A 144179-nucleotide genomic window follows, 5' to 3' on the forward strand; every position below is an offset into this window, starting at 1 on the left:
AGCCTTTCGTTGCCTCTGGGCAGCCTGGCACACATGAGCGATTACATGCTGCAGTGTCTCCACAACGACCGCCGAGTTGCCCACATTCTAACTTGTGCTGATTACTGGGTGGCCACGCTGCTGGATCCCCATTACAAGGACAACGTACCGTCCTTAATTCTCTCACTGGAGCGCGATCGCAAGATGCGCGAGTACAAGCGCACGCTGGTAGACGCGATACTGCTGGTATTCCCACCTGACAGCGGGGCCACAGTGGAAGCACAAGGTCAAGGCAGAGAAGGAGGAGGAAGAGGTCGCCAACGCAACCAGGGCACCGCCAGCACCTCAGAAGGCAGGGTTAGCATGGCCGAAATGTGGAAAAGCTTTGTCAGCACGCCACAACAAACAGCAGCACCAGCAGCTCATATGGAACGTCTTAGCAGGAGGCAGCATTTCACCAACATGGTGGAGCAGTATGTGTGCACACGCCTACATGTAGTGAATGACGGGACTGCCCCCTGCAACTTCTGGGTCTCCAAATTGGGCACATGGCCTGAGCTTGCCCTTTACGCCTTGGAGGTGCTGGCGTGCCCTGCAGCCAGTGTATTATCTGAACGGGTATTTAGCACGGCTGGGGGCGTTATCACAGACAAGCGCAGCCGCCTGTCCAGAGACAATGTGGACAAGCTCACGTTCATTAAAATGAACCAGGCATGGATCCCACAGGATTTTTCCGTACCTTGTGCAGAATAGAGATGGATACCGACCTTACCCAGCCATTGTTCTATTTTTGATCGTTCTCACTCTTTTGGGGTGTACCCTCATTTAAAATGACTGAAAAAAAGCAGTGTTGGCTACCTCGTCCTCCTCCCCCGCCGCTTCCACCTACACCGCCCATAGGTGTGCGCAGCCTATTGCATTAGGGTGTGCACCCCAAAGTTTAAATACACATGCATGTGTTTGCCTACATGTATATGGCCCCGGTACATTACTCTCCCTGCTGGCAAAGTGAAATAGAAGTGTGTGGCACTTCTCTTATGGCAGAGCAGGTCCGAGGGAGATCTTTCCCATCTCCTCACTGGCAAACAGAGCGATAATGCTAATGTGCCCTAGGGACACACCCGGCACACCCTGTGCGCACGCCTATGACACCGCCACATCCACCACCACCTCAACCTCCCTCCTACTCCATATGGGCCTCGTCCTTCACAGATGAAGAACATTGTTTTATTTTTCTGTTTTTTTTTGTTGTTTTAAGTTATTTCCCTATCCACATTTGTTTGCAGAGCACTCGCCATGCTCTTAACTACGTTTTGCTGCCATTTGCAGCACTCTAGCCCTTTCTATTGGTGTTTTAGAGCCATTTTAGTGCCTGAAAGTTCGTGTCCCCATTGACTTCAATGGGGTTCGGTGTCCGGGTAAAGTTCGGAAAAAGCCTGGGACACGGACCCAGACTTTTTTTTCAAGTTCGGCCGAACCCGCCGAACACGGACATCCAGGTGTCCGCTCAACTTTAGTCTCCATTCTTATTGTGCAAAGCTGACTATTGGGCTATACAGTATGATGAAATCTTGCATTGAATATAAGATCATAGAGGAATAACATGAATAAAAACAGGATTAAAAAATTCCAAACAGCAATTTTATTTAAAGAATCATACCAACGCTCTTGCGCAATATTACAGGAACAAAAAGATAATTGCAGGAACACACGCAAACAACACAAAACAGTCATACAATATTCACCACAATCAATAGGTTCATTTGAACACTTTCATGAGCTGTCTCACACTGGGCAGAGCTGAGTCACATAACTGATCCCTAAAAGATACAGACACTGTATGACGTTGTGGCTGGCAGACAAAGCCCATTCATGTCTTGGGCATGCAGCCTATGTGATGTACAGCATATGTGATTTTGAGTTTTGCTCACACTAATTGCTGTGAACATCACGGAGAGGGAGCATTATCTCCTTTTTATGCATGCCATAACCTTAAATCCACTTTGACATCTCTGGTTTTGTCTGGCTTTGATTTTGAATATTAAGCTAACTAGTGACTTAAAAGAAAACTGAGGACTCCCCAATGCTTTTCCCCAATTTGAAAGTTCTTCTCTAACTGCATGTGCCTTAGAAGAACAGCAGTGCAGGAAGAGGTTTTGGACCATTTAGGCATGTGGTACAACTTTAATGAAGCACCTGAAAATAATAAAGCATAATTTAAGAGAAAAACATCAAAAAACCACTTGCTAAACTAGGATGACAAACTTTGTACAAGTATCTTTAGAAATAAAAAAAATCTTTAGCTAGCTATGTTATTAGGATTATTTATATTACACTATATTTAGAACCATTCTATTTATAAATGCCTGTGATGTAATTATCCACTTTTTAGAATATTTAAACTCCACTTTTTAGAATATTTAATTCCTCTAGATAAAGCCTAGTACACACGGGCCGAATGCAGGGCGGCATTGGGCAGTAGAAACCAGGCGACATCCGGCTGTGTGTACAGTAGACAGTCTGACAGAAGCTGGCTTCTGTTGACGGGTCATAACCGAAAAAGATCTGCCAACCGGCTCCCGATCAGCGCTGACCAGAGTGTTCTGGCGGGGGGGGGCTGGGGGGGGGGCCAGAACCGTTTTAGCTGCCAAAGGTTTTTTATTTCTGTCCACCCAATCCTGAGATATACACAGTGCTTCCAGACAACACAGCCAGGCTAGTGACCTGACGTTTATATCCTACAGTCCATCTAAGGCCTCAAGTTTTTTCCCTTTCAGAGAAGAAAAAGTATTTTTTTTCTCATTCAATAAAGTGGGTGTAAACCTTTGAAATAAAAAATGAGCAAAGCATATCCTCATATAGTATATATGTGCCTCAGTCTATAAAACTTAATGTGGTTCCTGTCTGTTGTCTCCTTCCTCTGCTATCTGCATGAATCACTTCTTTTCAAGACACCAAACAATCCATGAAGGTGCCTCTCCCAGCACACACAAGTGATTGACAGCCTCAGGCATGAAAGTATCCCAGTGAGGCTGTATAGACGGGGTGTGTCCTTTTCATCCACTCAGGTCTCAGATTACACTCAGAACGCTGGGCTCTTTGCTCTGCAGTATGTGATATCAAATCTCCCCCCTTTCCTCCTGGAAACTGAGAAATACCATCTAAACAGTACACTTTGGAAGACTATAGAGGAAAGAAAAATGCAAATAAACAAATACAGCTTATGTAGGAAGATAAATTTACCCACTGTGTATCACCTGTGGCTAGTCACTTTGATGGGTTAATGTACGGGTTTATTATCACTTTAAGGGACATAGGATTCAATTATTCAGAGATGATTGAGTTAGAGTGCCGCCTACAGGAGGATTTAGATACTGGCAAACAAATTACAGCAGCAAGCCAGGTATATTCTCTCACTCCCAACAGGTTTCAGTTTTATGCTAGTGTCCTAGGAGGATTGACTTTTTTTTCTCAGATGAGACTTTAACTTATATACTCTCAATGTTCTCTTTTTCTTTTATTGTGACTTAATCTACATGTTGCCAAGCTGTGCTTTTTATGCAGCTATTTTCAGCAAAAGCTTTGGAGGTTGTACCCAGATCCTGCTAGACTGAAGATTGTGGGGTCATGGAAAGGGGGTCACAAACTGGGGTATCACATGTGAGCACTCCCTACTCTGTTTGCATGAGGTGGCATCTTCCAGCCATTTCTCCTTGCAAGAGACACGTGATTTTACCTCAGTTAGACCTTGATGCTGCCTACAGTCACTTAGTCATCTCCAGCCATTTGAATCTTCCCTGCCTTCAGCAGTCTTTTTGAGCATCTATAGTTGTTACCTGGTATGCTCAACTATATTGTCCCCGTTAAGCAGTGCAACATGTTGAATCCCAAGCACAAGGGGAGTAATCTCACAGCATTGGACCTCCCAGTTCACATACCACTAATAGTGTTAAGGCAGCCTGCAGTGTCCCTACTTATGGACCTGCCACTATCAACCTTGATCCTTGTCCCCTGCTTATGTTCATACCTCGAAGTACTGCTTTCCTACAAAACTGAAGCATACTGGGAGTGCCCACTGTTGTTTGTTTGCCAGTGTACAAATCCTCCCATGCGTGACAGTATAACTCAACATTCTCTGAATAATTGAATCCACATAGAACTCCAAAAAATGGATATTACGGTAAATACTGTTTCTATGCCAGCTAGCATGTTAAGTGCCTTAGGAAAAAATAAATTTACCTCTATTGAATGGTAAATGCAGCTGGGAAGCTGGATTTCCCATGCATCCTGCTAGACAGTTCTAGAGAGGATGGGGGAAACTGAGCATGGCCTTTTCCCCAATCTTCTGTAGAAAGAGCAATGTTCAGTCATTCCAAAGGGTTCTGGGCAGAACTAGGCATGGCTTTAGGGATGAGCAGTGCCAGCATTTAAGCAGCTACAGCAGCAGCAAGGGGAAACACAATGTTGCAAACCAGCCAGCGACCAACCGTGTTGTCATCTTTGCCTAAATTCTTCATCTGGACTACAGAACAGAACACCTTCCCCTCTCCTTATCTCTATAACATAAGGGTATGTTCTGTAATCTACAGAGGGGAACTACGTAGAACTGATAGTATTGCTTTAGATTTTAGGGCAGTAGAGGCAAAGTGCACAAAAGGTTAGGAGCTCATTGGATTTCTGGCAGATCAACAGGTACTATAAGTACTTGCAATGTATTAAGGAGAAATGTGCATGTATTGCAGAAATGTACCAAGTATGTTTTGTTATGTGTTATTTTCCTAAATCATCAATGAGTTGAAAATCCTTGCTAAATCAATCAGTGGACCTGTGCAGTGATTGTGAAGCTAATGTCAAGTGTTTGCTGTTCAACCACACTGCTTATAAGGAAACAAATACTTAATTTGTTTTGAACGACAAAACTCACACAGAGGAGAGTGGGTTTGACAGACAAAGAATACAGAGCTCTCACAACCCCATACCTCATGTGAAAGCTGCCAGGCACTTCTACAGGCCTCCATCTAATCTTGCAGCCCTGTACCTCCACTGATCTCCTCTGCAACCCTCCTTGTACTGAAAATACTTCATTGTACTAAAAGGAAAGACAGAGCTAAGCTGCCAGCTATTCAGGAAAAAGAGACTACAGTAGCAGCTATTGGCTTGTATTGCCAATTACTACTCTAGCCTCTGTCTGAGAGACAGGGGCAGACTGGCAACTTTCGGCCCATGGGGCAAATACAAACCAGAGGCCTATATTGCAGCAACTCGTCCCCCCTCCCACTCTCCCTCTTCCCATCCTCCTCCTGACCCCCATTCCAGCCTAAAGCCCTGCTCCAGGTACACTCTACTCATTGGCTGAATCCTGTTTCCAAACCTGGCCAGCAGGGGGCGGTTGGGGGGAGCTGGGACAGCTCAGTTGAGAGTCTCCAGTGGGGTATGGAACCGGACTCTGCTCAGACACAGTTTACACGACCATCCTGGGAGGGAGGCCTGCGCTCTGCCCTTGTCTTCAAACCGCACTCAGTAGGTCAGTGGCGGGGACTTTTTTCTTCTCTCCACCAGGAATCCTTTAGGCATGTCTGTGGCAGAAGCGGTGCAGCCTTTATACAGGACATCAGAGCGGCCCAGGGGGCAATTGCCCCCATGCCCCCTGGCCCAGTCCTCCTCTGCTGAGAGAGTAGTACGTTTTATATGCCGTCATACTTATTTATTTATTTTGTTATGTAATCTAAGACAATTTGACAATTTTATTAAATAATGCTTAAAATGATCTATAGTTAATGTACTAAAGGAGTAAAGTGTGTTCACCTAGCAGAGTGAATGTTTATTGTGGAAAGTGCATGTTCACTTTGCAAAGTGAATGACAATAAATTAAGAGGAGGTTTGCTAGCATATGATAGCTTGAGGCGAACACACATTCATTTTACTTACTACTGTAAACTCAGTGACCATTTACTTTGCTAAGTATGTTAACTCAAAGCAGCCCTATGATATCCTGATTAGTCAATACAGTTATCATAGTTAGAATTTCCTGCAAAACACATTCCCGATTGTTCCCACCAGACCCTACAACATGAGATTACTTTATACTTTACTGGTCAAGTGCAGTAATTGTGCCGTTTCCAGTAACTTGAATGCAGATCCAAATTCAGAAAATTGTGAAGATGGTGCTGATTACACTTCCCATGAGAATAAACATATTGTTTTATTCTGCACACATACAAATGTCTACAACATGACGGAAATATTATGTTTTGTTTATATCAAGTACAACCTCAAAATTTGTTGATCCTATGTTAGAGGTACATAATATCTCAACGTCATCTTTTACATAATGTTATAAATGTGCCTACTGTTTACAAACCACATTTTAGCAATTTGTTATCATCATCCTAATGCTATGTAGTACATTAACCACTTTAGCCCCGGAGGATTTTGCTGCTTAATGACCAGGCCCTATTTTGCGATTCGGCACTGCGTTACTTTAACGGACAATTGCGCGGTCATGCGACGCTGTGCCCAAATAAAATTGATGTCCTTTTTTCCCCACAAATAGAGCTTTCTTTTGGTGGTATTTGATCACCTGTGTGATTTTAATTTTTTTGCGCTATAACAAAAAAAGTGCGACAATTTTGAAAAAAAAAAAAACAATATTTTTCACATTCTGCTATATAACATTTCCAAAAAAAATGTAAAAATCTAAATTTTTTAACATTTCAGGCCAATTTGTTTTCTGCTACATATTTTTGGTAAAAAAAAATCGCAATATGCGTATTTTGATTGGTTTGCGCAAAAAAGTTATTGCGTCTACTAACTACAGGAAAGATTTTTGTCATTTGGGGGGGGGGGGGCAGTGACATTATTACAGTAATCAGTGCTAAAAATATGCACTGTTACTGCCATTGGCAGGGAAGGGTTAACCTCCCTGGCGGTATGATTCTTTCGGATTTAAGGTGCTGAAAGCGGTACCATTATTTTGCATGTAATTCTTGAGAATGAGCAGCCTAAACCAACTATTTATATATGATTTCTTTTTACTGTGCGTTCTTCTATATAACATCCCGGGTATGATAAAGTTTGAAACACAAAATCCTATAATATAATAAATAACTATAAAATAATAATATAATAATAACACTTTTTTCCCAAAAAATAACACTTTTTATTCAATAAATTATAGTAAATAACGTAATCAAAAACACTGACATTTTTTTTTTTGTCAAACAAGGATGCAATATTTTTATTTTTTTTTCCCAAAAAGGATGCAATATTACTTGTCATATTGCTTCAATAAACGTCCCGGGTGTGGAAAATTTTGAAACAGGGTACAGCACAAAGTCCAATGTCAAAGTCTGGACAGTAGTACTGCGTTTCCTTTCTGATTTTCCGTCCAGTGTCTTTGCGCTTGGAACAGCACACCACACACATCCTTGTGGGTGCAGTCTTCTTCTCCGTCGGTGGAATGTGGTCCATAAAATGACGACCGGTCAGTCGTTCGGGGTTCACAACACCAGCAGCACGGCGTCCGGATCTACTTACTGTTGGTGTTTGGTGCCTGAGAAATATGAGCTCAGCAATTTTCCACACAAAGTCTGCATGAACCACAGGCCTGTCACTTTTCTTTTTTAGGAGAATAAATGCGTTCCACAAACACTGCTCCAGGAGGTGCCTGAATATTTTTTTATAATATTTTTTTTGTTGTTTCCGCATTGCCGGATAGAAAGTCATGCCCTGGTCAGCTCTGTCCACACCTCCCATGGTGTTGTTATAATCCATGACCAGTTGCGGTTTCAGAACATCTTTTCCCCCTTTTGTATGTACCATGACAGTGGGGGTGTTATGGATGGTACTCATCAGGCAGACATCTTTTTTGTCACGCCATCTCAGTGCCAACATTTTTCCTTTCTGCCAGGCAACTAATTCTCCGGGCTTCAGCTTTTTGTTGGCAAAGCTGGGGGGCATGTCACGCCGGTTAGCTCTGACGATCCCATACGCATCTGTCTTGTGTTGTAGGAGGAACTCAAACAGTTCTGGTGATGTATAGAAATTGTCTGTGGTGACACAGTACCCCTGATTCAGCAGAGGCTCACTCAGCGTCAGAACTGAAGCGGTTGCCATCCTATAGCTGATGAACCTTTGGTTGAACTTGGTTCCTCTCCCGGTGTATAGGACCGAATTCCAAATATATCCAGAGCTGGATTCACACAGCATAAATGACTTTATGCCAAAGCGTGCTTGCTTGGACGCAATATATTGTATCCAGCTGAGTCTCCCTTTATATGCCATAAGACTTGCGTCTATACAAATGTCTCTTTCTGGGACATAGGACTCCTGGAAATTTTTCAAAATGAGTTGGTAAATGTCCCAGATCTTTTTGAGCTTCGGAGCTGGATGAGAAGTCTCATCAAAAACGTCATTATTGGTAAAGTGCAAATACCTCATAATGAGCTAAAATTTGTACTCCGACATAATGGTGCCAAAAAAAGGAGTGGCCAATAATTTGTTGGTGGTCCAATACCACTTCTGTAGGGGTTTCCCCACCACTCCCTGCAGAATAATTAGGCCCAGGAGTTCCCACATCCTGCTCCTTGAAAACCGCAGATGCGCTGCGTCTTGTTGCTCCTGGATTGGTTTCCACAACAATTTTTTCGATAACCTCATCGGTCAAAAAAAGTTGCAGGTATGTTCTGCTAAGTTAGTAGAAAAAAAAATGGCTGATGTCTTTTCTTTTTTCTTGTTGACAGAAAACAGCCATAAATATCACTTGGGCTGAAGATATGCGTTGCATGCTGCACAAATTGTCATAGACAGAAGGAGCTTGTAAACAGACAACCAGCAAATTGTTAACACATTTTCTCTTATAACAAAGGCAGCACTGAGTTATGAATAGCTGCTGTCGGTCATTGTTAAAATACTAAATTGCTTCAACTTTGTATACAATGCCTATTGTTTCCTTTTCTGTTACTTCATCCTCAGAATTCCCATTACCATTTAAAGCTGTAGAAAGAAAACACATCTAAAGCTTTAGTTACAATATTTACCTGTAATGAAGTGCAGTATGTCAAATAATGTGCAGGCTGCTGGATTCTGTAGAAATCTTCACTGCAGGGCTGCCCTGTCCTCTTCCTGCTGCAGAACTTCTAGCATTGTGATGGTAAACAGCTTTGGCTCAGCTGCACTACAGATGACCCAACTGGGGCATGCCATCTCCTGCCCTTCTTCCATTGAATACACTGCCTCTAACACATTTTGTGAATGAAGGAGAGTCTGATCAATCACAGGATTCACTCCCTCATTCACAGATTGTGTTAAGGGCAGTGTATTCAGTGACAGCATTTCTCATTGGAGGAGAGGTTACATAGTTACATAGTTACATAGTTACATAGTAGGTGAGGTTGAATAAAGACAATAGTCCATCCAGTTCAACCTGTGTAGGCATGTGTGGCTGTAATCATCTCCCATACCCCTGAATGTTCTGATCCTTGAGATGTAAGTCTAAGAGTCTTTTGAAAGCCACCATACTACCCGCAGAAACCACCTCTTGTGGTAGAGAATTCCACAATCTTGTTGCCCTAACAGTAAAGAACCCCCCACGTTGCCTGAGGTTAAAACGCTTCTCCTCTAATCGCATTGTATGCCCTCGAGTCCTCATGCAATCCCTTCGAATGAACAGCTTTTTTTCTAAGCTGGGATCCCCATTAAGATATTTATAAATTGCTATCATGTCCCCCCTCAGACGTCTCTTCTCCAGGGAGAATAAATCGAGCGATTGTAGACGCTCTTCATAGTCAAGGTCCTCCAATCCCCTAATTAGTTTAGTTGCCCTTCTCTGGACTCTCTCCAGCTCCAACACATCCCTCCTGAGGACTGGCGACCAGAACTGGACGGAATACTCCAGATGCGGTCGGACCAGAGTTTTATAAAGTGGAAGGATTATAGTCTTATCTCTGGAATGCATCCCTTTCTTTATGCATGCTAATATTCTGTTGGCTTTGGAAGCTGCCGCTTGACATTGCATGCTGTTTCCTAATCTATCATCAACCAATACTCCCAGATCCTTCTCCATTTTTGATTCCCCCAAGGGCTCCCCTCCTAACGTGTATTGTGATTTTATGTTTTTAGTCCCCAAGTGCAAAACCTTACACTTCTCCACGTTAAACCTCATTTGCCATGTCGTTGCCCACTCTGTTATTTTGTCCAGGTCATTCTGCAGGATATCTGCTTCATGTTGTGAAGTTATTGCCCTGCCCAATTTTGTGTCATCTGCAAAAACTGATATCGAACTACTGATCCCGACCTCAATGTTGTTTATGAATAAATTGAACAAGGTTGGTCCCAGGACTGAGCCTTGGGGGACCCCGCTTACCACCTCAGACCAGTCTGAGTATGCGCTGTTTATTACTACCCTTTGGACCCGCCTTTTTAGCCAGTTCCGTATCCAAGAGCAAACCCTGCTATCGATACCTGCAGACCTTATTTTATAAATTAAGCGCTTGTGGGGAACTGTATCAAACGAAGCGACCACGTTTATGTGAATCACAACGATTTTGTTTCCCAGAGGATTTTGAGAAAGTACGTGGTGAGCCAGATGCAGATCTGCGTCGAGCATTTTCTGAGCCTTGCAAGTTCTGGTGTTCAGTTAGGTGGGGGTGTCCCTCTCAGATCATCTTTGGTGCAGCTGAGCCTGGAGACCCAAAACTGTTAACCCACACAGGGCTGGAAGTACAGCAGCAGGAAGAGGACAGGGCAGCCCTGCAGTGCAGGTTATTACTGAATCCAGCAGTCTGCACATCATGGGACATACTGTACTTCAGGTAAGTAATGGTACTAACGCTGTAGAGAAAAAAACAAAAAAATTATCTAAATTTTAGATTTAGTAACCACATATAATTGAGTAATTGGGGGAGATTTACTAAAACGGGTGCACACAGAATCTGGTACAGTTGTGCATAGTAACCAGTCAGCTTCTAACTTCAGCCTGTTCAACTAAGCTTCGACAAAAAAATAATAGAAGCTGATTGGTTACTGTGCACTGCTGCACCAGATTCTGTGTGCACCAGGTTTAGTAAATCTCCCCCATTGTACAGTATATGAACTAATAACAACAAGAAGGGACAGTCGTCTCTAAGTGCAGTATCTCAAAAGTAATTTGATTGTAAAAACAAATCATTATCCACTCACATGGTGCAATAAGAAAACAGGTATATCTGGAGGATGAGGGGGAATCCACAGTGCTGGTGTCTAAGGCAATAGTACTTGCGCTCTGTGCACACCATCAAATGGAGATGGAGAGGGACCAAACCAGGGGCGCCGCCCCCCCAATCTCTGTGGACCAATAAAAAAAGGAAGAAAAAATAAATAAAATTTTCAGCCCACTAGGGGCGCCGGACTAACTGGTGGCTATAGGGGGGGGGGGTGGGTTGGGGTTTTGCACCCCACGTTCTTGCAGCAGAGCCGCCGATTGGTGGCTTTCTGGGGGTTATCGGGGCGCAGAGCAATGCGCCCCGACACTCCCCACTTTCCGGATGTCCTGGCTGTAATTGGTCCAGTCTCCAGCCTGGACCAATCATAGAGGACATCCCGGGTGATATCGCGTGGGGGGCAGTGCGTGCGTTAGTCACGCACCGTCCCAACGTCACCTTCCCGCCCGCCGTCACAGAAGAGGCGTCGCGCATGGAGGAAGAAGGCATCCGGTGTCCTGTAGGAGGACACCGGTCCGACCGAGTCGCAGCGCACATGGAGGAAGAAGTCGACTCCCGAGCAGCACGCCAGGGAGTCAGGACGGTGACGGGCGGTGCGCATGCAGGACGAGGACTCGGAGGAAGAAGGCGTCCGACCGAGTCCTGAGCAGCACGCCAGGCACGGTGACGGCAGTGTCACCAGAGGTAAGTGAAGTCTCAGGGGGGGGGCACGCACGCACGCACGCTGGTCTCTGCATTGAAAGAGGCATGTATACTGGTCACTACATTGAAGGGGGCATGTACGCTGGTCACTACATTGAAGGGGGCATGTATACTGGTCACTACATTGAAGGGGGCATGTATACTGGTCACTACATTGAAGGGGGCATGTATACTGGTCACTACATTGAAGGGGGCATGTATACTGGTAACTACATTGAAGGGGGCATGTATGTTGGTCACTACATTGAAAGGGGCATGTATGCTGGTTACTACATTGAAGGGGGCATGTATGTTGGCACTACATTGAAGGGGGCACGTACGCTGGTCACTACATTGAAGATGGCATGTACGCTGGTCACTACATTGAAGGGGGCATGTATGCTGGTCACTACATTGAAGGGGGCATGTATGCTGGTCACTACATTGAAGGGGGCATGTATACTGGTCACTACATTGAAGGGGGCATGTATGCTGGTCACTACATTGAAAGGGGGCATGCTCGTTGGTCACTACATTGAAATGGGGCATGTATACTGGTCACTACATTGAAAGGGGCATGTATGCTGGTCACTACATTGAAGGGGGCATGTACTCTGGTCAATGCATTGAAAGGGGGCATGTACGCTGTTCACTGTATTGAAAGGGGGCCTGTACTGTGGGGTTTATGCTAGGGGGCCTGTACTGTGGGGTTTGTGCTAGGGGGCCTGTACTGTGGGATTAGTGCTAAGGGGCCTGTACTGTAGGGTTTGTGCTAGGGGGCCTGTACTGTGGGATTAGTGCTGGGGGTCCGTACTGTGGGATTAGTGCTAGGGGGTCTGTACTGTGTGGTTTGTGCTAGGGGGTTTGTGCTTGAGGGGTTTGTGCGGAGTTTGTGCTTGAGGGGTTTGTGCTGGGGGGGTCTGTACTGTAGGGTTTGTGCCACTCTCAGTCAGTATATCCCATAATAGGGCCCCTGCTCCCTATTATGGGATATACTAGTACTGATGGACCCCTTAATATGTGATACAGTGGGTACGGAAAGTATTCAGACCCCCTTAAATTTTTCACTCTTTGTTATATTGCAGCCATTTGCTAAAATCATTTAAGTTCATTCTTCTTCCTCATGAATGTACACATAGCACCCCATACTGACAGAAAAACACAGAATTGTTGACATTGTTGCAGATTTATTAAAAAAGAAAAACTGAAATATCACATGGTCCTAAGTATTCAGACCCTTTGCTCAGTATTTAGTAGAAGCCCCCTTTTGATCTAATACAGCCAGGAGTCTTTTTGGGAAAGATGCAACAAGTCTTTCACACCTGGATTTGGGGATCCTCTGCCATTCCTCCTTGCAGATCCTCTCCAGTTCTGTCAGGTTGGATGGTAAACGTTGGTGGACAGCCATTTTTAGGTCTCTCCAGAGATGCTCAATTGGGTTTAAGTCAGGGCTCTGGCTGGGCCATTCAAGAACAGTCACGGAGTTGTTGTGAAGCCACTCCTTCATTATTTTAGCTGTGTGCTTAAGGTCATTGTCTTGTTGGAAGGTAAACCTTCGGCCCAGTCTGAGGTCCAGAGCACTCTGGAGAAGGTTTTTGTCCAGGATATCCCTGTACTTGGCCGCATTCATCTTTCCCTCGATTGCAACCAGTCGTCCTGTCCCTGCAGCTGAAAAACACCCCCACAGCATGATGCTGCCACCACCATGCTTCACTGTTGGGACTGTATTGGACAGGTGATGAGCAGTGCCTGGTTTTCTCCACACATACCGCTTAGAATTAAGGCCAAAAAGTTCTATTTTGGTCTCATCAGACCAGAGAATCATATTTCTCACCATCTTGGAGTCCTTCAGGTGTTTTTTAGCAAACTCCATGCGGGCTTTCATGTGTCTTACACTGAGGAGAGGCTTCCGTCGGGCCACTCTGCCATAAAGCCCCGACTGGTGGAGGGCTGCAGTGATGGTTGACTTTCTACAACTTTCTCCCATCTCCTGACTGCATCTCTGGAGCTCAGCCACAGTGATCTTTGGGTTCTTCTTTACCTCTCTCACCAAGGCTCTTCTCCCCCGATAGCTCAGTTTGGCCGGACGGCCAGCTCTAGGAAGGGTTCTGGTCGTCCCAAACGTCTTCCATTTGAGGATTATGGAGGCCACTGTGCTCTTAGGAACCTTAAGTGCAGCAGAAATCTTTTTGTAACCTTGGCCAGATCTGTGCCTTGCCACAATTCTATCTCTGAGCTCTTCAGGCAGTTCCTTTGACCTCATGATTCTCATTTGCTCTGACATGCATTGTGATCTGGAAGGTCTTATATAGACAGGTGTGTGGCTTTCCTAATCAAGTCCAATCAGTATAATCAAACACAGCTGGACTCAAATGAAGGTGTAGAACCATCTCAAGGATGATCAGAAGAAATGGAAAGCACCTGAGTTAAATATATGAGTGTCACAGCAAAGGGTCTGAATACTTAGGACCATGTGATATTTCAGTTTTTCTTTTTTAATAAATCTGCAACAATGTCAACAATTCTGTGTTTTTCTGTCAGTATGGGGTGCTATGTGTACATTCATGAGGAAGAAGAATGAACTTAAATGATTTTAGCAAATGGCTGCAATATAACAAAGAGTGAAGAATTTAAGGGGGTCTAAATACTTTCCGTACCCACTGTATATTGGGAGAATTTCTTCACGCAAGCAAAATACAGGGGACAAAATGGGTGGGGTCTATAAGGGGTGGGGCTTCTGAGAAATGGAAGGGGTCAAAGTGGAAGGGCGGGGTCTTGCGCCCCACCATCTTAAAACTTCACCAGCCACCACTGGACCAGACACTCCTAACCAGAAAAGGAAGCAGCGCTGTGAGGAAAGAGTCCCAACCAGGGACTTAGAGGTGCTCACTTAGGGGCGCTTGTCCCTTTTGTTGTTTCCAGTTACCTAGAGCTGGCTTCTACTCTTGGACCGGCTGTCCATGTGGGTGATCTCTTTAACCATTTTCAGCCCCGGAAGGTTTTACCCCCTAAATGACCAGGCCATTTTTGTGATATGGCACTGCATTGCTTTAACTGACAATTTTGCAGATGTGCAACGCTGTACCCAAGCAAAATGAATGTCTTTTTTTTCCCCCACAAATAGAGCTTTCTTTTGGTGGTATTTGATCACCTTTGAGATTTTCAATTTTTTCACCTTATAAACAAAAAAAACCCGACAATTTTGAAAAAAACACAATATTTTTTACCTTCTGCTATAACATCCATGAAAAGAAAGGTAAAAAAATCAAATTTCTTCAGCAGTTTAGGCCAATATGTATTCTGCTACATATTTGTGTTAAACAAAATCCCAAAAAGCGTATATTGATTGGTTTGCGCAAACGCTATAGCGTCTACAAACTATGGGATAGATTTATGGACTTTTGATTTTTTTTTTATTGTTTTTATTAGTAATGGCGGCGAACAGGGATTTTTAGCGGGGCTGTGAAATTGCAGGCAGACAAATCTGACACTAAGTGACACTTTTGTGGGGACCTGTGACACTAATACAGTGATCAGTGCAAAAAAATGCACTGTCACTGTATAAATGACACTGGCAGGGAAGAGGTTAACATCAGAGGCGATCAAAGGGTTAAGTGAGCTCCTAGGGAGTGTTTGGCGGCCGCCGGACCAGCTATTTGGCTCCTGCTGTTTCTAATCACAGCAAAAGCATGGGTGTGGTGGCGCGCGCCCCCTAGAGCCGATGAAAACAATCACGTACAGGTACGTAATTTTGCGCTTAAGGGCCACCCTGCCACAGTAAATGTACACGGGGCAGTGTTTTTTAGGTGGTTAAAGTGATTGTTAAGTCTCATTTTTTAAAAAACAAAACCAAATATGGAATACTTTCTTGCTCTGTGCAGTTGGTTTTGCATAGAGCTGCCTGGATCCTCCTCTTCTCAGGTCCCTCTTCGGCTCTCCTGGCCCCTCCCTCCTGTTGAGTGCCCCCACAGCAAGCAGCTTGCTATGGGGGCACCTGAGCCGAGTCACAGTTCCCTGTGTCCATTCAGACATGGAGCCACAGTTCAGGAGTGAAGTCCCAGGCAGCATAGACACTCCTGCAACATCGCTGGATAAAGAGGGGTCAGGTAAGTATTAGGGGGGCTGCTGCACACAGAAGGTTTTTTTTTTATCTTAATGAATAGAATGCATAAAGATAAAAAGATAAAGAAGATAAAAAATAAAAACTTCTGCCTTTACAATCACTTTAATTTATGAACTTTTATTGGACTTATTCTATAAACTGTTCCAGATAGACCACTTGCTCCACATTACTTGGTGCCACTTTTTCCTTTTTTGGTTATTTGAACTAAATAAGATCATTCTCCAAGTCTACAAACCTGACCAAGAAAGATTATATTTGTAATTTGGTTGCTATGAGTAACAAGAACACATTCATTCTAGGCACTTGTCTTTGGGCATACATCTTGATATTGATGCAGTAACTTGGTCAATAATATGTTGACACATGCTAGAACAGACAGAATCATTGAGCTTGGCCAAACAAAAGGAGCATGCCAGATAGCAGTTCAGAGATCATCATACCTCACTACACATGAGACTCTGCTAAAAACCTTTATCATATAAGACAGAGTTTAAAAGGGTGCAAAACACAGCTGCTTTCTTACCAGTCTCCCTTCTTCACATCTGGAGGAAGCTGGCCTGGAACATAGCACTGGCAATCTGGCTACACAGAATAATAAAACCTTATTACAACAATATGGACTTCATGAATACTTCAAACAAAAACTCAGCAGCAAGCTCAAAATATAAACATGCTTAAAGACTTTTTGTTTGTCATAGAGAGGTAATTTAGCTCAGTCTTTTTTTGGCTTAGCACAGCCGCTGTTACAGCTTGTTGGGTTGTTTTCTGTTTTCCCATGAGATGTACTTTGGCCGTCTCTACCCGTCATAAACATTTTATATATACCACAAGATGCTATCCTCAAATCACATATTGGAACAATTAATTAACACACAGAGAGACAAAGGAGCAGAGAGTGCAATACTGTGGCTGAGGTTATACCCTGCCAAATAGGAAAACTAAAACAACCATGCTCCTGCACATCCAGATATTCATTGCAAATAATAAAATTACTGACATTTAAGAAAAGCCTAAAGTGTATGCAAAGCCATTTTTTTTTTGTTTTGAATAGAAAAGGTTTGAATCCTCTATTTTTTGCTTTCTACGTCCCATTGGGGGGATTTCCCTTCACTTTATATGCTGAAGACAAAACAAGAAGTGAGAGGAAATCTCTACAAGGTGAGGGAAATTGCCCCCCTAGACTATTGTTATATTAACAGGTGTCACCATTGGAAAATGTACCCTTGCCTCTTGTTTGGGTGACAGCTCTAACATTTTGGGTTTTTCATTTTGGCCTTGGTGACAACAGTCAAAAGGACGAATACATCAACTTTACATAATCTCTTATTTTGGAATGCATTATATGTAGATGGGCAAAAAAAATCTATACATTCAAAACATAACTCAGGTCTAAAAATAATAAGATAAAAATGAATAGCCCATTGAATAATAAACTAGCAAAGTCAGATTTCCTTGATCTGGTTTAATATCTAAATAAATATATCATTTTTTTTACTGGTTGAATGTATGCTCCTTTTTCTGGCTTGCACAGTCCGATATCTTTTTGGTCCATTTTTTGTTGTATACATTGTGGATGATAGCCATATATATCACACTAATTTCCAGATTTCTCTGTTAAGGGAAAGGGGGAGGAGGAAAGTGGAATGAGGAGGCAGACATGGAGGGAGGAGGGGGAGAAAGGGGGAGAGGGAGCAGAGACAGACAGAGTGGGAGAAAGGGGAGGAGAGAAGAAAAATAGGGAGGGGAGAGGTGCAGGAAGGGGAGAGAGGGGGATAAAGAGAGTGGGATAGAGAGAGGAATGGAGAGAGGGAGGGGAGATTGAGGGAAGGGAGAAAGGGAAGAAGAGAGGAAGAGTGGGATGAACATCGATAAAGGAGAGGAAGGTTGAGGGGAGGGAGTGGGAGAGAGGGGGTGGAGGGGGAAAGAGAAGGATGGGAGAAAGAGAGGGAGGGGAGAAGGGGGGAGAGGTGTAGGAAGGGGAGAGAGAAGGATAGAGAGAGACGGAAGGGAGAAATGGAGGAAGAGAGGAAGAGTGTGATGAACATTCATAAAGGGGAGGAAGGGTGAGAGAAGGAAGTGAGAGAGGGAGGAGGGTGAAAGAGAAGGAGGGAAGAAAGGGGGGAGAGGTGTAGGAAGGGGAGAGAGAGGGATAGAGAGAGTGGGATAGGGAGAGAAATGAAGGGAGAAAGGAGAGATAGAGGGAAGGGAGGAAGGGAGGAAGAGAGGAAGAGTGGGATGAACATTGATAAAGGAGAGGAAGGGTGAGAGGAGGAAGTGGGAGAGAGGGGGTGGAGGGGGAGAGAGGGAGGGGAGAAGGGGGGAAGTGTAGGAAGGGGAGAGAGGGATAGAGAGAGTGGAAGAGAGAGAGAAATGGAGAGAGAGTGAAGGGAGATAGAGGAAATGTAGGAAGAGAGGAAGAGTGGGATGAACATGGTTAACGGAAAGAAAGGATGAGAGGAGGGAGTGGGAGAGGGTGGAGTTGGAGAGAAAGGGAGGGGGAAAAAAAGCGAGGAGAAGGAGGTAGGGGGGGAGAGAGAGAGAGAAATGGGAAGGGGAGAGCGAGGGCAGGGGAAAGGGGGAGAAAGAGTAGGGGTAGGAAGTGGGGACAGAGAGGGGGGGAAAGGGGGACATGCACAGAGAAGGGGGAAGGGGATAGAGCAGAGGGGAAGGAAGGAGGAGGGAGAAAAGAATAGTTTGCAAAGGGGAGGGGGGCAGAGAGAGAGGTAGGCAGGCCACCTTACCTAGGTAGAAATTCAGAGGCATCTACAGGGACCCCCCATTAGGGTGGTGCAAGGAGGAGTTAAAGTAGAAGAGCAGCAGGGTCACGGATGGCTAATGGCTATGCAAATTATGTTACAAGCCAAGAAGCAAGAGCGGCTGTATCAGCACACTGGGTGGACTTTTAAGGACCTGCAGTGCTCAACAGATTCCAACTCTGCTACCTGTAATGTCACATGTCGGAGCCATCCAAACCTGAATCGGCTGGCTCCTTAACTGCACATGAGCAGTGTTTATGTATTGGAGGAGGTGACTGTTTTGCTGGAATTGCCCCTGTCCATTGACTTTTGTAAACAGCAGTAAAACAACTCTTTTTTTTTACAAAACCTACACAAATTAATAGATGATTCCCAACCTTAGTATGTGTGTGTGTGTGTACGTATTGGGGGGTGAGCTTAGTAGAGAAATCCAACATTGCCCAGAATGCTGCACACCTCATGATTAGACTTTTAACTGATTTACTGAATAAACCTGGTTGTTACTTTGTTAAATCACTTGGGTCTCATTCACACATTCACGCATTGGTGTGATACATGCATAGGGCAGTCTATTCATTTCAAGAGGTTGTTCTATGTGCAATAAATGTGGCAACATAGCTTATGTATCTTTCGGAGCTTCGAGCTTTGTGTGGGAAAAACTGATTGTCTGCGCTTTCATTTAGGGTGCCACTAACAATGATTGGCACTGCAAGAGCGACACATTTTTTATGTAGTTTGTACATATGCACAAAATTACACCGTTTTGCTTTAATTCCAAAATGCTTTAGCTTGAATGCAGCTAATCAACACTTTATTAAACACAGAAATATATTGTGATTGTAAACAATGAATACAAGGAGAAAACTTCTCACTGACAGTTAGGGATGAAAGAAATACAAGGACAGGAAATAAGAGTGAGCTAATAGCATAGGAAAGAAGAGGCAATAAGACAGCATGCTGCTCCTAACCTCTCATAAATAACTTGCATGCAGTGTCCTTCTCAGTGGGATCAATTTGGATAGTTATGCCACATATATAAAACAGTATACATTGTTGTCAGAAAGCTTATTATTTACTGGAAGTAAAATAGCAGAGGTCATTTTACATCCAGTCCGTGGGATGTAACTTTATAGTGATAAGTTGTTATTCCTATCAGACAACTAAGGATGTGTATGCTAGCACAACAATGAACTGAATCTCTCCAGGGATGTCAAGCCATCTTTACATACTAAAAATTCTAGTAAGTATAGTAAATAATGCTAAAATGCATGATAATGTTGCCCAAAGTTAAATATTTTTTTTCTATTTATTTGTACAACCTTTTTTTTCTAATGATATATCAAAGGTCAACCAAAACTTATATGTCAGCTTTGAATGGTTGCTGCTAAGGTGACTCCCATGCTAGCTTTTTATGCTTGGAATTCTGCTGGTGAAATATCCCCATCAGGATTCTCACTTTCTTTTTTTTTTTTTTTTTCCAAAAGGATTCTCACTTTCTATGAATTTCTACAAAGACCAATGATGATGTTACACACTCCTGATGTATTTTCCATAACCTGGAATAAAATTGAGATGGACTTGTAGAACATAGTGGAGACAGAAAATGCCCTGTGAAATCATGGCAGGCCAGCCTCAAGTTTATATAGGAAGTAAGCAGAAAATACTTGAAAAGTAAAGCTGAACTCCATGTATGGTTTTTAGCGTAATTACATTGGTCCTGTTAAGACCACTGTAAGTATACATAATTAATACCCATGGGACTGTTGTGGAATTGGAGAATCACTGTACCACCTCTACAGTGATTGCTGAGGTCTTCTGGGTTCTTTATTGAGTGGCTGTCCTTCTGCATAGTGAACACAGGGGGTCGCTTAAGCCCCGTACACACGTAGTGATTGTCGGCCGAACGATCGGCCGTCTTTTGTCCGGTGCTGTCCTCTCGGCTGAAAACTGCAAAAGACTGCACATGAATTTTGTCGGCCAACAACAGCCGTCTGCAGAAGTGATGTCATTTGATGGTTAACTTTCCGTGTCTTTTTTCTTTTCTGAGCATGCCCAGTCTTGCTAATCGGCTGTTTGTCGGGCCGAATTCTGTACTGACTTAGAAACATAGAAACATAGAATGTGTCGGCAGATAAGAACCATTTGGCCCATCTAGTCTGCCCAATATATCTGAATCCTATGAATAGTCCCTGGCCCTATCTTATATGAAGGATAGCCTTATATTAAGGATAGACTGGCGAACAATCGGCCGTTCTGGTGTTGGCCAACAAAAATTTTAATGCCTGCACACCAGATTCTGTTCGGCCGAAAAGTCGCTGTCGGTTGTCGGAAGCATCATACTAACAAGCCGACAATCGGCCGATCGTTCGGCGGCCGAATATTTACGGCCGACAATCGCTACATGTGTACGGGGCTTAACTCAGCATAGCCACCATTCAAAGAATGTAAGGAGTTCTCTGATTGGACGAGGTGTAGGTCAAGATGTTATCGCACTGCCTCTCCACCTCATCCAATCAGAAAACACATTGTATTCACTAAAACAAAGGAGTTCTGTGAATGGTGGTCGTGCTGAGCGAGCATCCCCTGTGTGGAAGGGCAGCTACTCAGCATAAGACCCAGAAGACAGCAGCAATCCCTGAACGAGCTGTGACTACTACAGTGATTTTCTACTTCTACAGGGGTCCCACAGATACAGAATATGTACATTTATTTGGTTTAAGCTAGACCAATGTAGCTTTACAATAAAATCGAAAACTGGAGTTCAGCTTTTAGTCTTGAGATGAATTGAGGGCACAGCTTAACTTCCTGGGGGTTTCAGTTCTCAATGCAGACATATCTATAGTGCACAAGTTCACTCTATTCCCTATTGCCTGTATTCTTGTGTACGTTTGTGACCAGGGAACTTCTTTATATAACATTTACAAATCAGTAGAGATTCCCAAACACATCCACTGTCCTCTCCTTGCTCATGTACAGAAAGCCTGATGTACACTATATTACAAAAAGTATTGGGATGCCTGCCTTAACACGCACATGAACTTTAATGGCATCCCAGTCTTAGTCCGCAGGATTTACTATTGAGTTGGCCCACCCTTTACAGCTATAACAGCTTCAACTCTTCTGGGAAGGCTGTCCACAAGGTTTAGGATTGTGTCTATGGGAATGTTTGACCATTCTTCCAGAATGGTCTCCAAATAGGGAAAGATTTCTTCACCGTAAGAGCTGTGAAAATGTGGAATAGACTCCCTCCAGAGGTGGTTCTGGCTGGCTCAGTAGATTGCTTTAAAAAAAGGCCTGGTTCTTTCCTGGGTGTACATAATATAAATGGGTACTAATATTTATAGGTAAAGTTGATCCCGGTCATATCTGATTGCCTCTCGGGGGATTAGGAAGGATTTTTCTTCCCCTGTTGTATCAAATTAGATCATGCTTTGCTGGGTTTTTTCCCCTTCCTCTGGATCAACTGCGGGTATAGGATTGTGTATATGGGATTGTATTGTTGGGTTTTCTTTACTGTTTTTTTTTTGTTTTTTTATTGGTTGAACCAGATGGACTTTTCTCAACCTGACTAACTATGTAACTGTGTAAGCGCATTTGTGAGGTCAGGCACTGATGTGGACGAGAAGACCTGGCGCGCAATCACCGCTCTAATTCATCACAAAGGTGTTCTATCTGGTTGAGGTCAGGACTGCAAGTTCCTCCACCCCAAACTCGCTCATCCATGTCTTTATGGACCTTGCTTTGTGCACTGGTCCAAATTATTTGGTGGAGCGGGGATTATGGTGTGCGGTTGATTTACAGGGGTTGGGCTTGGCCCCTTAGTTCCAGTGAAAAGGATTTCTTAAGGCATCAGCATACCAAGACATTTTGGACAATTTCACACTCCCAACTTTGTGGGAACAGTTTGGGGATGGCCCCTGATTGTTCAAACAAGACTGCGCACCAGTGGACAAAGCAAGGTCCATAAATACATGGATGAGCGAGTTTGGGGTGGGAGAACTTGACTGGCCTGCACAGAGTCCTTACCTCAACCTGATAGAACACATTTGGGATGAATTAGAGCAGAGACTGCGAACCAGGCCTTCTTGTCCACATCAGTGCCTAACCTTAAAATGCACTTCTGGAAGAGTGGTCAAACATTCCTGTAGATACACTACTAAACCTTGTGGACAGCCTTCCTAGAAGAGTTGAAGCTTTTAGAGCTACAAAGGGTGGGCCAACTCAATATTGAACCCTATGAACTAAGACTGGGGTGCCATTAAAGTTTATGTGTGTGTAAAGGCAGGTGTCCCAATACTTTTGGTTATATAGTGTACCAAAGTGTCAGAACTAAGACATTTATCATATTCGTCAGGCAGACTCAAACCTTTGATAGCATTTGGGAGCATAAAGAGACCCTGTTGCTAAACCATTCATTCATTAAAAATCTGCCCATGAATTTAAATGTGGAACACTTTTTTTGCATGTTATTTATCTGTAAACTCCTCTCTTTTGTAGACATCCAAAAAACCCAGAGACTGCTGCTGGGTGCCATCTTGGAAGTGATGTCAGCAGCCCCAGAATATGTGCTCCTTCCCGCAGCAGCTACATGAATGGTTATATAAGGAGGTAAAGGGAGAGAGGGGAGAAAAAACCCAACAGTAGAAGAGATAGCTATTACATATAAGGAGAGGAGGGGGCTGTGCAAGGGAATCGACTCTTCCTGGATTACTCCAATTTTCTAGCAACTTCAAAAGTATATTGTAAGTGACAATAAAAAAAATAATTGACAGAAAACAACACAGCAAGTAAACATTTGAAATACATAATTATTCTGTGCTTATACCTGCTATGTTTTAAGCAGGGTTTTTTTTCAGCAGGGACGCAGGGGAACGCATTTACCTCTTTGATCACCCCTGTCACTGGTCCCCCCAAAAGTGTCAAGAATGTCAGTTAGGTGTCTGATCTGTCTGCCGCAATGTCAACATCCCACTAAAAATGGCAGGTCGCAGCCATAACCAGTAAAAAAAAAAAAAAAATTTAAAAAAGTAAAGAAAATAAAAATGACATAAATCTTTTCTTTGTAGACTCAATAACTTTGGCGCAAACCAATCAATATACACTTATTGGGTTTTTGTTTACCAAAAATATGTAGCAAAATACATATTGGCCTAAAATGATGAAAAATTTAGATTTTTAATTTTTTTTTAAATTGGTAACGTTATATAGCAGAACGTAAAAAAAAATATATATATAATTTTTTTTTCAGAATTGTCTGTATATTTTTTTTTAGAGGGCAAAAAATAAAATTCGCACAGGTGATCAAATACCACCAAAAGAAAGCTCTATTGATGGGGAAAAAAGGACATCAATTTTATTTGGGTAAAATGACTGCGTAATTGTCAGTTAAATTAGCGCAGTGCCAAATCGCAAAAAAATGGCCTGGTCATTAAGGGGGAAAACCCTCCGGTCCAGAAGTGGTTAATGAAACATTTACCAGTATATGGCATCCAGAACAATAATCCTTAAAGCTTCAGTATAATAATTAAGAATGCTTGAAGGTTCTTTCCAAACATGATGCTACCTATATGGTTTAATGTAGATCTTTGTTTCTTAATGACATCTACTGTATATGTAGTGAGCATCCCCTACTACAACACCTTTGTATGACCCCCATTAAATTGTTCTTTACCCTGAATGTGAGACCAAGGTCTTACCATTAAATACAATGGACATCATATATTTGGCCCTAGGTGCTCTCACTTTAAAAAAATCCCATTATAATTGATATCCCATCTCACAATTTTACAGTCTTCCTAGCTGTAGTGAATTACATTATCAGCAGTCAGAGATGTATTACCTATATATAGCAGAGGCTATGGCTCTTGGCAGAGAGTAGAGACATATGATGCCAACTAGTGGATCTTTTGGCACTTGAAAAAATATGACAGAGCATGAGGTACATATTTATTTTGTTTTAAGAAATAATATAATATTGTATAGATTACACATATAAAGTGTTTATATTAATTACAGTTATCTTTATGGAAATCCTAAAAATCTGGAATCAATCTGGAATTAAGACATGTTGTCAAAGAAAATATATTTTTATTTTAATATTTTTCTTGTAATACAAAATTTGAAGAAAGGTGCTGTGTACTGAAACCTAATGGAAATATGTTGCAATGGCAATATTTCAGACATCACTGAATTTGAAAAGAAACTCAATCTTGGCACTTAGTTTGTACAATTTCAGCAGCTGAACTGATATTTCTTCTGCCTAACAGAAGCAGGAAGGAACCTGCAATAAAATTCTTTAAAATTGGAAAATGTGCATTATTGACCTGGGAGGTTTGTTCTTTTAATTCACAGCCTTACTTTAGTATTTGTTTGAATCTGAAGTCTTAAATGCCGATTCGTTTGCTGTAGTTCCTCTTTCTCTTGACGTAACTTCTCTTTGTCAGCTCTTTCTTGTCTAAAGTCTTCTTCATATATCTTGATCTGGAAAAAAATGAAACATATCACATGTATACTTCCCAACTTCACAATACATATAAAATATGGGAAATGCTAGAGCCTTTTTGAAACTGATCACACCCCACCCACATTTGACCATAACTGGTTGTCTTACACTCGTTTTTTGTTGACTTCACCGGATTCTGACTCAAAAAAACAGAATAATCTTAGGTGAAGCTACATTATATACAAGGCTCTCTGGACAAGAGTCTAGAACTCAAAAAATGTCCAGGTGGCACAGGTACAATTTATATTCTCATGGGGGTGAGCCAGCTGGGTAAAGTTGTGCAAATGGCTGTCACTTTACAAGGCAGTACTCACTCATAGACAGTCGGGGGTTGATTTACTAAAACTAGGGTGTTTAAAATGTGGTGCAGCTGTGCACGGTAGCCAATCAGCTTCTAGCTTCAGCTTGTTCAACTAAGCTTTGACCTGGAAGCTGATTGGTTTCTATGCAGGGCTGCACAAGATTTTGCACTCTCCAGTTTTAGTAAATCAGCTCATTGGTGTCTGGTGCAATTGGGTTACATTACAGAGAATGCAGATGGGGCAGATTTTCTGTGTCTTTTGCAATTCTTTGAATGTCAGTTGAAGTTATGGGGGTGGGGGAAGTGGAGAGCAAAACTTCTGCCTAGCCTTTTTGGCTTTGACCAGTTATGGTCATCTTTAACCTATCTTTGAATTCCAATACAATCACCACATTTGGTTTGCCATGGGTTTCATTTATTAAAAGCAAATATACTGTTCACCTTGCAAGGGAAGTGGCACTTTGCAAGGGAGTTTTCCCCAGAATGCAGTAATTGAGGTGTGCAATCTAAAAATCTTTTTTTTAATTTTCCTTTAACATGATTGGGTATTCTTTGCAAAGTGAAACTTCATCACCTTCACTAAGCTCTGGGGAAAATGTCCTTGTAAAGTGCAACTAACATAAAATTTGCTTTTAGAAATTCAACCCGTATGTGTCTAAGTTATTTATCTTTGTGCAGCACTAATATTCTCTAGAAAATTATAAACTGAAACAAATTGGTATCTGTCCTTATTCTCACCAATTTATGATTTGCAGGTATGTTTGAAAGATAGGTTGGCTCATAATTATACTTCATATCCTATGAGTACAATAATGGGTATTTTTAAAATGTTTTCACACAAGGCGCACATGGCATTGATTCAGGATTCACACATTTTCCAATCGGATTTAAATAATAATAAAAACAAATTGTGAATCCTAGGTTAAAGTTGTGTGATTTATGTGAAAATTGACCAGTAAGTATTTAAATTCTATTACTGTTCCCTTTACTACACCTCCTGCCCCTTCTATCTTAGTAGTTCATGCACAGCACAGTACACAGTATCCAGTACGTTCATCTGCTATATCACATATTGAAGGCATAATAAAGAATATTCTTACATGTAGAAGATTATTAAAGGAGGGAGAGGTTTCAGGCATTGTGAATTTACTTCACTTTATTCACTTATGTTTTTCATCAGATGAATAACACAAAATGTTTGCATTAACAATGGTTTGTCTTCTTCCTGCATCTAGTAGGGAATTTTGGTAAGACTTAAATTTGCATATAAAATTGTTTCCCAGGAAAAGATTTCTTGTCCAGCTAGGTAAATAAAAACTAGTCATATATGTAAAGATTTTAGCTCGTGGGCTGAATCATAGATGGAATTGGTTTACTGACAGCACTGGTTTATTTTGCATACTTGTAGTGAATATTATTTGTTTTAATAAAATAGCATACAGTGATACCTCGGTTCACGAACTTAATTTGTGAACTGACTCTGGTCGCGAACCGAATTGGTCGTGAATCGAGGCACATTTTCCCATAGGGTTCAATGTAAATCCGGTTAATCCGTTCTGACCTTTTTTTTTTGGTTTTTGAAGCATAAAAATATGAAACAAATTACAATACACATTAGTACAGTATAGTAATGTGTAAAGAGAGAACACTAACCTTGCTTGAGATGACTTCTGGCATGGAGGAAGGCAGGTGGGAGGCGGGTGGGAGGCGGTTACAGAAGTACTGTACAGTACTGTATGTGCTAAAAAGCACACCAAAAAGCAAAAAGTAACTGAAAGTGTCTTCACAGTACTCACAGTACTTCTTTCTGTGTCTCTTCTTCTCTCCACGATCTTCCTACAGGAAGTCACGACCATGTGACAGCCTGGAAATAGCATTAAAATGGCCATGGCTCTTGTTTGTGAACCGAAGCGGAGTTCGTGATCCGGAGCATATTTTTATGAACTTTTCTGTTCGTGAACCAAGTTGTTCGTGAACCGAGGTATCACTGTATCTGGTTTTACACTATCTGGAGCGCTTGGTCTTCCTTCTTTTTTTTACATGCATGCACGCATCGAGTGATGCTACTAATAAAATATGCTGGGTTGGTTTCCCTGAATGGAGTTACTTCACTACCCAGACATCAACCAGAATAAGATTAGTGAGTAATATGTGGTGACATATACCATTATATGCACTTTGTTACCAAATGTATTGGGACACCTGCCTTTACGCACACATGAACTTTAAAAGAATCCCGGTCTTAGTTCTTAGGGTTCAATGTTGATAGGGCCCACCCTTTGCAGCTATAACAGCTTCAGCTCTTCTGGGAAGACTGTCCACAAGGTTTAGGAGTGTGCCTATGGCCTGGCACACAGTGTCCGCTCAAATTCATCCCAAAGCTGTTCTATCAGGTTGAGGTCAGGACCAAGCCAGCCAAGTTCCTCCCCCCCCCCCCCCAAACTCGCTCATCCATGTCTTTATGGACCTTGCTTTGTGCACTGTTCCAAATCATTTGGTGGGGGGGGGGGGGGATTATGGTGTGGGGCTGTTTTTCAGGGGTTGGGCTTGGCCCCTTAGTTCCAGTGAAGGGAACTAGTAAGACGTCAACATACCAAGACATTTAGGACAATTTCATGCTCCCAACTTTGTAGGAAGAATTGTGGGATGGCCCCTTCTTGTTCCAACATGACTGTGCAACAGTGCACAAACAAGGGCCATGAAGACATGGATGAGTGAGTTTGAGGTGGAGGAACTTGACTGGCCTGCACAGAGTCCTGACCTCAACCCAATAGAACACATTTGGGATGAATTAGAGCCGAGATTGAAAACTAGGCCTTCACGTCCACATCAGTGCCTGACCTCACAAATGCGCTTCTGGAAGAATGGTCAAATGTTCCCACACTCTCCTGATAAACATCCCCACACCATAATTCCCCTCCACCAAATGATTTGGACCAGTGCACAAACAGGGTCTATAAAGACATGAATGAGCGAGTTAGGGGTGGAGGAACTTGAAGGGCCTGCAAAGAGTCCTGATCTTAACCCAACAGAACACCTTTGCTATGAATTAGAGTGGAGAAGGCGAGCACGGCCTTCTCGTCTACATCAGTGCCTGACCTCACAAATGCTCTTTTGGAAGAATGGTCAAACATTCCCATACTAAACCGTGTGGACAGTCTTCCCAGAAAGGCTGAAGCTGGTATAGCTGCAAAGGGTGGCCCAACTCACCATTGAACCCTGCATACTAAGACTGGGATGCCATTAAAAATTCATGTGCGTGTAAAGGCAGGCGTCCCTATACTTTTGGTAAAATATTGTAGCTATCTTGTTCAGACCTGCAATCACATGATTTAACTGAGGGATGTCCTCTGGTGTGAACTTTTTTTGCAGCTCTGAGAAGTCTAGTGACCAAATGCCAAGAGCCGCTTATTGCTTATGCCTAAGCTTATGCTGAGTTGTATCCATCTACTTTAGAAATACCTACCTTTCACCATGTCCACCCTGGTGGGGTCCCATGGCACATTTTGTCCATGGTTCACTTTACTTTGCCAACAGAAATCTGCCGTTGTGAAAGGGCTGGCTGTTTGGGTATTTCTTCCAGTCCAAAGGTTCCTAGTCCTTCCCTGGATGGTACCCAAAGTATCCGTCATTCACTATATTTTTTTGGGTTTGGTAGTGTTAGGCAAAACATCCTTGTTCAAGTATACACTGTAGAAGCACCACTCATAAATACAAGGTACAATAAAAGCAGCAGAAAGAACTGCTCAGGCCCTGTTCAAACAACACTGTGCTTTATATTGCCTACGTACCTGAATCACTTCCCAACACATTAGGTAGTAAAGCAGATTTTACAAAGCAGAAGTTGCATAAAGAAAGTGAAGGGGGCAGGTTTCTGATATTAAATCGGTGGGGTTTGCTAGAAGTATGCACATTGCTTGTGCTAATATAAATTTTAATAAATAGTTAATAGATGTGAATATCTAGGATTTGGTGGCACCCTACAAGTTTTACATTGTTAACCTAAGTTAGATAGGCAATAAAAGTTAATGTTGCTGAGGCATTGGTAATATAAACAGCATGGGTAATGTGGAATATATGAACTAGATCGAGTAAAAATACTTCCTGGAAATCTGTTGGTGACTACTAAAAGTGGACTTTATTATTCCTTAAAAATTATGGTGGTGAGGGCCGTTTAGCACAAAGGGGCATTTTATAACATCAGTTAGGTAATTTTTCCTTTCTGAAAGCTAAATATTATTTTTCTAAGAATTCTCATACAAAACCAAATTACAACTATATACACCTTTATTTTATAAAATATACTGTTTGCTGTTAAATATTACTTTTTTCTCCATATTCCTCAGGATGGCCATTTCTGAGTACAGATAATTTCTTTCCATAAACAACATGCTCACATACATTACTAAACATATATATTGCATATCTAAAAAAGCTTTACATTTGGTGAGGTTTTGTAGCTCAAAAAATATTGGCATTCTTTTAGCATTTATAATTTTTTATTTCAAATCAATAGTACAGAGAGAGCAAACAAATTATTTTGCAAGCTGTAAGAAAGCTCTAGATTAGTTTCTTAGGGCACATGAGTTAAAACGGAATTAATTTATTTGTGTTTAAAAATTAATTCACCTGCTGTAAAAGAGCTGCAATATCTGCACTCAAATCCTCATAATCCAAGTCCCTTGCTGGAATATTTATTCTTGTCTGTGCTTTGTCATCCTTGGTTTTCTGAGTGGATTTCACAAGGGTCTGAAAGGAAACAACTCATGAACATATAGTAGTATAAAACAAAGACTAATGTTAAAACAAATACAAAACAACTGTGATATGAATATATGACACAGTAATGTATAATATAGACTCTGTGATTTGGTGGCCATGCCCACGTATTTAAGCCTTTTGGACCGAGGTGCACCACATCATTTCACTCGTGACTACCTATGACTTGGACCATCCCCCAGCCCAATTCCTCTCACACCATTCCTTCTTACCACATAAAATCTATTATAAGTCATTAGCCATGCACCCCCCCCCCCCCAAAAAAAAGGAATGGCTTACTAGTCTTCATAAAATAGCTAAGATGGAGGAAATGACCTACATAGCTTTAGCGTTGGACCCCCTTTCAGCCGACTCCAGAATTCACCCGACTGACTACTCCCCCCCCCACTCAACTTTAACTACAGGACGATTATACTCCATACCCTGGCCACTTCCTACTCAGCTTTACTTCAAGTTAATCTTACATTCCCAGCCTTCAGACCTTCACCCTATACTGCCCCCCCCCCCCCATTCATTACCCACACCCTTGAGGGGTCTGCACTTAATCACTACAACCTATGGAAGGGGAGTAAGAGACATTATCCCTCCCCATCCTTCCCCCTTTTTTTTCTCTTCTTTTGCCTTTCTCTTCCTCCCTCCCCCCAACCTTTCTTATACTACACCAAAACCGTTAACTGTGTATCTATAAAAATGTAATGCCTGATCAAAACCTGATTATAACCCACCCTCTCCCAAACTCCAATGCAACTTTCTATACACATGGGCATGTCTTTTCTTCTAATCTACGCTAAACAACTTATACTCACCCTGAGAACTGCATGCCATTACCTATGCCCCTGCACCCAGTATTAACCACTTAAGGACTGGAAGGTTTTACCCCCTTAATGACCTGGTCATTTTTTGCAATTTGGCACAACGCCACTTTAACTGGTAATTTTGCAGTCATGCAATGCTGTACCCAAACAAAATGTATGTCTTTGATAAAAAAAATCTCAAAAAGCGTAAATGTATTAGTTTGTGCAAAAGTTATAACATCTACAAACTATGGTGTATATACTGGAATTTACGCAGCTTTTACTTTCTGACTGCCTATCTCATTTCTTGATAAAATGGCAGGGCAGTACAAAACCCCCCAAATTACCCCTTTTTGGAAAGTAGACACCCCAAGGAATTTGCTGAAAGAGCATGTTGAGTCATTGAATATTTAATTTTTTTGTCACAAGTGTTTAAAATGACAAAGAAAAACACACAATGTTGTCATTGAAATTATGTATTGCTTACACATGCCATGGGTATATGTGGAATTACACCCAAAAAAACATTCTTCTGCTTCTCCTGAGTACAGGGATACCACATGTGTGAGACTTTGTGGCAGTCAAGTCATGTACAGGACCCCGAAAACCAATCACCGCCTTCAGGCTTTCTAAGGGTGTAAACTGCTCATTTCACTTCCTCACTACCTATGACAGTTTCAGAGGCCCTGAAATATCAAGATTGCACAAACCATTTTGGAGAGAAGACACCCGAAGCGGTTTGCTGAGAGGCATGTTGAGTCCATGGAATATTTTATTTTTTGCCCCAAGTTTTCGGGGAAAAATTACTAATTATTATTTTTTTTTTTTACACGAAGTTGTCACTTAAATGATATATTGCTCAAACATGCCATGAGTATATGTGAAATTACACCTCAAAATACATTCTGCTGCTTCTCCTAGCATAGGGATACTACATGTGTGAGACATGTATAGGGATACTACATGTGTGAGACTTTTTGGGAGTCTAGCCGCGTACAGGACCCCAAAAATCAATCATGGTATTCAGGGTTTCTAAGGGTGTTGATTTCACTGCTCACTACCTATCACAGTTTCGGAGGCAATGAAATGCCAAGATAGCACAAACCCCTCCCCCAAATGACCCCTAGTTGGAAAGTAGACACCCCAAGCTATTTGCTGAGAGGCATGTTGAGTATTTTGCAGATCTCGCTTTTTGTCACAAAGTTTTGAAAATTGAAAAAAAGAGAAAAAATACCTTTTCCTTTTCTTTCTTTATTATTTAAAACAAATGAGAGCTGCAAAATACTCACTATGCCTGTTAGCAAAATACCATGGGGTATCTACTATGCTATCTTGGAACTTCATGGCCTCCGAAACTGTGACTTTCCAAAACAGAGAAATGTGGGGGGTATTAAGACTGTCCTTTGTCCATTTTATGCTCAATATTAGAAGCTTTTGCCACACATCATCCACTCTTCTAACCACTTGAAGATCAAGCCTTTTCTGACACTTTTTGTTTGCATGAAATTTTTTTTTTTTTACTAGAAAATTACTTTGAACCCCAAAACATTATATATTTTTAAAGCAGAGACCCTACAGAATAAAATGGTGGGTGTTGCAATTTTTTTTGTCACACAGTATTTGCGAAGACATTTTTCCAAACGCAATTTTTTTGAAAAAAAAAAACACTTTCTGAAATCTAATGCACAAAAACACAATTTATTGCCCAATTGTTTGGTAAGAAATGATCTTATGCCAAGTACATAGATACCAAATATGACATGCTTTAAAATTGCGCATGGCTGTGCAGCGGCGACAAACTACGTACATTTTTAAAAGCCTTTACAGGTTACTACTAGATTTATAGAGGATGTCTACTGCTAGAATTACTGCCCTGCAGTGATACCTCACATGCATGGTGCAATTGCTGGTTTACATACGACACGAGACCGATGCTTGCGTTCGCCTTTGCACGCAAACACAGAGGGACAAGGGTGCTTTAATATATATTTTTTTTATTATTATTTATTTTGCTTTTTTATTTTATTTTTACACTTTCCCTTTCATATATATTTTTTCTCGCTTTTATTGTTATGACAGGGAATGTAACTATCACATATGATAGCAATAAGTAGTGACAGGCACTATTTTTTTGAAAAATTGGGGTCTTTTGGACTCTAGATCTCTCCTCTGCCCTTAAAGCATCTGACCACACCAAGATCGGTGTAATAAGATTCTTTTCCAATTTAAAAATGGCGCTGTTTATATCCAGCAAAAAAGTGATAAAATGCTCGTAGCTTCTGGTATCTTAGGCCATAGAGATGATTGGAGCCATTTCGGTCTCCAATTAATCTTTGGTCAGCTGACGGAACCACCGGCTGTATTCTCTGTTACCTGGTGAAACAGGAGCACCCAAGAAAACCGTGGAAGGCGTGGGAGAGGTGATGTCCCCTCCCACTGCTTGTAAAAGCAATCGAGCAGCTAATTAGCCGCTAGGATTGCTTTTACATGAAAGTCGACCGCTGACTGAAAAAAATGGTACCAAGATAATGCATAAACCTGCAGGCATCATCCCGGTATGGACACTCAAAGTCCAGCGATGTACCAGTACGTAGCTGGTCCTTGTTGGGCATATATTGTAAAGTTCTTTTTTTTCATGCAGCCTGTGGGCTGAACGAAAAAAGAGAACCTAATGGACTCCTGCAGTCACATTGATCGATGTGGATGAAGAAATCTCTGCCAAGAAAAGTGTTAAAAAATATATGGCGAAGCATAGGGGAGATACGCCCTCTGTGTCCACCCCATCCCCTATGCTTCGCCATATATGCTCTTTTTTTAACTGCAGTGGTGAAAGCGAATGCTGTCAGGATACAAAGATCAGTGCTGCAGCTGATGAGTGTACCTGCAAAGCAAATAATGGTTAACAATAAAACACAGTAACAATAAAACATTACAATATAATATTTACAGTGCAGTTAAACAGTAGAATGGTGGTATCTGCAAAGAAAACTATGGTTAACAATGAGAAACAGGAACAATGCAACATTACAGTACAGCAGTATATTATAAAGTACAGTAAAACAGTAAGAACAGAAAATTACCACAATAGAACAACAACTATTTTTGGCTTTTTTATTTTTAAATGTTTTATTTTTTTTCCTTTTTTTTTTTACTTCTATTGTAACTGTAAAAAAACTTTAAATGTTCCAGGCTAGGGTCTCTCAAAATTCTATAGCCTTCCAACATCTATCCAGACCCTACGTGAAAGTGTGCCCTAGACTGTGCCATGCTGTACCTTTACTAATACTCCCCTAGAGACCAGGTTGACCAGGACAGACCAGGACAGGAGGGATCTGCGTTTTCTTTAGCCAGAACATCTTCTTTGGGTTGCTCTTTGGGTAGGGGTACCAGGGAGGACATACGGAAAATGCCTCTCATGCAGCCAGGTCACTGCATCTGGATTATACATTTGGACCACAGCACCTTCTGGATTAAGAAGGGCTGTGATGATCTCTTCCTGGAATTTTAGGAAGGATCCACTTCTTCCTGACACTTTGTATAGCACATAAACGTTCAGCAGAGCCAATTGGATAAAGTATACAGACACTTTTTTGTACCAGCGTCTGGCATTACGGGCAATTAAGTGCGGCACCATCATTTGGTCGTTGAAGTCCATCCCTCCCATGTTAAGGTTGTAGTTATGGACACAGAGGGGCTTCTCAACAACACCAGTTGCCGGTGTGATTTGGACTGTCGTATCTGTGTAAATGGAAGACAGAACGAAAACAATCCTTTTGTCCTTCCATATCACTTCAAGTAATTTGTTACACTTCAAAACAAAAAAGGGAACAAACCTTTACCACATTCTAATATATATCGATATGTATGCAAAGCGTTTGCAGGACACAGTCTGGCTTGTAGTGGATTTTAATGGCACTAACAAGAGGCAGATGTGTTATATTTAAAAAATCATCTTTTATTTTACAACATTTAAACATAGTAGGTGCCCAACACGACTACTTTTAAAGAACTACAGATTATGTGATAACAATCTCCTTATAGAGTATATATGTGAACACCTATCTACATTCAATCCATTGATTGAAGTAAGTATATCCTTGTTGCTGGTCGGTCGACGCATTTCGCAATTTGCTTCCTCAGGACCAACAGCAGGTGTATCACATTCTGGTAATCTTAAATAAATACTGTCATCAGTTTCACATCAGTCACAAAAAACACAATGTATAGTTTTCAAAAAATATTTCTATGGAGTTAATCAAAGTCCTCACTTACATGCATTGCAGTAAGAGGCATACTTTTGTCATATATGCCTGGGGGCGCATACAGGGGATTAGCATCTTATTAGCATCTATTTCTTATATTGTTAAATTTCCACTCACTTTCTCTTTAACAATATATATAAAGTAATTTGTCATTTTCATTTCAACCTATATTAACATCTATGTATTTATTATTATAGAGATCTTTTAACTGATTTAATAAATGATGAAGGCCCATTATATACAGTGCCTTGTGAAAGTATTCGGCCCCCTTTAACTTTGCGACCTTTTGCCACATTTAAGGCTTCAAACATAAAGATATAAAACTGTAATTTTTTGTGAAGAATCAACAACAAGTGGGACACAATCATGAAGTGGAACTAAATTTATTGGATATTTCAAACTTTGTTAACAAATAAAAAACTGAAAAATTGGGCGTGCAAATTATTCAGCCCCTTTACTTTCAGTGCAGCAAACTCTCTCCAGAAGTTCAGTGAGGATCTCTGAATGATCCAATGTTGACTTAAATGACTAATGATGATAAATAGAATCCACCTGTGTGTAATCAAGTCTCCGTATAAATGCACCTGCACTGTGATAGTCTCAGAGGTCCGTTTAAAGCGCAGAGAGCATCATGAAGAGCAAGGAACACACCAGGCAGGTCAGAGATACTGTTGTGGAGAAGTTTAAAGCCGGATTTGGATACAAAAAGATTTCCCAAGCTTTAAACATCCTAAGGAGCACTGTGCAAGCGATAATGTTGAAATGGAAGGAGTATCAGACCACTGCAAATCTACGAAGACCTGGCCGTCCCTCTAAACTTTCAGCTCATACAAGAAGACTGAACAGAGATGCAGCCAAGAGGCCCATGATCACTCTGGATGAACTGCAGACATCTACAGCTGAGGTGGAAGACTCTGTCCATAGGACAACAATCAGTCGTAGACTGCACAAATCTGGCCTTTATGGAAGAGTGGCAAGAAGAAAGCCATTTCTTAAAGATATCCATAGAAAGTGTAATTTAAAGTTTGCCACAAGCCACCTGGGAGACACACCAAACATGTGGAAGAAGGTGCTCTGGTCAGATAAAAACCAAAATCAAACTTTTTGGCAACAATGCAAAACGTTATGTTTGGCGTAAAAGCAACACATCTCATCACCCTGAACACACCATCCCCACTGTCAAACATGGTGGTGGCAGCATCATGGTTTGGGCCTGCTTTTCTTCAGCAGGGACAGGGAAGATGGTTAAAATTGATGGGTGGAGCCAAAAACAGGACCATTCTGGAAGGAAACCTGATGGAGTCTGCAAAAGACCTGAGACTGGAACGGAGATTTGTCTTCCAATAAGACAATGATCCAAAACATAAAGCAAAATCTACAATGGAATGGTTCACAAATAAACATATCCAGGTGTTAGAATGGCCAAGTCAAAGTCCAGACCTGAATCCAATCGAGAATCTGTGGAAAGAACTGAAAACTGCTGTTCACAAACACTCTCCATCCAACCTCACTGAGCTTGAGCTGTTTTGCAAGGAGGAATGGGCAAAAATGTCAGTCTCTCGATATGCAAAACTGATAGAGACATACCCCAAGCGACTTACAGCTGTAATCGCAACAAAAGTGGTGCTACAAAGTATTAACTTAAGGGGGCTGAATAATTTTGCACGCCCAATTTTTCAGTTTTTTATTTGTTAAAAAAGTTTGAAATATCCAATAAATGTCATTCCACTTCATGATTGTGTCCCACTTGTTGTTGATTCTTCACAAAAATTACAGTTTTATATCTTTATGTTTAAAGCCTGAAATGTGGCAAAAGGTCGAAAAGTTCAAGGGGGCGAATACTTTCGCAAGGCACTGTAATAATAAGGTGTGGTTACAACAGGCATTGGATCAGTTGCATTTTGGTTGGTAAGAATACATACAGTATCTCACAAAAGTGAGTACACCCCTCACATTTTTGTAAATATTTTATTATATATTTTCATGTGACAACACTGAAGAAATGCCACTTTGCTACAATGTAAAGTAGTGAGTGTACAGCTGTATAACAGTGTAAATTTGCTGTCCCCTCAAAATAACTGAACACACACCCCTTATTGTCTAGACAAAAGTGAGTACACCCCTAAGTGAACATGTTCAATATGGGCTCAACTAGCCATTTTCCCTCCCCAGTGTCAAGTGACTTGTTAGTGTTACAAGGTCTCAGGTGTGGATGGGGAGCAGGTGTGTCAAAGTTGCTGTTATCGCTCTCACTCTCTCATACTAGTCACTGCAAGATCAACATGGCACCTCTCTCTGAGAATTGTTGCTCTACATAAAGATGGCCTAGACTATAAGAAGATTGCCAAGACCCTGCAACTGAGCTGCAGTACAGTAGCCAAGACCATACAGCAGTTTAACAGGATAGGTTCCACTCAGAACAGGCCTCACCATGGTCAACCAAAGAAGTTGAGTGCACGTGCTCTGTGTCCTATCCAGAGGTTGCCTTTGGGAAATAGACAGATGAGTGCTGCCAGCATTGCTGCAGAGGTTGAAAGGAGGGGGGGGGTCAGCCTGTCAGTTCTCAGACCATACGCTGCACACTGCATCAAATTAGTTTGCATGGCTGTCGTCCCAAAAGGAAGCCTCTTCTAAAGATGATGCACAAGAAAGCCCACAAACAGTTTGCTGAAGACAAGCAGACTAAGGACATGGATTACTGGAACCACGTCCTGTGGTCTGATGAGACCAAGATAAACTTATTTGGCTCAGATGACGTCAAGCGTGTGTGGTGGCAACCAGGTGAGGAGTACAAAGACAAGTGTGTCTTGCCTACAGTCAAGCATGGCAGTGGGAGTGTCATGGTCTAGGGCTGCATGAGTGCTGCCGACACTGGAGAGCTACAGTTCATTGAGGGAACCATGATTGCCAACATGTACTGTGACATACTGAAGCAGAGCATGATCCCCCTCCCTGGGTGCAGTCCAGTCTAAGCACATGTGCGTCTGCTGAATTGTTCTTTGAACTGTGAGTGCATTTCATGTTATTTCTTCTCATGAATTTATAAATTAACATCTAGATTTTAAGCTGGATGTGGTGCTGCCTTTGCTCTCTTTTGTCTATGGAGATGTATTTGCCATAATTATCCCTGTCTGTACTGTGCTTTCAGATCTTTATTTTCAGTTGTAAACTAGATTTGAACACTATCCTAATAAAGGGTTAAATATTTAAACGCCGGGTTTCATGCATCATATGTTATTGAGATGAAACTGAGCCTGTCCTAAGCCTTTCTATTGGGACAGATCAAACTGAATTTGTTCACAAATGCTTGTAGTCAGCCAGGCTCCTTCTCCTAAAAAGCATCTACAAGGTAAGAAATATTTTTTTACTTTTTCTAAGTATGCTGTGTGTATGGCACATAAGAAACCTATAATTGTTTATTCTGGAATTAAAGTGCATTGCACTTTAAAACCTACTTACAACCATTTTAAGCTGAGTAAACTCATGTTGACTTCTTTTGAAAGATGTTATTTTTCTGGCCAAAACCAAATAGGAAATACAAGTGCCAAAACCTACATGGGAGAGAATTTCAAAAAAAAGGCAAGGCTCAGAGGAAGCCCTGAAGGCAAAAGTTTGAAACTAATAGAATTATATAGAGGGATCAAGTTAGAAAGATGAATTAGTGAATGGTGAATCTTTAACTTTGTATGAATTGATTTATATTGTATCTATTATAGTTCCAAATTGACACCAAATCCAATTCTCACCGGCCAGGTAGGAAAAAAAAAAACATTCTGGATGAGTTCACACTTGATTCCCATGTGGCTCACAGCAGGGGGTTCAGTGCATCCCTGTTCTCCATTTCAGGGATGAATCAGGCCCAAATTTTGCCTGAATTTGGACCTGAAATAGAGCCAAAGATGCACAGGACCCCTGTGCAATTCGCTCCTCAGCCGCCCCGGAGGAGTGTGAACCAGCTCTATTAAAAGCAGGTCACAGTCTCCTGTCATGCGAATTGGATGCGGGGATGCATCCTATTCGCATAAGTGTGAACCCAGCCTTAGAAGAAGTACCTACTTACAGGTAGCTTGTAGAAGGATTTGGCATGTTCCAGCAAGCTGTGATAAAAAAGTAACAGTTTGTATTATGAATATTTACCAATTTAGCCAATCACCAGGATTTGGTGGCCTGATGATCAGTGCTAGGGGTAAACCCATCCATTTAACCATTTAAAAAAACTGTTATATTTCCGGCTCATGCCGGGAACGTAACACCCCCATTCGTTGTGCTCTCAACGACCTGTCAAACCATCCAATGGCTGGCGTCATAATTGATCACATGTGCAGCATCATGGCAGTTGTAGAAGATTAACCACTTTAAGACCAAGCCTATTTTTGACGCCGAATATATAGATACCCAACATGTCATGCTTCAAAATTGCGCACGCTCGCAGAATGGCGACAAACTTTGGTGCTTAAAAATCCCATAGGCGACAATTTAAAAATTTCTACAGGTTATCAGCTAAGAGTTACAGAGAAGGTCTAGGGCTCAAATGATTGCTTTTGCTCTAACGATCGTGGCGATACCTCACATGTGTGGTTTGAACACCGTTTACATATGTGGGTGGGGCTTCCGTATGCATTCGCTTATGCCTGTGAGCTAACAGGGACAGGGCGCTTTAATTTTTTTCCTATTTATTTTATTTATTATTTTTTATTTTACACAGTTTAAAAAAAAAAAATAATCATTTTTATTCCTATTACAAGGAATGTAAACATTCCTTGTAATAGAAATAGCCATGACAGGACCTCTTTATTGTGAGAACTGGGGTCAAAAAGTCCTCAGATCTCACAAGTAGATGTACACTAAAAAAGAAAAAAAAAAAACGGCTAACTTTATGAAACATAAAATAAAATATATAAAATAACATAACCAAAGGAAAATAGAGCAAACGACACTCAAATATCAATAAAAGGTGCGTATCAATCATTAGGATCTTAATCAATATGCACAAGCAGCGCTATGACCATAGTCAAAACTCAGTCTGAATAAATAAATATCTCTAAAATCACATGTGTCACACATAAAATAGAGAAACAGTCCAATAGTGGAAAAGTCAGTCACAAACCGAGTTCTTGCGGGGTCCCAGTGAGGGATATATCTCCGGTATGGAACAAAAGTTGACACTGTGTCCCTCCACCTCACCACGTGTAAAACACCCAAAGTGTACACGCTTACCAGATCCCTCTGCAATATGAGCCTGCAAGGATAGTATAATCACGTCCGGACCATCCAGATATTTGAGCTCTGAGAGCCCTACTCACGGCTGTGATAACCTCATAAAAAGGTAAAAAAAAGATAAAAAGGTGATAACCGCAAAAAGGCACATAGAGAAGTACCACTTTATACAAAATGCACTTCTTTATTCAGTTCTCCCCCCCTCACCCATTACACTCACATCAAAAAGATCAGAAAACAGCATATAATCAAATGGTATCGGCACCACAGACTCTGCCGGCCGCTTACCGGTCTCCCGTCTGCTCGTCAGCGTTCCGGAAGTTCCCGATCATAGCGGAAGCTGCCGTACAGCGTACCGTTGCCTGGGTGACCGCACAAGTCACCGCCTAACGCGTTTCATCAGAGGACTTCAACGGAGCGCGTGATTGCGCGGTCACGTCACTCGTATTTATTTCGTACCTCCGCCAGACCTTAACCCCTTCAGCAGTATTTCAACCGCTGCATCGGCCGGCATCCTTGGTAGTCATTGATTGCGGGACCCAAAGACCGGAGCCCCTCATTTAATAGCAATACATATTAATAGTACTGTGCATTCTTTTTACTCCATATACATTCAAATGGCATTAAAACAACAACACTCAACAACAACAACACTCAAATATCACTGTATGTATTAAAGAACACGTCCATTCATTGTAAATGAATCAATAAGGAAATAGTAAACATACATCTTATATTCAATCACAGATGAAAAAGAGGAGGGATCAAGGTATCAAAACATTAGTATATGGAATTACATTTAGTCAGAGAAGAGTGAAAGAGGGAGTTACAAATGGTCCTTATGTTTGGTTAATGACTTAAGTATTAGAGGTTATAGTGCGGTCCGAACCCACCCATGGATTCCAAACTTTATTGAATTTAAGGGGGCAGCCTCTAGCCTCATACGTTAATTTGTATAATGGGAGAGCTTCATTAATAAGTGTAAGCCAAAATGGTATAGTGGGGGGGGGGGGGGTTGTGGATTTCCGTTGCATAATGATGGATTTTTTAGCATAAAACATAATTAGAAGTATAAGAAGTTGTGTGTTTTGAGAAAGAGATTAATCATCAATATGTCCAAAGAGACACCTTAAAGCATTACAGATATTGGGTATTTGGGTAACATAACTAGTAAAATCGGTGACTTCCGACCAAAACGTTCTTACTGGCTGACATTCCCACATCATATAACATATGTGCCCTCTGCTAGGGAGCATCTAGAATATATGGCGGAGGGCGTATAAAGGAAACATGGAGTATAGTAAGATCTATATAAAAATTTGGTCTGAATAACTTTATCTCTAGCTGAAATAACCGCAGGGAACTGTAACGGGAGAGTTTCCTGCCAGATTTCCTTTGTGAGATCTGGTATATCTGAGCGCCACTTAAGTTCCGTGCAAATAAGTCTGTCAGTTGTGGAATGTGAAAGAGATGCATAGTATGTAAAGATTAGTTTGGAAAGAGAAGGGTCAGTCAACAGTCAATCTAAGGGGGAGGCGTGTATAGAAATGTCACAGTGACTAAATTGCACTGCAGCCGTATGTTGCAGTTGGAGATATCGAAAGTAAGCTGTGGGAGGGAGATTAAAATCTCTACAGAATTATGCAAAGTAACAGAAGGTATTTTCGACAAACAGGTGGGAGATTAGTTTCACTCCCTTTTTGAACCAAAATGCTCCGTCTGTCCTTTGATAGAATTCCTGCAGACACTGGTTATTACATAATGGAGCATTAGGGGAGAACATAGCATTCGCACCTGATCGGAGCAGTCTGGAGAGCTTAAAGATCCGGAGTGTCATGGATAAGATACTTGTACTATCCCTGCTCTTTGTGGATTGACAATGAAGCAAATTCTACAGGGACTCATAGGAAGTAAGGATAGCAGCTTCCAAAGCAGTGGCAGCGTTATTGACTTCTGGGTAAAACCACCAGTGGGCGTGGGCCAATTGTGAAACAATATAATCGGTTTGCATGTTAGGAAGTGCCAGGCCTCCTTCCAGAATAGGCAATTGCAGCATATCTTTAGCAATCCTAACAGCTTTGCCTCACCAAATAAAAGAAGTAAGAATGGGGTCAATCTCTTAGAATCTACGTTCAGGGATTTATACCGGAGAATTACTCAGTGTGTAGAGGAAACATGGCAGGAATATAATTTAAAAAATATTTATCCTGCCCAGTAGAATCAGAGGGAGAGTGGACCAAGTCTTTAACCACTTCCGGGCCGCCCGCCGCAATTATACATTCCTACTTTGACATTCAAGACTGGGGTTATGGCAGCAGATAGTGCCATAACTTCTGTATTTTTTTACAGGGCGGGTGGTCCTCTTTCTCAAAAAAGTGGTTCCAGTGGCAGATCACTTTTATGGGCAGCAGGAAAGGTGCCCCCCCCCCCACCAACACTGCTTCCTGGTAATTTTTCCAGCTTACTGGATACTGGAGCCGTCGGTAGTGAGGAAAACAATCCGGTCCAATCGAGTCCTAGGCAGGAAGTTGAGTGAGGGGAAGCTGGCCCCCATTCGACTCTATGGCCTTGGGGGAACCGGAGTGACCTCATACATCACTTCCTCCCAATGGCTTTAAAGGGCCCATTTTTTCATGATGAAAAAAAAATGAAATATTTTTTTCTTTCTTTGTAGTGTAGATGTGAGATCTGATTTCTTTTTGACCCCAGATCTCACATTAAGGCCTCTTTCACACGGAGCGGACCATATTGTGATCCGCTCCGGCACTTTTTTTTTTTTTTTATGGACACGGATGACACTTGTGTCATCCAGTCCGTATGTTCGCATATCATCCCATCCGTTTGCGGATGATATACGGACATAATGTATGTCTATGGGATTGCGGATGTCAGCGGATGACACCGCTGACATCTGATTTTGCGTCCTTTCCGTTTTTTAAATGGAAGAAAAAATAGGGTTCAGTTCCGTTCCAAAAAACGGAACAGAACTGAAAGGACGCAAATTGGATGTCAGCGGATGGTTATCCGCTGACATCCGCAATCCCATTGACATGCATTATGTCCGTATATCACCCACAAACGGATGGGGTGATATACGGACATACGGAACGCCCGTGTGAGAGAGGCCTAAAGAGGACCTGTTTACATTCCTTGTAATAGGAATAAAAGTGATTAAAATTTTTTTTTTAAAGGAACAGTGTAAAAATAAAAAATAAAAGGTAAAATAAATAAGAAAAAAAAAATGTAAAGAACCCCGTCCCTCCGAGCTTGCGCACAGAAGCGAACGCATAAGCAAGTCGTGCCCACATATGTAAACGGTGTTAAAACCATTTATGTTACGTATCACCGTGATCATTAGAGTGAGAGCAATAATTCTAGCCCTAGACCTCTGTAACTCTGAACTGGTAACCTGTAGAACTTTTTTAAAGCTTCGCCTATAGAGATTTTTAATTACCAATGTTTGTCGCCATTCAACAAGCATTGGCACTTTTGAAGCATGACATGTTGGGTATATATTTACTCGGCATAACATTATATTTCACAGTCTAGAAAAAAATTGGGCTAAGTTTACTGCTGAGTTTTTTTTAAATGCAGTAAAATTTATTTTTTCCCTAAAAATGGTGTTTGAAAGACTGCTGTGCAAATACCGCATGACAAAAAATATTGCAACAACCGCCATTTTATTTTTCAGAGTCTTTGCTAAAAAATATATATAAGTTTTGGGGGTTCTAAGTCATTTTCTAGCAAAAAAAAAAAATATTTTAACTTGTAAACATCAAGTGGCAGAAATAGGCCGGGTCCTTAAGTGGTTAAGGTGCTTTTAAGTTTATTAATGAGCGGGTCCAAATTATTCTAAATATATAAGGAGCTGTTTAACTATAATACCTAAATAACGGGAGGTTATAACAACTTTTAATGGACACATTGGTGGTAGAGAGATTGAGGCATCTTGGTCCAACTGATGCAGGAGGGATTTTTCCCAGTTGACTCGGAATCCTGAGTAGTGACCAAAATCGGATTCAGATTTTTCACCTTCAGAGCCTTCCGGAAACCCCAAAATGCAGAGATTGTTGTGCCTAGTGGCATCTTGGCTTTTTTGCAGGTCAGTAACAGATGTGTGCAAAGGACGTGTGACATCTTCTAAATCACCAATGTGCTGTTCAGTATTAGTGACCCTATGCCTGAGATAATGAACGTCTTGCTTCAGGAATGACAAATCCATCGGGAGTTAATCTATTTGCGTAGTCAGAGAGGCCTGGCAGTGCTGAATAGCCTCCATGATTTGCAATAAAGTCAGCTCATTTGGGGTTACTGTGGGGGCAATATTGCTGGGGGATTGGTTCATTGTCCTCAGCAGGAGAATATAATGGCAGATCAGCTAGCCCAGGTGGGGGATTTCCAGGGACTTACCCAGTGCAGATGCAATCCGTGAATCAGCAGCAGATGATGGCTGTACATCCCCCAAGACCCGAGGTGGATCGGCGCTATCTTGCTGTTCAGTGCAGGAGAATATAGGAAGCTTGAAGCCTGGTGTAGCTGGCATTCCCTATCTTCACCATCTCTCAATCTGCTCTGTATGTTTCGGCAGGCTAGAGAGGCAGAGACGGCTGATTAGGAGCAGCAGGGTCAACAGGATCACTGAAGGATCTGGTCGGGCAGAATGGAGCTCCAGTAAAACGCTGCTCACATGCTGGAAGTTGGCCATGCTCCCCCACTTTAAATATTTAGCACATTTCCTTGTCCTGGACTCAGGCCCGAGGCGAATGTGTTGCTAAGCTGCCTTGAGTTCATTAGGACTTTTACCCTAGGAGAATGAACAATGCTGGAATCTTCCCAATTCAGAGGCTCCTGAATATGCTAACTTGATGAAAACAGAGTAATTGCACTGGATGTAATAACTGACTGACTGAAAGAGAAAATACCACAAGAACCTTCTCAGCTCTCCTGCCCTACAAGTCAGTGATCAAGATACCACTACAACCTAAATCTCCAAGAGGGCTAGTTAAAAAGGTAATCAGTCAGTTTATTTCCACCAAAGGAACTGGGTCCCATTATTCTAAGGCATCCTGGAGAACAGCCGCACTACAAATTTGTGTAATGTAAGCTATCAGTTAACTAAAGGTCAGTTCTCATTGAGGTCAGCACTAATAGTGCAATATCTGACGGGTTAGCACGGTTGTTTCCATGACTATTTTATAGTGAACATTTTATAGTTTTGCAGTTGACTGTCTTAAGCATTTCAGTCAACCAATCCAAAAATACCAAGGATTGTTATCAGATGCACAATGGAAACATTTAGTTTTGTTCGGTTAACTTAAAGAATAAGCAGAAATCTGTTCCCAAATATTTTGTTCAATTCACAAAAGACCTAATTTGTGGCAGAAATCTACAACTTTGGTGGTTTACGTTATTTTTGTAGAAAATGGAAAACTTTAAATATAGAGTAAATACGCCATAGAATCAAAATTCTGGGTTGTCTTCAGGAATATCACTTTTATGACCAAATTACAGGAATTGCACACTAGAAGGGAAGAACTCTGACTGCTCATCTGACACGATTATTCCATCATAAAATGTGTGGTTTTCTAGTTTGGAAATTTAATACCACAATTTTGTGTTTAGCGGATGTTTGAGGATTGTTATAATGTTGAGGATCTAGTTTCAATACTAATTTAAAATTTATACATACTCAGTTTTACATACTCTATGTGGAGAATACAGTTTGTGGGATTTATTGGCAGTGGTATAGTGTATACACTACCTAACCACATAGGGTCTTTTTGAAGAGACCATTTATTAAAACAATGTATGAAAATGAACAGATATTTGTCTTGCCATTTTTTTCACCAAAACTGCAGATTGACTAGAACTCACTACTATGAACATACTTAGATGGGCACACGTCTCACTCGGAATGATGAGCAGTGGAATCTGCCAATGCTCAATCTTACTGATGCAACCCCATAACAATGTTTTCCCCCTAATTGGCCAGCAAGTTAATTTACAGTAACAGGAATAAATAGGAGAAGAGTTTCCTGTTCTGTAGAATAGACCAGAGAGAGCAGCTGCTATACATCTAGAATCAAACTGCTATGATTACAGATTGGTCTGCCGTCCCGGCTTTTGATACTGTGTGTAATGATACAGAGTGAACAGTCTTGTTAAGCCTCTCAGGCTATTTGAGTCTTGCGTGGCTCTAATGTCTTAATGTCTGATCTTGTTAGTGTAATGCTAAGGCCAGGCATTTGACTGGTATAGGAGTTGGGTTTTCCAGACTAGGCAGAAATCACAATTATCCCTTAAAACAACACTGGATTAGAATAACTTCAGTGGCCAATTTCATATTTTCATTGACTGGTACTAGAATTTTTCAAGTGGGTGAGCACTACAACTACATTTCTAACTCCAACCAAATCTGCAGGAATTCCTAACTTGATCAAAAGGAACATGAAGTAAAAGTATAACTATTGTTTTCACTTTTGGATCTGTTAAGTCATGGGTGCTCAACTTGTGGTTGCAGAACTACAATTCCCATCATGCCTCTGCTTTTGGAAGTCATGCATGTAACTGTCAGCCTTGCAATGCCTCATGGAACTTGTAGTTATGCAAAAGCTGGAGGGGACACAAGTTGAGCACCCATGGGTTAAGTAAATAAATAGCCTTGTTGGGTTTTTACTGGAGGATGTCTCCTCACTTTTAGGTAGTATCCACACAGAGGTTGAAATGATGAAGGTTATAGTTTTACCCCACTATATTAAAAAGGTGTTTTGTTGCTGTTGATTGTCTGTCAGACAGATTTCTCCTTATTTTTGAATTGAAGACATTTGTCACTTGGACAGGAAGTAAAAGCAAATGTCCCTAAAAGGGAAAAACAGGAATAAAACCCGATAGGGCTTCAAAATCTTCCCCAATCTTAAAAAGTAACATAGTTACATAGTAGGTAAGGTTGAATAAAGACAATATTCCATCTAGTTAAACCTGTGTAGGTGTACATATCAGTGTCAATAATTATTTCCAATGTCCCTGTATTTGTGTTATTTAAGATGCACGTCCAAGAGTCTTTTTAAAATATCAATACTCCTCACTGACACCACCAATTATGCAAAAAAGAAAGATTCAACATCCTTGTCACCCTGACAGCGAAAAATCCCCTGCGTCGCTTAACCACTTTAGAACCGCTCACAGTAATACTACTGCGGCAGAGTGGTTCGTTATCGTCCAGCGATGTAGTATTAACGTCGTTAGACACTCCCCCTTCTGGGCGGCGCTTGCGCGCCGCCGGAGGCTCGCTCCTGCTGTTTTCATTCACAGCGGGAGTCGGGCCAGGGGAGGAGCAGCGGCGATCGCCGCTGCTCTTACCCGATCGTCGGGGATCGAGTCTGGAGATCCGCCCGCTGTGTGTAAACACAGCGGGCGGATCTCCATAGTGACAGGGAGTGACAGATCGGACTGTTCAGCATAGCTGGACATCCGATCTGTCCATGACTCACACAGTCACCTCCCCCCCTACACGTCAGTAAGCACCAGGCATGCATTAACCCCTCCCTCTCCAATAAAATTAACCCCTTCCCTGCCAGTGTCATTTTTACAGTAACAGTGCATATTTATAGCACTGATTACTGCAGTAATGTCACTGGTACCCCCAAAAGTGTCAAAAATGTCAGTCAAGGATCTGTCCGCCGCAATGTCGCAGTCCCGCAAAAAAAAATCGCAGATCGCCGCCATTACGCGTTAAAAAAAAACACCAAAAATTACAGAAATCTTTCCCTTTGTTAGTAAACGCAATAACTTTTGCGCAAACCAATCAAAATACGCTTATTGCGATTTTTTTTACCAAACATATGTAGCATAAAACAAATTGGCCAAAAATTTTTAAAAAAATTGGTTTTTACATCTTTTTTGGGGGGAATTTCATATAAAAAAATGTTAAAAATATTGTTATTTTTTCAAAATAAACGCTCTTTTTTTGTTTATAGCGCAAAAAGTAAAAATCGCACAGGTGATCAAATACCACCAAAAGAAAGCTCTGTTTGTGGGAAAAAAAGGACGTAAATTTCGTTTGGGTACGGCGTCGCACGACCGCGCAATTGTCAGTTGAAGTCGCACAGCGCCGAATCGCAAAAAGTGGCCTGGACGGAAGACAGCAAAATCCTCCGGTGGTAAAGTGGTTAAGGTTAAACCGCTTCTCCTCCAATCTCATTGTGTGGCCCAGTGTCCCCTTACACTCCTTGCAATTGAATAGCTTTTTTCCTATGCTGGAATCACCATTGAGGTATTTGTAGATCGCTATTGTGTCCCCTCTCAAGCATCCCTTCTCCAGGGAGAATACATTTAGTGCTTGTAGTCGTTTCTCATAGTTGAGGTCCTCTAATCCTCTTATTAATTTTGTTGCCCTTCTTTGGACTCTCTCCAGCTCCAGCACATCCCTTCTGAGGACTGGTGACCAGAACTGGGCGGAATACTCTAGATGTGGCCTAACTAGAGTTTTATAAAGTGGAAGGATTATAGTTTTATCTCTCCAAAACCTTATAAAAAATTATATTTTTAAAGTATAGTAAAAGCTTGTGTTGGGTATAGGACAAATTGAATAGTACATCTAGGCTTAAGAGAAGTTGAATTTGTTATTGGTTGATGTGATTTGTAGATTTTACCATTCATTTGCATTGTAAGAGCTAGCAGTGTACATGCCATTTCTATTCTGACTGTTGCACCAAACTGTTTATCATCTTTTTTCTTTTCACTAAAAAATAATGTAGAATGGATTAGAATATATAAGAAAAGATAAGTAGCCTGAACTTTAAATCATTATTTTCAGTGTATGTGTATTTATTGGGGAAACTGGGGCACCACCAGGGTCAGGAAGAAGTTCTACCTGCATGTTTAAATGCTATCATCCTGATATTTCCCTCACTACTACTATTTCCGGTTTCTGAGACCTCTCAATAAATAAGTCAAAGAAGGATACATATGACAGATGTGAAGCAAGTCAGCGTTGGCAGCTCCCATATCTTTATTCTGAAAGGTTCCATTTTAATATCTGCTAGCATTTTGTTAGCTAGATTTTTTAGAAAGAATAAAGTTGGTGCAATAAAATGAAACTGTTTTGGTTTCTTATCCATTCTTGTAAAAAGTTTCCTTTTATTTTCCTCTTGTAACTGTGTTACTTTGTATGTGAGGTTTATCTTTGGTACCCCTCGCTATCTTTAGCTGCCATGTTACATCGTAGAGAAGCACAAGAGAAAATAGCCTCGTTTTGCAAAGCTGCAGATTATACATAATGAAGGAAGTGTATAGGGATTATTGTTTCAAACAAGTACAGAGTGTTTCCTGAGGAAGTCTTTGTGGTTTACTGATAGATTTTGGTTGCCACCGCCTACCATGTTTGGGGATTTCTTTCTTAATTTTAGAAAAGCCGTGTGCTACTATTAACTGTCTTCCTTTGTACACTATTTATACACATATTATTATGTCTCCTCGGTGAACAAATACAGCACATACAGCACATTATTTCTGTTGTGTGCCTTTTTGGCAGATTTGCAGAAAAAAGCCACGTAAACGTGCTTAACATATTACATTTAATGGATGCCATAGTTAATAAACAAACAGGATTTTATTTAAAGTGAATGTATATTGGAGATAAAAGATTTTGACTAGCGATGAACAGAATGCACCATATGACATTTCAGCATTCAGTTTAATATACTATTATACTATTGTTATGATTTGGTACCTTAAAGGGTAACTCCGCTTTCGTGGGGGAAAAAATAGCAAATAAAATAAATAATAATATAACACATACAATTGCGACACAAATCATATTGTAATTTATTGTTAATAAAAATGACTTTTGTAAAAGGCAATGCAATATGGCTACCTGGAGGTGTTCTATACACAGATGGTATACAGAATGCCCTCTCAGAAATGTAATTTTCTGATTGTGTGATTGGCTTACTGATTTTCCCAGAAGTCTGCACTAAGATACAAATCAGATTCTGTAAAAAATGCAGCCTACCTCAAAAATATAGACAGTAAGTTAATATTCAATAAATGATAGGGGTGGTGAGGTAAGTGGCGCTGCCTATGAAGTGTAGTGGTGTAATATTAATTACTGGAACGCATATCCGGCGGTTGGCTCGCATAGCGTCCCGGAAGTCACCGCTAAGGAGGAAAATGCGGTCCCTAATACATTGCTCGCTCGATTTACCTTTACCAAATGTGAGTACTATTTTTATTTACAATAAAGGATACTTTTTAAAACCGTACTTCACTATATAAGGCTCTTTCTCCTATTTATGACCCGGATATTACTTTACATCTGATGGATGTGATCTGCGTATGAGGCTATATTTATCCTATTCTGAATACACTATACATATGGGAGAGATGACCCAGGATTTACCAGTGAAGTGATCGGTATAGATATTTACATCACGCTGGTGACCCCTGTAGGGGTGACGACTTCTGGTGAGTGCGGGAAATATTGAAGGGGAGCACTGATTTCCTCACCTGGCACTCAACACCTGGATCACCTCGAGAGTCATCCATCAACTGGAAACTCACCTTCTCTCTTTTTTTATTAGTCACTTTAATGGACTCTTTGGACTTTTCTGTTCATTTCTTATCATTTTAGATATTTATATTTATTTATTATTTTTTTGCTATTTTTTTTTGGCTATTTTTTCACATTTGTTTGGTCCATATCCTTTAGGACCATTTGCACTTGTTCACTTTAGCCCTTGTATATCTATCCACCTATTCACTTCACGCATAGATATACCATATCCAATCTTTATTGGAGTCACTTTACCCACCAATTCATCAACTTTTGTTGACTCAATTCATTATTTATTTATTTTTTCCACTTCTATAGTGGCTGATACATACAGTGCCTTGCGAAAGTATTCGCCCCCCTTGAACTTTTTGACCTTTTGCCACATTTCAGGCTTCAAACATAAAGATATAAAACTGTAATTTTTTGTGAAGAATCAACAACAAGTGGGACACAATCATGAAGTGGAACGAAATTTATTGGATATTTCAAACTTTTTTAACAAATAAAAAACTGAAAAATTGGGCGTGCAAAATTATTCAGCCCCTTTACTTTCAGTGCAGCAAACTCTCTCCAGAAGTTCAGTAAGGATCTCTGAATGATCCAATGTTGACCTAAATGACTAATTATGATAAATAGAATCCACCTGTGTGTAATCAAGTCTCCGTATAAATGCACCTGCACTGTGATAGTCTCAGAGGTCAGTTAAAAGCACAGAGAGCATCATGAAAAGCAAGGAACACACCAGGCAGGTCCGAGATACCGTTGTGGAGAAGTTTAAAGCCGGATTTGGATACAAAAAGATTTCCCAAGCCATTATTTCAAGGGTTCCTTTAAGGTTGAGAATGACTGCTCTAAGTTTTGGTTTTTGCCTTTCACACTTACAATATAAGATCACATACCTGACTGCACAAATAAAATAACTACAAGTTGTATCAGTTATAATGCTCTATGTACCATATTCATGTACAGTATTTATGCCAGCTGTTTAAATTGCAGTCATGACATAGCCTTATTACCTTATTAAGGTGGTCTCTTTCATCCTTGTAGTACTCTTTGCTTTTGTGAAGAATATAGTTTTGTTTCCTCAACATCCAGTTTTCCTTCTTAATAGTTTGCATTTGCAGAGTAAGCAAGTCTTGGGACTGTTAAAAAAAAAAAAAAAAAAAATACTGTCATTGGTTGAGCTTGATGCACATTTTGTTTGCTACCTAAATAGCTATAATAGATAAGCCTGTGATTTTTCAGTGTGTTTTCCCATTCACTGTTTTACATTGTTGAGTATCCTTCAAAATACAGACTCTTAAAGGAGAAGTCTGGGATGTATAAAAAACAAACATCCATCCTCACCTCCATGCTGCAACATCTGTCCCATGCTAGCTCAAAGACGGAGAACTGACCGTTGATCTTGGCCTGCTTCCAACAGAGAGCAATGATTGTTGATCACTTCTCTGTTATGCTCCTCCAGTGCTCAATGGATCCCAACAATATTGTCAGGATCCTTCTTTGATGCAATTCTACCTGGTCAGGTAATAGTGGGCAGGAGCCTGATATCAGCTGGCTTTGGGTTTCAGGTTTACAGAAATAATTGTACTCCTGTGACCCTGTGGCTTTGGCCATACTTCTCTTTTATGATACATGGATTTAATTTCAGTCTACTCCTGCTATTTCCCTGTTGACACCACCTGGCTTTGCAAATGTCAATTCGTCAATCAACTTGTCAACAGAGCCAGGCAGAATAATCTCAGCTGAACAGCACCTACATCATTTGAGGTACAGTTGCTGTTCTGGTATTCTTAGAGCTGCAAGTGGCAGCTGTCAGAGAACAATGGCCACCACATTTTCCTCAATACATGCTGTTTTGGAAGGTTGGGGGGATCAAGTGATTTCTCCTTATTAAGATTACTGGACTGAACAAGAGATATTCTAATGTGTATAACCAGCTTTATAGTGATAGAGAGTGATATAGAGGGTTCTCTCAGTAAGTGTGATGACTTGTTAGGGAAATATGTACTTGAAAGGCCACATGAATTACAAGGCATAGCCTAATTTTTATCCATATTTTTAGGTAGAGTGGGAAAGGAATGGTGATACTGTGAGGTTTTTATTGCTATTTATGTCCACATTGGAAAAAAAATTACCCTCATGTTTTGTCCTGTCACTGGGAAAGAATGTCAGGAGAAATCTCATGATTGAGTATATAACCACAAATAAACTATAATCATCAACGACAACAGAAAACCATGACATCTTTATTTCATAATGCACAAGAGCCACGTGCATTAATATATATTAAAAAAAACTTTAAAACTTAAAAAAAAAAAAAACATTTTAAATGTCAAAGGTCCACCCCCATATTACCTTTAATAAATCTCAAAGCTGAATTTCAGGCATATGTTATACTACATTCATCAATGCACATATGCATTTAATAAAACATTGTTAAAGCGGAGTTCCACCCAAAAGTGGAACTTCCGCTTTAGGGAGTCCTGACCCCCCGACATGCCACATTTGGCATGTCATTTTTTGGGGGGGGGAGCGGGTACCTAGTTTTGACAGGTACCCGCTCCCACTTCCGCTCGGAGCGCCGCGGCGCCCTGAGCGGAAGTTCTCCTCTCCCCCTCCCTCCCTGCAATCTTCTGGGACACGTCAGAGGTCCCAGAAGATTGCCGGCCAATCACGGCGCGCAGCGCGACTCGCGCATGCGCAGTGGGTACCCGGCTGTGAAGCCGCAAACTGTAACAGCCGGGTGCCCACAGCAGTGATGCCGGCGCCGAGGGAGAGGATCGAGGCTTCCGGCGGCCGCATCGCTGGACCGTTGGACAGGTGAGTAAATGGCTGGAACTCCGCTTTAAGTGCATTTTTTAAATGCAACTAGTGTAACTGCCCAAATTTACCATGCTAACAGCAGTTTGTAAACTTCTGTATAGTAGATATCAGTCTGGGAGAGGGATAGGTAGCACTGAATGCCAATTAAGTGTACTGTTGTTTATATGAGCTGCCAAGGAACATGATGATGGGATGAGAAAGTAAAGAGGTGACTTACAAATTTGTATACAGCTCATTTGTATGTTTCTAACTGTGTTTACTTGTTTGCTCTAAATGCCACTATATTAAACGTTTTCTATAATCCTATACTTTCTGATGAAATGGTTTACTGTAGTGGGTGGGCTAGGATCAGAGTTTCAAATAAATGTTTTCTAAAAGATTTGAGGCATAATAATATTATTGGGATGCATAATTACAGTAAACGCTATCTCACAAAAGTGAGTACACCCCTCACGTTTTTGGAAATTTTTTATTATATCTTTTCATGTGACAACACTGAAGAAATGACACTTTTCTAGTAGTGAGTGTACAGCTTGTATAACAGTGTAAATTTGCTGTCCCCTCAAAATAACTCAACACACAGCCATTCATGTCTAAACCGCTGGCAACAAAAGTGAGTACACCCCTAAGTCAAAATGTCCATATTGGGCCCAAAGTGTCAATATTTTGTGTGGCCACCATTATTTTCCAGCACTGCCTTAACCCTCTTGGGCATGGAGCTCACCAGAGTTTCACAGGTTGCCAATGGAGTCCTCTTCCATTCCTCCATGACGACATCAAGGAGCTGGTGGATGTTAGAGACCTTGCGCTTCTCCACCTTCTGTTTGAGGATGCCCCACAGATGCTCAATAGGGTTTAGGTCTGGAGACATGCTTGGCCAGTTCATCACCTTTACCCTCAGCTTCTTTAGCAAGGCAGTGGTCATCTTGGAGGTGTGTTTGGGGTGGTTATCACGTTGGAATACTGCCCTGCGGTCCAGTCTTCGAAGGGAGTGGTTCATGCTCTGCTTCAGTGTGTCACAGTACAAGTTAACATTAATGGTTCCCTCAATGAACTGTAGATCCTCAGTGCCGGCAGCACTCATGTAGCCCCAGACCATGACACTCCCACCATCATGCTAGACTGTAGGCAAGACACACTTGTCTTTGTACTCCTCACCTGGTTGCCACCACACACGCTTGACACCATCTGAACCAAATAATTTTATCTTGGTCTCATCAGACCACAGGACATGGTTCCAGTAATCCAAGTCCTTTGTCTGCTTGTCTTCAGCAAACTGTTTGCAGTGTGCAGCGTATGGTCTGAATACCAACAGGCTGACCCCCCACCCCTTCAACCTCTGCAGCAATGCTGGCAGCACTCATACGTCTATTTCCCAAAGACAACCTCTGGATATGACGCTGAGCAGTTTTACATTAGGAATCAATCGTGTGACAGAGGAGAAAGGCGAGTGCTCTCTAATGTAAACACTCATGCTGAGAAAGGGCATTGGTGGCAGAGCTTTGGTAAAACCAATACTTGCAATTTAAAAAAGTAAAAATGTTATTACACTGTTTAATATTTAAATGCATATTTTTCTGTACACCATTTTACATACCAGTAATGCATATGCTGTTTCAATTAAAAAGCTAAACAATACCTGTTGGGTGTGCTGATCTTTCCAGTAAAGCTGACTGTCATCTTTCTTTAGATCCTTGTATCCTTCTCTGGTGCTGCATTTACATGATGACAGATTCAATCTCAATTCTGCAACCTAAATCAATAGCATATTGTAAATACTTGAAGGAATGTTATTGACAATAAAGCCGGCCATACATGCAGTGAAATTTGTCCGGTTTAGCAAAGACTGGCTGAATTTTGATCCATGTATGGGCAGGGACGTTGTACAGAAGGGTTTTTGCTGCTCAATTCAGCAGTGCTGATCAGTGTATTCTGATGGCGGGGAAGTCTCCCCATTGTCAGAATGCAATAGCTCAGTGGGGAGGATTCCCCAAAAAAAAATAGGCTTCCTTAGAGTAGAGAGTTCCCTTCACATCCTGTTCTTTATTGGTTGATAATGATGGCATTAACTCCCTAGTGAATTCTTTGGAATAACTTGAGAAAGCCCTCTAGAGACAGGAATTAGGAGTTTCAGCTTATAGTAATATCCTGAATGTCAACACTGCAGGAAGGGTGTTGAAATCTCCCCAGTGGGAACACAGCCTGAAGGATGTAACATTTACACATCATAACAAAAATGAAAAAAAAAAAGTTTTGGAGCTTTTTAAATCAATCTAAACTATATTAAGATATATGTGTACCCCTTCACGCTACTGTGGACTGACTGGAAAAATAAAATGCTTTTCTTTCTGAGCTGGTTTTTCTGTTTGTTCTAGGTGTTGGGCTTTTAGCACTGAAAATCAACATTGCACTACTGTATCTCCCACAATTATAAACATAGAAAGGTAGAAGGGTGATAGTAGAAAAAGTCCCAGTGGTCTATCAAGTCTGACCCTTTTTGTCTTGACCAATGTTTAAATTCAGTAATGTCTTTTAGATTGTAAGCTCTTATGAGCAGGGCCCTCTTAATTCTCTTGTATTTTATTGTATTGTAATTGTACTGTCTGCCCTCATGTTGTAAAGTGCTGCACAAACTGTCACAATTGTGATCCTGGTGTCGGTGTCAACTAGTCAGCAACAGGAGAGAACAGGGAAACTACTGACCCTCTCCTACAGCATCGATCCCTCATCAGCCAGACTGACAAAGGACATTTCACACTTTCTGTCAGCATGGTAGAAATGTCAGGTGATGATGTTCTCTGTTCTCACTAGCAAACCTGTCACCAGCAACAGGGTCACCAGTGTAAAGTAGAAATTAATGTGGCATTAAACCCACAAGTAAACATTATATTGCAGGTTACCAATTCTTAGTTGTGAAGGCTGCATTTGTTTTTCCTTTTTTAGGCTTTCTTTCTTCTGTTTGTTTTTATCTGGTGATCCAGCCAGCAAGTCTGTTTTTCAAAAGATCAAGCTCACTTGCAGTTACATAGATGTAACAAGCCATTTACAATTGGCAGGGGTGCTTACAATGGTCAGCATATATTTAAGTAAAACCTTCATACTAAAAGAAAAAAAATGTTACAGTAAATGATTATAAAGTGGGAGCTAAAGTTTGGCTTCAAATTGTTAATGTATCTAAATCTGCTAGTTCATCTAACACTCCCCTCCCCCTAGACTGACAGCGCTTCTTTATCCAGAGTGGGAGCGCTCTAATATAGGAGGTGTGTTACTGGCCAGAGCACCAGATGAAAAACGGTGGAAAAAAAAGCCTAGGAAAAGAAAACAAATGAAGCCACCACATCTAATGATTGGTAAGCTGCAATATATTAAATTTTTGGTTTTCAGGTAATTATTTCTTTAAGTGAACCAATCCCCAGTTCATGCACCCTAATGTATTGTAGATATTCTGAACAAACAGTAAAAGAACTTTAAAGTGAACCCTCCCCACCCTAAAAACATTTTGATCTTCTGAATACAACCCTAAAAGTCTGAACTGAATTTTTGCCACACACTGCACTTTCCTCTAGAAGCAGGCCCCAATTTATTATTTTAAAAATAACCCCATTCCTGACTCCAGCACTCACACTTTTTTTTTTGATCCCAACCCTTGCACTTTGTAATTTATTCAATCCTGACTTCTGCACTCTATACGTAGGTATAATGATCAGCTGTGACTAACAACTATTGCAGTGCCATTCATTTAAATGGCTCCCCAGTGCATGAAAGCACACATAGTAGTCAACATGCACTGAATCAACAAACTGGGCACTGTGTTGCATTAGCAAAAACAGTGAATGTCCCTTCATTTTACTGTTGAGGTGCTTTGAATGCACATTCAAATTTGCTAATGTACCACAATAAAATGAGTGTAAATGGGCTTGAGATTCACCCCAACATTTAAGTTACACCCTGAACTCTAACACTTGGAAAAACACTTGAAGCTTCATATATTATTGCCCTTTTGAATGTTTTTTTTGTTTTTTCTGTTGTCTGTGTCCCAAATGTTCTCTCACTTCCTCTTTTTTTTCAGACTTTCGCTCGCTTCCTGACTCAATTACCACACAGAAAGTGAGGGAACCCCCTCCCCTCCCCCCCAAAGGGACAGAGACTACAATAACGCCTGGTCATTTTTAATGTGAGACTCCTGGCAATTAATACTAACATGAATATTGTTGTAACTTTTCCTGACTAATTAAGCATTCCTACACTAAAGCACTCCTCGGGCACATAACCCTCTTTTATCTGAGCACTTAACACCTTACCTTAGTAAGATTAACCTCTGTCCTTCTCATATTCAACACTGGAATGGATTACTGTACTGGATATGTAGTAAATGGGTAAGGGACCCAAAGGATCTATTTATGCTTGATCACAGTGTTGGTATAAAAATTATCTGAAAGAAGACATTTTTAGCTAAATCCCCTACTTCTAGCTATTTGCACCTTTTTTAGAGGCATGTGAACTGTGGAGGTGCCACAGGAAAGGCAGCTTAGAGACCCATTCAGGTTAAAAGCCATTGGCAAGTGTGGCTTAATAAAGGTCCCACTTCATGGGATTGTGGCTGCCTCAATTTGTTTTAAAATAAAAAAATAATATATTGTGTGTATGTGCCTTTAAGCCACTATGTGGAAGGCACATGTTGTTGGGCGGGAGGGAAACACGTTTTTCTCTGGAAGCTTCTAAGTCACGTGATTTAGGGGCTATATAAAGCTGTGTGTGATGGCGCTGGTCACAGTTGAACAAGTACGGCTGAGCGAGCTCCCCCACCCCCCACCCCGTCGCAGCACCTGTTATGTGGTTTTGTCACCCTTGATTCAAGGGGAGACTTTGATGGATTTATTTATTTATTCACTTTAGTTTTTTATGACTAAGCGAGATTATAAATATATTTATTTGAATTTTAAGTTTTGAAATTTGTTCATTTATGAAGTTTAATAAAGATATTTGATTATTTATTTAATTATATGCCAATAAAGGTGCTGCAGCCATTTAACTACCAAGACTTGAGTTTTGTTCTTTTATTCTTTAATACATATGGTTAATTTGTGCAGTCTACATTCCCATGGGGCCTTTTGATAAAGAGGTGCAAACCAAATCCTAACATTTTGATTTCTGAAAGAAATTCTCAGACATTATCCCTGGTTTTTAAAAAAGAAGTGAGCTATAAACTGGTGAGCTAGAAAATGACTTTTAACATTTTTGGAAAACCCACTGAACTAGTACAAAGGTGGTGAATTAAAGCAAAACTTGCATAACTATACAAACTTTAAAAAAAATACCTTTATATTATTGGCATACAATATAACTTCATCATACATTCTAGCAGAAGTGTAATTTAATGTTGTGAAAAATCACATAATAGTAACTTTACACCTACATTAACACTTGTTGCAAAGGTGCTGGTCAAACTAGAAAAATTAGTTTATTTTATTTTATTTCACAGATATATTTTCCTTAAGATAATCAAAAAGTAAAACAATTATTTGAAGACAAAACCAGTAAAATTGAGCTTTGTTCCAAAATATACAATATTTGCGATACTTTTGTGCCATAATTAATGTCAAATTCAAAATATCCATAGCTTAAATATAAAAAGTGCTCAAACTAGAAAAAGTTGTAATTTCAAACCATCAGTAGGCCCCTTAAAATTAATCCAGGCCTAAATCTTACACAATTTAGTGAACTGCCATGATACCACCATGTAGATACTGGTGTGTAGACTGGGGAGGGACTTACTCAAAGTTCAGTCATGTAACTGAAATCCAGAGTGGTCCAGAATATGGGTCATTGTATGGTCCATTTCTTTTCAATTTAGGCTGATGGACTCCTTGAGAGGTGGATAAACCATTGGGGGTACTGATAAATAGATAAACTTTGATGGTATGTGGTGGTTGAGGAGTGTTACAAAGTGTCATGAGTCTGTTTATTACACATTATATACATATATATTACACAAATATTATATATAATTTTCAGTGCAAAAAAATTACCTTTTTTTCATAAGCTTTTTTCATATTTCTAAATTGATTGTCCCATTGCTTGTTTACTTCCAGTAACTAAAATATAAAAAAACATGTTTTCACAAGAAATATTTTAATTGGTTCAAGTCTTTATTATTATGACATAATGGATGCATAGAAAAAAGAGCATAAAAAACAGGGTAGTCTAAGGAATGTATTTAGAAAAATTGGCATAGCAGTTCATCCAGTGCAAATGCATGTACATTTGATGGGTGCGGACGTGGCATAAAAAAAGCAAATGTTATTAGGCTATTTCCTGTGCTGGACAAATGTTTTTCATTAATTTAAAAAAGAGCATACTGCATTTTACCACTAGATGGCACTAGGTATCATATGAATTTTCAATTAAAATCAATGGTAAACACCTAGTTATCTTTCTCCTATATACTACCTGAGTTGATAAAGAGCGCGTTGCTTACAGCCAAATCAGTGGGTCCCAATGGTATTTTTCTAGAGGCCAGTAAAATGGGACTTGTTGCCATTACTGAATAAAGGAAAGAGATTTAAAAGGCTGATATTTTTTTTTCTCTGGAAAATATGGATAGTTAATGGATTCCCCAAGGTCATGGTCAAATCTGTCACTAACAACATAGACAAGAAAAGGACTAGTGTGAGTATATGAAAATATGATGTAAGAATCCTGACTGAAAAAATAAGGAAAAAAGAATAACAGAGAACTGTCTCTTCTGTGAAGTTGTCAATTAAATCGAACTAGTATTAATTGATTTATCTTGCTTTCAATAAATGCTTTGCCTTCTTAATAGGACTATTGACATACCAGCGGTGAGAACCATTACCTCTGCTCTTTGTTTTTCTAGTTTCTGTATCCTTTCCTTGTAGGCTTCTGTTGACATATTGTTTGGATTTCTTGACTGTATAAAGCACTACAATTTAAAGGAAAAGATAATGGGAAAGATAATAGGAAAGATAATGCAAGCTCAATATAGTAAAGGATGTATAAAAGTATTCCTGCCCCCCCCCCCAAAAAAGTGCTTCTTTCCATTTTAAATGTACACTCACCAGCCACTATATTAGGTACACCTGTTCAATTGCCTGGTAACACAAATTGCTAATCAGCCAATCACATAGCAGCAACTCAGTGCATTTTGGCATCTAGGCGTGTTGAAGATGACATGCTGAAGTTCAAACTGAGCATCAGAATAGGGAGGAAAGATTTAAAGTGGTTGTAAACCCACTTTGTTGGCATTTACCTATAGGTAAGCCTATATTAAGGCTTACCTATAGGTGCTATAAATATCTCCTAAACTTGCACCGTTTAGGAGATATTTACAGTGCATGCAGCCGATGACGTCATCGGCACATGCGCTCTGAGGGAGCGGCTCTCGCGCGCATGCATGGGAGTGATGTAATTGCGCCTCCGGCCAATCAGATGGCCGTAGGATGCGAACCAGGAAGCAGGACGGCTGAACATGTTGGCCGTCCTGTCGCTGAGCGTACGGCACTGCGGATACTTAATTTTAAGGTAAGTATTTCATAATTAGCTAGTATGCGATGCATACTAGCTCATTATGCCTTTGTCTTTACAGGTTTTTATTTTTCTCATTTTTGTACCGAGGGTTTACTTCCTCTTTAAGTGACTTTGAAAGTGACATGGTTGTTGGTACCAGAGGTTCTGGTCTGAGTATTTCAAAAACTGCTGATCTACCGGGATTTTCACATACAAAGTACAAACACCTCTAGAGTTTACAGAGAATGGTCTAAAAAAAAGAAAAAATACCCAGTGAGCGGCAGTTCTGTGGAGGAAAATGCCTTGCTGGTGTCAGAGGTCAGAGGAGAATTGGTAGACTGGTTTGAGATGATAGAAAGGCAACAGTAACTCAAATAACCAATTATTACAAGCAAGGTATGCAGAATACCATCTCTGAATGCACAACACATCAACCCTTGAAGTGGATGGGCTACAGCAGCAAAAGGCCAGACCGGGTGCCACTCCTGTCAGCTAAGAACAGGAAAGTGAGGCTACAATTCGCACAGGCTCACCAAATTTGGACAATAGAAGATTTGAAAAACGTTGCCTGGTCTGATGAGTCTCGATTTCAGCTGTGACATTCAGATGGTAGGGTCAGAATTTGGTGTAAACAACATGAAAGCATGGATCCATCCTGCCTTGTATCAACGATTCAAGCTGCTGGTGGTGGTTGTGTAATGATGTGGGGGATATTTTCTTGGCACACTTTGGATCCCTTAGTACCAATTGAGTATTGTTTCAACGCCACGGCCTACCTGAGCATTGTTGCTGACCAAGTCCATCCCTTTATGAATACAGTGTACCCATCTTCTGATGGCTCCTTCCTGCAGGATAATGCACCATGTCACAAAGCTCAAATCATCTCACCACTGGTTTCTTGAACATGACAATGAGTTCACTGTACAATGGCCTCCACAGTCACCAGATCTCAAACCAGTAGAGCACCTTTGGGATGTGGTGAAAATTTGCATCATGGATGTGCAGCCAGCAAATCTGCAGCAACTGCGTGATGCTATAAAGTAAATTTAAACCTGCGCTAAAATCAAATATAGTGCTAAAAATGTGTAAAACAAATAAATAAATATTGCAGCTGCTGCTCACCAAGTAAAAACTCAGAAGAAATAGTGAAATGAAATAACACAGCGCTTGGAAAAAAGCATGATTAACTAAACATATGGTGAATTTAAAAAGTGCAAAATATTTCATATATAAAGTATAATGTATAATCTCCAAATAGTAACTAATTAGATAGTGTCCAATAAATTTCAAAAGTCCACAAGTAAATTCTTTTTGTGCACTACAGTGCAATATAACTAGACAAATAAGCAAAGTGCAATAAAGTGCTCCAGTGCAAAAATATAAAGGTGCTGGAAGATGATCACTCGTGCTCTTGTGCCAGGTGACTTGAACCCCTTCAGGAACCCTACTCACCAGAATGGATGGACCCTTGGTAGGGGTCAAAGGCGCCTGTATATAGGTAGAGTCATCTGATCTGTACTTATAGTTGATGGAATCAATAACATGCCAGATCTTCTCCTTGATAGGATGGGCTATATGGTATCCTTATAATTTGGTGGCCATGGATAGCTCCAATGAAATAACACCAAATGCCAGAATAGTGAAGCCCGATTAAAAGATATTTATTATTAATAGGCAAAAAATATACTCACAAATGTGGTAAAAATAAAAGCAGAGAACAAAGCTGTAGATGGTTCCGGGAATGCCGCTTACCGCGTGCGTTCCACGGCAAACCAGGAAGTGCTCCGGAAGTGACGTAACCAAGTGCCGCAGCGGAAATACGTCTTTCCGGTGCGGCACTTGGTTACATCACTTCCAGGGCCAACAAATTATAAGGCTACCATATAGCCCATCCTATCAAGGAGAAGATCTGGCGTGTTATTGATTCCATCAACTATAAGTACAGATCAGATGACTCTACCTGTATACAGGCGCCTTTGACCCCTACCAAGGGTCCATCCGTTCTGGTGAGTAGGGTTCCTGAAGGGGTTCAAGTCACCTGGCACAAGAGCACGAGTAATCATCTTCCAGCACCTTTATATTTTTGCACTGGAGCACTTTATTGCACTTTGCTTATTTGTCTAGTTATAACTGCGTGATGCTATCATGTCATTATGGGCCAACATCTCTGAGGAATGTTTCCAACACCTTGTTGAATCTAAGAATTAAGGCAGTTCTAAAGGCAAAAGGGGGTCCAACCCAGTACTAGCAAGGTGTACCTAATGAAGTGGCTGGTAAGTGTATATGATTGATATTTATCATCAAACATAAACCAGATCTTTCAAGTATAACTAAAGGCAACCTGTTTTTTTTTTTTTTTGGAAAGTGTGTAATTGTTCTTTTTACCATTTTCATTGAAAGTGAAAGAAAATCCCACATTTTGTATTTTCAAAAAAAAAAAGGGGGGAAAATTTCCAATAGGAACACTGGTTCTGGTGTCCTTGGTGACAATAAGAGGTTCCCTCACTTGGGAGTCATTTCTTCTCATCTTCTTGTTATCGTTATGGGACAGGAAGCAAAGGGATATCTCCCCAATAGGACACGGATGGCAAAAACAAAATTGTCAGGGGTTATAATCCTCCTTAACTCTATCTGAAATGGGAAAAGTTTGCCATTAGTTATACTTTAAGGCTGACTTCACACTTATTCATCTTCATCCTGCCTTTTCCCATCAATCGTCCCCTTTATGAGCTTTGATGCAGCCGAAAATAAAAGCATCAACTTTTTTGAGCCAATGCTTCTTTTGTGTGATCATTTTAGAAAATGCAGTATCTCACAAAAATGAGTACACCCCTCACATGTTTGTAAATATTTTATTATATCTTTTCATGTGACAACACTGAAGAAATGACACTTTGCTACAATGTAAAGTAGTGAGTGTACAGCTTGTATAACAGTGTAAATTTCTGTCCCCTCAAAATAACTCAACAAACAGCCATTAATGTCTAATCCGCTGCTGCGCATAGAAGGTTTTTCTTTTTTTACCTTTATGCATACAGTAAAATGCATGAGGGATAAAATAACTTTGAGGCATTAGAACCATTTTAACCCTTTGCCGACGGCCCCACGTATATTTACTGTGGGGCGGTGGCTCCTGTGTGCAGAATCACATACAGATACATGATTCTGCACTTCTGGGTCTGGGGCGAGCCAATCAGTGGGTCCGGTGGACCCACCAACCTTTAAAGAGAGAGGCAGAACAGCGCTCTGCCTAAGTAAACAAAGCAGATCGCGGCTCTGTGACAAGGGAAGATAGAGATCCAATGTTTCTGCTACGAAGAAATCTAGATAATACTGTGTCTTTTTTTGTAAGAAAGATACAATGTTAACCTTAACCTTACATAATTTGACATGTGTATTTTAGCATTCCACTTTAAATATTTGCTGAAATAGAGACTGAAAATGTTTTATATGTTTTTAAATGTATATATAAAAAAAAAACTTTAAACTCATTAAAAAATATGTCCGTTACAAGTTCAAAACTTGGTAAACTTTTGCAAAAGGTGAAAACAAATGAGCTGCTAAGTAGGGATGATCGAACTTTTGAAAAGTTCGGTTCGGCCAGAACATCCGAACTTCCCGAAAGTTCGGCCCGGATTTCAGAACCCCATTGAAATCAATGGGACCCGAACTTCGGTAATCAAAAAACACAATTTTTAAGCCCTAAAACCCAATAAATGCCCCTAAAAAGTCTCTAGGGTTCTGGGTCATGCCCCATTAACTATTAATCACACAAAAAAAGTTCTTAAAAATTGTAATTTTTGATAAAAAAGCCAATTATTGAAAAAAAAAAAAAGAGAGATTTTTTTGATTTTGACTGATTTAGTATCTGGGGGGTCTAAAAAGTGTACATGTGAAGTTTCAGCTCTGTAGCATGTCCAGAACCATAAAAAAAAAGATCGTTTGTATTAGAACACTTTCAGCACTGGAGTTTTCACACCTTGCAGGTTTAATAGCAGGCATTTTATTGGGTTCTTTGCAGTCAGGAAAAACATCTGAACTTGTGTATAGTGGTACTGTGCACAAGTTCAGATGTTTTGCCTGCCTCCAAAAACCCCCAAAAAATGCCAGCATAAACACACCTGGGTATTTTTTTTTGACGCTAGCGTTTTTTTTGGCATTTTTTGGGGTTCTTTTGAGGCAGGCAAAACATCGTAACTTGTGTATAGTGGTATATATACACACATAATTATATGTATATAGACACCTAGCCATATATAGGTGTGATAGTAGCAGAAATATATTACTGTAAATGATTTCATTAGCGCAAGCATATATTTCTGCTACTATCACACCTATATATGTCTAGGTGTGTATATAAATATATGTATGTGTGTATATACACCACTATACACAAGTTCAGATGTTTTGCCTGCCTCCAAAACCCCCCAAAAAATGCCAGCAAAAACACACCTGGGCATTTTTTTTTGACGCTAGCGTTTTTTTGGCATTTTTTTGGGTTCTTTTGAGGCAGGCAAAACTTGTGTATAGTGGTATATATACACACATAATTATATGTATATAGACACCTAGCCATATATAGATGTGATAGTAGCAGAAATATATTACTGTAAATTATTTAATTAGCGCAAGCATATATTTCTGCTACTATCACACCTATATATGTCTAGCTGTGTATATAAATATATGTATGTGTGTATATACACCACTATACACAAGTTCATATGTTTTGCCTGCCTCCAAAACCCCCCAAAAAATGCCAGCAAAAACACACCTGGGCATTTTTTTTTGACGCTAGCGTTTTTTTGGCATTTTTTTGGGTTCTTTTGAGGCAGGCAAAACATCTGAACTTGTGTATAGTGGTATATATACACACATAATTATATGTATATAGACACCTAGCCATATATAGGTGTGATAGTAGCAGAAATATATTACTGTAAATGATTTCATTAGTGCAAGCATATATTTCTGCTACTATCACACCTATATATGTCTAGGGGTATATATACAGACATATATGTGTATATATACCCCCTATACACATGTTCAGATGTCATGTCTGACATCAAACATGTCCTAAAAAAAGCACTGGCAGTGGCAACCCCTGCAGCATAAAAAATGCTTGCTGGTGAGAAGCCATATTCCTGTCCCGAAGCAACTCAGAGAAATGATCATTTCTCTATAGCGGTCACCCTGCTATGGAAGGGTTTTGTCACCCTTCCATAGCAGTCACTGTCAGTTAACCCTACACTACACTACGGTCCCCTTACACTTAACACTTTCCCTACAGAAACTAAATTTTTGAAGCTAACTTAAGTGTAAAGGAGCACTCTAACTACACTAGATATCCCTTTCCTCACACTAATAAATGCTAAATGACACTTTTAAAGTAAAATTAACAGAACTGCTTCCACTCTCTTCCATGTCCAGTATAACAATGCTAGGAATATGGCGGGGGCTATCTTATATACTGGGGGGCGTATTCACTAATGATTGGTCTAGGGACCCCCTAGTCACTCCAATCACATTCCTAGCATTCTCCTGCCCCCTTAATTGGCTTTTGCTAATGGTTCTGGTCCAATCACGGGCTTTTAAAGCCCATTTCCTGAAGCATTGCATTTTGGTCGGTTCTGGTTGACGAATTCCGAACTTTTTGGGCAAAAAGTTCTAAATTCGGCCGAACCTCGAACACCCAATGTTCGGGCCGAACCGATGGTGGACCCGAACCGTTCGATCATCCCTCCTGCTAAGCTTTGTAGCTAGCAAAAGACCATTCACCACATATTAGTTATTATGTCAACCACCCACAAATTAAAAAGTAAACTGCAGAGTCTGACATAGAAGTATTAAACTTCTATATATAAACTTTTTTGAAAGTAAACAAGCACATAAAACCATATTAATTAGAGCATTTCAAGTACTTTTACACAAATTCGCTTTAATTGTGTCACCTGTGTTGATTAAATGCCTTTTTGCTGCAGCCTTGTAGAATAGTGCTCTGTGCCAATCAATTTTAATTAACACTGAAACAAAAGGCAGCCATATTTATTTAGATGACTATCTACATTGCATACGTTATTAATAAATTAATTTTGTGTTTTGTGTACATGTTTTTTTTAAATTTGAACATATTGCATTATAGAAATCCAATTTAAAGGTTAAAGAGACACTGCCACCTCCCTTACCACTTTGAACTTACTGTGACGGAACCGTCCCACACTCCGCTTGAGTGCTTCCGTCAGTATACCGCTTCCTCCAGTCTGAACATAGATATCAGATATGATAGCCACATAACATAAAAGACTAGCTGACAAATAACTTGTATGAGATCTGGAACTCTTTATTGAACAAGCTCACACAGAATATATACCCCACAGGAGGACATCCCCCTCCTGATCTCATTACCCTAACAATACAAACTGCACACAGAAATATAATTACCATAGCTAAACATTATGTTAATTAAACTGACCACCTGGACAATTAAGGATCTCATTCCAGGTCAGATTTGCCGGTATCGAACTCATATTATAACAAGTGTAAACACATCCCCTAGCAGGCAATAGGTGAGTTAATTAGCAAAATTAACAATACAAACAGTGATCTCCCCCTCTAGCAACTAATGGCTGACAGTGATTTCATTAACCAAAGTGACTTCCATCACACTTACCTCTCCAATGTTTCTCCACCACTCCTGCTTTTGTAAATGACACTACAAAATACCCAATAATTCTGGGTATAGGGTAACATCTGACCTTTTCCCATGACGCTGTGCTTAGGCCTTATAGCCAATTCCTAGGCCTGAGCACTGTCATGTGATGTAGGGGCGATGGTACTGCTCCTTCTAAGATCCAACACTATATATTTTGGTGGTGGCTGTGACACAGGAAGGATCAGCAGGAGAAGACTGGAGAGATGATTTTAAAACCATGGAGCACTTGGTCCAACCCTGTTCTGTGATTACTTGCTGGTGCAGTGGATGTTTACTAGCAGCCAGCAGATAGGTCCCACAGCCCTGCCAATATTGATTGATTGCTCATTTAATAATTTGAGTCTACAATCAGTGCTGGCAGGACAAACTTCCACTGCATTGGCCCCAGCTGCTGCCAGAAACCAATGCTGCATAGCTGTGTGATCTATCTGCCAATGCAGTGGATGTTCACTTGCAGCCAGCAAATCGATCACACACAGTGCCTGCCTACACTGAATATTCCTTTACTGTCATTAGTTCCTTTAGTATTTTCAGTTTGAGGGAAAGTTTGCAACAAGCCAGAAAATAACTTACGATAAACTGACAGTCAGTGGTAGTATACATTCCCCATTACCTAACAAGAGTAAAGAATCAGTCAGCACTGGGGGGGGGGGGGGGGGGCTACAACCAACACAGGCAGAAATAAAAAAAATGCTTTTAGTGCACAATGGAGCTACAAACAAATCAGAACAAATCTAATTGATACATGCACTTGGTCCCCTGGGAGATTCAAGAATGTTTTTTTGTGGTTTTGGTACTTCTTTAATAAAAAAATTTGCAGCAGCTTAAACCCTTTCATACTTTATGCCTAATAATATAAAATGTTTTTTATGATGAAATCATTTTTTTAATACATTGCTCAAAAATGTAACTTGAGTTATGTACGTTTTTTCATTCTGTACTAGTTTAAAATCACAACACCCTTAGAAATACATAGATCTAATTGAAGATATTATTGGAATACAGTTGATACACAATAGAGTAGGCAAGAATGTCATTCAAAATCATAGAAAACAAGGGGAGATTTACTAAAACTGGTGCACATAAAATCTGACGCAGTTGTGCGTAGTAACCAATCAGCTTCTAACTTCAGCTTGTTTAATTAAGTTTTGATAATAAAACCTAAAAGCTGATTGGTTACTAAGCAGAGCTGCACCAGATTTTGTGTGCACCAGTTTTAGTAAATCTCCCTCACAGTGCTCAAAATCATAATCCTGAAGTTTTAATATTTTATTATTATTATGCTTCTATGTAAACTAAAAACTTCTAAACAAATACTTTGCATATTTACACACTGCAGATTGAGTTATTTAATGCAATGATCTATACAAAAGTTTTGCACTTACCTTTGTTTCATCAAATCCTATATTATACCAAGTCACTTATTTCTTAATATTTAAATGAAAAAAATGTGGCAAGGTGCAAGAGAGACTTGTAACAAATAGAAATATATGAAGTCTGCAATGTTTCTTTTAGCCTCCTAACAAGTAATATAGGCAGGACTGGGACTTCCCAAGATGTCACAACACATTTCTGTGGCTAATGCTATCTTCTGCCATAGATTTCTATCTGATATTTCATGTATTTCTTTGAGGCTACAGTAATTTTATAAAACAAAGATTCAGATGGGAAACAAGACACCTGCAAAGTAATATTTTGAGGATAGTGTGTAATTTCACAGAAAGGTGTCACCTGGACGTCTAAACTATTATACATATAGTGTTTATAGAGTTACTCTTATACATACTTACAGGAAAGCAAAATACATATGGTTATCTGCTAGCTATCGTGTAGGGGTTCTTGATTTGGCACATAGAAGCAAAGGTGTATTGCATTGTGCCATAACATTTATCAGTCAATGAATATTTTTAGTCTTTAACACTAAAGATGATCATAACAATTCAGCAGCCACAGCTAAGTTAATATTATTTAAAAAAACCTATGCTAAAAATTGAGTTAAATTGTATATTTCTTTATCTTTTTCTGTGTCAAGGGGCACGGGATCCAGTTAATCCGTGTTAATTGGTTTATACAGTTGCCTATATAAGGAGTTGGACACATGTAAGCAAAAAGGCTGTTGACCAGCCTGGTATAAAATTTGCAAGGGAATTTGCCACAGAGCTTATTGAATATGGTGAATGTTTACTTTGCAAAGAATATCCAATCACATGCAAAGAAAATAAAAAAGCATTTTTGTTTGCACATGATTAGATGATGGAAGTCAGCAGAGCTTTGCCTCATTCACTAAGCTCTGGGGTAAATTCCCATGCGAAGTCAAAGTGAACAGCCTATTTGCCAGCAGTAATTTCAACCCTTACAGCTCAAATAGCACCAACAGCCAATTAGAAAAAGATACATGTAGTATACCACAATGCCAAAATGACCTCATTGCTCCTCTCACACTGAATGTTAACTCTTTTGGTGTAGGTGAGGAGAGGAGGGAGCAAAAAGGTCATTATGACATCAATGCTTTGTACATGTGAACAATTTAAGCTCAATGTCTAATGTTAGTGCATTATTCTGCCTTGAAAAGGGGATCCCAAAAGGTCCTGAAATACCAGCCTGTGATGCCTGGTGCTTTATGTGCATAAAGAACAAGGTTATCACTAAATTGAGGTGTGCTGGTGAAGATCCTTATTTTCTTATGATTGCACGATGGTGCCATCCACCCATTCACTACAGCACCCTGCATGAACCATGGGCAAGCCTGCAAGGTGTGTGACTGAAACAATACATCTTATCTCCCGAATGAGTCTTCTGGTTGTCACCAACTCACCATAAGGATTTTTGTTTCACTTGACCCTCCCTTCTAGATTGTAAGCTCTAACGAGCAGGGCCCTCTAGTTCCTCCTGTTTTGAACTGTATTGTAACTGTATTGTCTTCCTTCACATTGTAAAGCGCTGCGCAAACTGTTGGCGCTATATAAATCCTGTATAATAATAATAATAATAAGGAGACCTCAGTGGCTAAATTGTTCTGCAGAACAGCGATTTAACAAGTGCTTGTTGCCCATGCTTTTTGATGGTGAATGTCTTTTTGGTTCTTTGCTGGACATCAATAAAATAAAATGTACATATTTACGTGTAGCAGTGTTGTGCCCTGCCACAGTGTAAAAATAGTCAATGATTCAGGATTCTCATCCAGGTAGGTTGAGGGGCTCCAGGGAACCTGCATCATTCACATGAAACAGTTTTTTCAGTTTCCTCATCAGTTGGTAAAACCCAGTTTGGGACTTTGGGCCCAGAGATTGCTTAGAGAAATAGGAAGGATGAAATCTCAAATTCTGGGTCCATGTTTAGAAAATCACCAACACAGTAATTGTGAAGGCGTGTGCTGGGCTTTTAGCAATGACCGGACTAGGGTTCTAGGCTCTATCCCAGCAGACAGAGGAGATCGCTGACAGGAGGCAGAAGGGCCCCACCTAGGAGAAACAGGTGGGAACTAGAGCAGCAAGGGGCTGCAAGTTATGTGCACAGAATTATATATGAAGACAGTAGGAGACAGACAAAGGGCCTAAAGGGTAGGGCCAAAGCAGGAGTACTGCATGTGTAAGACAGGTTTTTCTTTGGATGGAAATGCTGAAAACCCCTGAGAGGGAAAACTGGTAATTTCGATTTTCTGGAACTTTTGAACTTTCTTTTAATTGGGCAGGAAAAGCCCTTTAAAAGAAAAAACACAAGTGGCTGTATCCTTAAAAAACTATCATTTAAAGCTAGTTCTTACCTAAGCAGAAGAAGTCTAAGCTTAAATTGGAAAACTTTCTTATACCTCTGAAGCCAAAATACATCCTTATGTTTCTCCCACAATTCTCCAAAGCCAAGCCAAAGTGAGTGGTCCACTACAAGCACAAACTTTGGGCTTCTAAATCCTCTACGCCTGCAGATGATTCCTTTCAGCATTAGGGGGGCATCTGACTTTTTGATTCTCTGATCCTTCCACTGTCTTGGAATATCATCACAATGGATGCAAGCTCGAAAGGCAGGTGAGGAGTCCTGGACACCTTGTAGATGCAATAGACTTGGTACACAGAATATTCTAATCTCCTGATCAACATTCAGGAACTCTGCGAGATTTGAACATCCTAACTGAAACGTCTTCATATTAGGATCTAGTAATACAAATGCCATGGCTGTGGTGTTCACCAATCACCAGGGAGAAACCAAATGTATTGCTGCGGCAAGAGAAATAGAAATGAGTATATTCTTGGCAGAAATCCATGTTCCAGCCTTGACATCTGTTCACAACAATCAGATGTAGGTAGATTATCTCATCCAGCAGCACCTGGGCTTGAGGCAGTGGTCCCTACACTCAGAAGTGTTTCAAAACCTTTGTCAAAAGTGGGGGACAATAGTTATGCTTCTCCTGGCTTCTAGGTTCAACACCAAACTGTGCAGATTTGTTTCAAGTTACCGATCCCCTTGTGGAAGCAGTGAATTCTGGTGGTTCCATGGGATCAGTACAGCTTGATCTATGCCTTTCCACCTCTGAAATGCCTTCTTCTTTTACTTTGCAGGATCACAAAATGGAGTATTCCATGATCCTCATAGCTCAGGCAGATGTGGTACTCTGACCCGATTAAACTTCTAGCATTACATAGTTACATAGTTACATAGTAGGTGAGGTTGAATAAAGACAATAGTCCATCCAGTTCAACCTGTGTAGGTGTGTGTGACTGTAATCATCTAACATAGCCCTTTATCTCCTGATCCTTGAGATGTAAGTCTAAGAGTCTTTTGAAAGTCACCATACTACCCGCAGAAACCACCTCTTGTGGTAGACAATTCCACAATCTTGTAGCCCTAACAGTAAAGAACCCCCCACGTTGCCTGAGGTTAAAACGCTTCTCCTCTAATCGCATTGTATGTCCTCGAGTCCTCATGCAATTCCTTCGAATGAACAGCTTTTTTTCTAAGCTGAGATCCCCATTAAGATATTTATAAATTGCTATCATGTCCCCTCTCAGACGTCTCTTCTCCAGGGAAAATAAATCGAGCGATTGCAGCCGCTCTTCATAGGTAAGGTCCTCCAATCCCCTAATTAGTTTAGTTGCCCTTCTCTGGACTCTCTCCAGCTCCAACACATCCCTCCTGAGGACTGGCGACCAGAACTGGACAGAATACTCCAGATGCGGTCGGACCAGAGTTTTATAAAGTGGAAGGATTATAGTCTTATCTCTGGAATACATCCCTTTCTTTATGCATGCAAATATTCTGTTGGCTTTGGAAGCTGCCGCTTGGCATTGCATGCTGTTGCCTAATCTATCATCAACCAAGACTCCCAGATCTTTCTCCATTTTTGAGTCCCCCAAGGGTTCCCCTCCTAACATGTATTGTGTTTTTATGTTTTTGGTCCCCAAGTGCAAAACCTTACACTTCTCCACATTAAACCTCATTTGCCATGTCGTTGCCCACTCCGTAATTTTGTCCAGGTCATTCTGTAGGATATCTGCTTCATGCTGTGCAGTTATTGCCCTGGCCAATTTTGTGTCATCTGCAAAAATTGATAACGAACTACTGATCCCGTCCTCAATGCTGTTTATGAATAAATTGAACAAGGTTGGTCCCAGGACTGAGCCCTGGGGCACCCCGCTTACTACCTCAGCCCAGTCTGAGTATGCGCTGTTTATTACCACCCTTTGGACACGGCCTTTTAGCCAGTTCCGTATCCAAGAGCAAACCCTGCTGTCGATACCTGCAGACCTTATTTTATATTAACTCTGTGGGTTCTTCCAGATAGAACAGATCTCCTATCTCAGGATCCATTTTACCACCTTGCTTCATGGTTGCTGGCTGGCTTGCAGGATTGAGGATCTGAGTCAGTAATTCTAAGGATTTTAAAAGCTAAGTAATCTGCCTCTTGTAAGGTCTACTATTGCATGTGAAAGACTTTGGAGCTAGGAAAGAAAGTTTCACCCCCGGAAATACTGCGAGGAATGGAAATGGACTCCAACCTTTTTGCAATCTACTTCAGATCAACATTTGGACGTGAGTACATCAAGGAACTAATCTTGGCCCTTGAAATCTTGTTTCAAAAGCCACTGGCCACCTATTCTCTGGTTAAGACTTTTATACATGGGGTCTCTCCTCTATAACCTCTGATATCTCTGTGGGATCTAAATTTGGTTCTGTTAGCTCTTTAAAGTCTGCCATTTTAGCCCACAAGGGATAATATCCTTTACACTCTCCCTCACAAAAAAGGGACCAGCTTTTTATTTCAACATTTTGGCTATTACTCATGCAGATCATTGTTAAAGCTTATGGTTAGAGTTGAGCGGACACCTGGATGTCTGTGTTTGGCGGGTTCGGCCGAACTTGAAAAAAAAGTCCGGGTCCGTGTCCCGGACTTTTTCCGAACTTTACCCGGACACCGAACCCCATTAAAGTCAATGGGGACCCGAACTTTCAGGCACTAAATTGGCTCTAAAACACCAATGGAAAGGGCTAGAGTGCTGCAAATGGCAGCAAAACATAGTTAAGAGCATGGCGAGTGCTCTGCAAACAAATGTGGATAGGGAAATAACTTAAAACAACAAAAAAAAACAGAAAAATTAAACAATGTTCTTCATCTCTGAAGGACGAGGCCCATATGGAGTAGGAGGGAGGTTGAGGTGGTGGTGGATGTGGCAGTGTCATAGGCATGCGCACAGGGTGTGCTGGGTGTGCCTGGGCACACCCTAATCACCTAGGGCACATTAGCATTATCACTCTGTTTGCCAGTGAGGAGATGGGAAAGATCTCCCTCGGACGTGCTCTGCCATAAGAGAAGTGCCACACACTTCTATTTCACTTTGCCAGCAGGGAGAGTAATGTATCGGGCCATGTACATGTAGGCAAACACATGCATGTGTATTTAAACTTTGGGGTGCACACCCTAATGCAATAGGCTGCGCACACCTATGGGCGGTGTAGGTGGAAGCAGCGGTGGAGGAGGACGAGGTAGCCAACACTGCTTTTTTTCAGTCATTTTAAATGAGGGTACACCCCAAAAGAGTGAGAAAGAGCAAAAATAGAACAATGGCTGGGTAAGGTCGGTATCCATCTCTATTCTGCACAAGGTACGGAAAAGTCCCGTGGGATCCATGCCTGGTTCATTTTAATGAACGTGAGCTTGTCCACATTGTCTCTGGACAGGCGGCTGCGCTTGTCTGTGATAACGCCCCCAGCCGTGTTAAATACACGTTCAGATAATACACTGGCTGCAGGGCACGCCATCACCTCCAAGGCGTAAAGGGCAAGCTCAGGCCATGTGCCCAATTTAGAGACCCAGAAGTTGAAGGGGACAGACCCGTCATTCACTACATGTAGGCGTGTGCACACATACTGCTCCACCATGTTGGTGAAATGCTGCCTCCTGCTAAGACGTTCCATATGAGCTGCTGGTGCTGCTGTTTGTTGTGGCGTGCTGACAAAGCTTTTCCACATTTCGGCCATGCTAACCCTGCCTTCTGAGGTGCTGGTGGTGCCCTGGTTGCGTTGGCGACCTCTTCCTCCTCCTCCTCCTCCTCTGCCTTGGCCTTGTGCTTCCACTGTGGCCCCGCTGTCAGGTGGGAATGCCAGCAGCATCGCGTCTACCAGCGTGCGCTTGTACTCGCGCATCTTGCGATCACGCTCCAGTGAGTGAATTAAGGACGGTACGTTGTCCTTGTAACGGGGATCCAGCAGTGTGGCCACCCAGTAATCAGCACAAGTTAGAATGTGGGCAACTTGGCGGTCGTTGTGGAGACACTGCAGCATGTAATCGCTCATGTGTGCCAGACTGCCCAGAGGCAACGAAAGGCTGTCCTCTGTGGGAGGTGTATCGTCTGTGTCCTCTGTATCCCCCCAGCCACGCACCAGTGATGGCCATGAGCTGGCCTGGGTGCCACCCTGCTGTGAACATGGTTCCATCTCCTCCTCCATCTCCTCCTCCTCATCCTCCAGAGCTGTGCCCCTGCTGGACAATTGTGTCCCTGGCGTTTGTGTGTGCAGGAACCCACCCTCGGAGCCCCTTGCGAATGACTGCCCTGAAAGCCTTGGAAATGTTACCTCTTCATCCTCCTCCTCCTCCTCATCCTGTGCCACATCCTCTTCCATCATCGCCCGAATTGTTTTTTGAAGGAGGCATAGAAGTGGGATAGTTAAGCTGACAACGGCATCATCGGCACTGGCCATGTTGGTGGAGTACTCAAAACAGTGCAACAAGGCACACAGGTCTCGCATGGAGGCCCAGTTATTGGTGGTGAAGTGGTGCTGTTCCGCAGAGCGATTCACGCGTGCGTGCTGCAGCTGAAACTCCACTATGGCCTGCTGCTGCTCGCACAGTCTTTCCAGCATGTGCAAGGTGGAGTTCCACCTTGTGGGCACATCACATACTGTATGAGGCGGTGAGCGGGAAGGCTGAAGTTACGCTGCAGCGCTGACAGGTGAGCAGCAGCAGGGTGAGAACGCCAAAAGTGCGCACAGACGGCCCGCACTTTCTGCAGCAGCTCTGACATATCGGGGTAATTTTTAAGGAACCTCTGCACCACCAAATTCAGCACATGCGCCAGGCAAGGGATGTGCGTCAAACCAGCTGGGCCCAGAGCTGCTATGAGATTTCGCCCGTTATCGCACAACACCAGGCCGGGCTTGAGGCTCGCTGGCAGCAACCACTCATTTGTCTGCTGTTCCATGCTCCTCCACAACTCCTGTGCGGTGTGTGGTTTTTCCCCCAAACAGGCAAGTTTTAAAACTGCCTGCTGTCGTTTACCCCTGGCCGTGCTGAAGTTGGTGGTGAAGGTGTTACGCTGACCGCATGAGGAGGCGGTAGAGGATGAGGAAGCGGAGTAGGAGGAGTTAGGAACAGGAGGCAAACTGAAGTGCCCTGCAATCCTCGGTGGTGGAAGGACATGAGCCAAATTGCTATCCGCCTCAGGCCCATCTGCCACTGCATTTACCCAGTGGTCCACGTATAGGTAGTTAGGTGGACCTTGGCACAGATGGCGTTGCGCAGTGCACACCTGATTTTTTCCCCCACTTGGTGGTGCAGGGAAGGGATGGCTTGCCTGGAAAAGTAGTGGCGGCTGGGCACGACATACTGTGGGACAGCCACCGACATAAGGCTTTTAAAACTGTGCGTCTCCACCAGACGGAATGACAGCATTTCAAAGGCCAGGAATTTTGAAATGCTGGCATATAGGGCCAGGGATCGCGGGTGGGTAGGGGGGTACTTCCTCTTCCTCTGAAGTGTTTGGGAGATGGAAAGCTGAACGCTTCCACGGGACATTGTGGAGATGGTTGGTGACCCAGGTGGTGGTGTTGCTGACAGATCGTCTGTTTGCGGGGTGGCAGGTGCCGGTATCACTACAGATGTGGATGGAGAGGCCGAGACTGCAGCAGAAGAGGAAGCAGGAGGAGCCAGAGACCTTTCTTGGTTTTGAAGGTGTCTACTCCACTGCAGCTCGTGCTTTGCACTTAGATGCCTGATCATGCAGGTTGTGCTCAGGTTGAGAAGGTTTATGCCTCGCTTCAGGCTCTGATTGCACAGGGTGCAAACCATTAGTGTCCTGTCATCAGCACATTTTCTGAAGAACTTCCACGCTAGAGAACTCCTTTGAGCTGGCTTTGGTGTGCTCGTTCCCTTGCTGCGTTGGGCAGTAGCAGGCGTAGTGTCTAGGGCACGGCCGCTCCGCTTCTGCACCCTGCTCCCTCTTCTGCTGTGCTGGTGGCTCTGTGCGACCACCGCCTCTTCTTTCAAACTACTCAGGTCACCTGCATGACCTTCATTCCATGTGGGGTCGAGGACCTCATCGTCCTCCACATCATCTTCCACCCAGTCTTCACCCCTGCCCTCCTTGTCGGTCTCCACAATTCTGAGTGCCGCCGCAGTTGGCACCTGCGTTTCGTCATCATCTGAGACGTGCTGCGATGGTCCTTCCATGTACTCATCTTGAGAAATAAGTGGTTGGGCATCGCTGCACTCAATCTCTTCCACTTCTGGGGCAGGGCTAGGTGGATGGCCCTGGGAAACCCTGCTGACAGAGTCCTCAAATAGAACAAGAGACTGCTGTATGGATTGGGGCTCAGACTGCTTGCCTGATTTGCAAGGGGGTGAGGTGAAAGACGGTTGGACATTGGCTGCAGGTGCCAACTCTGACCTTTCTGCAGTAGACTGGGTGGGAGACAATGTGAAGGAACTGGAGGCACTGTCAGCAACCCAATCTACTATCGCCTGTACTTCTTCTGGCCTCATCACTTCTAGAGGCGCATTATGCCCTACCAAATACAGCTGCAGGTTCTGTCGCCTACTCACACTTGAGGAAGGTGTTTCACTTGTGCGTGTAGCTGGCACAGATCGACCACGTCCTCTCCTTGCAACAGGAGCTCTACCAGCAGCACCACGACCCAGGCCACGGCCCCTATTTGACGGTCTCCTCATATTTCTGTAATTTATGATCTTGCCCTAGAAAGGTGTTTATTGAATAGCGGAACAAAACAACAACAGTATCGCACGGGTGTATCTCACAGTCAAATATGCAAACTGTGCCGCAATTTAATTTTTTTTACCCCAAAAGGGTGTATATTGAATAGCGGAATAGAAAAAAGGATAAAAAACGGTGTATCTTACACGTACAAACACAGACTAGGCCCCGATTAAAATTCTTTCTACCCTAAAGGGAGGATGAGGAAGAGGAGTAGGAGGAGTTCGGAACAGGAGGCAAACTGAAGCGCCCTGCAATCCTTGGCGGTGGAAGGAGATGCGCCAAACAAATTTAAAAGGTGTATCTCATACATACCGATACAGACTATGCCGTAATTTAATTTTTTACACTCCAAAAGGGTGTATATTGAATAGCGGAATAGGAAACATTTTATAATACGGTGTATCTCACACGTACAAACACAGACTAGGCCCCGATTACAATTTTTTGTACCCTAAAGGCAGGATGAGGAAGAGGAGTAGGAGGAGTTGGGAACAGGTGACAAACTGAAGCGCCCTGCAATCCTCGGCGGTGGAAGGACATGCGCCAAACAAATTTAAAAAGGTGTATTTCACATGTGCCGATACAGACTATGCCGTAATTTAATTTTTTACACTCAAACAGGGTGTATATTGAATAGCGGAATAGGAAAATTTTTATAAAACGGTGTATCTCACACGTACAAACACAAACTAGGCCCCGATTACTATTTTTTGTACCCCCAAAGGCAGGATGAGGAGTAGGAGGAGTTCGGAACAGGCAGGAGGCAGACTGAAGCACCCTGCAATCCTCGGCAGTATGAGATGCGCCCCAAAAATTGGAAAGGTGTATCTCACACGTACCGACACAGACTATCCCGCAATTTAATTGTTTTTACCCCAAAGGTGTAGCTTGAATAGCGGAATAGAAAATATGATATCAAAAGGTGTATGTATCTCACACGTACCGACACAGACTATCCCGCAATTTAATTGTTTTTACCCCAAAGGTGTAGATTAAATAGCGGAATAGAAAATATTATCAAATGTGTATGTATCTCACACGTACAGAACCAGACTAGGCCCCGATTACTATTTTTTGTACCCCCAAAGGCAGAATGAGGAGTAGGAGGAGTTCGGAACAGGCAGGAGGCACACTGAAGCACCCTGCAATCCTCGGCGGTATGAGATACGCCCCAAAAATTGGAAAGGTGTATCTCACACGTACCGACACAGACTATCCCGCAATTTAATTGTTTTTACTCCAAAGGTGTAGATTGAATAGCGGAATAGAAAATATGATATCAAAAGGTGTATGTATCTCACACGTACCGACACAGACTATCCCGCAATTTAATTGTTTTTACCCCAAAGGTGTAGATTAAATAGCGGAATAGAAAATATTATCAAATGTGTATGTATCTCACACGTACAGAACCAGACTAGGCCCCGATTACTATTTTTTGTACCCCCAAAGGCAGAATGAGGAGTAGGAGGAGTTCGGAACAGGCAGGAGGCACACTGAAGCACCCTGCAATCCTCGGCGGTATGAGATGCGCCCCAAAAATTGGAAAGGTGTATCTCACACGTACCAACACAGACTATCCCGCAATTTAATTGTTTTTACTCCAAAGGTGTAGATTGAATAGCGGAATAGAAAATATGATATCAAAAGGTGTATGTATCTCACACGTAGAGACCCAGACTAGGCCCAAATTACTATTTTTTGTACCCCCAAAGGCAGGATGAGGAGTAGGAGGAGTTCGGAACAGGCAGGAGGCACACTGAAGCACCCTCAAATCCTCGGCAGTATGAGATGCGCCCCAATAATTGGAAAGGTGTATCTCACACGTACCGATACAGACTATCCCGCAATTTAATTGTTTTTACCCAAAGGTGTAGATTGAATAGCGGAATAGAAAATATGATATCAAAAGGTGTATGTATCTCACACGTAGAGACCCAGACTAGGCCCAAATTACTATTTTTTGTACCCCCAAAGGCAGGATGAGGAGTAGGAGGAGTTCGGAACAGGCAGGAGGCACACTAAAGCACCCTCAAATCCTCGGCAGTATGAGATGCGCCCCAAAAATTGGAAAGGTGTATCTCACACGTACCGATACAGACTATCCCGCAATTTAATTGTTTTTACCCAAAGGTGTAGATTGAATAGCGGAATAGAAAATATGATATCAAAAGGTGTATGTATCTCACACGTAGAGACCCAGACTAGGCCCAAATTACTATTTTTTGTACCCCCAAAGGCAGGATGAGGAGTAGGAGGAGTTCGGAACAGGCAGGAGGCACACTGAAGCACCCTCAAATCCTCGGCAGTATGAGATGTGCCCCAAAAATTGGAAAGGTCTATCTCACACATACCAATACAGACTATCCCGCAATTTAATTGTTTTTACCCAAAGGTGTAGATTGAATAGCAGAATAGAAAATATGATATCAAAAGGTGTATGTATCTCACACGTAGAGACCCAGACTAGGCCCAAATTACTATTTTTTGTACCCCCAAAGGCAGGATGAGGAGTAGGAGGAGTTCGGAACAGGCAGGAGGCACACTGAAGCACCCTCAAATCCTCGGTAGTATGAGATGCGCCTCAAAAATTGGAAAGGTGTATCTCACACGTACCGATACAGACTATCCCGCAATTTAATTGTTTTTACCCAAAGGTGTAGATTGAATAGCGGAATAGAAAATATGATATCAAAAGGTGTATGTATCTCACACGTAGAGACCCAGACTAGGCCCAAATTACTATTTTTTGTACCCCCAAAGGCAGGATGAGGAGTAGGAGGAGTTCGGAACAGGCAGGAGGCACTCTGAAGCACCCTAAAATCCTCAGCAGTATGAGATGCGCCCCAAAAATTGGAAAGGTGTATCTCACACGTACCGATACAGACTATCCCGCAATTTAATTGTTTTTACCGAAAGGTGTAGATTGAATAGCGGAATAGAAAATATGATATAAAATTGGTGATTTATCAATAGCACATGTGAACAGCAGTGTCTTATATCAGTCAGCTCTGCTGCAGGCTATGGAGGGAAAAAAAAAATAAAATTCCCCTTTTAAGTTTGTAATTTTTAACTAGATTAGTACAGACTATGCCACAATTTAATTTTTTTAACCCAAGGGTGTATATTGAATAGTGGAATAGAAAAAAGTGTATAACTTTTGAAATCACTCAATAATAGCACATGTGAACACAGCAGTGTATTATCACAGTCAGCACAGCAGCACTGAAGGAAAAACGCTGCACACAACTGACTGATAAAAAATACTTTTTTCTCCCTCCTCCTCAGCGGGCAAAAAGATTGTGTTCACACCACCCCACACACAGCAAAATCGATGTGGACCACTGACCCCTGCCTATCTCCAGATTCTCCCTAAAAGGATTGATAAGATCGGTCACTGCCGGCACTGCAAACCCCCCCCCCCACACAGCAAAATCGATTGTAGAACACTGACCCTGCCTATCTCCAGCCTCTCCCTAAAAGGATCGATAAGATCGGTCACTGCCGGCACTGCAAACCCCCCCCACACAGCAAAATTGATTGTAGAACACTGACCCTAAATATCCCCAGCCTCTCCCTAAAATGCCCTAATATCTCGCCCTGCCTGCCGCACTCCGACCTGTCCCTCAATTCTTTTCGGACACAATATGATTTTTGCCTGTCTGTCCCTAATCAGCAGCCAGCACGTATGATGTGTGCTCTCTCCCTAATCTACAGCAGAATGACGCAGCGGCGCTCCGTCTCGAACCTATAAAGACTTGGTCACATGCTTCAGATGGCCAATCACAGCTACTAATACATTTGTAGGCATGGCTGGGATGGCTTAAGGCACATCAGTTAAACGCTTGTTGATTGGCTGTTGAAAGCCCGCCATTAAAAGCGCGCCAATACATACAAACCCGGAAATAAAATGACCGAACATGGATTTTTACCCGAACATACAGTAAAGTTTTCGGGTCTGTGTTCGGGTAACAAAAATCCAATTATTCGGTACGAACACGAATAATACAGTCCGTGTTCGCTCAACACTACTTATGGTCTTAAGGACAGATTTCCATATTTGCCTGTGAAGGTGCACCCTTCTAGATCAGTTAGTGCCTCTTGGGCTCTTAGACATGAGGCAACTATTTGCCAAATTTGCAAGGCTGTCACCTGGTCTTCTCTTCACATGTTTTTTAAGTTTTACCTTCTGGATGTTAAGATCTCATCTGATGCCAGCTTTGGGCATAATGTCCTTCAGGTAGCTGCACGCTGCCCCAAATTTATTTGTACTCCATTAAAGTATACTCAAAGAGGCACTGGGAACTTTTGTAGGTGCAAATGTAGTCAGATAAAGGAAATCTTCAAACAAATTCAATAGCTCTGTCAAGACAGCTTCCACCCAACAAGGTTTCCCTCAATGGGCACCCAATAGTAGCTCAAACTAAAGAAATGCAGAAAGGAGCATCAGACCAAAAACAGACATTAGTTCAAGATAATTTTAATTGTTGGTAAAAAAGTCACATAAAAATAACCAATGTATTTTGAGTCAACACCTCTCCCCTTTTCTCAGGACTCAACACAGGATAAAACTTAAATGGACTTAGAGAAAACATTGACTTCACAGAATTATATTAGAACCAGTATTGAACTCTCCTTGTCGAGTAACAACTTGACAGCAGTTGCTGAGCAGCAATGGATTTGCGTGTTTTCTACTATTCTGGTAAATAGTTTAGCTGTACTTGGCACTTGTAATAAACTTTAAACTGAACTGAAAGATGTATCTGATCAAATTCACAAGTTTCTACTTTGCTGCTCCTCTCTTTTTTGCTGTTTTGTTGTTACCAGTTTCTACTAATTTGAAATGTACATTGCTTACATAGTAGTGATGTCTAGTTAATCAGTGTTGGGAAAGGGATTGATTAGAGTGGTGACAGGCCAGGAGAAATTGTTCATCCAGTAAATAGTTTAAGGTAAGTGCTCTAAGTATCAGGGTCTAGTGACACCAAAGTGTTTTATATTAAAAAAAAAAAAAAAAAAACATTCTGATTCAATACTTTACAAAGAGATCCTATAAATGAATGGTATTTTCTCTTTTTAGGACACATCACTTGCCCTTCAAAAACAATTGTTAAGCAATTTAGAACAGGGTTACTGAGAAGCCCAAAAAAATGTAATGTGCAACATATTGGACTGTTCAGTAAATTATCTAAGGTTCTAAGTTAGTGACAATTTCATAATGAAACTAGAAAAAACAATACTTATAGGCCTCATTCAAAAATGTGATTAAGGCCGCCAAGGGTTCCCTGCGGCAATATCCTGCAGATATGTGAACCTGGACTTACAGTTGTGTGCCAACAGCAAAGCAATGACAGGCTGATTGGAGCCGCAACAGTCCACCTCTGATTGCATGTATGCACACATCCAATGTTTACCTGCAGTTAGGGACAGGGGACCAGTCCTGGATGCAATCTGCATCTGTCTCTAATTGCAGCTTGCTGGATGTGTAAATACATGTGAAGCGGGCAGCTCTGACTCTTGTCAGCCTGTTACTGCTTTGTACAAGCTGAGCTGCTCTTGGCACATACCTATGACTTCAAGTGCTGCACAGGTTTGCTGCATAGATGTGCTGCACAGACAACCCCAATTGCAAGTGTATATGGCCCATCAGTGAAAGTTCACGTAAACCAAAATGCCTTTATACAGTGTAAAATACTTTTGTCACTGAAAGTTTGTACACATAAAAATGAAGCATTACCTGTGTGAGCATTCCATGGTGACATACATTCCTTTGGTATAGGGTTTGAGTTCTGGAAACAAGCAAATCTTCCTCTGCTTTATGAAACATATTTTTCTGCCGAATCTGTCTTCTGATATCCTCATTTAGTTCAGCACTCTCACACCTATTTGCAAGTATGTAATTGGTTGGAATTTATCATATTTTGAACACAACAAAATGAAATTGAAGAGACAAGAACTCACTGCTCAAGGTGGTGTAATTGCCTGATGACTCACACCGGTGCATGCCCCGGCTCGCCTCCGTGAAAACTTGATAAAGGAAAAGGAATTGGCAGCACTCCAGGTTGAGTCAAAATCCAGATTTATTGACTGGACATCCAAATATGACAATCGTGACAAGGTAGACGTGTTTCACACACTGACTGTGTGCTTAATCATTACCATGGTAATGATTAAGCACACAGTCAGTGTGTGAAACGCGTCTACCTAGTCACGATTGTCATATTTGGATGTCCAGTCAATAAATCTGGATTTTGACTCAACCTGGAGTGCTGCCAATTCCTTTTCCTTTAATAACAAAATGAAAGCAGAAGCCCAGGCAAACAGCCAAAGGCACATTTTAAAAACATACGCTATGTGATACTGTAAATACCTCATCTACTAAAATATACACTATATTGTGAAAAGTATTGGGATGCCTGCCTTTACACGCACATGAACTTTAATGGCATCCCAGTCTTAGCCCGTAGGGTTCAATATTGAGTTGGCCCACCCTTTACAGCTATAACAGCTTCACCTCTTCTTGGAAGGTCGTCCACAAGGTTTAGAAGTGTGCACTATGGACAGCACAGCAGTAGTTTCCCTGTCCTGATGCACATATTATCTAATTGAAACATTGGACTAAGCCATCAGATAAGGGATAGGTCACTGCTGCATTGATCTTTGTAAACAATAGCCTTTCATCAAAGAAACAAATTGAGGGCCTTCAACTACTCAATAACAGACACTTTCTGGGAAGGTTGTCCACAAGGTTTAGGAGTGTGTCTATGGGAATGTTTGACAATTCTTCCAGAAGCACATTTGTGGGGTCAGGCATTGATAGTGGAAGAGAAGGCCTGTCTCGCAGTCTCCACTCTAATTCATCCCAAAAGTGTTAAATCGGGTTTAGGTGCAGACCAGTCAAGTTCCTCCATCCCAAACTCGCTCATCCATGTCTTTATAGACCTTGCTTTGTGCCTTTGTGTGTCTTGGTATGCTGACATCTTAAGAGTTTTCTTCACTGGAGCTCAAGGGCCAAGCCCAACCTCTGAAAAACAACCCCGAACACCAACCCCCCATATCAAATGATTTGGAGGACTACACAAAGTATGGTCCATAAAGACATGGATGAGCGAGTTCAGGGTGGAGGAACTTGACTGGTCTGACCTCAGAGACTGCGAGCTAAGCCTTCTTGTCCAACATCAGTGCCTTACCTCACAAATGGGCTTCTGACAATATTTAGACAATATAGTGTATGTGATGTATTCCTCATCTACCAAATATTGTAATTCTGTTTAGCCAGTCTTGAATGTCTTTCGTTGTACAATTAATTAGCATCTTCACTTCCAGCTTCACTTTAATAATTCAAATTATTTGCCCAAGTGTTAAGGTGAAAAATTCTTCTCTGGCAGTGATGCTTCCCTTTAATCCAGTTCTTCCCCCCGCTAAGCAGTCTATTCTACAGTTGGGTCCCTCTCCTGGGTTTAAGAATGCCCAATGTTATTCAACAGGCATCTGGTGGGCACAGGGCATCATGGAACACTCCATGGGACCACTGCATTCCCAACTAAGAAGTTATGTACACTAAATATTAAAAAAGGGGAAGAGGCTCAGGTGAATTGTATGCATATGCAATAACTAGTCAGTAGAGATGTATAGAACTGTTCGCCGGCGAACAGTTCCCGGCGAACTTAGCATGTTCGCGTTCGCCGCTGCCGGCGAACATATGCGATGTTCGGTCCGCCCCCCATAAGACATCATTGAGGCAAACTTTGACCCTGAACTTTACAGTCAGCAGACACATTTCCAGCCAATCAGCGTACCTCCCTCCCACACCCTCCCACCTCCTATAAATAAGCAAAGGCAGCATCCATCTTAGATCATTCTGAAGCAGTGTGTGTAGTGAGAGTAGGGAGAGCTGCTGCTGCTGCTGCTGCTGTTAAGCTAGGGACAGTTAGTCAGTGTTCCTGGTCTTGCAGTGTTCTTGGTCCACTACTGCTGTAATATCAGCACCCCAAAAAGCCCTTCTAAGGGCTGGTATTTGTGTTTTTTTTTTTTTTATATATATATATATATATATATATATCTAGCGTCCCCAAAAGCCCTTTTAAGGGCTGGTAATTGAGTTGTTTCTTCTTATATATATATATATATCTATATCTATCTAGTGTCCCCAAAAGCCCTTTTAAGGGCTGGTAATTGAGGATTTTTTTTATTTATATATATACATATATATATATATAGTGTCCCCAAAAGCCCTTTTAAGGGCTGGTAAGGTAATAGAGTTTTTTCTTTATATATATATATCTATATATATCTATTGTACACTGCAGTTGCCTGCCCGCTGTGTGTGAGAGGCCACAGACCTACCACAGACTGTACTGTGTGCACACCACACTCATTTCGGGTGGCACAGGCACAGTACCTTGCATTTTAAAAAATATTTTTTTTTTCCTCTGTCATAATTGCAGTGAGTGCTGTGTCAGGTCCACAGAGTGCACTGTACCCACTGCAGTGCACTGCCCACCACTGATATATATACGGTGGCACCGCATCTTGTTGCAATAAATTGAAAAAAAAAAAATATTTTTTATTATTGCAGTTGCCTGGGCTGCCAGTTACTGTCAGGTCCACAGAGTGTACTGTGCCCACTGCAGTGCCACTGTGTGCCCACCCACCACTGATATATAAGGTGGCACAGCAGCTTGCAAAGTAAAAAAAAATATATATTTTTTTTAATTGCAGTTGCCTGGGTGCCAGTGACTGCTGTCAGGTCCACAGAGAGTGTACTGTGCCACTGCCCACCCACCACTGATATATAAGGTGGCACAGCAGCTTGCAAAGTAAAATAAAATATATTTTTTTTAAAGTGCAGTTGCCTGGGTGCCAGTGACTGCTGTCAGGTCCACAGAGAGTGTACTGTGCCACTGCCCACCCACCACTGATATATAAGGTGGCACAGCAGCTTGCAAAGTAAAATAAAATATATATTTTTTAAAATTGCAGTTGCCTGGGTGCCAGTGACTGCTGTCAGGTCCACAGAGAGTGTACTGTGCCACTGCCCACCCACCACTGATATATAAGGTGGCACAGCAGCTTGCAAAGTAAAAAAAATATATATTTTTTTAAATTGCAGTTGCCTGGGTGCCAGTGACTGCTGTCAGGTCCACAGAGAGTGTACTGTGCCACTGCCCACCCACCACTGATATATAAAGTGGCACAGCAGCTTGCAAAGTAAAAAAATATATATATATTTTTTAAATTGCAGTTGCCTGGGTGCCAGTGACTGCTGTCAGGTCCACAGAGAGTGTACTGTGCCACTGCCCACCCACCACTGATATATAAAGTGGCACAGCAGCTTGCAAAGTAAAAAAATATATATATATTTTTTAAATTGCAGTTGCCTGGGTGTCAGTGACTGCTGTCAGGTCCACAGAGAGTGTACTGTGCCACTGCCCACCCACCACTGATATATATGCCTGCAAGAGAAAAAGCCAGCCGCAGAGAAGCCGTATTCCTGAAAATATAAGAAAAATGCTGTTTTTTAGGGGTTCTGGACATGCTACAGAGCTGAAACTTGACAGGTACACTTTTTAGACCCCCCAGACACTAAATACAAAAAATTACATGCCTGCCTAAAAAAATGCCCGCTAAATGCCTGCAAGAGAAAAAGCCAGCCGCAGAGAAGCCATATTCCTGAAAATATAAGAAAAATGCTGCTTTTTAGGGGTTCTGGACATGCTACAGAGCTGAAACTTGACAGGTACACTTTTTAGACCCCCCAGACACTAAATACAAAAAATTACATGCCTGCCTAAAAATATGCCCGCTAAATGCCTGCAAGAAAAAAAGCCAGCCGCAGAGAAGCCGTATTCCTGAAAATATAAGAAAAATGCTGTTTTTTAGGGGTTCTGGACATGCTACAGAGCTGAAACTTGACAGGTACACTTTTTAGACCCCCCAGACACTAAATACAAAAAATGACATGCCTGCCTAAAAAGATGCCCGCTAAATGCCTGCAAGAAAAAAAGCCAGCCGCAGAGAAGCCGTATTCCTGAAAATATAAGAAAAATGCTGTTTTTTAGGGGTTCTGGACATGCTACAGAGCTGAAACTTGACAGGTACACTTTTTAGACCCCCCAGACACTAAATACAAAACATTACATGCCTGCCTAAAAAAATGCCCGCTAAATGCCTGCAAGAAAAAAAGCCAGCCGCAGAGAAGCCGTATTCCTGAAAATATAAGAAAAATGCTGTTTTTTAGGGGTTCTGGACATGCTACAGAGCTGAAACTTGACAGGTACACTTTTTAGACCCCCCAGACACTAAATACAAAAAATTACATGCCTGCCTAAAAAAATGCCCGCTAAATGCCTGCAAGAGAAAAAGCCAGCCGCAGAGAAGCCGTATTCCTGAAAATATAAGAAAAATGCTGTTTTTTAGGGGTTCTGGACATGCTACAGAGCTGAAACTTGACAGGTACACTTTTTAGACCCCCCAGACACTAAATACAAAAAATTACATGCCTGCCTAAAAAAATGCCCGCTAAATGCCTGCAAGAAAAAAAGCCAGCCGCAGAGAAGCCGTATTCCTGAAAATATAAGAAAAATGCTGTTTTTTAGGGGTTCTGGACATGCTACAGAGCTGAAACTTGACAGGTACACTTTTTAGACCCCCCAGACACTAAATACAAAAAATGACATGCCTGCCTAAAAAAATGCCCGCTAAATGCCTGCAAGAAAAAAAGCCAGCCGCAGAGAAGCCGTATTCCTGAAAATATAAGAAAAATGCTGTTTTTTAGGGGTTCTGGACATGCTACAGAGCTGAAACTTGACAGGTACACTTTTTAGACCCCCCAGACACTAAATACAAAAAATTACATGCCTGCCTAAAAAAATGCCCGCTAAATGCCTGCAAGAGAAAAAGCCAGCCGCAGAGAAGCCGTATTCCTGAAAATATAAGAAAAATGCTGTTTTTTAGGGGTTCTGGACATGCTACAGAGCTGAAACTTGACAGGTACACTTTTTAGACCCCCCAGACACTAAATACAAAAAATTACATGCCTGCCTAAAAAAATGCCCGCTAAATGCCTGCAAGAGAAAAAGCCAGCCGCAGAGAAGCCGTATTCCTGAAAATATAAGAAAAATGCTGTTTTTTAGGGGTTCTGGACATGCTACAGAGCTGAAACTTGACAGGTACACTTTTTAGACCCCCCAGACACTAAATACAAAAAATGACATGCCTGCCTAAAAAAATGCCCGCTAAATGCCTGCAAGAGAAAAAGCCAGCCGCAGAGAAGCCATATCCCTGAAAATATAAGAAAAATGCTGTTTTTTAGGGGTTCTGGACATGCTACAGAGCTGAAACTTCACAGGTACACCTTTTAGACCCCCCAGATGCTAAATCCAAAGAAATTTTTTATTTTTATTTTTTTTTAATTTTTCCAATAATTGGCTCTCTATCAAAAAATTATAATTTTTAAGAACTTTTTTTTTGCGTGATCCCTCTCCGGCATGCCACAGTCCAGGTGTTAGTCCCCTTGAAACAACTTTTCCATCACTATTGTGGCCAGAAAGAGTCCCTGTGTGTTTTAAAATTCGCCTGCCTATTGAAGTCTATGGCGGTTCGCCCGGTTCGCCGGTTCGCGAACATTTGCCGATGTTCGCGTTCGCCGTTCGCGAACGGCGAATTTTAGGTTCGCGACATCACTACTAGTCAGGTTATCAAAACTTTTAATGCTCAAATCATTAAATAAAATGACATTTTTTGTAGAATTAGTTTTTATGCACAAAAAAATAGTTGTGCAAATTTGTAGGGCTTGTTTAGACTTGTGGTTGGGGAAAAGGGTAAAAACAAGCAGTTGAGTCATGTTTTTACTGCTCTCCTTTCAGCTGCAAAGGCAGCTGGATAGAGGTGTACACATACCTTAGCTGCAAGCATTTTAACCCTTTTCTTACACTTTTCAAAGCCAAATACATTTTTATTTTGATATAGTTTCATTACAGATAGATTGTAGATACAGTACATATTATTATTATATTATAGATACATTAAAAGTAATTACCTCTCTGAGTCAATAGTTTCTCCATCTATCTTCAGTCCATACATTTGAAAATTATTTTTTTCTCCTTTGTGTAGTGGCTACAAAAAAATGACACATTTCATTGCACTTGTATCAGCCTGAAGGTGTATCTTTAAAATATGTAAGCTTTAGATGTGCCTAGTTAGCCACACATTCTACCAGATTTTTATGCATTGTAACTTTTGCTCATAACAGTCTTCTGATGGCTTACACATCATACACACTGCTGGTTTATTTCTAGAACCATAGAGAGTGAATTTGAAGATTTCAACTCATCCTTTAAATATTACTCAATCTTGAGGTTATCTGCTGCACTTTCAATTTTAAGCAGAGGAAAACTGTCTATTTCTCTGATGTTTTTATTATAATATCTATCTATCTATCTATCTATCTATCTATCTATCTATCTATCTATCTATCTATCTATCTATCTATCTATCTATCTATCTATCTATCTATCTATCTATCTATCTATCTATCTATCTATCTATCTATCTATCTATCTATCTATCTATCTATCTATCTAATATTTGCAACATATTTAAACTCTAAATTTAAAGCAGTTATATATATTCCTGGCTCATAAAACAAAATAAATGTTTACATTAAAAAGCAACTATTACTAATATAAAGGAGTTTTTTTATTTTATTTTATTCCTGTTTTCTTTCCTTGTTCTTTTCTTTCTTTTTTTTTTTTTTCTATTTCCTAGTAGATCTTCTATACAGATTTATATACAAGACTCGTCCAAGCTCTACCGTCATATAAATGATGTGAAGACATCTTCCATACAGATTAATTGGTTATAGTATCTGTACTATCCTAAACCTTGTCCTAAAAATTTTCCCTTCTAGATTTCTTTATTTTAAATTGTTTTCACAGAAAGAACAAAACTGCAGGAGTGAAAATCAAAATGAAACAAAAAAAATGTTTTAGGCCCCTTTCTCACGGGGCGGGTCCGCTCGGCGTTTGTATCCCCATCCTTCTGTTTTAAGCGGATCCAGTTGGATCGAATGACAGACAGGTGTCAGCGGACACATCTCCGCTGACATCCGCCTCTCCATAGAGGAGAATGGGTGGCCCGATCAGGTATGCCTGAAAAACAGGCAGGTGGACCTGATCGGTCCAATCATGTGAAAGGGGCCTTAGAGGCAACAGTGCACATTTAGCAAATACACCCAAACAAGGGTAAAAACACAAATACAAATATACTGAATGAAATAATCGAAACTAACTCAAATACTGCCCAAAGGACCAAACCCTTTAAGCAGTTTTTTTAGGACAATTTAACTTAAGCAGCTCAATGAGCGAAATTGACAATTTCAAGTTTGGTAACATTTCCATAATTTTTCAGTGAGATATATTCCTTTAATATTACTCTGTTCATTCCTAATATGTATATATACAGTATATTTCTATCTATCGATTTATCTATCTAGCTATCTGTTCTGAAAATATTTGCAACATATTTAAAACCCAATTGAACTTTTTTAAATTTAAAGCAGTTATACATATTCCTGATGCATAAAACAAAATAAATGTTTACATTAAAAAGCAACTATTACTAATATAAAGGAGTTTTTTTTTTATTTTACTTTATTTCCGTTTTCTTTCTTTGTTCTTTTTTATCTTTCTTTTTTTCTTTTTTTTTTTTTTTATATTTCATAGTAGATCTTCTATACAGAATAATTGGTTATATTATCTGTAAAATGCAAATTACTCATGCATGCTTCCACTATAAATGAATAATTTGGCAATAGTTACCTATTTACATACTGTATATGTTATTGTGAGTATAACTGCATGATATTAGGAATAAGGACATAATATTAATGCAGTAAAAGGAAACATTAATAGTGGGTTAGATACAAACTTTGTAAATCTACCCCTTTCTGTTTGAGGCTTGTAAATTGCAAATTTTCAATAAACAATCTTTGGAAAAAAAAAATGCAACTACATCATGGGTAGAAAGCCTGTGCCCTGACAGCATGCTGCTGAATGTAATCCACATTCTCTGTGGGGAAGCAGTGATCGCTCTACAGAGTATAGGAGATATCAGTTCATAGTATGAGCTTTGCTGATTGCAGAACTATAGGTCTGACTAGGTGGTGTGTTGGACATTTGCAGACTGTGACTGCTTCCCCACAGAGGAGCAAGGGTTCCACTCTTTATATATTGGAAAAGAGTTAGGTTTTTGTTATCAGGTGGTAACTGCTTCAGAAAGACCAACAATCTGTAAGATATTGCATACACTTTTGTTTCCATACACATGGAATATATTTGCCTTATCTAAACTGCAGTGCTCCTGAACCCCCCCCCCCCCCCCCATACTGCTCCTGCTCCTTTCTTACCCTTCCAGACCCCTGTATATTTATTTTTCCTTTCATCCACAATGCCTCTTTATACAGTGTGCTTATAGAGTGCTGTTTCTTTTCTCCACCTTTATTATCATAAATGTACTGCAACTCACCCTTACCTTAAAGCGGAGTTCAGGCCTCAAAATCGACTTTGGGCCATCCGCTTGCTGAGTGTCACCTGTAAAAGAAATGGATAGTCACGATTTTTTTGTTTACTTACCTTAATATTGAAGAAAATATACTCACCTTTCTTCCTCTTCCTCCCTCTACCTGCTTGCATTGATTCCTGGGAGCTGAACGTCATCACTCCCAGGAATCAATGCGCCTGCACCGGCCCCACTCGTCAGTTCCAATGCAGGCGCGTCATTCCCTGCTAAACAGCTTCTGGGCATGCCCAGAAGCTGCGCAGGGATGACACACCGGTCCCGGAAGGTACAAAGAGGACATGGAAGAGGACGCAGAAGAGGACGCACTGGCTTCAGCTGCCTACACCTGAGATGGCAACGCTGGAGAAGAAATTTTCAAGGTAAGTATTTCTTCTAAAAGGTAAGTGCGACCTGGGACAGTTCAGAGGCTATCCATTATGGAATGTACTAGCCCTGCCTGACCCCGGGGTATTTTTATCTACGAACTCCTCTTTAAGCAATTTAATCTCCGAGGCCAGAACTGCGCTTTAAGCAATTTCATCTCCGAGGCCGGAACTGCGCTTTAAGCAGTTTAATCTCTGATGCCGGAACTGCGCTTCTCTTCATAATGCTCCCCTCCTTCACATTGTATCCCCCAGAATTATTTCTCTCCCCCTCCTTCAGTGTTCCCCTGTACTGTATCCCCTTTCTACAATGTAAAGTAGTAAGTGTACAGCATGTATAACAGTGTACATTTGCTGTCCCCTCAAAATAACTTTACACACAGCCATTAATGTTTAAACCACTGACAACAAAAGTGAGTACGCCCCTTAGTGAAAATGTCCAAATTGGGCCCAATTAGCCCTTTTCCCTCCCTGGTGTCATGTGACTCATTAGTGTTACAAGGTCTCTATATACACACACACACACACACACACACCAATCAGTAATAACATGGTAAAGTGAATACTATTAATTGGAGGAATACAGGGGGAGGTGAGGTGAACATTGTAGCATTAGCAGTGGTAACTGGATTAAGGATCCAAGTTTTATCTTAGTGCAAAAAATGCATCAAGATTTAAAAAAAAAACCTTTTGCCTTGTCAACCACTTTAACAATTACCTAAAAACACAAACCTTGGTACATATTAGCAATACCATATTCGAGTTTTAGCATGCTGCTACTGCACTGAAAGCCATACTATTTGAAACCAACTTTTTGAGTACAGATTATTGCTAGAAATAAACTCAGTGATACGTAAGCAAAATACTCTTTTATGTATAAAAAGGTACCAAAGATGCTTTCTCAGCTGCAAGTGAAAGCAAGTTCTCCTCTGAAAAAGCTAGAGCTGAGCTTCTAGAAGCTTCTTGAAAGTTTGGTTAAACCAACAAGGTAAGCGAGTGCTGCCAAGCAAAGCCTGATGTAAATAGATCCTACAATTCCTATTAACTCACGTGAGCCTTCATTTGGAAGCATTTTTATTTATGGCAAATATTCAACCCTTAGGATTTCATTCATGAATCTTTAGGGCTTAATTAACCTTTCAGGTAGTTTCAGATAACTTGGCTATGTTTGCTTCAAAAAGAGGATAAGGCAGGCTATGCAGGTATATATATATATTTTAATGTCTTTTGGGTCTGAGTTACTAAAGTATACAGTTGTGTGAACTGAAGTGAAACTGGGTGTAAATTACTGAAAGGGTGAAGGGTTCCCTTATCATTATTTGATGAAATACCTGGATGTAATACCTAAATTGAGTTTTCTCATACCCCACTGCATGAGCAAAAACCTTAAGATCTGCAGATGGCTTACACCTTTTCATCTTGGAGTTATGCCTGGTACACACGATAGGATTATCGAAAGATCGTCCATTTTATTTTGCATGCTAGTCTCATATCGAAAATAGTTTACTAAAGTTACAAAAATTCTGGTACTACAGACTAAAATTTCAGAATTCAATGTGTTGTAAATGCATTTCAATTGCATTTTTGAATGACAACTGCACTGATTAAACTAAAATCGTACGATCTGGTATCGTATGAGAAACATTTTTGTGCTTTTCCCATCTGATAATTTTACATGAATTGTCGTGCTCGACTCTAAAAAGCTGTATACTAACGATCAGATTATCGTACGATCACTTTGAAAGCCGTATTTTTCATATGATTTTCTGATCGTGTGTACGAGCTATTAGGGATCAACTAAGTTGATGGTTTTAGGTGGTCTGCAAGGATGCATTCAGATCCACTCAGGTTCAAATGGCTGCTTAAAGTCCCGGAGGCTCCTTTTAACTATCCTAGACCTTGTCCTAAAATTTTTCCTTCTAGATTTCTTTATTTTTAATTTTTCTCCGCTGACATCCGCCTCTCCATGGAGGAGCATGGCTGGCCCGATCAGGTACGCCTGAAAATCGGTCCGATCGTGTGAAAGGGGACTTAGAGGAAACAATGCACATTTAGCAAATACACCCAAACAAAGGTAAAAACACAAATACAAAGTATACTGAATGAAATAATCTAAACTAACTCAAATACTGCCCAAAGGACCAAACCCTTTAAGCAGATTTTTTTTTAAGACGATCTAACCTAAGCAGCTCAATAAGCGAAATTGACAATTTCAGCTTTGGTGGAATCTCCATAATTTTGCCGTGAGATATATTCCATTAATATTACTCTGCTCATCCCTAATATGTATATATACAGTATATTTCTATCTAATATCTTTTGGGTAGTCACAAAAAAGTGCAGTGCTCTCCTTCAATAAAGTGCATTCAAATGATAGCCCAATGCAGTCCCATACACCAGAAACTCTTCAGTATTTGCCTCTGATCATCACAGGGCCCTTCACCTATGGGTGTCTTCTCCCCTACTTGAATGGACCTTACTAATTAACCACTTCTGGACCGGAAGGATTTACTCCCTTAATGACCAGGCCATTTTTTGCGATTCGGCACTGCGTTACTTTAACTGAAAATTGTGCGGTCGTGCGACGCTGTACCCCCAAAAAAATTGATGTCCTTTTCTTTTTACCACAAATAGAGCTTTCTTTTGGTGGTATTTGATCACCTCTGCAATTTTTACTTTTTGCACTACAAACAAAAAAAAAGTGACAATTCTGAAAAAAAAAAACCACAATATTTTTTACTTTCTGCTATATAACATTCCCATTAAAAAAAAAAAAAAAATCTAATAAATATCAATTTAGGCCAATTTGTATTCTGCTACATAATTTTGTTAAAAAAAATCCCAATAAGTGTATATTGATTGGTTTGCGCAAAAGTTATCGTGTCTACAAACGGAAATGAATTTTGTCATTTTTATTTATTAATTTTTTTTTGCCAGTAATGGCGGCGATCAGCGATTTTTAGCGGGATTGCGACATTGCGATGGACAGATCGACACCTAACTGACATTTCTTACACTTTTGGGGGTGCCAGTGACATTCCTAAAGTAATCAGTGCTAAAAATATGCACTGTTACTGTACTAATGACACTGACAGGGAAGGGGTTAACACCAGGGGCAATAAAAGGATTAAATTTGTCCCTAGGGTATTTTTTCTAACTGTGTGGGGGTTGTATTTACTGGATGAACACAGAGACCCCTGTGTTCCTAAATAGGAAGAACACAGGATCCCTGTGGTCCTAAATAGGAAGAACACAGGATCCCTGTGTCCATCAGTGACAGAACAGCCGTGTGCCTTGTTTACAATGCCGTTCTGTCTCTCTGGGGAGGGATTGTGGGTGCCAGCTGATTGGCTCCCCCTGTGGTGAATGGGCGCGCAACCAAAAGTCACTGAGATTGAGAGGTTAGATTGGCAGCATGTTTTGAAATATCTAAATCAGGCATCAGTGTGTGTACCTGCAGAGCAGATGAAAATGCTATCACCTTTGGCTCTATTAAGTGGCACATGGAGGAAAATGAAGGCACCTTGTCACTCCCGAAGTATATTTAATGTTACCTATTATTCAACACTAGAGATGAGGTTCAACTTTGTGGTGACATAGGGTTTGCCGCCAACTCTGGCAGTTTGCTGTTGGCTGAGCGGGCAAATTAAATGGTTTGATCATCCGCCAAACTGAAACCCTGGCTATCTACCTATCACACTTCATGTGGGAGTGAATGCATTGAACTAGAAAAATATTGCATTGTAAGTTTACATAATAATGAATGAGTAGCAGACTTTAACAATAAAGCATTAATAATATTAGCCTTGAGTGTGAAAGGACACAACTATAGAATCTTTTTATACTCATAAATAAATAATTTTTTCAAGGATTACAATGTAAACAAACAAAAGATCATATAAAAGATGTACAGTATATGATAAATTAAACTTACGGTTATATATTCCATCCTGTCTTTGGCAGAAGCAACCACTATACTAATGCGAGCGTATTTCAAACTTCATGTTGATGATAAAGTAATTGCTGGAAAGGGATATATCAAATCAAAACACCCCCACACTAAGAAAACCCCCTTTAAAAAATCTTTACCAGTAACGTTATTACTAACTGCCTAAGCGCCTACCCACATCTTTTTCATATTAAACAGAAAGTAAACTTTGTACATGTGTATAAAGGATTCCCTTCTGCTCGGTATAAATAAAGGAACACCCACACACCCACGGCTAGGGGGGGAAACACTGGAGGAAGTCCTCCAACCTGCAGACTGAAACAACTGTAAACCAGGGCACATAAATGTCAATGATTATCTCTACGTTTACTGTAACACATACATCAGTGTGTCTGCTTCTAGGAACTTGCTTGAGTTACAATTCATAGTAAAACTGCTGTGTATGTGACTGTTCATTAAAGGTAATAAAGAGGTGAATGTGCCCACTCTGTTAGACATATCTAGTGCCTCCATAATGTAAAGCAGTATTAAACTGCGCCAAGTAAAAACAGAAAAACAAATTTCCCCTGCAAAGCAATGGCATAATGTGCTGGTATGCATCGCATACTAGCACATTTCAAAATACTTTGGAATAAAGCCCTCCAGTGGCGCGCTGTCACTGCTAACAGGGCTTCTATCTTCCCCTGGCCTTCCTTCTGGGTTCACAAGCTCTGGCTGTGTAAGTGGCCAGTCCTCTTGGCTCTGGCACGTGGCTCTGAAGATCCAGGAAGGTATGCCAGACCTTCAGAGCCCATGTGTCGGTGACATCACAGGCTGCATCCAGTGTGAATACTGTTTCTCCTAAACACCGCAAGTTTAGGAGATATTCACTAAACCTACAGGTAAGCCTTAATATAGGCTTACCTGTAGATACAATTTAGAAAAAAGAGTTTACTACAACTTTAAGTTTATGTAAGGCCCAACTCCAGGATATTAACAACCCCACTCCAACTGAACATCAGTATAAAAAAATATCCAAATGCCCATTTTACTTACCTGAGTCCAGGTCACATTACAATCGTTCTTGCCTCCTTTTTTTTTTTTTTTTTTACTTCTTTGGGTATACGCATAAATGCCTGTGGATAACTATTGGTGGAAGTAACACTTCAAGCGGTTGGGTCCTCTCTCATAGGCTCCAGAGGCAATAGAACTCAAAGGGGCAAGACCAGTGCCCAAGAAGATAACATGGGGAATAACATCTGGTCCCCAGGGTAGGATATTAGCTTGCCTCATTGAGGAAACTGTGACTTTGATTTAATACACTGCAGGATGGCTTAGGAAAGGTGTTTTAGAATCAAGACTGAAGAGAAAGGTAATTTATGCACCATGTTCTTTATAAATTTCATTTCTAACAGGAGTTGGGCTTTAATAAGTCACTGTAAAGAACAATGATAATGTACAAAGTAAAGTAACAAATACCAAGGAGGACTCAGGAAACAGGATAGTAGAACTGGTGCTTATTAGCTATGGCAGAAAACAACTATTAGTTCCCATACTGTACCTTTTATTGCACATGAAGTTTTGCACATAATAAAAGCCCAACTCCGGGCACAGCGGCACTGCATGTTTTGTCCAAGTTTGACCAGAAAGCTGTATACTCACCCGATCCTGCATTCCATCTGCAAATGGCGCTTCCCATGATCCAGCAGTGTAATGTTCCTGATATCCTCCCAGGGTTGGTGCAAGGATTTTTGACACCCTAAACGAAACCTCATGTCGCCGCCCCCGTTTTGGTTCCTCTCCTGATTCCACCCCTTTTCCCAAGTCCAAGTATACGGTGGAGATGACAAGGGAAAAAAGTTGTGCAGCGCCTCTCCACCTTTTTCTTCAGCCGTGGTCCGCAGACCCGCACCTGAGCCTCTGGACACGGCCTAAAGACAAATAGTGGTGGCACTGGCTCGCTTCCTCATGCCTGCCATGTTCCGCAGGTATATGGACAGGCTAAGGTACTATATTGACAGGCCAGGGTAGTATATGGACAGGCTAGGGTAGTATATAGACAGGCTAGTGTAGTATATAGACAGGCTAGAGTTGTATATAAACAGGCTAGGGTAGTATATGGACAGGCTAGTGTAGTATTTAGACAGGCTAGGGTAGTATATAGACAGGCTAGGGTAGTATTTAGACAGGCTAGTTCAGTATATAGACAGGCTAGGGTAGTATATGGACAGGCTAGGGTAGTATATAGACAAGCTAGTGTAGCATATAGACAGGCTAGTTTAGTATATGGACAGGCTAGGGATGTATATGGACAGGCTAGTGTAGTATATAAATGTGAAAGAAAATAGGGTGTGCTAACCATACAATTATGCGGCAGCGCTGAAATGGGGAAAATAAATGTGAAAAAAGGTATAGTGCGCTCAACACAATCATAAATATTAAACATATGACATCTGGGATGACCCAAATAATATGGTGATCTTCATACAGTGTGAAAATACATATGTGAAAATTCTTTATGCAAAAACATATAATTTATAACAATCGTGAAAAAATATATATAAAATCCTCCAATTGATCCAGATAATCTCAAATAGCCAAAGATCAAGCTTCCATCAATAGTGGATCTTCAATCTTGCTAATCTTAGACCGATATGTGAGGGTGAAATAGAAGAAATAGCCTCTTACCAGATAACACTAAACAGTGAGCCTTATTGGTGAATAGGCACTTTCCACACGTGACCAAATGAAATCAAGTGAGGTGACACCTCGGTGGTAGTGCAAACTTCTTACCAGAAGTATGTAGAGGGTAGGCATAAACCACTGTTGTTTATACAGATGCACCAGATAGAGGGTATCCAATGGCGGCTTCAATGCGTGGGCTTAATGTTTCTCCACTCCACCATATCCAACTCACCGATGTGGCTGGCGATACTGTACTCTAATGTAGCTCCCCTATAACAAAAGATATAGTGCATTATCCTTTTGAAAAAACTTTATTAAAAAAGAAACACACTTATATGGCAAATGGAAGGAACTGGGCATAAACAATGGTTCCAAGTGTACCGAACGTGACCGCCTGCAGTGCGGAACATTTGGTGTGGCGGCGTGGTTACTCCCCCAAGGGTTTTCTGGTAGATCATAAGTTTATTAATAGCATGCAATGCCAAGCTGCGGTTTCCAAAGCAAGCAAAGTCCTTTCTTGTATTCACAGAGGCATGGACTCCAGAGAGAGAGATATCATTTTGCCCCTGTACAAAGCATTAGTAAGACCTCATCTGGAATATGCAGTTCAGTTTTGGGCACCAGTTCTCAAAAAGGATATCGGGGAACTGGAGAAATAGCAGAGAAGGGCAACCAAACTGATAAGAGGCATGGAGGACCTCAGCTATGAGGAAAGATTAGAGGAACTGAATTTATTCTCTCTTGAGAAGAGGAGATTGAGGGGGGATATGATCAACATGTATAAATACATAAGGGGTCCATATAGGGAACTTGGTGTTCAGTTATTCAATTTAAGGTCATCACAGAGGACAAGGGGGCACTCTTTATGTCTAGAAGAAAAGAGATTTTGTCTCCAAATGTGAAAATGTGGAATAGAGTCCCTCCAGAGGTGGTTCTGGCCAGCTCACTAGATTGCATTAAAAAAAGCCTGGATTCTTTCCCAGGTGTAAATAATATAAATGGTTACTAATAATTATAGGTAAAGTTGATCAAGGGAATATCCGATTGCCTCTCGGGGGATCAGAAAGGAATTTTTTCCCCTGCTGTAGCAAATTGGATCATGCTTTGCTGTGTTTTTTCACCTTCTTTTGGGTCAACTTCAGGTATAGGATTGTGTATATGGGATTGTTTGGTTGTGTTTTCTTTACTGTTTTTTGTTTTTTATTGGTTCAGCCAGATCGACTTGTGTCTTTTTTCAACCTAAGTATGTAACTATATAGACCGGCTAGTGTAGAATATAGACAGGCTAGGATAGTATATGGGCAGGCTCGGGTAATATATAGACAATATAAGTAATTCAAAACAAACAGGTGCTGCGCCAGAAAAATGAATAGTGAATATGTAAAAAAAAAAAAATATATGTATAATGACAAATATGTGTAAATAATAAGCAAACTCAATGACCTTAAATCATAAGTGCTTCCCAATAGCACACAAAAAATGAAAAAATAAATAAGTGTCAATAAATCAATATGTGCATACACTCAAAATCATGAAATTAAGTGTCCATAAATAGGTGCATTCCAATCCTCAAAGTAATGGCCACCACAGACGTGATATTGTGCTTCACTCCACCGCCACCAGAGATCAAAGCCTCTCACCTTAAGATTTGACCCAGAACACCGAGTCAATAACAGCTTTTTTACCCCTCTGGGGTCACAGGCAGATGTCACCAAATAGTAAGGAGGTCTCAGATGGATGCACAGGGACAAGGTAATAGCGATGATGTCGCTTTCACACAGGGCACATAGAGATCACCACATAAGCAAGAAGCAAAAAGAAATCTAATGCTCTCCGTGTGGATAAGCTGGTAACAGCCGTTTATTAAAATCAATATACTCACAAACAGCCACGCTTGTAACAATGAGATCGCGCAGCTGAGAGGATACACCGAACAGCAGGGAAGGCTCCGCCTCCTCTCAGCTGTCAGTGTCTACTCAGAGAAATATGGCAGCTATTAATTGCTGAAAATACTAGCTGCCTGGCTGTCTCTGGATGTAATACTTTGAGACACTGACAAAGAACATGCCTTAACCACTTTAGGACCGGAGGATTTTCCTGCTTTACGTCCAGGTCACTTTTTGCGATTCGGCACTGTGCGACTTTAACTGACAATTGCGCAGTCATGCAACGCCGTACCCAAACTAAATTTATGTCCTTTTTTTTCCCACAAACAGAGCTTTCTTTTGGTGGTATTTGATCACCTCTGCGCTTTTCATTTTTTGCGACATTAATAAAAAAATGCGACAATTTTGAAAAAATAACAATACTTTTCTACTTTGACAGTTAAAAAATATCCAATATATTCAATTTTTGTCATATATTCAGGCCAAAATGTATTGTGACAGGAAGTCAGCTAAATCTGGGAATGTAGTCACAGGAAGGAGATACATTTCCACCTGATTTAGAAAGTCCATTAATTAATTTAGGGTGTTGGCTACAGAGCTAGCCAGCAGGAAGTTGAAAGGCCTTCACCTGTTCAGAATGAGGGAGTTAAGGCTCTATAATTTGTTCAGAGAAAGTCCTATTGTTTGCTGCCTCCAGAAGCTGTGTCCTGAAGCCATGTGGGCTGGGAGCAGGAGGACAGTCAGCGTGTGCCTCCCTAAAGGATGTGTGGGCCTGGGAGAAGACCCCCCGGAGTGATGTGTGCCCGGGACGGTAACCAAGGGTGAATACGTCTCAAAGGTGAGAAGACGAACTGTTGATGTGAAAGAAACAAAAGGACTGTGTTGCCCTGTGAAGCTATTATAAAAGGACTATTGAGTGTCCGCTGTAGGACAAGGAAGTCTGCCCGACGGTAGGTTGGAGACAGACACTTAGGCAGGTTCCAGTTGTGAGAAGGTAGCCGCCCACAGAGGCAAGGATTTATTTTCTGTTTTATTTTATTTTGGATGTTTTGCTGCATACAGCCTGGTGAAGAAAACACCATTTAATAAACCACACTGTTTGTTTGCAAGCACTTGTCGGCTACCTCTCTGGGAAAACGCACCCCCCAAGGGGTCATCCACACCCGCCACCGAGCTAATCCCTCACAGTATTTAGCTACATGTCTTTGACAAAAAAAAATTCTCAGTGTGCGTATTTTTAACCGCTTTAAGACCGGAAGATTTTACCCCATTCCTGACCAGGCCATATTTTGCGATTCGGCAATGCGTTACTTTAACGGACAATTGCGCGGTCGTGCGATGCTGTACCCAAATTAAATTTATGCCCTTTTTTCTTTTGGTGGCATTTGATTATCTGTGAGATTTTTACTTTTTGCGCTATAAACAAAAAAAGAGCGACAATTTTGAAAAAATAACAATATTTTTCACATTTTTTTATATGAAATTCCCCCCCAAAAAAAATGTAAAAATCAAATTTTTTTAACATTTTAGGCCAATTTGTTTTCTGCTACATATGTTTGGTAAAAAAAATTGCAATAAGTGTATTTTGATTGGTTTGCGCAAAAGTTATTGCAGCTACTAACTACGGGAAATTTATGTAATTTTTATTGTTTTTTTTAAACTAGTAATGGCGACGATCTGCGTTTTTTTTTTTTTTGCGGGACTGCGACATTGCGGGGGACAGATCGGACCCCTAACTGACATTTTTGACACTTTTTGGGGTACCAGTGACATTACTACAGTAATCAGTGCTATAAATATGCACTGTTACTGCAAAAATGACACTGGCAGGGAAGGGGTTAACTTTTATTGGTGATCAAGGGGTTAATGTATACCTGGTGCTTACTGACGTGTGTAGGGGGAGGGGACTGTGTGACACAGGCACAGATCACAGGTTCAGCTATGCTGAATCCTGTAATCTGTCACTGCCTGTCACATAGGAGATCCGCCTGCTTTGTTTACACAAGCGGGCGGATCTCCTCACTCGATCCCCGACGATCGGGTAAGAGTGGCGGTGATCACCGCCTCTCCTCCCCTGGCCCGACTCCCGCTGTGTCTGAATACAGCGGGAGCGAGCCTCCGGCGGCACGCACGCACCGCCCCCAAGGGGAGGAGTCCAGTGACGTAGACCTACGTCGCTGGACGATAACGAACCACTTTGCCGCAGTACGCTCCATGTGAGCGGTCGGCAAGTGGTTAAAGACACTGGACCAGCATATCAGTGAGGGAACTAGTACTTTCAAAAGTCAGCAATGGCTGCATCCATGCTTAACTACAGATTCTTTGTTAGTTGTCAGACTGCCAACAAAGGCTTAAAGTATAATTAAAGGCAAAACTTTTTTTTTTAGTTTTGGATTGAGTGGAGAAAGATTAGAACCCCCGTCAGTTGTTATTGCTGTCTGTGCCCCTGTTAGGCAGATTCTCAATATCCCATATGTTTCGTTGTCTCCAGAAAAGTAATAGAGGGGAAATCTTCCAATGGGGCACTAGTTCTGGTAACACTGGGGTCCCCAAGAAATTCCCTCATTTTGCAGGGATTTTCTCTCACTTCCTGTTTGGCTATGGGACAGGAAGTGAAAGGAAATCTCCCCAATGTGATTCAGATTGAGAAAAAAAAAATCTGACAGCGGTTTTAACCCTCTCTTCCTCTTTCCAAAATGCAAAAAAAAAAAAATGCCTATATTTCTACTTTAACTTTTACATTTGCAAGGGAGTCACCAAATGGTTCCCTCTTGAAAGTCATGTCATCCTGAGGATCCCAACATCAATTAGCGGTAAATTATAGTAGGAAAATACCATTTTACATTCCATTACTGTTACTTTTATATAGACAGATACCTTAGGTATCTTACTTAAATCTGAACTGCAGGCAGATTGGCAAAAATTGCACCGGAATCTAACTTAGCATCTGTCTCTTGCAATCCTCTGCAGAGCGGAGATTAGACTGAGAGAGGAAGAAGCAGCACAAGGAGTTGATCAGTTGTGCTGCAGTATTTAAAGTGGTTGTAAAGGTAAAAGTTTTTTTTTCCCTTAATCAATGCTCTGCAAAAAGGTAAAAACATTTTAACAGTAGCACATCTCCCAGGCCCACCTAAATACTTCCCTGAGCCCGATCTCGATCCAGCTGTGCTGCTGTCAGTTAAAAAGTTGTGAGCAAGGGCGATGGGGGCCCAAGCAGAGATGTGCGTCTGAATAGAAACAAACAGCCCCGCTTGGGATGGAGCACACATGAGTGCCCCTATAAGAAGCGGCTTGCTATGGGGGCAGTCAGACGGCAAGAGGAGCCAGGAGTGCCAGTGTGGATCCCAGAAGAGGAGGATCAAGGCTGCTCTGTGCAAAACCATTGCACAGAGCAAGTAGGTATACAATGGTCATTTTTTTAAAGAAAGCTTTACAATCACTTTAACCTCTAACCGCTGACGTAACGCAAATATGCAACCTTGGCGTCAAGGGGATGTACCTGAGTGATGCCTGCAGCTAGAGGCGTCAGCCCAGTACTGGTCACCTTTCTTGTAACAACAACCGATGTGGCTAATCAGCAGAGTTGTATAAAGCAGTGTTTCTCAACTCCGGTCCTCAGGGCACACTAACAGGCCAGATTTTAGGTATTACCTTGGGGAGATGTAGAGTAGAATACTGCAATCACTGAGCAGCAAATTATATCACCTGGGATGTATTTCAGTTTTCTTGCAATCCTGGCCTGTTAGTGTGCCCTGAGGACCGGAGTTGAGAAACACTGGTATAAAGTACTCGAAACCCATACTTGAGTAAAAGTACAAGTGCTCGATCAAAAAGTGACTTGAGTAGAATTACTAAAGTATTCAACATTTTTTGTACTTAAATATTGCAAGTAGTTTTTTTAAAAATTTTGCTACTCAAGTACTGAAAGTAAAAGTACCAGTAGTGTTGAAAAAAAAATTGCTACTCAAGTACTGAAAGTAAAAGTACAAGTACTGTGTTATGTAGTTATTCAAGAAAGAAGTCAAAAGTTTGAACATCATATTTTTTTTTATTATTTCAAATGCAGCTTTTATTTATACATACAGTAGCATTTATTTTCGTATGAGCTGATAATACACATGTTTTGAGCTTCATGAAACCTGCCATCTACTGTTCTGGCAGTGGTAATTTTTATAATTGTAACTAGTAACTATGCAGCACAAAAAAAAAATATTGGAGTAGAAGTATTGAAATCATTGAAAAAATGTAGTGAAGTAAAAGTGGAAGTAGGAGAAAAAAATTCTACTCTAGGAAAGTACAGATACCGCCTTTCGGTACTTAAGTACAGTAGTGAAGTAGTTCTACTTAGTTACCATACATCTCTGCTAATCAGCCCCTTGGCTGTTATTTCAAGCATTGGGATGGGGACACCCCCCTTCCCTCTCCTGCCTACTTTCGCAGATTGCCAAGTCTCCCGTCCCACCGGGAGGCCTAAGCAACCAGCCGGCATGTCTGCCATAAGCAACAAATGTCAGAAAAATGCTTAGGCATGAAAGGGTTAAAGTAAATGCTGTCAGAAGAAATGAGCAGAGGGACCAAGATAAGAGCTCATCAGTCTGCTGCTTCTCTTTCATTCTCCAGTCACAAATCAGGTCTCCAGGCTAGGAGTAATCTCTAGTAGGGCTGGGTAAATCTAGAAAATAAATTGATAGGGAAAAAACAATCCTTTGACAGGAAAAACAGCTTTCATATTTGTACTCTATCTGTATATTTAGCTGTTTGCATGAAGTTTAGCATTTACCGAAACATCCTCATTGCCTGAGATTTCTAAAGCGAGGAGCACAACAGAAGCTGTTTGCCCTTGGGCTATCTCACTCTGACTGAAGCTTCCTATGGATCCCTATTAATAGGCACACTGGGAGGGGAAGGAGCCATTACCCTCTGTAGACAGCAGCATTTTTCAACAGAGAGTCTGGAAAATGTATAAAAGGGAGTCAAGGCCTCCACCTGTTGAGAAGCAAAGGCCACTTGTCCTGCAACCTTGAATGTGCCAGGGATTTGATTCGTTTACAGTGTCTCTAATAAATATTACTGAGGGCTGCACATTTAACTCCTTTGTGAACCTTCCTCTTGTATGATGGAGGAGATACCAGAGATGGTGATAAAATGCTGTTTGAACTGTTTGAGTCCAGACAGATATTGCTAGACTTTTCCAAATATGACAGCAGCCCGGTAGCCCAACCAGACATGAAGCCCGGTGTGATATTCAATATTACTAAACAAGCTACTGACAATGTAATCTGTGAGCTGAACAGAATTAGTCTGTAATTAACACAATCAATTTACTTAAGGGCAATTTGCTTAAATCCTCACCATTTATATGCTAAATTAATGTTTTAAAGGTCACTTAAGAAAAACAACATCTGGCCTACAATTTATGGTTTTATTTTGACTCTAAAATGCTTTATGCATGTAATATTACATGTTGTACTTTCATTTATTTTTCCTTTTCACCACCTCAAACACGTGGATACAACTGGACCATTTACAATTCACTCAGGATCAAACACTTTAAGCTGCCTTCTAAAGTTATTATTTCTTTCCCATTCATTTCCTTTAAAATCCCCTTGTGTGAAATCTGAAAAAAAAAAAGCTGTCAGGTGACAATAAATTAACTATAATGGCAACAATCCAGGAGTGATGTGTTTATAACAAGAGATTTGTTATTCGGGGCATTCAGAGCCATCAGTTTGAGCTGCAAGCGTGGTTTTTTAGCATTTAGGCATTATCAGAGTTTGCTGTCCATCAAACCTACATTATTCGAACCTTCAATTTTCTAAATGTTTATGCATTTATTCTTTTTTTCCACTCCTATTGTTCTTGATATCACCATTTGTTTTCTCCAGTGGTAATATATTTTTTAGTCCCTGACCTTAATGCAGCTGTTCTACTGCGAAAAAAATAGGGTCTTTTCTGTATGATGACTGCCCAGTGTTTTGTAACATATTGGTATTTCGTTATTAATAAGGTGTTTTTACAGATACTAGCCATGTGTCCTGTCACCAGAGGTGTTAATTTAGGCAAAATACAGACTGAATCGTATTTTGTATTTTCTCATAAAACCAAGCTGTGCTTTCTTTGTTGTACTTAAATAAAATATAAAAGAGTCTTTGTAGCAAGAGAGAATACACCTTATTATCGTCCTAAAAACCACAACTGGCTTCCAGTCAATGCCATGGTCATTTCAATTACAAATCTATAGAAAGCTGAACTTGCTCCCAAATAATCTTTTAGGAAAAGTAAACAACTGGTAAGGCTAAACAAATGCAAAATGTATTGAGATGATTAAAAGCAGCCTAATCTTTAACCACTTGCCGACCGCCCCAAGTACATATACTGCGGCGGTCAGCCCCGGCCAGGCAAAGTGATGTACCGGTACGTCACTAGCCTGTCACTCCCTTGTGAGCCAATAGCGGGCGAGCGCGCGCCCGCTGAGGTGCGTCCCCGCCCCGGCTCGTTCCCTGGGAAATCCGATTGTTCGCCGGGAAGGGAGAAAGGCAGGCGGCTAACGTAAACAAGCCACCTGTCATTCTCCTCTGTGTAAAGATGGAGATCAGACGGTTCTACTATGTAGGACCGTTGATCTCTGTTTTTACACTAGTAGCCATGTCCAATCACAGTTAGAAACACACCCGTAGGACACACTTAACCTCTCCCTCTCCAATACAGTTAACCCCTTCCCTGCCAGTGTCATTTTTACAGTAACAGTGCATATGTATAGCATTGATTACTGCAGTAATGTCAATGGTAACCCCAAAAGTGTCAAAAATGTCAGTCAAGGGTCCGATCTGTCCGCCACAATGTCGCAGTCCCGCAAAAAAAAATCACAGATCGCTGCCATTACTCGTTAAAAAAAACCCACCAAAAATGACAAAAACTTTCTTGTTATTTTTGCAAAATTTACGCTCTTTTTTTGTTTATAGCGCATGATCAAAAAATTGCACAGGTGATCAAATACCACCAAAAGAAAGCTCTGTTTGTGGGAAAAAAAGGACGTCAAATTAGTTTAGGTACAGCGTCGCACGACCGCCCAATTGTCCGTTAAAGTCACGCAGTAAAAAATCGCAAAAAAACCCTGGTCAGGAAGGGGGTAAAATCTTCCGGGGCTTAAGTGGTTAAAAAGGAGATGCCCTAAATCTGACTTGTATCTTGGGCAGACTTCTGGGAAAATCAGTGAGCCAATCACACAAGCAGGAAATTATGTTTCTGGGGGTGTGGTCAACTCCAGGTAGCCATATTGCATTGCATTTTCCGAAAATCTGAACTGAGCTGCAGATTGAAAAGGAAAGGTAATGTTTAATAACTTTCAAATTACAATATGACTTGAGTCGCAATTGTATACGCTACATTCTTTTTTCTTTATTTGTTATTTTTTTCTCCCACCAATTGGAGTTACCCTTTAATTGAACAAGCTGAAGTTAGAAGCTGAATGGCTACCATGCACAGCTGCAAAAGATTTTGCACTCTCCAGCTTTAGTGTATCAACCCAATAGATTTAAAGAGGAGTTCTGCCCCCAGAAAAAAAAAAAGTTAAATTAAAAGTCAGCAGCTACACACTATTAGGACGCTTACCTGTCCTGGAATCCAGAGTGTTCGGCACCCCAGCTGATGTTTTCATTGGCTGTCGGGTGCTGTCATCACCATTCTCTGTGAGGAAACCCAGCAGTGAAGCCTTGCAGCTTCACCGCCAGTTCCCTACTGCCCATGCATGAAGGGCGCTGCACTTTCTGAATGGTGCGGTGGCGGCCAAAGGAGGAGGGGGGCTGGACCTGTGATGTACTTCGCCGTGGCTGAGTCTGCCGGAAGTGGGGACAGATACCTGTCAAAAACAAGTACCCACTCCCCCCCCCCCCCGAAATGCCACCAAATATGGCACCAGAGGGGGGGGGGAGTAAAAAGATAAACGGAACTCCGCTTTAAGTTTTTTTAACTTAAAGCGGAGTTCTGCCCCCCCCAAAATAAAATTAAAAGTAAGCAGCTACACATACTGTAGCTGCTGACTTTTAATATTAGGACACTTACCTGTCCTGCAGTCCAGCTATGTCGGCACCACAGCTGATGTTTACATCGGTGTTGGGTGCTGCCACCCCCATTGCCAGTCAGGGAACCCGGCAGTGAAGCCTTGCAGCTTAACGGGCAGGTCCCTACTGCGCATGCACGAATCTCGCTGGATTTGGATTGGCTCGGCGGCGGGGGAAGGAGGAGAGGGCCAAACTTCTGAGGGACAGTGCCGCTGCACAGTCTTCCAGAGGTGGAGAAGGGTACCCGTTCCCCCCTCCCCCCTCCCCCCTGAAAGGTTCCAAATGTGGCACCGGAGGGGGGAGGAAGCAAATGAGCAGAAGTTCCACTTTAGGGTGGAAATCCGCTTTAAGTTCACATCATATCCAAGTCAAAACATAAATAATTCATCAAAATGAATTGCAACTCAATAAACTACAACCCAGTAGACAGATATAGGGTGTATATGATAATCTATTGCATGCTCATATATTGTTAACGTTGGATTTGAATTGTGTTTATAATTGAATTGCTCTTATTTAGTTGTAATTCCAAAGCTTCATGTAAGAAATAAATGAACTATGAACCAGGTTTGTGCAAATCTACTTATACTGTAGAGTGAAAAATCGAAACCAAAATGGCAGTTGATGCCTCCAAGTGTCTTTCAATGTCCATATTCCACCTGTTTACCTTCACATTGATGCTTTATGTCTCCCTCTGATTTTATTTTGTAAAACATGCAGCCATCATAGGCCTTATTCATATGGCTGCAGAGGGTCACACAGGGTACAAAGAAGTGTGATTTCCAGGTGTTTGTGGCAAGATGACAGAAAGTGTGGCTCTCTGCATTTATCCGCACATGTGTACAGGCACAGATAAGTGACAAATAATATTAAACCCGCACTAAAATTATATAAACTAATATCACCTGCAGCTGCTGCTCACTTAGGTAAAAAAACAAGAAATTTATAAGGTATTATAAAACAGCGCTACCAGGCGTGTAAAACGAATAAATAAGCCTGAATTACAAATCCATAAGATAATAAAGTGTACTAGTGACAAAAATCTGGACCGCTCATTAAAAATGATAATAATAATAAAGTACCACAGTGACAAAAATCTAATACCATATAATCTTACTAATGACAAAAAATATTAGAAGGTGCCAAAAAAATATAATAAAGTGCAAATATGTGCAATGAGGGCCAAAGTGCTGAATCCAGTGCAGTCCAAGAAATATATATATATATATATATATATATATATATATACAGTCCACTCAAATTTCAATAAGGTGCTGAATATAGTGCTTGAAGTGCTCCACACTAGTGCCAAGTGCTTCCAAAAAGACCCTTTTGGGGATCCACTCACCAGACTTAGGATAAATCTGAGCCTTACATATGCATCCAAACAGATAGCCAGTAGGGATGGATAGGGCAGCTGATCCTACAAATAAGCCTCCAACCTCAGATTCGGGATATAATACAGCCTCAGAGTGATATTCCCCAGGATAACTAATAGGAATGGATGAGTTTCCAATACAATTCCTCCTTGTTCAGATGCTCAAAATAAGAGAGGGAAAAAGCCGAGAATAGTGAAGCCCATAAGGTATTTATTGCATAAAGATTTATCTTTATGCAATAAATACCTTATGGGCTTCACTATCCATCCCTACTGGCTATCTGTTTGGATGCATATGTTAGGGTCCTTTCACACGGCCGCTCCGTGTGTCCGCAAATCATCCCATCCGTTTGCGGATGATTTGCGGACATAATGTAAGTGAATGGCACTGCGGGTGTCAGCGGAATAACATCCGCTGACATCCGATTTTCCTCCTTTCAGTTCTGTTCCGTTTTTAAGAATGGAACAGAACCCCATTTTTTCTTCCGTGTAAAAAACGGAAAGGAAGGAAAATCGGATGTCAGCGGTATCATCCGCTGTCCGCAGTGCCATAGACTTACATTATGTCCGCATATCATCCGCAAACGGATGGGATGATATGCGGGCACACGGAGCGAATGACACAAATGTCATCCGCTCCGTGGAAAAAAAAAAAAGTCCCGCAGCGGACCTTTCACACGGAGCGGCCGTGTGAAAGGACCCTAAGGCTCAGATTTATCCTAAGTCTGGTTAGTGGATCCACAAAAGGGTCTTTTTGGAAGCACTTGGCACTAGTGTGGAGCACTTCAAGCACTATATTCAGCACCTTATTGAAATTTGAGTGGACTGTATATATATATATATATATATATTTCTTGGACTGCACTGGATTCAGCACTTTGGCACTCATTACACATATTTGCACTTTATTATATTTTTTGGCACCTTATAATATTTATTGTCATTAGTATGATTATATGGTATTTGATTTTTGTCACTGTTGCACTTTATTATTATTATCATTATTAATGAGCGGTCCAGATTTTTGTCACTAGTACACTTTATTATCTTATGGATTTGTAATCCATGCTTATTTATTAGTTTTACAAGCCTGGTAGCACTGTTTTATAATACCTTACAGATAAGTGACAGTGTGTGTCCAGGACCGCTCATCCATTTCTGTACAGATGTAAACACTCGGATGTACATACAGTCGCTCTGTCTGTCAGCTGATCCTTGATATGTATATGTGTATGTACAGTGGGTACGGAAAGTATTCAGACCCCCTTAAATTTTTCACTCTTTGTTATATTGCAGCCATTTGCTAAAATCATTTAAGTTTATTCTTCTTCCTCATGAATGTACACATAGCACCCCATACTGACAGAAAAACACAGAATTGTTGACATTGTTGCAGATTTATTAAAAAAGAAAAACTGAAATATCACATGGTCCTAAGTATTCAGACCCTTTGCTGTGACACTCATATATTTAACTCAGGTGCTTTCCATTTCTTCTGATCATCCTTGAGATGGTTCTACACCTTCATTTGAGTCCAGCTGTGTTTGATTATACTGATTGGACTTGATTAGGAAAGCCACACACCTGTCTATATAAGACCTTCCAGATCACAATGCATGTCAGAGCAAATGAGAATCATGAGGTCAAAGGAACTGCCTGAAGAGCTCAGAGACAGAATTGTGGCAAGGCACAGATCTGGCCAAGGTTACAAAAAGATTTCTGCTGCACTTAAGGTTCCTAAGAGCACAGTGGCCTCCATAATCCTCAAATGGAAGACGTTTGGGACGACCAGAACCCTTCCTAGAGCTGGCCGTCCGGCCAAACTGAGCTATCGGGGGAGAAGAGCCTTGGTGAGAGAGGTAAAGAAGAACCAAAAGATCACTGTGGCTGAGCTCCAGAGATGCAGTCAAGAGATGGGAGAAAGTTGTAGAAAGTCAACCATCACTGCAGCCCTCCACCAGTCGGGGCTTTATGGCAGAGTGGCCGACGGAAGCCTCTCCTCATTGTAAGACACATGAAAGCCCGCATGGAGTTTGCTAAAAAAACACCTGAAGGACTCCAAGATGGTGAGAAATAAGATTCTCTGGTCTGATGAGACCAAAATAGAACTTTTTGGCCTTAATTCTAAGCGGTATGTGTGGAGAAAACCAGGCACTGCTCATCACCTGTCCAATACAGTCCCAACAGTGAAGCATGGTGGTGGCAGCATCATGCTGTGGGGGTGTTTTTCAGCTGCAGGGACAGGATGACTGGTTGCAATCGAGGGAAAGATGAATGCGGCCAAGTACAGGGATATCCTGGACAAAAACCTTCTCCAGAGTGCTCTGGACCTCAGACTGGGCCGAAGGTTTACCTTCCACCAAGACAATGACCCTAAGCACACAGCTAAAATAACGAAGGAGTGGCTTCACAACAACTCCGTGACTGTTCTTGAATGGCCCAGCCAGAGCCCTGACTTAAACCCAATTGAGCATCTCTGGAGAGACCTAAAAATGACTGTCCACCAACGTTTACCATCCAACCTGACAGAACTGGAGAGGATCTGCAAGGAGGAATGGCAGAGGATCCCCAAATCCAGGTGTGAAAGACTTGTTGCATCTTTCCCAAAAAGACTCCTGGCTGTATTAGATCAAAAGGGGGCTTCTACTAAATACTGAGCAAAGGGTCTGAATACTTAGGACCATGTGATATTTCAGTTTTTCTTTTTTAATAAATCTGCAACAATGTCAACAATTCTGTGTTTTTCTGTCAGTATGGGGTGCTATGTGTACATTCATGAGGAAGAAGAATGAACTTAAATGATTTTAGCAAATGGCTGCAATATAACAAAGAGTGAAAAATTTAAGGGGGTCTGAATACTTTCCGTACCCACTGTATATATACTGCTGCCCGCGGCTCTAGGCAAACACCTGTGAAATCATGCTTTTTTGTATGCTGTATAGACCAATAATATCAAATCAAATAATTTGTAAATGAAATGAAGATTTTGGTTACTTGTTTTATTAAACAAGACAACAAATTCCCATGCATCTAAAATTATGGGCTCAATCACACAAGTGTTCCGCTGCGGTGCATTATTGCACAGGGTTTAACACACTTTATGGCACTGTGTTAAGGCAACCTTTTCTTAACCCCTTCACCCCTGGAAGGTTTAACCCGCTGAATGACCAGTCCATTTTTTTGCAGTACAGCACTGAATTCCTTTAACTGACAATTGTGCGGTCGTGTGACGCTGTACCCAAACAAGATTGATGTCTTTTTTTCCCTACAAATAGAGCGTTCTTTTGGTGGTGTTTGACCACCTCTGCAGTTTTTTATTTTTTGCGATATAAACAAAAAAAGCGAAGATTTTGAAAAAAAAAAAAACAATATTTTTTACTTTCTGCTATAAAACAAATCCAATAAATTTGTATTCTGCCACATATTTTTGATAAAAAATCCCAATAAGCGTATATCGATTGGTTTGCACAAAAGTTATCGCGTCTACAAACTATGAAATACTTTAATGGCATTTTTATTTTATTTTTTACTAGTAATGGCAGCGATCAGTGATTTTTAGAGGGACTGTGACATTGCGGCGGACAAATTGAACATCTAAATTACACTTTTGACACTATTTGGGGACCAGTGCCATTATTACAGTGATCAGTGCTAAAAATATGCACCGTTACTGTACTAATAACACTGGCAGGGAAGGTGTTAACCTCAGGGGCGATCAAAGAGTTAAATGTGTCCCTAGGGGTTGCTTGCTAACTGTGTGGAGGTTGCTCTGACTGTGGCAAAACAGAGATCCGTGTTCCTACTTAGCAGAAACACAAGATCTCTACCTTCTCCCCTGTCAGAACAGTGGTCTGCCTAATTTACATAGGCAGACTGCTGTTCTGTCTCTCTCGGGAATGATTGCGGGTGGCTGGCGGACATCGGGTCCGCTGGTCCCGCTGATCAGCTCCCACTCTGTCAAATCAGCGTGCAGTCGCACCTCCAGTGGCGTGCCTGTGCCACCTAGTGGCTATTGCACAAAATGACGTACAGGTGTGTGATTTTGCGCAATAGAGCCACTTTGCCACAGTAAAAGTACGTTAGTCAGTCGGCAAGTGGTAATGATAGGACTGCCAGTACACTTTAATGAATAAAAAAATGTGCATGACCCTTTTTTAAATAGCGCAGTGCACCACAACACATGGTATATGTGTACTGATGTGCTGCAGTGCGTTGTACTCTACTGTACAATGTGGTGGGATGCCACTCACAATGAATAGCACTCTAATGCACCACGACACACCACACATAGAGCAGGTGCGTTGCTATGCATTTTGGCAGCACATATTAGTGCACAGGTTTTAAGCATGAGTTTCCACAACACACAAGAGTAATTGGCCCCCAGACAACCTAAAATAATAATCTTGGTATTGCATTTCGGAAGTGAGAAATGCAAAGTTTAGCTCCCATAATGTAACAGGGCTATACTGTTCTATTATTGGTGTGGACCAGGGGCAGACTGGCAACTTTTGGCCCAGGGGGCAAGTACAAGCCAGAGGCCCATGGTGCAGCGACTCGGCCCCCCTCCCACTCTCCCTCTTTCCATCCTCCTCCTGACCCCCATTCCAGGCTGAAGCCCTGCTCTAGGTACTCTCTAGTCACCGGCTTAATCCGGGCTCCCAACCTGGCCAGCAGGGGGTGGTTTGGGGGAGCTGGGACAACTCGATCTGGGCTGGTTGGGGGAGGGAGTCTCCAGTGGGGCATGGCACTGGCCTCTACTCAGACACAGTTTACACCATCCATGCTGGGGGGGGGGGGGGCCTGCGCTCGGTCCTTGTCTTCAACCCGCACTCAGTAGGTCAGCGGCAGGGACTTTTTACTTCTCTTCACCAGGAATCCTTTAGGCATGTCTGTGGCAGGGGTTGTGCAGCCTTTTTTATGGGGCATCAGAGCAGCCCAGGGGGCAATCCCCCCCCTGCCCCCTGGCCCAGTCCTCCCCTGGTGTGGACACAACTGTTAAGATGGAACAAATAAAATATGGAAGAAATTTTTTGGTGTTTATTCTAGGATAAGGTAGTGTTGGGTAAAGTGTTCCATAACCTACTATATTTTATTGATTTTTAATTGTAGCAGCATTAAAAACGTTTTCATTTTGACCTGCCCTTCTAAATGGATTCCCTTACCTAGCCTTTTGTATTTTTGTTCTCTGAAATATAAACTCTGAATATAATCGCTTGCTTCTTTTTTTGAAAGAAATCAATGTTTTTATCTAGTGCATTTTTTTCTAGAAAATATAGTAGAACAGTGCCGCACTAAAGTCATAAAATATGATTAGATTGATCTAACATATAAAGTGCCATAAAGGAACACTGAAAAAGTACATAGTGCAAGCATGTGCAAAATACCAAAATTAATATAGTGTATATTTTCATGAAAGTGCAAAGTCCACAAATTAAAAAATATAAATATTGTCCAAATCAGGAAATAAGTTTGTATCCACAAGAAGTATTCCGTATTCCAAAGTGAAAGGGACTCATCACAAGTGCATCAATCACCAAAGGGAGAAATCCGAAGCACTTACCAGAAGGTATGGACTCTACAGCCAGTAGCAAAGAGTCTTACAGGCAGTAGGCCTAAAGCCTTTGTGCGACCCTTCCAATCTCTACGGTGCTCAAAATATAAAAAAAATCTCCACTTAGCGTAATGCCATCAAAATTATACAATTTTATTAAAAGTATAAAACTTACATTTTCCATGTAAATATAAGGCATCCAAATTGTGATCACAAAAAGTCTTCAATGGGTGCAATGTCATAGAATAGGCTCAACCCAATCTATTTATTTTATTTTATTTTTTTCATTTTTATTCTATTGATCACTCTCTTTGTTAAATAAATACAGTGTGTCTATGTTATGAGTAAGATCAGATATATTTGAGAACACTGAATATTCATGGCAATGCATAAAATGATGAATATAACAGTCTTTTTTTTCTAACTGCATCGATCTTCATGCCTCAAAGCCATAAATAACATCATCAGTGGTTTGTGTATGAGAGATTTATACAAGCGATGACTACTTTAGGGAGCAGTTAACAATTCTTAGTTCGTATCATTCACTAGGATTCTGGCTTGGATGATTTCTGGTCTAAACTTCTATGATGAAGTGTTTTTTCAGCTATAAGTCAAATGTAATATGTTTGTCACTCATGCAGTAAACACTTATTACAAGACTTTCAATAGACTTATATATTAGACCTTCTTTGATCTTCAAACAATGTTTGATGATTGCCAGACAACCATAGCATATGAAAAATTGGACAAAGAGAAAATAAATATACCCTCAACCCCTCGGTAAATAACAGATACTTAACACAAACAAACACTTAAGTAATGCAATTGAAAGCAATTTCTTTTTGTATTGCTTTACAAAAGCTGACACTTTTGCTGGAAAATTAGCATCTCTATTTCTGATAATAAAAATGTAATCCTTTTTCGTTCCCCATATGGGCCACCAAAAAAAAATGTAATCTTTTTTTTTTTTTTTTTTTTATGAATTCTGCTTTTTTCTGGCCCAGATAGAAAAAGATGTTCTGTAGGAAACTAGGGAACTGTTTTCACTAGATGTCCTACTTTTCTCTAGCTATGGAAGTCTAATTATTGAGCTACATTTACATAGTGGCTTCTAGCTTCTTTATAATAGTAGGAAGAAGAGAAAGGGTGGCATACAATAAGAAGCATAGTGAAACCACTGCAGGGGTATAGAATGCATGATGGGAACTTAGCTTGGTAAAAAGGATAGGCAAAGTGAGATACACGTTTCTCTGTTCTAAAGTTTATTGACAATTTCATGGACAAATCTGTTATCCACTAGTAACATTGGCTTGTGAGCCTTGGAGTGTTTACTCACTTCTGCAGCTCAATGCAGTTTAAAGCAAATAAAAAAATAAAATAATATATCATATACAATTGCTCCACAAGTCATTTTGTAATTTAATGTTATTAAAAATTACCTTTTCTTTTTAATTCGCAGCACTGTCAATTTCTGTAAAATTCAATGCCATTTGGCAACTTGAAAGTATTCCACAACATTGGTGTATGGAACAGAAATGTAATTTCCTGCTTGTGTGATTGGCTCACTGATTTTCCCAGACGTTTAAACTAAGATACAAGTTAGGTTTTGGCCATTCTCTGCAACACAAAATTCATTTTTGGTAAGATACTCCTAAAGGGTTAATTACTTCCAAAGGAATGCAGACCTTGCATTTTCCTCATTGGAACACTGCAAGTTCATCAGCTGATTATAATGAAAAAGTCACTTCCATTTAGATTCACTCTGCAGACTACTAACAGCTTTTTCTTTAGAGCTGAAACAGATAAGGCAGATCCCTGTGACAACGTGTATTTACATGAAACGCGTGCAGGGGCCTACACGCTGATGTCAGATCGCCGTATCCCTGGAGCCGAACGGCGGTCTATCTGATCACATCTATCACTCCATGATTGAGAAGACATCCCTGCATGATAGACTGGATATCCAGCTCTCGATGGGATTGTAACCAAGGCTTTTGATTTCATGATCTCTAGTGACTCCATTTGAATGCTGGTGGAAGAGCACTGTCACCTATCACCGCTCATCTACACTGTGGATTATGGACTACGATATAGGAATGGACTTTTATTTTGTTTCTGTTTTTGTTTTACTGGTATAATATATATATATATATATATATATATATATATATATATATATATATATATATAATTTTGTAATTTATGGTATGTCATTTGCATATTAGTGCTGCACTTGTTTTTATTTCACAGAAACAGATAAGACCCTGCGATAAAGTTTGTTAAAATCCCTGCAATATACATTGCTCTCCCAGACAGGATTGTTTTTTTTCTCAACAAAAGTGGAGTTACTATTAACCACTGGCTTTTTCTGACATTTGTTATTTACAAGTACAAATCTGTATTTTTTGCTAGAAAATTACTTAGACCCCTCCAAACATGATATATTTTTTTTTTACCAGAGACCCTGGAGAATAAAAATTGCAGTCGTTGCAATATTTTATGTCACACTGTATTTGCACAGCAGTCTTTTAACCACTTAAAGCGGTAGTATAGTGCTTTTTTACACTTTTACCTACAGGTAAGCCCATAATAAGGCTTACCTGTAGGTACAAATAATATCTCCTAAACCGGCACGGTTTCGGAGATATTTACAGTGCATGCAGCCGCTCGCGCGAGCGGCGCATGCGCTCTGAAGGTCCGGGGGGACCTTCAATTAAGTTTCCGGGAGCTTGCCGGAAAAATCACTCCCGCGCGCATGCGCGGGAGTGACGTCATCGCGGTTCCGGCCAATCATCGCGGAGCCGTCTCTTCCGGCCAATCAGCGCGCCGGAGCCGCCGAACCCCGAAGAGACGACGAGGGATCATGGCAGCGCCCGCAGCGATGTCCGGGGGTCCGTGTCGGGGCTTCCTTTTAAGGTAAGTTACACATAATGGGCTAGTATGCGATGCATACTAGCTCATTATGCCTTTGTCTTGCAGGTTTTTATTTTTTATTTTTTTTTTATAGGGTTTACAACCGCTTTAAGCTCCGGAAGATTTTACCTTACCCCCTTCCTGACCAGGCCCTATTTTGCGATTGGGCACTGCGTGACTTTAACAGACAATTGCGCAGCTCTACCTAAACGAATTTGGTGTCCTTTTTTTTCCACAAACTGTGCTTTCTTTTGGTGGTATTTGATCACCATGCAATTTTTTGATCATGCGCTATAAACAAAAAAAGCGACAATTTTGCAAAAATAACAATATTTTTCACATTTTTTTAGATTCCCCAAAAAAAAAATGTAAAAATCAAAATTTTTTAACATTTTTGGCCAAATGTTTTCTGCTACATATGTTTGGTAAAAAAAAAATCGCAATAAGCGTATTTTGATTGGTTTGCGCAAAAGTTATTGCGTTTACTATCTAAGGGAAAGATTTTTGTCATTTTTGGTGTGTTTTTTTTTAACGCGTAATGGCGGCGATCTGCAATTTTTTTTGCGGGACTGCGACATTGTGGCGGACAGATCGGACCCTTGACTGACATTTTTGACACTTTTGGGGGTACCAGTGACATTACTACAGTAATCAGTGCTATACATATGCACTGTTACTGTAAAATGACACTGGTAGTGAAGGGGTTAACTTTTTTTGAGAGGGAGGGGTGGTGTGTGTCCCTAGGGGTGTGATTCTAACTGTGATTGGCTGTGGCTTGAGCTGTAGGAACAGTGATCAACGGTCCTACATAGTAGAACCGTATGATCACTGTTTCTACACAGGGGAGAATGACAGGCGGCTTGTTTACATTATCCGTCTGCCTTTCTCCCTCTCCACCCGATGATCGCGAGTGACCGGCGGACATCGGGTCCGCCGGTCACACGCGCGGGGGAGTCCGTGACCGCGCAGGAGCGGGAGCGTGCCTCAGGCGGCGCGCGCTCGCTCCCCAGAGCCTCACAGGCTAGTGACGTACCCATACGTCACTTTGCCTGTGAGGGGCTGACCGCCGCAGTATATGTACTTGCGGCGGTCGGCAAGTGGTTAAACCACTGACCATAACTGTTGCTTGTGCATCCAGCATACAGTATAAGTGTACAAATTAGCTGCACACCTCTGTATACTGTTTATTTCAGTTTGTAAAAGCTGTATTGTTCATAGAGGATGACACCTCCTGTCAGACTCCAGTTCTTTTCAGTGACGCATTTCATCTCATTAGGGACTAAATCATAAGACCTCTATGGTTAACTCCCTAGTGGGATGAAACACAACAGTGGAAGGGAGCTGGAGTTTGGCTGCAGGTGTCATCATCTATGGACAATCAAGTTTTTTTTAATTGAAAGAAAAAAAAAAGATACAGTGGTATGTGGCTATTTTGTACACTTATCTACTTTTGGGAAGCAGGAATCCTGCTCCCCCTGCCATGACCAGCTACAGGAAGCCATAGGTCTGCCTGGAGAGATAATATTTTGGAAACATATTGTACATCCAGCAATGGGAAACATAAGGAGAAAATGTATAAACTTATAACCAGATAATGCCTTCTAATATTACCTATTGAGTTCCAGGGCCTGTTTTCTCCTAATCCTTTTTAGTCTCAAAGCCTTTTTACTTTTTGTGTTTGGGGATGTCTCGGTTCTGAACTATACAGGCAGTCCCCGGGTTACAAACAAGATAGAGTCTGTACATAGGTTTGATCTTAAGTTGAATTTGTTTGTAAATCGGAACAGGTACTTTTTTTAGGTGTAGCATCAACCAAAAAATTATTTTTATGTTTTTTATAAAGCATAGGGAAGGGTTAACATGCCGGTCACATTTGTTTTGCTGTTTATTTCCCTGTTCAGAAGATTTCACTTAACTTTCTCTCCATATGAGAATTGGATTATGAAAATTTTAGGTTGTTGTGAAAACAAGGATTGGTAATTAAACTTCAGTGGGGACAACTTGTTCCTATGACAACTCTTACAGGAGTGAATTTCCCTTCCTAGGGGTAGATTTTCTCTCACTTTCTGTTGTCTCCCCCCTGTTTGTAAGTAGGAGTCATTTGTAAGTCAGATGTTTCTAACCCGGGGACTGCCTTTTTAACTAATAGCATTTGTATTATATATATATTTTTTTTCTAGAACAGATGGGGTTTTAACCATTTCAAGACCGGACTGTTTAATTTCCTTCCTGCCCAGGCTATTTTTCAGATTTCAGCACTGTCACACTTTGAATGACATGGAACATTGTCCCCAATATTTAACCACTACAGTTTTTCTATTTTTTGCTATAAGAACAAACTTTGAAAAAAAACAAAAAAAAAAACATTTTTCTAATTTTATTTAGTTTTTGTTACAAAATGTTACAAAAAATAACTTTCTTTATACATTTAGGTCAACATATAATCTGCAACATTTTAGTAAAAATAATCCAAATCAGAATATATTGTTCAGTCTGTGTAAAAGTTATACAATCTACAATCTATGGTATATATGTTTGAACATTGATCAGTCCTGATGTTCTGACTGTCTCATTTCTTGAGGTCCTAAAATGTCAGGACATTACAAATTCAACTGGAAAATAGACAAGGTATTTAGTAAGAGACATGGTGAGTTTTTGAAGCTGTATCTTTTGCCACAATTTTTTTGAAAATGAAAACATTAAATAAATGTAGTATGGGGATACCGCTCGTGTGAGTCTTTTTTCACAGCCTAACCACATTACGTGTCAAATTGCTCGACTACTTATCACATGCAGCATCAGGACAGTGGAAACACCCACAGTATGACCCCATTTTGCTACTTCTCCTGAGTATGGCAATACCATATGTGTGAGACTTTTCACAGTCTAGCCACACATAGGGACCCAAATCCAAGGAACACCTTCTGGCTTTTGACAAGCTTAAATTAAATATCTAATTTCCTCACTACATATCATATTGTTGGAGGCCCTGGAGCATCGGAACAATGTAAGCACCCACAGAATGACCACATTTTGAAAAGCAAACACTTAAAGGTATTTTCTATGAGGCATAATGTTTTTTTTTTAAAATGCCATTTTTGTGCCACAGGTTTTTGGAAAATGCAGAAAATTTAAATGTGTTTTTTTTTACACAAAGTTGTCAATTAAGAAGATATTTTTAACACACAGCATGGGCCTACTTACTCCTCAAAATACATTTTAAGGAATCCACATATGTGAAACTTTTTTACACCCTACCTAGGGGCATAAATTACACATCTAATTTCTTGACTACCCTTCACAATTTTGGAGGCCCTAGAGCACCAGCACAGCAGAAACAACAAAAATTACCTCATTTTGGAGAAAAAACACCCAAAGGTATTTATTAAGAGGCAGTGTGAGTCTTTTGAAGACATTTTTTTTACACACGTTTTTGCAAAATGCAGTAAGAAAATGAAAATAATTTTTTTACAATTACACCCCAAAACACACTCTGCTACCCCTACCGAGTATGAGGATAGAACATGTGTGTGATTTTTTTTAACATTGGACTGATTAGGTACCAGATATTACATCCTGTGTTTCACAAAAAATCAACCAAGTGTTTCAAAACCAATGTACTTCAATGGTTGCCTCTGTACGAGTGGTCAGGGAATATAGCTTTAGGTTCTTCTATAGCATTCTCTAGTTCTATAAGCCAAACAAGCCTAGCCTACTGGTGTGTGGCTGCCCCCAAGAAAGCATTGTTCAGTGGCCAGGAGGTACAGGAGGCTGAACAAAAAAGTTCCTGTAGTTCCAAGTGTGCAGTTGTCCACAGGTTGGGACTGATGACAGGAACATAGTTGGAAAAATGTGCAGATGGGTCAGTTGAAGCAGCGGGCAGAAATGCGGTCAATAAACAGGCAAAGGATTGACCCAGACAGCAGGCAGCAATGTTGTCAATAAACAGGCCAGGGTCAGTACAGGCAGCAGGTAGAAGCTACACTGCACTGGTGTGATGGTGATCAGGAACGCTGTTGCTGGCTGCACTGTCTCTGGTGACACTGTACTGATGTGGTGGAGATCAGGGACACTGTTTATGGCTGTACTGACTCCGATGAGACTGGCATTGGTATGGCAGTATTTAGAAACACTGTTTCTGGCTACACTGGTCTGCTGACACTGTGTAATGGTTATTGGGAACACTGTGGCTGGCTGGTCACACTTTCTATATTTGAGGCCTTGCACCTGTCTCACTGGGAACAGTGACTGTGTCCTTGTAGCTTCTGCATTCCAAAAGAAATCAATAGGACTGGCTTTTTGGGGATGCACAGAACACCTGCGCATCCATGTGTGGGCAAATATGGCTCTCGTACGGGGCATGCATCGATATGCCTAGTGTGAATGAGACCTTATGAATGAGACCTGGGGTTGCTGTCGCAGTGATTGGGGATACAGTGACTGGCTATACTAATAAGCCTTGTTCACACAGGGTGTATCAATGCATCATACCCCATGCAAGGGCTATGTTTACCTGTATGGGAATACACAGGTGTACCTTGCATCCCTGTGTAGGAAGTCCCATTGATGTCTATTGTGACACAGCTGCAACACAGATACAGCCACTGCTCTCAATCTGTCAAAACTCACTCTGTGTTCAGGCCTTGTGCCTACATGGATGTCAGATTGGGAGCAGTGGATGTGCCAGTGCAATAAAAATGAAAATTCAGCGCTTAAAATCAAATGGATGGGTAAGCAGCTGTACACCAGGATAGGTCAAACCTACCCCCGTCCCAACCTTCCTTTAAGGACCGGCCCACCGCCTAGAGGGAGAGGCCGTGGAGGAAGAAAAGGGAGAGGGAGGGGTAGAGGTAGAGGCAGAGGTAATCTACCTAGTTATCGATCATCCTCTAGGGACGATTGGAATGGTGGTGTATATCATCAGGATGACCACTATTGGCAAACAGTCCCATATCAGAATAGAGGAAGTTTAACTTATTCGAGGGGTGGCCATCCAACTATTAACTGTCCAATTCCCATGGATAATAGGTTCCAGCCATTGCAAAATTATAATGATGACTCTCATTTTTTAGGGGTGCAGAGGACCCCCTGGAGGGATCCTCCACCGGGTCCATCAACCCCAAAGGGAACCAACATGAGGCACCCCCCATCGTATCCCATGAACAGATCGGGAAAAAGAAAAAAAGAGGATGTAGGGAAGAACGCAGGGCACAAAAGGCCAAAACCCCAATAGGTACAGGTATTTATAACCTTAGTGGTGTTACCCTAACGGAGGATGAGGTCCGAGTCCTGGATAGGGGGTTAACATTTGCACCTGTAAAAAATATGAATAAGTTTGATACTTATATCAATATTCAAAAATTTGTCAGGTCAATGAATATTAAAAAGTATTTTTTATCAAACCCAGTCCAAAGAAATGTGTCTACGGACACCACTATCCATTCACAACTGAGGAATAAGTCTGTGTTCAATCCTCCGAATGTTGATACCAGACATCTGGAAGTGTTTAAAAATCTGGTCTGCAGAGATCTTGATTTACTTAAGCTGAAGAGGGCGAATGACCCTCAGCAGATTAAGAAAGGTATCAAAACATTAGAAGGTAGGAAGGACATTGTGATCCGCCCTGCGGATAAGGGAGGAGGACTGGTGGTTATGAGTGGTGCCTATTATCGGGAGGAGATGCAGCGGTTGCTTGGTGATGGGGAAACATATTCCCCTCTCACGAGTAATCCTATGGTTAGGTTTAAAAAGGAATTGGGATGTCTTGTGTATAGGGGCAAAGAACGGGGGATTTTAAGCTCTAAGGAAGTGGCCTATCTAAATCCCCGTTTTTGTAGAACCCCTATAATCTACTTCCTACCCAAAATCCATAAACATCAAACCAGGCCTCCGGGCCGCCCAATCGTTAATGGCATTGAGTCTGTGACGGCCAGACTTGGTCAGTACATCGACTGTTTTCTCCAACCGATAGTAGATGGCACCACTGCATACTTAAAAGACACTAAGCATGCAATACAAGTGTTGTCTGACTTACCTGACATTTCGGATAGTATATAAGTGACCGCAGATGTGGGGTCACTATATACTATCATTAATCACGAGGATGCCCTGACCTCGGTGAAATGGGCCCTATCCAAGTCTGAATTACCTTCTAGGCATTGTAAATTCCTGCTGGAGTGTCTCGACTTCTGCCTGCTGAAAAATTACTTCTGGTATGACCAGAGGTATTTCTTGCAGACAAAGGGAGTAGCTATGGGGGCACGGTTTGCTCCCAGTGTGGCTAATATCTTTATGTCACACTGGGAGGAGGAAGCTATTTTTGCTAACCGTCCCCCCCAGTTAAGCTGCTATCGTCGTTATATAGACGATCTGGTCCTGGTATGGAAGGGTGATATGTCCAGTTTGGAATGTTTTATGCAGAGGCTTGATGCCAATACCAAAAACATTAAGTTAACATGGAATGTTAGCGATTCAAAAATCGTGTTTTTGGATCTGGAGATATTTAAGGAAAATGGAGCCCTGAAAACTTGCACCTATTTCAAGCCGACGGACCGGAACTCCTACATACCTAAGAACAGCTGCCATCACCATCTGTGGCTATGTAATATCCCGAGAGGGCAATTCATGCGCATTAAGCGCAACTGCTCCTCAGAAGAGGATTTCCAGTCTCAGTCGCAAGTACTTGCTAAGAGGTTTCTTGAGAAGGGTTATGATCCAGCACTTATTGATAATGAAATAGTGAAGGTCAGCTCAGTGAATAGGGAGGTAGTTCTTGCTGGAACGCAAAGGACACCTGCCAACAATGAATTCAGTCTGGTTCTGGACTATAATGTCCAGTTTAAAAAGTTTGAGGGCATTGTAGCTAAACATTGGCCCATATTAAAAAGCGATCGTATTTTAGGCCCCGCCCTTCCAGAACGACCTAAGTTCATCTATAGGAGGGCTCCGACTCTCAGGGATTGCTTAGCACCTGGGGTTGTTGACCCCCCGTCTAGAGCTGAGAACAGGTTGTTCCCAGATTTAAAGGGGTTTTACGCTTGTGGCAGATGTGCCGCTTGCAAGACTTCTAAAGCAAATCTAAAAAGGAGAAAGGAGTTTATTGCTACTGCCACTCATGAGACCCACGTAATAAAAGATTTTGTCACCTGCACCACACGGGGTGTAGTTTATATGCTCCAGTGTGGGTGTGGGTTGCAATACGTGGGTAGAACGACTAGACCACTCCATGTACGAATAGGTGAGCATATGAGTAAGATCAGGAAAGGAAAGACTAATCATAGCGTGCCGAGACACTTTAAGAAACACCACAATCGCAACCCTACAAGTTTAAAATTTTGGGGCATTGAAAAAACAGCCCATCATTGGAGGGGTGGGAATTTCGTGCGACAATTGAGTCGCAGAGAATCCTTCTGGATTTATCGGACCCATGTGCTGTCACCAGGAGGTTTAAATGCCGATTTTGATTTGAATTGTTTTATCTCTAATAGTTAATAGATCTGTTTTATTTATTATTCAGTTTTCCTTTTGGAATTTTATTGCATGTATCATGTAGGTCATGCATATTGTATGTTTTATATTTATACATATATGTATTTCTCTATGCGCAGGTTTTATATGTTTTTAATCTGTATGATGTTCCAATCGGAGAGCTGCGGTTGTTGTCATATTCCGATTTTATATTGGTTTTAAATTGGATATTTATTTTAATATCTAATATTTTGCTCGACTGTCTGTTAGGCAGTGAATTATTCGGGCATTTCCAATTGTATTGCCATCATTTATCTAGTCACTGATGGTGAGCTGCAGCGGAGCTTCAGGGGTTAATCCGTGTTGTATATTTCCTCTGACCACTGCTGTTCAGCTCTGTTATTCTTATTTCCTGTGTCTACAGGAAGCTGGGCTGGTCCTTGGTTGAAGGGGGCGGAGGATTTCCATTCCCCTTCACTTCCTGCTTTGTAATGACCTGGCTTCTGGTTGCTATGAGACGCCCTTATAATGAGCGGGTGCGGTCTCCCTCCTTACCCCTGCTGAGGAAGTCATGCCTATTGACGTAATGCATACGGGGGAAGGAGTCTGATGTCACCCGCAGCTCTCTGAGATCCTGGAACACATGTCTGCACTTTCGCTTTCATCTGGCACTGTGACAGTGCCTTGCTTGTGAGTGATGCTTTATTTTTTACTTTAATAAATGTCCTTAATTAAGCGGAGAGCATTAGATCGTTTTATTTATCTTTTCTGGATTGCCATACATGAATTTCTGAGAATCTGTTGGATCCTGGATATACAGATCTTCTGGCTGTCTCTGGCTTACTGATACAAAGTGTTGTGACCCCTAGTGGTCGAATACAGGAGGTGAGAGGCTGTATTATCTGTGGTGGAGGAGTCACGTTTGCAGTGTCGTTTTAATTATTTCTGCTTTTCACTTTGGAAATCAGCTTTTAAGGACTTTATGATTTATGATCCACATGCTTTTTATTGTGCATTTTATACATTTTAATGTGAATGATTTTATGCACTATTTGTAATTTTATAGCGCTGCACTTTATTTTCTTTTGATGTGCCAGTGCAGCCACACATCACTTGGACTGCCTGCATGGGGATGCAAGGAACACCCATGGGTGAACACTGCCCTCACTCAGGGTATGCATTGATATGCCCTGTGTGAATGAGGCCTTATGGTGACATTGGGACTGGTGTGTATTTATACTTGCGGTTGGGGGGGGGGGGTAGTAAAACCCAGCGGTTGAGCCACATTTTTAGTGCCCCTCAACCGCCCCTCTTTAGCTGGGAAGATAGTGGCTAAGGGTGTACACATGCCATAGCAGAAAATTACTAGCCAGAGCAGAACAATGTCACCATAGTGAAACTGCACTGCTCTAGTGACAGTGAATGTTAACAGATTACTTTTATTTATTTTATGTATTCATTTATTTTACATTTTCAGTGTGTAGTACAGTGCCCAGCACTGTACTGCACGCTCTCTCTCCTCTCACAACCGATCGCTGTGAGAGGAGAGACTATACAGGCTGCAGAATTACACCCTGTGTTTACATTGTGATCTCTGTGATTGGCGACAGCGATCACATAGTACAGGGCCAATCATAGCAGTCCTGTACCCCAAACTTTGATCCCCTGTGTCCAGTGGATACAGTGATGACAGATTGCGCTGCTGCGCGGCCCCAAGGCTGCACACATCCCCTCAGTCCAGTTTAGTGCAATAGGTCTAAAATGAAGTGTTTTATGAATAAGCACACACGCCATCTGACATAGTTACAATGAGTGGCGTGGTAATAAAGTTATTGATGTGGTTCCAAACCCTTTTTGGGAAGTACCACATCCCTAGCATGCTGTACAAGCAGAATAATACTATGTGGGTTTTATTTAATTTACTAAAATTAGTAATCTACAGTGGGGAGAATTGATATTTCCAAAAGACTCTTGGATGTGCATCTTAATGAACACAATATACAAGAATATGGGAAATAATTATTGACACTGATACACATACACCTACACAGGTTGAACTGGATGGACTGGTGTCTTTATTCAGCCTTACCTACTATGTAACTATGTAAGGATAGTTGTAACATTTAAGTGGCTGATAGAAGTAAGCCTAGAGCCGACACTGTGTAAAGTATTGCAGGGCAGTGCAATGCTCTACCTGTGTACTTGAATCATCCCTAGACATCTTCTTCTTCCTTGGGAATTGTAAAGAACCTGATGGATTCACAATGCTATACTTGGAGCTTTGCAGGGAAGATCATGCTATAATTAATCTCCTTGGTCTGAAGTAAGGCCTTGATGGTATCCAAAGATCTTCTAATGCCGATCACACATTCATCGAATTTCAGCTGGTTCAGTAGGGATTTGCCAAATTTCAACCCATATATGGGCAGGCTGGTTGTACAGAAGTTGACCTACCTGATTGATATTTGTACAACTGCCCTGTCAGATTTTTACCGCTCGACCAGCTCTTCTAGCTATAGTTGGCAGCACTGATCTATGTATTCTACAGTGAGGGAGTCTTACTGCTGTCTGAATACAATAGTGCAGCGGTGATGATTTCTCAATTCATCTCGAATGTGTGGATGGGGGAATCGAGACAATTTATCATAACCCGCTGGTTGAACAAAAAAATCTGAATAATGTATAGGCTGTCTAACTTGTTGCATCCCAGTAAAACAGTACATGAAATTTTAAAGGTTTCTCATTCTGGTATCATACTATCCTTGTTTGCGGTGTTCCCACTTACAACACTTCAAGCCTTCAAGTGACTAATATTGAGAGATGATGGTAGGGGGCCAGTCTGAAGCCGGAAGAAGCCACACAATGTTTGCCAGTAAGGCCAGGTAGGATTTTGTTAGTTTAACTGTTTTTCTTTTACAGTTTAAAGTGGTTGTAAAGGTAGAAGGTTTTTTTATCCTAATGAATTCTCAGCATTAAGATAAAAATATTTCTGTGCAGCAGCCCCCCTCACCCCCCCCCCCCTCTAATACTTACCTGAGGTCCATCTAGATCAAGTGATGTTACACGAGAAAACCCAGCTGTCCGGGACTCCCTTCCTCATTTGCTGTCAATCAAAGTCAGTGAGCCAATGAAGAGAGAAAGGGGCGGGACAGGGCCACAGCTCTGTGTCTGAATAGACACATGGAGCTGTGGCTTGGCTCGGGTGCTCCCATAGCAAGCTGCTTGCTGTGGGGGCACACAACAGGAGGGAGGGGCCAAAGTACACTGAAGAGTGACCCGAGAAGAGGAGGATTGGGGCTGCTCTGTGCAAAACCACTGTACAGAGCAGGTAAGTATGACATGTTTTTTATTTTTAAAGAAAAAAAACAAGACTTTAGTATCACTTTAAGTTTAACCACTTACCGCCTGTCATATAGAAAAATGATGGCCTGAAAGTGGTTGCTCTATCCTGACTGGCCGTCATATGACGTCCAGCAGGACAGACCACGCAGAGCGGCGATCGGCGGTGCGGTGTGTCACTCTGACTCATCGCATCTCCGATCCCAGTAAAGAGCCTAACATAGTAAATAGGAAGTGCCGTTGATCGGCTTTCCTTAGTTTGTGCCTGACAGGCACGAGTAGAGGGGAGCCGATCGGCGGCTCTCCTGATGGGGGGGGGGGGTCTGTGCTGGTAATAGGAGCATTTATTACTAGTGCAGACCCTTGGGGGATGCCACTAGAGCCACCAGGGATTGCCCACCCATGGCTGCCAGGGATGCCCACCCATGGCCACCAGGGATGCCAATCAGGGCTCAGGGACCCTTTCAGTGCCCTCCTCATCATTGCCATCAATCAGTGTCGTCCACCAGTGCCCATTATTGTTATCTATTAGTGCTGCCCACCAGTGTCCATTATTGCCCATCAGTGCTGCCTATCAGTGTCCATCAGTGCTGCCTATCAGTGCCCATCAGTGTCGCCTATCAGTGCCCGTCAATGCCGCATTTCAGTGCCCATCAGTGCAGCCTATCAGTGCCCACCAATGCCGCATATCAGTGCTATCTATTAGTGCCACATATCAGTGCCCATCAGTGCTACATATCAGTGCCGCCTATCAGTGCCCATCAGTGCTGCATATTAGTGCCTCATTATCAGTGACACCCCATCAGTGCCTCCTCATCAGTGCCTGTCAGTGCGGCCTCATCCGTGCTCATTAGTGCAGGAAAAAATTTATCTATTTACAAAATTTTATAACCTAAACAAAAAAACTTTTTTTTTTTCAAACTTTTCGGTCTTTTTTTATTTGTGTAGCAAAAAAGAAAAAACCTTGTGGTGATCAAATACCACCAAAAGAAAGCTCTATTTATGGGAAAAAAATGATGGGTACAATGGTTTAGGTACAGTGTTGCATGACCGCGCAACAGAGCTAAAAGCTGAAAATTGGCCTGGGCAGGAAGGGGGTGAGAGTGCCCTGTATTGAAGTGGTTAAAACAAGTAGACGTGTTTGAAAAATAAAGATTAAATTGCTCATACTGTACATTGAGAAACATACACTGTAGCTTTTCATTAATGAATCACTAAATATAAAGTATGTGTTTCAATGGATTATCATAATTGAAGATATTTACAAATAAAAATAGCACACATTTCAAACACAGTTGACTTTCTGTACACTAATCACATTATAGAAATTTACAAGCTATCATTGCTGCCCTTTCCATTACTGAAAATGGCAAAAATCAACACAGCCATAGCAAATACATTTTTTCATAGGCAGAGTTACTCTTATATACATATGAATATTTTTGTAATGTTTTGATATCAGTTTAGTAGACTTGTAACTATAATAATATTGATCTGCCATTTAATTATTTGATTTAAAACATTAGTCATATCTGCATTTCACATTTTTTATCTATGAAATCTTGACATTTTTGTTGGATATTGACAGTTAATTAGCATCTTTATTTTTCACATCCATGCACATTTACTGGCATTATAAAATATAACATAAAGGAAGTAACTCTTGATCTTAAGCTGTGATCTCCGCCTCACCTGATCCTGTTTTAATAGGTGTAGTGTCACATGATCACCAGGTTGCTACTCATAAAAGTTTGAACTTTCTCAGACAGTGTTACATCTCTAGAGAACAATTAAACTACAAGATGCTGGAGCCAAAAATATGTTGTTAAACTGCATTACACCTTCTTCATATACTGCAGAAGGAAAACTGTTTAATGATATGATTAAGCCTTCAGTAAATTTCAACACCTATGTCTGTCATTTTGTTGAAAAGAAAATAATACATGTCTCACACAATGTAAACAATAAATGATTATTTTTTAAATGAGATAACACATAGTCCCATTTTAATCTGTAAACCAAACTTTAGTAATGTTTAATCTACTTTTTGTGATGTAAGATCATGTGTGAATTGCATTCTAATCTATGTTCACTTGTTGTAGAGCTATAGTTTATATGTGTCAATAATGGTATACTCAAAAAGAAAAAAATATATAATTTTGCTAGCCCATATATCCTATCTGAACACTGTAAGTTTTCTTCTGTGGGAGGAAGGCTACATTTGCAGAATGACTAGCTGTGGTCAATACTACAATAGGCATTCTGCACTATAGCCTATCATGAGATTTCCCACTTAAGCTGCAACACCTGCCAGATGGAGTTGCACACTGGCCAAGGCGTCCCCATGAGTAAGCTGTGGGGGGTGGAGTGAAACGCATTAGAAGGTGTGGCTTAGCATGGATTAAGGCGGAGACCTATTCATCTCTACCATTGCACACATGCCATGGGCGCTACAAAAATTATACCCCAAGTCATGTTTGGCGGACAATACTGCCACTTAACGTGACCCATTTAAGTAAAATTCATGCGATTGTGGTGCAGTGGCATGGGTTTTTTTTAGGATTAAAACAGGTGTAACGAGGTGACATATCGCCTCCCAGCCACCTGTTAACTGCTCAGATTTTCAGGTGCTTACACTGCTTGTATTTAAAATAAAATGCATTTTATGATGCATTAATGAATACAGATAATGTTAATATGTGTCTTTTATATCTGTCTGGAGTTCAGTTTTAACCACTAAGTGACATTTGAAATTGTGACTGGTGGAAGCAAGGGTTACCTCCATATTATAGCCTTAAAGAGTACAAAAGAGCAAAAGCATCATAACATACTTTAAAAAAAAGGTACGTGCTAGGTAAAGATATAGTGGGTCTTGTCTGCCTAACAGCAGGGCTGTGATTTCTTAGGTAGGGTGGCAGGACTTCCAGATGTGCCTGCTGAGGGGAGAAGTATCCCCACAGGCTTCTCATAGGGCAGTGTGAGAAGCCCAATCAGGGGACACATCCCAGCTTGTAACTACCCCAGAAGGCAGATTAGGCTGCAAAGGATTCTGGGAGTGGGTATAAGTTTGGGGGAAGTGCGTCACATGGTGTCTTTGGCTGGAGCAGAGTCCCAGGAGGGAGAGTAGGGCTGTCTCTCCTCCTGTCTGAGGAAGGTGGATGTCGCGGGGTGTCGCCTGGGAGTCCAGAGAGTGCTGAGCTGAGGGGGGGTCCGGTGTGCCGAGAGCCTGCGGAGAGAGAGAGGGGTCCAGTCCCAGGAAAGCCTACACAGGTACTGAGGATTGCCCCTGGGGGTCTGGCTAGAGTCAAAGGGGACCACTCCGGAAGAGGTTCGGGAATCCAAGGTCAGCTAGCTGTAAAGGGGGTACCTAGGTTGAGGACCCTGAAGTGTAAAGGTGGTACATAATCAGTGGACCCTGAAGAGTTCAAGGAGCATAAAAGGGAGCACCCGCAGTCTTGGCCCTGAATTGTATTGCGTGTGCCAGTTACAGTGTTAGCTATTTAGAGTTCTACAAAATACTACCTCAAGCAGTGCCAGGCGGGGGGAAAGTATTCAAAGACTTACACAGTGAAGCAGTGTCAGGAGTTGTACAGTTCTCAGTCTTGGATCTACTGGACTATAGGTCGGGGATTCAACACTTCCTCTGTTTTACAGAGTGTTCTCAGAGTCAGTGAGCGTTGGCTGGCGCTGGCTAGTGTCAAGGAAGCGCCAACGGGGCTTTTTTCCAGGATCAAAGTCCCAATTGTAATTAGTTCAAGCCGAGAGGAGTATCCCACTCATTCCCTTCTCCCATCCCCTTAATTTATAATAAAAACCACAAACAAAGATGCCGAAGTTGGCACTGTCTCAAATGTCACACCTGGGGACTCAGTAATGGCAGACCCACATCAGGCCACAGGCCTGGAAACCTTGCTACACGTATATATATATATATATATATATATATATATATATATATATATATATATACATGTGAGTACACCCCTCACATTTTTGCAAATATTTTATTGTATCTTTTTATGTGACAACATTGAAGAAATGACACTTTGCTACAACAGTATAAATTTGCTGTCCCCTCAAAATAACTCAACACACAGCCAATAATGTCTAAACTGCTGGCAACAAAAGTGAGTACACTCCTAAGTGAAAATGTCAAAATTGCGCCCAAAGTGTCAATATTTTGTGTGGCCACTATTATTTTACAGCACTGCCTTAACCCTCTAGGGCATGGAGTTCACCACCAGAGCTTCACTGGTTGCCACTGGAGTCCTCTTCCAGTCCTCCATGATGACATCACGGAGCTGGTGGATGTTAGAGACCTTGTGCTCCTCCACCTTCCATTTGAGGATGCCCCACAGATGCTCAATATGGTTTAGGTCTGTAGACATGTTTGACCAGTCCATCACCTTTACCCTCAGCTTCTTTAGCAAGGCAGTGGTAGTCTTGAAGTGTGTTTGGGGTTGTTACAATGTTGGAATACTGCCCTGTGGCCCAGTCTCCGAAGAGAGGGGATCATTTTCTGCTTCAGTATGTCACAGTACATGTTGGCATTCATGGTTCCCTCAATGATCTGTAGCTCTCCAGTGCCAGCAGCACTCATGCAGCCCCATACCATGACACTTTCACCACCATGCTGGACTGTGGGCAAAACACACTTTATTTGTATTCCTCACCTAGTTGATGACACACACTCTTGACACCATCTGAACCAAATACGTTTATCTTGGTCTCATCAGACCACAGGACATGGTTCCAGTAATCCATGTCCTTAGCCTGCTTGTCTTAAGCAAACTGTTTGCGGGCATTCTTGTGCATCATCTTTAGAAGAGGCTTCCTTCTGGAACAACAGCCATGCAGACCAATTTAATGCAGCATGCGGCATATGGTCTGAGCACTGACAGGCTGGCCTTCCACCCCTTCAACCTCTGCAGCAATGCTGGCAGCACTCAAACGTCTATTTCCCAAAGACAACCTCTGGATATGACGCTGAGCACGTGCACTCAACTTCTTTGGTTGACCATGGCAAGGCCTGTTCTGAGTGGAACCTGTCCTGTTAAACTGTTGTATGGTCTTGGCCATCCTGCTGCAGCTCAGTTTCAGGGTCTTGGCAATCTTCTTATATAGCCTAGGCCATCTTTATGTAGAGCAGCAATTCTTTTTTTTTTTTTTTTTAGATCCTCAGACATTAATGGCTGTGTGTTAAGTTATTTTGAGGGGACAGCAAATTTAGTTATACAAGCTGTAAACTCACTACTTTACATTGTAGCAAAGTGTAATTTCTTTAGCATTGTCACATGAAAAGATATAATAAAATATTTAAATGTGAGGGGTGTGCTCACTTTTGTGAGACACTGTGTGTATATATATATATATATATATATATATATATATATATATATATATATATATATATATATATATATTCTAATTTGTTAACACTAAAAATATCAACTCTACTACTTATTTTCATTAAAAAAATAAACTTCACTGTGTAGACTAGAAAGTCTGAATTGTGTGGGATCTACCACGTGTAGTATTTTCAGTAAGTGCATTTACAGTATCATTTTGTGTAGAACATAGAGTGGTATCAGATTGACAACCCTGTCTCGTATCAGAATTCTTACTCATCTCTTACACATCTTTATTCCTCTATGATAATTAACTATTCAATGGCTCAAGAAAGAGTCTGGTATTTTTTATATGTAATTGTGCATAGTCAAAATCAAAAAGTACATTCCAAAGGTCGCACTTTCTGCTTCTTATTACTGAAACACTCATAAACTGCTTTCATTATTTTTTTCCTCTAGATCTTCTGCTTAACTATTCTTTTTATCTAACATAGACTTAAATTTGTAATTTATCAAGCTGTCTCAAAAAGTATGCTTTTAACATTAGGGATGCATGCATGTGAAAACTACAAAATAACTTTATGTGAAAGGTGAACATTTAAACAAAACCTTATGTTACAGTCAATGCTGCATTACAGATTCTATCACACTAAAGGGTAGGACACAAAGTGCACCTATAGTAAGTACACTGTTGTTCTCCAGATTGACAAATAATGTGAAGTTGATCACATTATAGTTCTTTAATTTTGTTTTTCCAAAATAAAAGAGAGCAGCATTCTTCCCAGGGGGGAAACTCTACTCAGGCAGTGCCCCATTAGTGAATCGGGGGAGCGGCAGTAATTATTCATATTAAGGGCCCAATCGCCATCACAGAGTGCCACATTCTTCCACCCAACCTCACTTATATTTTTGAAACTTCCAATAGCAAGCTGTAAATCTGGGGCTGCTGCCACTTCTGAATTTGCACAGGGCCAGCGGATCCATTATGTCATGATGTTATGCATTGTGGTGCAGTGTATATTATGATAAGTGTCTCAACCAAATGATAAATACTTAAATGCTCATCCATGTTACTCCAGAAGATATTAAGGTGCGCCCTCCACAGATCAGGAAATCTCTAATCAACTGCAAAAAAACACACACAAGAGGGTGCAACTCCTTCTGCATTACCACCACACAATTTATTAACCTCCAAATAACAAATGGATTCTCACAAATGTATAAAATAAACAGGCTTGTAACTCTATGCTTCAGCCTTGGGTGGTAAGTCCCATTGCAAAAACATCTGATGTTTTCATGATGGGACTTACCACCCAAGGTGGAGGTATATGAGTTACAAGCCGTTTCATTTTATATGTTTGTGACTATCCATCTGTTATTTGGAAGAAAATTGCTTGGTGGTATTGCAGAAAAAGACATAAGTATGTGGTAGGAAAAGATATAACTCCTCACAATGTGCTTATGCAAAATTTCCCTCTGTTACGATGGCAAAAATGGCAAAAAAGTGCAATAGCCTAGTGCATTACCTTTAAATATTTTATTAGGAAACCAAAGTGCAAAAAAAATACCTATAAATGGCCACAATGCTGAAAGCATACTATAAATAGTAAGAGATCCAAAAGATGCTGGTAAATACCAAGATGTGCAAGTTCCATACAAAAGCTGAGGTATCACACAAGCACAGACATGAAAGCTGACATGTTTCAAGGAATGAACCCTCTTCCCCAGAGCATAGTACGCCTGCTGATCACATCATATGTATGTCATATGACCAATATTGGGTGGTCCTTCCTAAAAAAAGGGAGGAGCCTACACCTAAAAAATATTCCTACCGCAGAAAGATCTCACTGTACCATCATAACTTGCAACTGCTCAAGATATTTAAAATTGTCTTCCATTGTCCACAAATCGTCACATGCTACACTGATCAATCAAGAATTTGTTAAAAAATCCATATGAATTATATGCAGACAAATACACATGCACACATTTTCATTATTACCTGACTGAATCATATTAGCAAGGCTACAGAATCAAGGTGTTTTTACATTCCAGCTTATCTGGAGTGCGTTTCATCAGCCACTATGTTTGATTCTTTATGGGCACACAGAATAAAGAGCAAGAAGAGAATAGTAAGTAGAGATTTTAAGCAAAAAAAAGACTAATAATTTATTTTTGCTTGCTATGGTCCAGTGCAGATATTAATGAAAGTTTTTTTTATGTGCATTTGTCTGCGTATATTTTATATAGATTTTAGAACAGATTCTTGATTGTTCAATGCAGCATGTAGCGATTTGTGGACAATGGGTGACGATTTTAAGTATCTTGAGCAGTTTCAAGTTATGATGGTAAGATGCTTTTGTGGGATGAATAATAATAATTTTAGGTTTAGGCCCCTCCCCTTTTTAGGGGGGATCATCTAGTTTTGACCACATGACACAGATACAGTGCATCCGGAAAGTATTCACATCACTTCACTTTTTCCACATTACTGTATGGTATGTTACAGCCTTATTCCAAAATGGATTAAATTCATGATTTTCCTCAAAATTCTACAAACAATACCCCATAATGACAATATGAAAGAAGTTTTTTTTTAAATCTTTGCAAATTTATTAAAAACAAAAAACTAAACAAATCACATGTACACAAGTATTCACAGCCTTTGCTCAATACTTTGTTGAAGCACCTTTGGCACCAATTATAGCCTGAAGTCTTTTTGAGTATGATGCTACAAGCAAGGCACACCTATTTGTGGGCAGTTTCTCCCATTCATCTTTGCAGTACCTCTCAAGCTCCATCAGGTTGGATGGGGAATGTTGGCGTCATTTTCAGATCTCTCCAAAGATGTTCAATTGGGATCAAGTCTGGGCTCTGACTGGGCCACTCAAGGATATTCAAAGAGTTGTCCCGTAGCCACTCCTTTGTTATCTTGGCTGTGTGCTTAAGGACATTGTGCTGTTGGAAGATTAACCTTCGCCCCAGTCTAAGGCCAAGAGCGTTCTAGAGCAGGTTTTCATCAAGGATGTCTCTGTACATTGCTGCATTCATCTTTCTCTTAAACCTGACTAGTCTCCCAGTTCCCATCGCTGAAAAACATCTCCACAGCATGATTCTGCCACCACCATGCTTCACCCTAGGGATGGTATTGGCCAGGTGATGGCATACATACCTGGTTTCCTCCAGACATAATGCTTGCCATTCAGAACAAAGAGTTCAATTTTTGTTTCATCAGACCAGAGATTTTGTTTCTTGTGGTCTGAGAGTCCTTTGGGTGCCTTTTGAAACTCTAGGCAGGCTGTCATGTGCCTTTTATTGAGGAGTGGCTTCCGTCTGACCACTCTACCATACAGGCCTGATTGGTGGAGTGCTGCAGAGAATGTTGTTCTTCTGGAAGGTTCTCCTCTCTCCACAGAGAAAAGCTGGAGCTCTGTCAGAGTGACCATTGGGTTCTTGGTCACCTCCCTGACTAAGGCCTGAACCCTCAGTTTGGCCAGGCAGCCCGCTTTAGGAAGAGTCCTGGTGGTTCCAGACTTATCCCATTTATGAATGATGGACCTCACTGTGCTCATTGTGACCTTCAATGATGCAGACATTTTTCTGTACACTTCCCCAGATCTGTGCCTCAATACAATCCTGTCTCAAAGGTCTACAGACAATTCCTTGGATTTTGTGGCTTGATTTGTGCTCTGAGAAGCACTGTTAACTGTGGGACCTTATATAGACAGGTCTGTGCCTTTCCAAATCATGTCAATCAACTGAATTTACCACAGGTGGACTCCAACCACGGAAGTGTTGTCAGAAATAACAACACGAATCAGCAGCCTTTTACCTATGCAGAGGCTAATGAAAAGGGGTGCAGGTGCTGCAGGGAGGGCAGAGATGAGCGCTGGAAGAGAGGTGCAGGGATTGCAGGGGGTGAAGAGGTTTTATTAAATGATCGAATCATAGCCTAAAATAGCGATGATAAGGGTCCATGCATGCACTCCTTTTTTAGGCATGAAGAGGTGGGTTTTGGAAGAAGGTTTCAGGCACTGAAGCGGGTACTGGAAGAGGGGTGCACATGCTACAGGGTTTGCAGAGGTAAGTGTTGAAGGAGGGGTAAAGGAATTACAGGGGGTGCACAAGTATGCTATATTTATGATGTTTAGTCCTGATATATACACTAAACTTGCTAAACAAAGGGCCAGTTTATTGTCCTTCAGACTTTAGGGGGGCTAAACTGTGGCCATTGGGAGTAGAAAAGGTCCCGACGTCAGTAGGAAAAAACAAGGCCCCATCTTTGGTATCCGTGGCAGGAATTGTGTCCCACTGTTAGTGTCAGTGGGAGGATTTGTGCCCCTTTGTTGGTGTCAGTGGGAGGAATTGTGCCCCATCATTGGAGTCAGCGGAAGGAATTGTGCCTCATCTTTGGTGTCAGTGAAAGGAACTGTGCCCCATCATTGGTGCCAGTAGGAGGAATTGTGTCCCATCTTTGGCGTAAGTGGGAGGAATTGTGCCCTATCTTTGGTGTCAGTAGTAGAGATGATCACACGGTTCGGGTCGACCATCGGTTCGCCCCGAACATTGGCTGTTCGTGGTTCGGCCGAATTTATGGAATGTAATGGTACAGGAAATGGGCTTTAAAAGCCAGTGATTGGACCAGAACCATCTGTAAAAGCCAATTGAGGGGGCAGGAGAATGCTAGGAATGTGATTGGAGTGACTAGGGGGTCCATAGACCAATCATTAGTGAATATGCCCCCCAGTATATACAGGGACATGGGAGTGAGTGGAAGCAGTTCTGTGACTTTTGCTATAAAGTGTCATTTAGCAATTTCTAGTGTGTGGAAAGGGATATCTAGTGTAGTTAGGGTGCTATTTTCCACTATAGTTAGCTTTAATTATTCAGTTTCTGTAGGGAAAGTGTTAAGTGTAAGGGGACCGTAGTGTAGTGTAGGGTTAACTGACTCTGACTGCTATGGCAGGGTGATAAAACCCTTCCATAACAGGGTGACCGCTATAGAGAAAAGATTGTTTCTCTTAGGTCACTTTCAGAGCACTGATATGGTTTCTCACTGGTCAGCCTGCTTTTTGGCTGCAGGCGTTTATAGGGATTTTTTGAGGCCATGTTTGGAGTCAGGCATGACATCTGAACATGTGTATAGAGTTATATATATACACACACATGTCTGTATATATACACCTGCACATATATAGGTGTGAAAGGAGCAGTACACTATACTTGTGCTAATTAAATAATTAACACCAATATGGCTCCGCTCCTATCACACCTATATATGTGCAGGTGTAAAATACATATAAGTGTGTGTGTGTATATATATATATACCCCTATACAGAAGTTCAGATGTTTTGCCTGCCTCCAAAGAACCCAAAAAATGCCCAAAAAAATGCCAGCGCCAAAAAAAAAAAATGCCCAGGTTTGTTCTTGCAGGCGTTTTTTTGGGCATTTTTTGGGTATATATATATACACACACACTTATATGTATTTTACACTTACACATATATAAGTGTGATAGGAGCAGAGCCATATTGGTGTTAATTATTTCATTAGCGCAAGTATAGTGTTCTGCTACTTTCACACCTATATATGTGTATGGGTATATATACATATAAGTATGTGTGTATATATACCCCTACACAGAAGTTCTGATGTTATGCCTGCCTCCAATAACCCCCAAAAAATGCCCAAAAAAACGCTTGATACTAAACCGGCAAGGTGTGAAAATAGCAGAGCCATATCCCTGTTCTATAAGTGACATAATACAAACAATCTTTTTTTTATGGTTCTGGACATGCTACAGAGCTGAAACTTCACAGGTACACTTTTTAGACCCCCCAGACACTAAATCCAAAGTCAAAATCAAAAAATCTCATTTTTTCAATAATTGGCTCTCTATCAAAAATGACAATTTGTAAGAACTTTTTTTGTGTGATTACCATGACCCAGAACCCTAGGCACTTTTTAGGGGCATTTATTGGGTTTTAGGGCTTCAAAATGGTGTTTTTTGATTAGTTCGGGTCCCATTGATTTCAATGGGGTTCTGAAATCCAGGCCGAACTTTCGGGAAGTTCGGATGTTCTGGCCGAACCGAACTTTTGAAAAGTTCGATCATCCCTAGTCAGTAGGAGGAACTGTGCCCCATCGTTGGTGTCAGTGGGAGGAATTGGGCCATATCCATGGTGTCATTGGACCCCATTGTATGTCATTGGGAGAAATTGTGCCCCACTATTGGTATCATTGGGAGGAATTTTGCCCCTTTATTTATATTACCCGGGGAAATTATGCCCCATTGTTGGCCAGGTAAAAGCAAGAAAAGGGCCGCAGTTGGCCCCTGGGCTGCAGTTTGGAGACCACTGCACTAAAGGCTCAATTCATTTTAATATGGGGTAGGTAATATAACACCACAAAAATAAATATAAATGTCACTAAGATGTATATTTCTTTTTCACACACATTAAACATTATTCTGTGTAAAGGTTTTTTTTTTTTTTTTCATTTTATCTCATGAAGTAGTAGGCTGCTGCTACAGAAATATCTGTGCCAGTTTTTTCTCCCTGCCTGTTATTTTCTCCTTCTATGTTCTTGTTGTTCTCCTTCTTAATTTCTGTGCATCCTCATGCAACAATTGGCTGATTCTCAAATAGCTCATCCTATTCTTCCATGCCAGTTGGTGGGGCAATGGCAAAGTAGCTGTGGATGAGGAGAAAGAGCAAGACACTTTACACAGCTGCTGATGATGTCAAGCTACTCTGCACCTTGGATAGAGAAGAGGTGGATTATGAAGGCTTGTTGCAACGAGCAGCGCACATTAGTTTTGATCATGTGCACTACTCTATGCAAACTACAAATCCCATATTCATCATTCCTTAGTCCATCTCAGGAACAAGCAAAACAGGGTGGCTACATTTATACATACATTTGGACAATGGAGAACGAAAGTAGTCACCATCTAATAGATCAGATCACAGCACCAAAAAAGCTATTTGGAGATTTGGAGGAGGCTAAAAGCAATAGAAGGTACTTTTTGAGTTAAGAAGACATACTTGAATGGATGTTTTCTTAAAAGAACAGACTTTAGTCTCACTTTATGTTCTAGTTTTACACAAATTGATGTTATGTGGTTGGGGTGGGGGTGGATGTAGGGGAGTTACATTTCGGTGTTCACCACAGGCAGAAGAAGAGCTAGGTTCACCTCACCCCACCCTTCCCAGCCCGGAAAACAAGGTAAGATTTTGTGCTATCACTCACCCTAAACATGAAAATATGTTCTATTCACTAGTCTGTTAAAGTTGATGGCAAGCTAGTAGCTTGAGCATAAGACATTATAGATTAGGGCTGTTCAAAAACCTGCAAGCCATTGATTTTTAGAAGGTCGAATAATTTTCAATTAGACAAAATATATAACTTTTTTTTTTTTTTTTACAGTTTGTGATGTTCTCCAAAAAAAAGTAAAAATTTGCACAGCATGATAATAGGAATATTGCCATAACAGATTCCATCACTCTATAAGTCTTAAAGCTAACTTTTAAACCTAGGAAGGAAATACATTATATTATGTTGTATGTACTCATGTGTATTATAACACATTCAGTTGTTTAAAGCAAGTGTAGTGCTACCCCTGTAGGAGCCACTGGATATGATAGGTTCTTCTGTTCTGTGCCTCAACAATCTCCAGAACCTCAGCACCTCTGACACACCAGGTTGAGTGTAGAAACATACAACATCACAGGAAATCACTAAGTAATGCTTAGTACCCAATAGTAGTTCTATGTCAAAGAAAACAGGCACCAAATCAGGTATTAAATGCAAACATACAGAGTTGTATACAGTACTCGAAACCCATACTTGAGTAAAAGTACTCAATCTAAAAGTGACTTGAGTAGAAGTGGAAGTGCTCGATCAAAAAGTGACTTGAGTAGAAGTACTAAAGTATTCAACATTTTTTGTACTTAAGTATTGCAAGTAGTTTTTTTAAAAAGTTTGCT

At 41.1% G+C, this 144179-nt stretch overlaps 1 protein-coding gene across 1 annotated transcript; it reads right to left on the minus strand.

Moving 5' to 3' along the window:
- Positions 1–24872: 24872 nt before the first annotated feature.
- TNIP3 (TNFAIP3 interacting protein 3) lies at positions 24873–97699 on the minus strand. Its single transcript, XM_082244185.1, has 9 exons — positions 97570–97699; positions 90734–90810; positions 84431–84575; positions 60827–60913; positions 60000–60065; positions 55610–55723; positions 52161–52286; positions 30170–30289; positions 24873–25217 (listed from the first exon to the last, which is right to left on the minus strand). Exons 1-9 carry the CDS (start codon positions 97582–97584, stop codon positions 25083–25085), a joined length of 885 nt encoding a protein of 294 aa, XP_082100311.1. The 5' UTR covers positions 97585–97699; the 3' UTR covers positions 24873–25082.
- Between the last annotated feature and the right edge of the window lie 46480 nt (positions 97700–144179).

The sequence above is a fragment of the Pelophylax lessonae genome (genome assembly GCF_965119305.1).
Source record: "Pelophylax lessonae genome assembly, chromosome: 1".
Lineage (NCBI taxonomy): Eukaryota > Metazoa > Chordata > Amphibia > Anura > Ranidae > Pelophylax > Pelophylax lessonae.

What these genes read in the sequence shown, in the direction of transcription:
- TNIP3 (XM_082244185.1), bottom strand. An exon ending in ACCATGGAATGCTCACACAG is followed by an intron (nt 60,914 to 84,430) that starts GTAATGCTTCAT and finishes TTTAAATTGTAG; the next exon opens with TGCTTTATACAGTCAAGAAA. An exon ending in TTGCAGCTCTTTTACAGCAG is followed by an intron (nt 25,218 to 30,169) that starts GTGAATTAATTT and finishes ATTTTTTTCCAG; the next exon opens with ATCAAGATATATGAAGAAGA.